The sequence below is a fragment of the Scomber scombrus genome, chromosome 16, assembly GCF_963691925.1.
Source record: "Scomber scombrus chromosome 16, fScoSco1.1, whole genome shotgun sequence".
Taxonomy (NCBI): Eukaryota; Metazoa; Chordata; class Actinopteri; order Scombriformes; family Scombridae; genus Scomber; species Scomber scombrus.
The window spans coordinates 11,126,368-11,262,020 of record NC_084985.1 but is presented as its reverse complement, the minus strand read 5'-3'; the positions used below and the strand labels follow the sequence as shown (position 1 = coordinate 11,262,020).

The following is a 135,653-nucleotide window of genomic DNA, read 5'->3' as shown; positions in this document are numbered from 1 at the left end:
GAGTAACTACTGGGGACAACAATTTTTGAAATTGGTTCAGTATTGAGTGAGATCACTTCAGCTGACATCTGTAAAATGAGCTGCAATGTAATCTGATGGCACAATGAACGTTCACTAAATGTGCTTTTTTTGCCATTGACAGGCTCAGATTGTTATTATAAGTGTCTGACAACATTATGGAAAGGACCATACAGTGAAATAAAATGTCTTTCTTTACCATTCGCTTGATCTGATCTGTTTGTTATTGTGCCATTAGCCAAGTCTCACTCATGGAGAAGTCACACTCTGAAATCTCAGGAGAGTTGAGTTGCTTTGGAAATCAGCTAAATATTCAACCATGACATGGAAAATGTTTTACATAAAAATAAGCTCTATAAATAAGCTCAAACTCCTCCCGGCGGTGCTCTTCTCTCCAACTCTGTCATGGTTGAACATTTAACTGATTTCGATTACATTGCAGCACGTTTTGTGTCTGCTGGCTGAAGCACTCTCACTCAGTACTGGACCAATTTTTACAAATTGCTGACCCCTTTAGTCACTTAGTCACTCACACAAAAAGATGAGAAAAAAAGGTCCAGCTTGAAAAATACCATTACACTTTAGCAGTTGTGTTCAGCCACACTTTACACCACTACTAAAGCCATCAACTGGCCACAGAGTGCAGGAACCGAATCAGACTGCAGTGAGGAAGTTCAGAGCCGCCATGCCACGGTTTGATCAGTTTCAATATCATCATTAAACACAATGTTAAATTTGGAATTTGCGTAACTAGTAGTATTGATGTTAAAAATGAGGCACACCAAACATCTTTGACAAATGGTTTTCTATTCACAGATCTGGTTAGATGGACTGGTAGACACAAAAGATTTATCATCTGGAAGCTTGAGGCTCTTGAGATCTCATCTGGTGAGTGAATGATTTGCTCACCCTTTTATAAACCTTTTGCTAGGCAACATGACAATACCATGGGGGTAAGTCCATTAAACACAACTGCTGGGATGTTATTCATAATCCAGTTGCTAAGCCAACTGGCACAAAATAAAGTAAAAATAAAACTTGATGACGAGGTGAGTCAGCAGGAGAGCTTCCTGGAACAACAAAGTTAACTTATGAAAAATACGAAGGTTCACATTGCTCTTACTCGTTTTGAATAGGTTTAGGTAAACATGGTGCCTGCTGTTCAAAATAACAAAATCCTTGTTTCAACTTCCGATGCCGTAAAAATGGGATACTGTAATCAAATAGATTAGAATAGCAAGATAATATAATAAGTATAGTCTACATGGATAAAATACACTGACTTGTAATAGCTGTTAAAATTGGTGTGTCTGAGGTAGAGACACGCTCTGTCTGCACTGCTTTGAGATTTATTAGTCCGCAACCTCTGACGACTGATTAACTAATCCAATGATGGAGTAATTGACACCTATAGTGGACAGTGGGTATGTGACCTTCTGATAGTGATTATCACAGGTCAAGTTGTTGGTTCACTGATCGATACTAAGATTTAGAAAAAGTAGACAGTTAAATTGCAAATACAGAGGTGCATTATACAGACATCAATCCCTAATTTTATATGCAGTGGATGTTGTTGCAGTGGATGGATATATCTTTTTACTCAACTTGGCTTGACTTAACTTAACCCTGAATTAACGGAGTTGGCCACTTGAGAGGCGCAGAAACAACACAGCATTGACATTATTTACACCTGGCTTAGGGTGGTAGCTGTTTGGTGCCAATAAGGTAACGTGCAGTACATTTATTGGAGATTTATTTACTTAAAACAGAGTTGACACGGATGAGAGTAGTGAGAGTGAGCTAAAACAGTTAAGTTGCTGACCTGAAAAATTAAAACTATGAGCTGAAAGAACTGGAAAAACGCTCCATAGGCCTGAAGGAACCTGAATCGAATGATAAATCTCTTTGGGTTTGTCACAATGAGTAGTCACGTAATCCATTCTTAATCTAAAATAAACTTAACCTAATTGCCTGAACTTTAATGATTAGACATAATAAAGCTCATTTATGAACATTTGCTGACATTCAAGTGATAAAGAATGTAAGTGGCCAAAGTACTTTTGATGAGAAGAAACAAAGACGTTATGTAACATTAATATGGAAGGAAACAGTCTGTAGAGTCAGAACAAAACATTGAATATTTAACACAGGAGATGGCTGTTCTTTTCCTATTTCCAGCTGTCACTCAGTGTTGTCTCATTTTGTCCATGACCACAATCATTCCCTAATATTAATCACATTGTTAATATTGTAACCATCACCATGATGGTCCCCAATCTTCAACAAAGTAGTGATAAAAAACCTAACCTAACCAAACCACGGTGGTATCACATCACTACGGGCAGAAAATAGAAACTTGCTAAAACCCGGTGCAATGCATCTCTCCTTGTTTTCATTTACTGTGCACTGTCCCTGTTTAAATAAAATACAAATTACAAATTACAAATAAAGCGGATAGATTTTTCAACAATGATTTGTAACTTTTTTTTGGAAGACACAGTCAAATGATGTCCCTCTGATAGGTGTCGTGCAATTACTGAACTACATTTTTTGTCATTTAATTTGGAGCATTTGTTGAAAGGACACAGCTTTAAAGCTCTGACTGCCACAAATTTAATTTCATTCATTGCTATTGTCTTGGGGTATCTCATAATCATAAGTAAAGCCACAGTTACCTTCAAGTTATCAGAAAAAAAGTATTTGTGATTTGATTGACCTAGCACAGTGTCAAATACTTCATGGTTTACTGAGGTAAGAAAGAGAGATGAAGGTGTTGATTGGAGAAAAACAGAGGCAAAGCAAGATGGCTTTTAATAAGAACACCAGGCAGAAGAACAGGCCTGCCCTCTGCCAGGTCATTAGTGTTCCTGTGTTGTCTGTGCCTGTGTGAGAGGTTGCAGACATGTGTTTGGTATTGCTGTCTGGTTTTCAGCATTTCTGACACCTACATCCCGCCAGGCACAAAGTCAACAGAAATCACACACACACATCTTTGATAAACTTCACAACACCGCCTTTTCTGGCCTTTCCCCACACTTATGTAACGCTCCCATATGTCACAAGAGGCTTTTTCCTCACAGTTAAATGTTAATGGATGTTACAAAATGAGGGCAGCAGCACAGAATTGAGAATCACACTGTCAGGAATGGTAATTGTACGGCCTGGTTACCAAATGTGACATGAATCAACAGATGGATTTGAATACTTAATACTGTAGGTCAAATTTGAGTATTCAGATTGACTGCTGCTTTATCAATGAACTACTAGGGTTAAGACATTGATTAAAAACTGGTTGCGTCATCCAGCTACTTAACTCATTTCTGTTACTTTTTTCAGTCATGATGATCAATGTAACGATATAACGAATGTAATAAAAATGTCCAGGAAAATGCAGCATTATAACAATTACAAGAAGAACTGATGCTGCAAAGTCTTTGTTTCATAATGCTGAAATAATAATTTGAAACTGCTTTGGTCATTCTGGCTAATTTTATATGAGAAATGCACTTATGAATGGAAGTTATTAATCTAATACATGAGCCTGTATATTTGACTCTGACGTGGGGGATATTGCCAACTGTGGAAGAAATACTCAGACCCTTTACTTACACCACCAAAGTACCCAAACATCCATCTATCCATTTTGTTCACAGTTTATCCTACAGAAAGTCACATGGGAGCTGCAGCTGATCTCAGGGTACACTCTGGGCAGGTTGCCAGTCAATCACAGGGCTGACATACAAAGACAGGCTGCCATTTAAACTCATGTTAACACTTACGAGCAAATTCGAAATCACCCATTAACCTTACCTGCATGTTTTTAGTCTGTGGGTGGAAGCTGGAGCACCCGCAGAAAACCCACGCGGCACGGGGAGAGACATGCAAACTACACAAACCCAAAACCCTCTAGCTGTGAGATGACTGACGTGTTAACCACTGCATGACTGTGCCGCCCACAAACAGTACCCAAACAGATATATAAAAATACCCCACTACAAGTAAATGTGCTGCATTGAAAAGCCTAATTAACCTTTGTGTCGTCCTCCTGGGTCAAATTGACCCCGTCTGTTTTGACTGTTCCCTCTTTCCTCCCTTCCTTCCTTCCTTCCTTCCTCTCTCCCTCCTTCCTTCCTTCCTTCCTTCTGTCCTTCCTTCCTCTCTCCCTCCTTCTTTCCTTCCTTCCTTCCTTCCCTCCTTCTCTCTTCCTTTCCTCCCCCCTACCTTCTTCCCTCCCTTCTTTCCTCTGTCCTTTCCTTCCTTCCTCCTTTCCTCTTTTCCTTTCTCCCTCCCTCCCTCCCTCCTTCCTTATTTCCTCCCTCCCTTCTACCTTACTTCCTTCTTTCCTCCGTCCTCCCTTCCTCCTTTCCTTTCCTCCCTTCCTCCCTCCTTTCTTCCTCCCTCCTTTCCTTCCTTCTTCCTCCCTTCCTTCATTCCTTCTTCCTCCTTTCCTTCCTTCTTCCTCCCTTCCTTCCTCTTTTCCTTCCTTCTTCCTCCCTTCCTTCCTTGACTCGAGGACAACAGGTTAACAGGGTTAAAAATAAACAAGTGAAATGTTAGTACATTGTCTTCCTTAACTAGGAAATTTGAGATGTGTTTTCATATTTTTGAAACATGTGTACTGGATTTGGGTTTAGCAGCACTCCACTGAGAATCCCACTGCTGAAGCACAACCTTGTTCCCCAATTCAGATCTGAAGTATCATTAGCCAAATTAAACTATACTGATGTAATAAACGAGAAACCTCAGAATACACTTTTCATTTAAACTTCTGAAATTAATAGTATTTGCATTATCATAGATTCTGGGTTATTTAAACTTTTACACATTTTTATGAGGTAAATGAACATTTTTTTTGGAATATCCAAATCTAAATATAAACCATCATTCAAAGCAGAGATTTTGTGGAGGGGATCTTTGAGTACAGTGAGTGAATGTAGGTCATTACTCGCTGTTAGTTTTAGATTTGTTTTTAGGGAGCACTTACGTACACTACATGATGGCTTCCTTTTAAGTGCATCACTAAATTTGTCTTACTTGCAATTATAAGCATAAAAGTGGGAACTACAAGTGGGTCATTTCTTACTACAAGAGGCAGCAGGGTTTAAAGCAGAGTGATGAATGACTAAAATGTTTTTCCACCAGGAATGACTAAATCAAGGGTTACAAATAATTATTCGATTAATTAACCTTGATCTTCCAAACAGGCTGCAGCGGGAGGAAATATTTTAGTTGCACTTAAAAAAATGTTTGTTGCTGGTACCAGCATCACATCCATAGCAACTAACTGGGATTGTCCATGTGTTGAAATGTTCTTTTCTGCAGGATGACGTGGGAGGAGAATTTTCGGGGATCACCTGTGGAGGTGCAGTGTGCATCAGATGGTTATATATGCTGTGCTCCAAATGGTGAACAGGAAATCCCTCCATCACCATGACAACGCCATGCACCTGCGTCGGAATGGCGTCAACTGAGTCCCTGAGCCTCACAGCAATATTTTTTACCCCTGTAAATCAAAGGAAAGCTCGCCCTTCAGCTTGAGTCATGTTATTATCTTAGTGCCAAGAGCAGGATATGACAGGAACAGTCTTTGGTGCTCTGATTAGACCATATTTCGACTCGTGGAATTACTGTGACTTGGAATTTTCCATCCTCATTTAACCAATCTTAATCAATAACATGTAATGCAGCTACATACACTCTGGCCAGCTGTGCAATTTTGATATCCAGAGATAATCCTTCATAATCCTTCACAGACTAATCCTGGGAAAGTCACTGATATCCCTATTACTTCGCCCTTTAATCTCCAATAGGTCTTCAATAAGCAAAATGATTGGAAGTAAAGTCAGTCTTATAGGAGACACTTCCATCTTTGATGTCATTTTCCACAAACCATTTTTTGAACTTCTGCTTCATTGTCATTCAAACCAGCTGTCACCCTGCTTCCTCACTTTATCTTGTGCAAAGAGTTTGTTAACAGCATGCATTACCTGGGTGCAAATGGAACTTGAACTTTACATCAAACAAGCTCCATCTCTCTTCTCTTTCTTCCACTGACATGTTAGCTCCATGGGTCCTTCGTATATTTAAATAATTGTGTAATCAGAGATGGTCTGATCTGAGACCAATACTCTCAATTAAATGTGGTCTCTGACAATGGTATCTTAGGGAGTCTGTAGGTGGACAAGAGCCTCTTTGATACCTGTGTATCAGTAACCTGCGTCCTCAAGTGGGTCCCTCTTAATTAGACTCACTGATGGCACAAAGAGAAAATGACTCTTATCTTTTTCATACCTTGAAATTCATGCTAATCCCAGCAAACTGCAGTACTCTAAGTTTTCTGCCACTGTCATCGAGTGTTTTCAGCTCAAATATTCTTTCTCAATCAGTTCATCAAGGTCACCGGTTTTGTTTGGTTTTGTCTTGTCTTCTGTAAATAAGGTGACTTCTTTTCATTGAGTGCAGTGCTCCTCTGTCATCACTTTCAATATAATGAGAACAACTCATCAATTTTTCTGAGTGTGTTGGAAAGTCTAAATAGACAACATGTCTTTTATGTCTTTTGCCCTTTTGGAGATGTTTCCGGCTTTATTGAACCGTTGAAGTGATGGCTCTTTCTAATTCAGACATAGTTGACTTTTGTGTGAATGTTCCTTACACGCACAGATAGACTGCACAAACACATTTAGGCAAATTCTCATGTGCTTGTGCAGTATTTGGCACCTGGTGCATTAGAGGAAGTGATAACAACATGTAACAACACAATAATTGACTTATTTACTGTGTTTCAAAGTTTATTTGACAGCTTTTGTTTTTCTTTGAGTGTAAGAGACTTGTTTATCAGAAGAACAAGACATACATTTAATTTCTCACTTTGAATTTTACCCAGTATTCAATTCAGACTTGCCAAATAGAAGTTGAAAGTGTTATGGAAATGTTATTAGGTCTGATATTACACTTACTCAGACATTAGACTGAGAGGAAGAATTTCGATTACATCAATTACAACAATCAATTATGTAAAGAGGTGCATGTCTGAAAGGGGATTTAGTCACCTTATAGTGGCAGGGTTGCAACACTTGATCAACACACATGATTAAGGTTATATGATGTTAAGAGAGGCATGACATCACCTTTAATTATGTGGGTTTAACTACATTTTTCAATATTTAGGACAGTCACTTTGGTTTTTGATGTTAACGTGACTGTTGATGCCATTTATTTTGCATTGCTTAAATGTTTATTTATTCAATAGAGTTTGGTGCACATGAACCTCCCCTAAAGAGATCCATTTCAAACATTTTCTTCCTTTGACAAGGCTCAGACCTTTGAATGTCATGAAAGACTCAGTTTCAAGAAAAATGTCAAGATCTGGGGGCATTTGGCACCATAACATCTGGACACTCCCACAAGACCTTCACACTCCACCTCATGACTCGAGCCTTGCTGCATATTCATTATACTCACACTTCACACTCACTTGTAGAACTAACACCCTTCCCACCCTCAGGCTAACACATAAAACTCACAGTCCCCCTCATTCTGATCTGTGGATGATCACACATTTTATCATCCAGTTTGTCAACTGTCATAGTTTTTTCACCTCTACACATTATGTCTGACTTGCTTGACCTAGACTGCATTTCAATTTCTGCCAAACATGATTGCAATTATGCAAACACTCGCAGTGATGAACACACTTCTTCCAGCTTACACACACACACACACACACACACACACACACACACACACACACACACACACACACACACACACACACACACACACACACACACACACACACACACACACACAGAACCTGTTTGCTTGTTAACCTTTACTAAATCACTAAATCCTGGTGAAAAGCCTGCTCAGACTGTCAGGGCTTGATGGAGATGCACAGAAAGCAGATGGCTCAAGTAGAAGATGAAAATCTCACTGCCTGCATGGTAAACATGGTGGCAAACAAGTGGAGTTGGACTACAGTATTGAAATGTAAGATAAACATTGTGAAAATTCTGTGTGTGCTAATTGGCAGAAAAAACAACAACTTATCAAGTAAGAGTAGTTTTGCAGAAATTTCTGGCATGAAAATCTCATCAGGTACAAGCAAAAAGAAAGGTGTAATTTTAGATCTGATTGCATTTATCACTTGTTAAAATATTGTAGTCATTGTTAGAATCATTACAGCACCCTTCGTGGCCTTACTCAGACTTTGCATAGGCACAGCGCGTGTTGTGGAGACTATGATTGATGCTGTTGAGAACTTTTTTCAAGAAAATTTTACCGATTGTAAGTGGTACATGCATTTCAGTGCCTTTATTGTTTAAAACAGTCGTGAAAGCCATAAAGCCGATCTGGGTTCTTTCAGAACATCAGATGTGATCATCAGATGGGCACAACTGATGTTCTGTCTTAGGTGTATTTACTGTGGAGCAGCCTTTTACATCAAGCTTTTACAGCCCCAATCCTCCAACCCCAGCACAATTGTTTTTAGGATAATTTATATATATAAATCACAACAATAACAGGACTTCTTCACTATCTTCATACATCTTCCTAAACTTGGCCTAAGAAGTCTGTCTTTTGTTTTGTTCTCCAATAACATTTCTCAGTTCAGGTTATTCACCTAAGGAATTAAGCCCCAAACATGAGACTGAGGAAGAAAGTTCAGTACTTGAATAAACAGGCAATTTGCCAGCAGGAAGGCAGTCACAACAGGTAAAAACCAGCAGACAGCAGGTGTTATGTGGAGCAGAGCAGGTGGACCCAAATGCAAGAGACTGCAGGCTGAGCAAGACTGGAGAATAAATTCTTTATTAAGGCTTGAGTACAGGCAGAGCTGAACTGAACAACACTGAGCAAAACAGAACAAACTGAGCAGAGGATGCAATACAACTGAACTGATAACCAGGACCTGAATACAAGCTGATTTAATGAAAGACACAGGGATCAGGCTATGGCTAATGACACAGGGAGGGAAAGTGTCGAGCACAGGAACACAGAAGTGAAAAAGAACAAACAGAAAAACGAAAACCCCAGATAACACAGTATAACCATGCAACTAAAATAAGTCTACAACAGGCACACAGCAAAATAAACTTCTGTGTATATTGCTGTTGACTAAAACACAAATAATCAGTTGTCAAGCAGAGTTGCTATAAGGGCACATTAAGGCTGCATGAATCAACAAAAATCGAACTAAAAGATAACTGCAACTCTGAATAATATAGCTAGTGTTATAGTTCACTTGAGCATTTCATTCCAACGAGATTAAATGTATTTTCCTTGAATATAACCTGCAACCTCTCTTGTCTGTCTTAGATAGGTAGAGGAGTGTGAGGGCAATCTGCCAGACGGACATAAAGCCAGACTGGGACAAAGCCATAACAGCAGGAGATCTGCACATGGAAATCCAAATAGATAGTTGGTATAGATAGGAAATAAGCACTGACACAACTCCCATAGACTCCCTCTACACATGCCTCAGTCAGTCTGCTCTAAAACGCGTTCAAAATGCAGTAGCCAGACTTCTAACGAGAACCAGCCGTAAGTCCCATATTATCCCTGTTCTTGCCTACCTCCTTTGGCTTCCTGTAAAACTCAGAATTAACAACAACATCCTGTTAATTACAAATACAGATATTGCCGCTAGCTACATTTCTGACCACTACAATCCTCAAATCTCTGCCTTTTATTTATCCACCGCACTAACCACAAAACAAAAGGAACATTTTCAGTTTTTGCCCTACTCTGTGGAATCATTTTGTTATCTTGTTATGTCTATTATCCTGTTACATTTTATATTATGCATTGCAATGCCCCATTTATGAATAATTTTTGCTCCAATATCTGGTTTTCTGCCTCATTTAAAAAATAAAAAATCTGCAAAATGCTTCAATCTCTCAACAACACATATGATAACCAAAACTCCACCTTAGAAAGTTGGATGACAGCCATTGGACAATGTTTTATTAATTACATTATTGTAATAAGCCATATTTTGCTGTACACCAACTGTCAAAGGTCAAACTTACTCTGAATTTAAGAAAATTAAAGAAAATTAAACACACAAGTTGCATGAAATGAGTGATTAAGTCTAAAACGGTATCAAATGTATGTCAAAGCAGCTTTTAGTTGATGTAAAACAGCACATTGAGACACACATTAGACATAATTAAAATGTCAAAAGGTTTATACATGTCCGTGATATTGGACATGTGCACTTAGATCAAACATTAAATAAAAAAGACCTGGCTCTTCAATGTCCGACTCCCACACTCCAACACTTGCACACATGTTCACTGGCCTGACAAAACAAAACAAAACACCATACCGCTACCTTTGTCTTCTTGTCATTATTGTGTTTGTCTGATCAGTAAACGCAGTGTGTGGGTTAGAAGGGCTCCCTTAATGTATTCCACCGCAATTTATATTCATTATGCCAATTTTCCTGCCTAATCATGATTGTGACAGACAGGCCACAGAGTGACGAACACTCACAATCCATCTCTTTTTTTCCTGTCCTCTTAGGCCTCTTTTTCTTTCAGTCCTTTTGAACCTGTCTGTCTCTCTGTCTCTTTTAGTTGGTCTCTCACTTGCTGTCCAGAGGGAACTGTCAGCCATGATACTTCGTTCAGGTCAACAAGCGACCAACCCTAATAGAGTGGGCAGCCATGTGGACTTTGCTGATCCACCTCTTGGCAGACACTTCATTTGCATACTCTCTACTCATACACACTCAAACGCCGGCCCATGTGATGAGTCACAAGCGGGGGAAACACAGTGCCCTCAATGTGGGTGAACTACACAGAGCGGAGGATGGGAGGGAATAACAAGGAGAGCCGCAAGATCAACCACTGTGAGGAGAAGGAGGGTCAGTGGCATAAAGATCAAAGCAAGAGGTTGAATGACTGATCAAAAAGGTCAGTTACCATTTCCTCACCATTAACATTAGCAAAAGTGTGGAGTACAGGTACACACTCCACAGTATGTCTCCTACTGTCCTTCTTCCGCCTTCACTATGGGTGTAGGTGCACAGCTATGCAGCAAGCTTAACACTTCCATTAAAAGTTGAAGACAGTGGGTTGCCTTGAGGTTTTTTTATGGAAGCAATGTGTAACTGTGAAAACAGTATGATACAACAAATTTAACAATGGAGATTACACATCAGAAAAAGATACCATAAATAACGGCCGGACTAAGGTTATTCTAAAAATTTATTATTAAAGTAAGGAAACTGCATTCACAAAATATAAGCTAGCATTAGCGGTCTAATTACTTACATTATTCATGCCAGGAAGAAACAAAGTATCATCTATAAAAATCAACATTACATGAGTGACAGAATATGAAGCGAATTTTCTAGGCAGTGCGATTGCATACAAGGTCAATGGAAAGATGCATTTAGATGCAAGTAATCACATTACTTTTGTGAGAGTAATCAGATTACAAGTTATCATTTTACAAGTAATCAGATTGCTATTTTAATCTTATTAATCTCATGTTTCCTTTCCTTCTAAAAAACAAATATCATACAAATATATACACTTTTTAAAAACCAAAGTAGGCTAATTTCTATTTTTTCAAATAGCTGAGCTTCTCCACAATCTTTCCATATACATAGGCTAATGGTAACTGCAGAGGTACCAACTGGTGTATGACCACTCCTGGTTGGAAATCACTGAGCTAGGCTAGCTGTTGTAACGAAGTACATCTACTTAGTTACTATACACCTCTGCTGTACAGTAATAACAGTTTGTCTTTGATTAAGTAAGATTGATTTGCTACCTTCCAAGCGGCCATGGGTTTCCATTTATTTCAGTACCTATGTCATGACAATCACCACACAGAAAACTGACATTTGGTCAGTTGATCAAACACTTTGATCAAACACTTTGTTGTCTTAAATTATACATTGATTTATGGCATAGCTGTTGAAAACTTCCAAGCCACATTTTGCCTGCACTTCACTGCAGAATGTCAGTCTTCATGAAGTCACACTTGCAGCTGTTCAGGACATTACATCAAGAGAGAGGCTGCACATGCCATTCTCTAGAAAACATCTGTCACCATTCTGCTGTTTGCTCCACTTTTGATGACATAATTTTAGTTGTTTCTTAACTGAAGGAACTACGAACTAATAAATAAATTGTACAAGATACAGTAGTTTGTGAATTAAAGGAGATTTTTATCCTGTTTTATAAGTTGTGACTCCTATATTATTATTCTTGTACATCTAAAATCTTATAACATAACAGGTTCATAATTACAATGTGTGCATGACCAGAAGTGATTTTTTAATCTCTGTTCTTGCTGGCTGTATTTTTTCATACACTGACTCATTCAAGAACAATAAATGAAAAGCATTAACAATTACCTTTAGCATGTACAGAAAACTACAATTAGCATTTGGATCATAATTGGACCTAACCACAAACTACACCTATAAGTTACAATTAAACAGGTACAGAATGCAAGGAAATACATAATTTGAAATACATTCGTTATGTAATGAAACAAGTGAATTATTTCCTCTGTTCACAGTCAGGCGTCCATACAGAACCCAACACCTGTCCTGACCCTCTCTTTGGCCTGGTACCTGCAAGTTCCACACCCAACCTATGCAAAGTTCTGGCCAGCTTGGCAAACTCTTCTACATGTGCCTGCAGTAGCTGGAGAATCTCAAAATGAGCACAGCTCTTTCACATGTTGTGGACGCTCCTATTTGGTCATTGCCTCGATCTTTGTGGGGTCTGCATCCTTTTTTCTGACCAAGACAATATAAGGACATAGGGACTACTACTCTCCTTAATCATCTGAGCCTCAAGAAGCTGATTGATGAAGGCCTTCACCTCCTTGTACTTACATGGTCTTGTTCTTCCGCAGTAAGCTCCCAGTCCTGTTCCGAGCATCTTTTAATAGCAAGCAAAGGGACCAATAGGGACTGTGCAATATTTGTTGAGGTGTGACTTTGTACCTTACGATTAGGGTTGACCTGCCTGTCATTTTAAGAAAAGCAGTGTTAATAAAGCTACTATTTATATTTTTCTGCAATCACGACTCCGTCAAGCCTGTGTAACCTTTCTTTTTTTTGGAGGGGGGTCCCAAAGTGGTTACACTTGAGAAATTCCTTGGAGGGAAAAAACTCCTCCTGGTGTTGCCACACATGTACATATACCACAGTTAAAAAATAGCAGCTACTTAATCTAAAATTGCTTGTTCATATAGTCAATATAGATAAAATTACTTTAAAAGTAGCAAAGTCTGGTTTGGAGCATCATGAGTACAGTAAAGCCATGACACATCCACCTCTGTTGGTTCTTTGATTTAGGCATCGATCTAAGTAACACATTTTACGTAACTTTGGATGAGGCAGTTAGACAAATGCTTAAAATGTACACATTTGTAAATTTAATATGAACTATTCTGTTGTTTCATCATTGGGCCCTACAAAGTGTAAATTGACAGAAAACTGTGGGGTGCACTTCCAGTTCAGACATTTGTAAAAATTAAAAAAAGGATAAATGCCTTAAATTTTGTCATTTTATCATCTGCAACCCTCATGTACCATCCTATTTACTATTTAGTGTCTCTATCAAATACCAGCCAAGAGGATATTGGCTTTTGCCAAGAACAGCACATAATAGCCCACATTTTTACATCATTTCCCTTGAATATTCACACATACGCACTTTGGGGTTGGTTACTGGAAATAGCTCATGTCAAATAAGAAAAACAGGCTACCACTTACAGCCTGGGAATCTTTAGCTTGCCAACCTCCCGCTGCTTTATGGAGCTTACATGCGTCATAACGAGTGCTGACATACATGTAGGCAATAGACATAGTCCAATGGGAATGAAAAATACATTACATAATAAACCATACTTTAACTGAATCATTATAGTCATATTTGTCAGTTGGTAACTACTCTAAGTAAAGTAAGGGGCCACTTCACAAATACTTATACTTACAAATAGTTTATAAGTTGTTCCACTAAAGTGAATGTTGTGTCTTTCTTTCTTTTTTTTACATTGCTACTTTAAAAAAAACAACTTTAACTGTGACAGAGATCTCGAACGTTAAAGTAGCTATATTATTCTAAAAGTACTACTGTCAAGGAGGCACCAGATCAGGAAAATGCTCATACTGGTTATTATGGAAAACCAAACAACTAACTTTGCACTGTAGCTGTTCAGATACATCTTGAAGATTTTGCACTCAGCTTAACTGCTTTATAACGGAGGAAAGTTTCATTACAGCAGCAAGTCCTGGAGAAAAGATTTCCAATGTTAGTAGATTATTTCCAAGATGTATTTACACAATTACTGGACACTCGTTTAGGAACTGAGACACAAAATTGGACTATCAAAGTACATACCTTTTATGTGGCTGGTCTACATTAAAACCAACAATATTTTGTGAATCATTTTGGAGTTAGATAACTATCAGAAATTCCCATTTTACCTTTGTTTTAGTGGGAGGGCCATTAAGTAATCTGTGATTCATATCAAGACAAGACAACAAGAGGTGCACAATCAGCAGCACCTTTTCCATTTTAACAGTCCCAACCCAACTCATTTCTCAGTTTAAGCAAAGGTGGACATATTTACTAGAGTCAGTGTCTGGAAATGTTTGTGAACAAGAATCCAAAAGACAAAAACAAAGATTTTGCTGCTAATAAAGTTGTATTCATGTGTGCAAATAATCTACAGTATTAAACAGATAATCTTACCAGACGTGCCCACGAGGTTTGTTGATAATGATTTGTTCACCCGAAACACTGTAGTAATGTGTATTAATAATTCTAATGACTTGAAGATAAAGTCATTAAATGGGGTTGATAAAATGCTCCCTGTGGAGAATGATACATGCTTGCAGTTCCAGTTCATCAGTCTGCTGTTGTATTTGATTGAGAACTGAACCATTATCTAACAATACCACACTGTTTCTTTTGTTATCTACTATCATTAACACTATGCACTCTGAGTCTGCCAAGTGTCATTTTCCAGCCTGATACCTTTGGCTGTATTCGCTTTCATCATGAATAAAGGTTGTGTATTTTGGAGAAAAGCAGCTTTATTGTTGTGATACATTGAACATAGTCCTCAGTGTAGTGATATGAGCATGTTTAATGGGATTACTCCCTCATAAATATGCATAAATATGCATGAATCACTTACCGAGTGGGATATGGTAGATTTTCCCATTGTCATGGCTTCTAAAATAACATATGAAGGAAGTGGATGTAGCTGATGCTGTGAAATGTTAGTGATTGAAACTCTTAAATGTCACCTTCCACAAAGCAGTCATGTCAACTAAACTTACATCTCATCTTGTTAAATGAGTAGGTGAGTTATGCAGAAGTAAATCGCAGCAGAGATAATGTTAGGTGCTTTCAGGACATTTCCCATGAATGAGAAAAAAAAATCAAAACAAAAACAACAGAAACAAATAGACGGTACAAAGAGAGGCTGCAGTCTGCCAATGTAGAGTTTTGGACTGTGGGGTCGGATTGACTGTTCTGGCGAGGCTGAGGCCAGTTGTGTCAATAGAGAATTGGCTTTGTATCCAGACATGCTCAGTCTGTGTTTTTGTTGTACTGTATTTGTCAGTGTACTTGGAGATTTGATGGGGAGATTACATCTCCTAAAGCCATCTGCGTCTGTAAGACCAACATGTTAGACTGCAGTTTTAAAGGTGACAGTAACTCATAATGAAGCCAGTGAGACCAGACTTCCCACCAAATGTTAAACTTGCTACAATAAAAAGTGTTTGAAAAAGTATTTAGGCCCCTTGACTCATTTTTTATCGAACACCTTACTAATGTATGTTTATTGGGCACATTAGCAGTCATGGTTTCAGCCACTCCTTTCTTTGCCTTCCTTGAGGATGAGTTTGTGAAAATTATATAAAAAGTTTGCATTTATATCAACAACTTCTTTATAACAGCTTCTATGTATATCTCGTGGTTGTAATGGCTTTATATCCCATTAATATTTTAAAGTAGCTGTGAGGTATGTGCACCCCTTTATGAATATGAGTGCTCCATTTTTCCATTAATCATAATTTCTCTCACACATACCATACATCACCATACTGCACTACTCTCCAAACACCCAACCAAACACTCTTACTTGAATAATTATGCTGTCTCACACACATTATAATTTGGTCCATAAATTATACTTACTCTTACACACACACACACATACAGACCACTGGACAAATTATTACTGGTCTAACAAAACTCAACAGATTTTAAGTGATCTTTAACCCTCATCCAAATTATATAACATACAAGGACTACCGAATGTGTTCCCTGTAAAAACTACTGACAGAGTGCTGCCCCCCCCCCCCCTTAATATTTTGTGATAGGCTGGTAAACATGAACTTAATAAATAGTTCCATCTTTTAAAACTGCATAGGCGGATTTGGGAGCTTTTGACTGGGATCCATCAGGACAATAATGCATTGGTATTTTTAAAAATCACTAATTAAAACAGAAACAGAGAACAATGACATGAAGTCAGTAGGAACAAATTGACATACAAAGTCATTAAAAAAGCAGATAAATAAAGCACCTGTGAGATATTACAAAAAGTATACCTCTGGGGTCTGTGGGCATCCACGTCGGTAGAATTAGCGTTGAATGCCACATTTGCTTGATTTATTTCTAAATTTTAGTTGGAAATGGTGCTGCAGGCCACTGAGAAGGTTTATGTTTCTTTTTTTTCTCAGGGGTAAAGGAACATATAACCCAGTGCAACAGAGTGGCTCATTGTGATGCGTTTTTGGACAACAGCGTAAGTCTACAGCATAGAGGAACAAGATATATCAGAATTTTATATATCATTTTATACTTGGAAGTATTGAGTCTAGTGAGTTCATTGTTCATTCGGCTCTGCAAGTGATTTGTTGACAGTAAGAAAAATGTAGGAAATTACAAGCCTTATCCATCAAACCCTCGATTTTAATCAGACCTCTTGACTTTTTTGCTGAACACTTTCTCTCTCACTGCTATTATTTGTTCACCCCTTCACCCCTCGCACATGTATTCTCTCATATCATTTTTTTTATCACAATATACTGTTCTGTCTCGTATACTCTATCCTTCTTTAAACACTATTTTCTCTCAAAGAATGCTATCTCATGTATACAGTATTACTGCAACAATTTTCACCTATAAACCCAATAACCTCAAATCGTCTTTCACACACTAGCTCGTGCACCACTTTTTTTTCTCAAATACATGCACATTTCTCATTAAACATTGTCAATATCACTAATATATTTACTAAAAAACAAACAAACCACCAAGAAAACAATAAAAACTCAAGGCCCACTTAGCTTTTTCCAAAGCTTTCAACCATATGTCACTGTCTTCCTCAGGAGATGGGGCTGATAGAGATAGCTAAGTTGTCATTATAATAATATATAACATTATACTGTAAATATGGAGCTTAGGAATAAAGTGAGATGAAGGTGAAAACTTAAGAAAAAGCTAGTAAATGCACTGTGAGTTAAATTGTGAGGTTTTTTTTTTGGTCTATGGTTTACAATGTCAAGAATAAGCGTTCATGTTTATAAATAGAGTTTTCTCAGAAAAAAAGTGTATGAAGGTGTGAGTGAGATGATGTGTTGACAAAAAAAGTACAGTTGCATGCATGGGAAGGTATAATTTGTGGCCTAAAACACTGATATACGTGAGAGTATGATTGTACAGTGCATGTTAGGGGATATAGTCGGGTGTGTGTGGGAGATAAGATGGGGTGTATAAGTGCCATTATGACTTAGGGCCAAAAAAGCCTCTTATGTGTGAACAAGCATGTGAGCAGATATGCACACAAACACACACTACCCTCTAACTCAATCTGCTCCCAGTGAGTAACTCTTTGCAGCTCCCAGGCTGTACCCTGTCCCCCCTCTTCACCCTCCCAATCTGTAAAAGTTCAGATGGATCATGTGTGAAATCTCTTGACTGCTTACTTTTTCAACTCTTGTTTATCTATTAGTTTTGCTGTTGTGCTCTTGCGTTCCATTTTGCATCCTGGGACAATTTTATTTGTTGTTCAGAGGTGTTGTGTTTTATGGGTTGTGGTTTCTTCTGTATTTCCCATGTATGCTCCTTCACTCCTCCTGTGTTCATCCTCACACCTGCCCTGCGTCATGTTCATTAGCCCAACCCTGCCCTAAGTGATTGTTCCCCAGCCTTCACACCTGTCCTGTATCAGTCTTTTTAGCCCTGTCCTGTCTCCAGTGTCCTCCCAGCCAATTAACTCCTGGCCTTGTTTTATGGAGTCACCAGTTCCCCATCAACTTATTAGTTCTGTCTGTATTTAAGCTTGGTTTGCACCTCAGTTTTGCTGGATCCTTTGTCAGTTCTTGTCAAGTTTTATTTTCATTATCGTAGGAATACAGACATTTTTCTGCAGCCCTGCTTTTGGTCTTTTGCATTTGGGTCCACCTGCTCTGTTTTCCATGACAAGTAGTTCTGTTTATCAATTAAATAGTACATGTTAGTGAGGGAAAAAAATACTCCATGAAGATGACAAGATCGTAAGATAAACCCCAAGTTCATATCTTCTAGAAACATGGAAAAGAACAATTCCAGCGAACACATACAAAAAAACCCAAAAGAATATACAATATTAGTGACTGATACACAAAACAAGAGCTTTCATTTTACAATATTTCAATATCAAAACTAAACTTAAAACATAATATATCAGATGAGTCATCCTTCGCAACAGCCTCATCTTGTCAAAGGTGGATTTAATCAGAATGGCCGCCAGCGTTACCTACATGTGGGTGGGTGACAGAAATGAAAAGATGTTTGACATTTGAACAAGCAAACCTTAAGTTTCAACTGCATCGAGCCCACTGCATATCATGATCAGCAGCACGTTGTTGTGACACTGTTTACACAGACTGTTTGGCCCTTACTCACAGATGGATGTGCTAGTCACTTTGTTCCAGTGACAACAAAAGAAAGGGGGCATCTTGCACTAGATTACACTCCATTCTGCAAAATGGTTGTAAGGAAAAATAACAATAATAAAAAAGACATAACTTGAAATTCTCAAACTGGAATACTTTAACAGTCCCCAAAATATGTGATTCAACAGTGAGTTAGTTGATACAAAAACTGCATTAACTTTATGTACAATAATTAGTCTTTTACTTTAATGTACACAAATACTTCAACGTAAGGCTACATGTCACACAGCGCTGCAAGAAATTAGTACCACTACTGAGTCTGAACAGTGATTCCACTTATTTCATAGCTAATCTCTGTGTGCAAGCCAACCCTGTGAATGCAGCATTTTGAGATAAGCATGACAATATTGTTACAAGCTGTTGCAATGTTCTCAATCTAATGAAACAAAAATACTGTTAAGTGTCTTTTTAAAAGAAAAATCTTGCTGTTGGAAATGCTTCCCTGGGAGAACATTTAAGGTTTATAGCTGCTCTGATCAGCTTTATGCATTTTATTTTGTGTGTTTACTTTGAGGAAATGTGTGAGAATGTTATACTCTAACAAAAATGTAATATGTAATCAAAGCTAAAAAAAAGTTTAATTATAAATGAAATGAAAAGCAAAGCTAATGAGAACATAAGATTGTCCTTTCAATCATGCTATGACAGAACCAAAAAATGTTGTGCACGCACAATTCACATGACAACTGAACCTTTTGTTGATAAAGCGAGTACGAATGATTGACAAGGAGATTTTGGTTGTTTTTTTTGCACAGTCTGACATACCCGTCAAATCAAGTCTGGTGTGAAAGAAGTTTGTTATTACAATAAGCAGTTGTCTTGTACAAGATATTGCTCACAAGCCCACATTCATTCATGAGCTACACTGCAGCACTTCCTGTTATCTGCAGGCCCAAAATACCTACAAATGAAACTGTGCTACGTTAGTGAAAGTGAAGAGGCGTTTTGCGAATCAGTTTTATTATTAGTTTGGCAACTTACTTTTAGTTAATGGCCCGTGTTCAGACCAAAGGAAATTGGACGGGTGAAATTGTTGTGGGTGGAAAATTATGTGCCAGGCGTTTGTAATTGTTCCCCAGTGCAGTTATACTTCTTTGAGTTTTGGCATTTCTTTCCCCTCTAAAGGTGAAAAAGAAACAACAGAAATGCATTTATTGACTTCCTGGTGTAAGTCTAATTTGGTTTGGCCAATAATGTGGATGTTGAGAGTCCTGCTTACTATGAATGTAACTGGGATCAAACCCCATCATATGAGCAAGTATAGTACATCTACATATCATCAGCTCAACAGGGGACCACTGAGTAATATCAATTAAAAATATCCATGTTTCAATGTATTAAAAATAGCCCCTTTCAATTGAAATGAATAGCCACACAATTTTACAACAGCCAGAATTCAATACTGACACTTTTTAATATTGTTGTGGAGTAGCAGAGCAGGTGCACCCGAATAGAGAGTCTGTAGGCAAAGCAGGGCTGAAGAAAAACGTATTAATTCAAGGCTCATGCAGTCAAAACAAAGCTAGTAGGTCAACAAACAAAATTGAACACTTAGCTGAGCAGAACACCTGAACAAATCAGAACAAACCAGAAAAACAGGATCTAACGAACACTGAACTGAAAAGCAGAGCTAAACCACAAACTGAACAAATAAGGGAATTAGGGAACAGGCAAGGAGCTGTTAGGGTGTGGTTAGACACTGGGAGCAGGGCAGGACTGATGAGGCTACATGCAGGGCAGGTGTGTAGATGGGCAAAGGAGGGAAAATGAGTACAGGGAGAAAAGCATGGAAAACAGAAAACCAAAACCCCAATAAACAATCTTCTTTTCAATTAACTGACACAAACCATCCATGAAACATAATTCAAATACAACACTTAAACCTCCCCCATCTGGAACAAACAGAACATTAAACCAAAATACAAAAAGCCCAGATATCCCAGAACAGAGTGCATGACAATTAATATTGAAAGCAGCAAAACACTATACTTAGTGTCAGGATGACATTTGATGACAATGATTTGAATAATCATTTATTTATGAGTTATTTACTATTTATTTTTAGTATTGTCTGTGAATTAGTTGATCACATGCATGTTAAAACACAGGATAGTTTTTAATGGTAATTGGCAAAATTGTGACCTAATGCTGCTGCATACACACACACACACACACACACACACACACACACACACACACACACACACACACACACACACATATACACACACACACACAAACAACAGTAGCAGCAGAGAAGCAAAGGGTGCATAAGGACATCCATTTTAACTTCATATACTTGCTATGCTTTACATGCAATTCAAAGTAAATAAGAGCTTGTGCAAGCACGGTAGGACCCTGTAAGCGTGTACAAATATATCTCCTAAAAACCTCAAGACAAGATAAACTAACGATTTGTGTAAGAATTATGTGTGCCTACATGTTGTATCAAATGTGATCTAATGTCACAGGCTTGTCAGATGAAGACCGGGTATTTTTTGCAAAGATTAAGTTGAAATGGATCCATTGGAGGAGGAAGAGATGTACACATTTTTGTATTCATCTATTGAACTGGTATTAGTACTCAAAACAGTGAATTTCTATAGTCATTGATCTGCACCCTTACTTTTAACAGCACAGCGGGAAGCTGTTTGGGGTTGTGTATCTGCAAGTTTCTGGTGCATCAACAATCTCAGGCTGCAGGCTCTTCATCAGCCCTGCTATACAGCTACTCTCAACCTCACTGTCACCCCCAAAACTTCGGCAGGAACAAATCTACACCGGAACTACACCAACCCTCCTCTGTGAGAGGATAACAGCAGGGGTCTCGGTGTCACACTGCTTCACTTGAGAATGTCAGGCATACAGCAGGTCGACGCATTTGTACTGCAATGATGCACAATTTCACACCGGTAGTGTACATTTTCTACCCACTGGCACTGGTAATTTGTCTAATGCTTTTGTCATGGAGTGATGAGTCGCCAAATTATCTTGCTCCACAAAAAAAATGAAAAAAAGGAACATTATTTAATCAATGTAGTAATTAGGTGTGCAGCTAGCCAGACAGGAATAGAAGTGAAAAACTTACTGACGTCGACTCTGCTCAGTTTCCCACTTGAAAGGAAAACGTGTACAGTACATAACAATCGGGGGGTGGCACTCAGACCTGACTCATCTTTAGATGCTTTCTCAAAATAAACATTTACCCCACTTTTTAATCAGATAATGTTAAGAATAAAACTATAAATATCAAAAAGGAATAAGGTATCATTCTGTTCACCCTCTAATACATTACATCCTGTTCATACTATAATAACTAAAACAAGCCAACAAGTAGCTCCCATTATACCTATTCCGCTCATGTGAACTCTTATCTTCCTTTTCCCCATTTGGCAGCCTGGGGGAAGTGGTTTGGGATGTGCGGCTGTGTACACACCTTGTTGAGATCCATTAGACCATAAAAATATACCACATCCAAAAATAGTGCAAAGCAAAGATACAGGACAGTGACAAAGCAGGTAGCTGTATTTGAATGAAAAGCAACTAAGTGAATAGAAGACATTAAATGAACATATTTTTAATGTCATATCATTTTGGCCAATCCCTACAGTGGCAGCCATAATGCTCTCCCAACATCACTTCTGTTTTGCTTCTTTTTTTCTTTTTTCCCCCTGCTAGCGTCCTTATTTTGGCCAGCATGGAACTGGAATATTTTAAGTCTGAAATTAAAATGACCATGTTTATTTTAAAACATATCTCTGCCATTCAAGTTTGCAAAAACAGCCACATGATGATGTTGATTCATGTAGACGTGGTTCACCCGGCAGAAACATGAGATGTTGCTTTGGGTGTGTTTGGATGCTGCTAAATTAAGAAACCACAAGAACGTACAATCTAATGCAAGAACAATACAACAGCTACAGCGATGCCTTTTGAGGCTCATAATGTTCCATTTATGTTTAGACAGTCACACAGTGTTGCTGTCTACTTTTGATAGGTGCGTCTAGGTAATAGGTGTTCCCGTAATTGTCCCACATCATATAATATTTGTGCCACTGCATACAATTAGCAGAGTGTTAAGTGGGGTTGATTAGTCAGAGGGTACACTTTCCAGGGTTATGCAATGCAATATCAAACCGTGACATCGTCTCAACAAAAAATTATCACAGTTCTGTTTGAGTACATTAGGTTTTGCAGGTCTACATATGCGGCTGTTGCTCAGGAGGTAGAGTGGGCCGTCCACTGAATGGAAGAGCAGTGGTTCCATTCCCAGGTCCACCAGTCCACATGTTGAAGTGTCTTTAGGTAATATACTGAACCCTATACTGCTCCCAATGAGTGTGCCAGCGCCCTGGATGGTAGCTTGATGCAATCAGTGTGTGAGTGGAGACTAGAAAGGCACTATATAAGTGCAGTCCATTCACCATTAAATTTTTACAATTCATAATAGTCTGACCAACCCTTTTTATATTAAGATACTCATGTAAAAATATGCATATCTTTAAAATCCCAGTTTGGTGTTACACAAAGGTTTTTTGTGTCAAAGCAGGAGTGACCTAGAGCAAGCAAGAGAAATCTTTGTAAACACAAACCACCCACACAAAAAGCAATGAAGAACAGACCCAGTTGTGTTTTGCTGTGAGCCAGATCACTTACCTGCTGTGCTGTTTACAGTATGATATGTGTATGCCCCTTTGACTACTGTATAGAGGCATTCTTTGTTCTCAATCTGGTTGTGCTGGACAAAGCAGCCATCACCACAGCTGAGTGGAGAATTCAGAAAAAAGTATACAGTGGAGTTTTCTCATGGTACAAAGTGAATCATTTTCGGTGGTGTCATCATTTATGGCTATTGGTGTAAAAGCCTGAGGACAGCTGTGCATAGGGCGTGGGTATTTAATGAACACATCTTACTTGACTTGAGGGACATAAGGTTTCTCAGGCAAAAATTGTCCAGATGTCAGTGTAAAGACTGACTGAGACCATGAAGAGGAAAAGCAAAGAGAGAGAGAGGCCAATATAAAAGAGAAATGGACAAGCAGAAACAGCTTTGAGCTGTGGGCAGAAACATAACAGGCTCACATTATGCTGACGTGAGCCTGGCCGTGAGACAAGAGCCAAAGCAAAAGAGAGAGATGCAGGGAGGGAGGGCTAGCGTGAGCGAGCGGAAGTGGTGGGCGAGGCAGACAATATATTGAGTTTTTGCAAGACTGATAGAAAAGCAATGATAAGAAAAATAAAGAGGTTCTGCAGAGGAGGAGGGAGAGACTTGCAGAGAAAAACTATGTAGTGAGAGTTGATGAAAATTTGGAGTCAGGGGATCAAAATAAAAGAGCTCATCAAGGATGAGAGAGCAGCACACTGGCAAAGTTCATTCTCTGTAGAAAATGCATTATGCATGGACATCAATTGAATAAAGAAGAGATGGGAGGGAATGTAATGTCTTGTAGGCACTAAAGCTGAAGTCTCTAAACCCACTCTGATAAGAGAAATATAAATGGTTCTGATGTCACCAACTCAAATAATATGCAATTTGAAGGAATAATTGTATAGTGATAATACAAGTCTATAAACTTGTAGAAGCAATGAAATGTATATCTGGTGTTTTTAATTTTCTGATACAGCACTGCATTGTATCTGTAAGGCACATTAAAACTGGTGCATTAAAAAAATGATCCGACGAGCCTAAAGTAAAATGATCAGCAACTGTAAATTTATGAGGTAGAAACACTTCAGCAATGTTTCATGACACTTTTTGGTCCATTGTTATGCCAAGACAACATCCATACTGTGCATCCTGTTACTGTTTTTGTGTGTAATGCACAAAGCATTTTGTCCAGCTTTACAAATATTACATGGTGCATATAATAAATTATTTTTTAATACATAAGTTAAACTTAATAATTTGACTGAAAGGACTAAAGAGGCTTGATTGCAGTCAACATTATGCATTATGTTCCTCCTGATGAACAAAAGACTACAAAGTCAAACCACTGTGACAGTTTGAATGAATGCTAAATGAATTAAAAGCATGTGGGGAGAGACCAACGACTGTGCTCTTACACCCAGAAAACATCTTTACCATTCTCTCCTCCTGTCTCTCTTTCATCCTCTCTGTCTGACACTCTGCCTGTTTCTGTAACTCTCTCTCTCTCTACTGATTAGGTTTCCATGGGGACAGCAAATCATTCTGTAGGCAGGTGGTGAATTCTCAAGGACTTGTATTAGCAGTGGATTTTCCACTTCCGACAGGTTAATCGGCTCTTGCAGGAAATAAAAGAGACAAAAGAGCTTGAGAGGAATTCAAGAAAAGTTCTTGCAGGAAACAGCTGTCTATCAACTACTTTTACATGAATATATGCAGCAGCTGCATGCTGTTTTAAAGCAAATGACACAACTAAAAGTGCAAATGCACAAGCAGCATGTGCACAGCTTCTGCTCCATCCATGGTGTCTGTGAGCTGCTCTATTATGCAAGCCAGTATTATGGGACGATTAAGGGGCCAGCCTGTCAGTAACTGAATAATACAGGAATGCATTTTTGTGAGTAGGCGTTTAAGAGGTAAACTTGATATGTCAATAACTCTCTCAAACAAAGAATTCAATTAGAGTATTACTGAAATAAGAAAAAAACTAATAATAAAAGATTAAGTAAATTAAAGTAGCTTGACAAAACCTCATCTCAATAAACATAGACATTTTTGGAAAAATAAATTTAAAAAAAAAAGTTAATTCAAAGTAAATCATGTTTGGAATTTGTGTCTGATTGGATGAGACCAGTGCATACCAGTTGGGTTCATCAATCATTTTTTCCCGCTCTGTTATTCTCTCTCTCTCTCTCTCTCTCTCTCTCTCTCTCTCTCTCTTTCTCTCTCTCTCTCTCTTTCTCTCTCTCTCTCTGGCACTTTGATATACAGTAAACAATGTGTAGTCTACAGTATGTATCCATGTGACAGGGTAATAACTGCATTTAGAGTGCTTCATTGGGGCTGTAAATGTCTGGATATAATGCCTGAATTTATGAACTTTACATCCAACTCTATCAGCCTCAAACTGAAGAGAGTGCTCTCCTGAAGTAAGAAACTATGTGGTGTAATTATCTATCTTATATGGGTCTGCTATGGCAAACACCATAAAACCCACCTGCATTATGACAATGGTGATGTAACATTTCTTCATAAATGTTTGACAGAAGAGGAGCTATAGGGAACTTTAATCTTAGAAGGCAGCGACTAGTTTGTAAGTGCCGCTCTGCTCATTTTGTCCAAGGTAAAATCTTTAAACCTTTTGGATGCCTGTTAATGAAAAATGCTGCCATGATGTGCAGAGATCCAGGAAACACTTATGCAAATTCAAGTAAAAAGATTCTCTGAAGAGCACATTACATGACAGCTCTGCAGAATCCCTCTGCCTCTTATGCCCTCTCTCCCGATCTCCTTCACAGAAGATGTATTCCTTGTGGTGTTATTATCATAAAATAATTTCAGCAACCCCTTAAGACTGAGGAAGCAACTCTCAGCTGGTTATTGGGTCTTTTCTTTTGAACAATTCCTACAGGCCCATACCATTTGTTCTGTATCAATGGCCCAGCAGCAAACTGTCTCTGTGACTCATGGTGGCAGCTGTTCTTTCTCTACTATATATCCACCAACAAATCGCTCTTTGGTCTTGACTTGATATCCAAGGCACCACAGAAAATTGTTCTACCAAATTTATGTAATGATAGCTGGATTTTACTCCAAATCCAAACACTTTGATCCGATGTCTGGAGAAAAAAAAGAAGATGGTTTTCAGGTTTTTTATCTTGCCCAGTAAACGTTCATATGTTTTTGCATCTCAGAATAAACCGTCCATCAGTAAAACTCTATTCTGGGACGGAATCGATAGATATTGCATGACGAGAACAAACATAGACTTTTAGTTCAGGTACTGCCATAGCTACAACAAAGCAAAAATAGAGTTAATTTAACCAGGTTTTATAGGCAAGGATTTTCAAATGTATGATGTCCAATTACCCCTCATCGAAAGGACCTCTTCTTTGAAGAAAATAGACTGTATGTATCACAACAATTTCACTTTGAAAAACAGATTGATTGAGCCACTTTTAGAAGCACTAGCCTGACTGACATCTGTATTTGTTTTCATTTAGCATCAAACAATCTCAGCCAAGATAAATGTAACATAATTGATTGTGCTCTGAAAATTGAAATACAAAGTGCTGCCCATAATTCAGGAGCTATTTTTGCTTGACTGACCATTTCAACACAAATCTAGAAAAATAAGAAAACAGGGAGTGTTTGCAACTGTTGATAAATGCGTTAAATAGATATTGAACTGCATGCTATGAACTATTTGTATTAATGTTTTGCGCTTTATTGTTATTTGTTACGCAAAATGCAATAAGAGTTAAACATACTGTACAGTAACTACTTCACCTCTGATGCTAAACTGAGCAACTCCAAAATGGATATTTACTGCAAATAAAGGTTTCTGACTTGAGGGATTTGTTCTTCTAACAGCTTTAATAGTTTTGTGTTTGCCGTTGATTTATCTGAGCTTTTTCATTGAGTACATTTGTCTGTTTTGTCTGGAAACAAGGTTGACCCTAACCTAAAACACTCAATAAAGTTGAGGGGGACTACTTCCTACTTACTTATTCTCAGTGTGCTCATATTCATATGCATATTACACGTAATCATTTGATCCATTGTTAATATACAATATTTAATAGTGCAGCTTTAAATACAAAATATATTCATAAGTAAGTTTAAAGTACAAAAACATGACCTATCTTTGGCTTTCAGCCTCAATTTGCACTGAAACACATTAGTTTATTCAAACTTAAATGAGACTTTAATGATTTTCTGGCTATCACGTGTTATGGAAACATATGGTCCAACATATGGAAGACATCCTGCCATACTACTGTGATTTGAAATACACCTATAACACCAAGTCTGAATGAACCAGAGAAAAAGCAGTACGTTTTTCTTTTGTTTTTTGTCTTTTTTTGTTGAGTTATGCACAAACAATTTTTATTAATAAAAAGCATCAAATATTGCTATGAGACCAAGTGAGCTGCCCTTCAGAACAGGAGAATAAATAGATGGGATGGGTTGTCAATCACCCATTTTGCTGTGCATCTGGCAGGGATGGTGTAACTCACAGCAAACAGATGTCTTGGAGGAGTTATAAGCCATCTGTCCCCATATTGAGCGTGCCTCCTGGTACACTCTGACTGCCTCTGATGTACTCCATGTCCTGACCCAATATATTTGAAGGCATACAGTGTACACAAACAGTGGAAGACTGCGAGGATCTAACTGTATTCCTCTTAATCCCCAAAAGTTTGTGTTCTCAGTGAAAACACAATAATCTACGGAAAACATCTCAAAATATGCACAGAAGGGAAATCTGATTTTCATGTCTCGTTATTTTGTGTAAGGGAACCAGCATAAGTCAAGGTTGTTTAAGTCAAGGTTATATACACGTGCTGCTTTACTATGTACGTGTTCTTGTTCCATGCATAAGTCAGTCAGTTTACAACATGTAGCTGGTACAGTGCCATCAGAACAAACTCATCCATTGTCAGTTGCACTCTGTTATGCTGATCTGGCAATAAAAATAACTTAGACCCTCAATTTTCTACCCAATTGTTTAGATACTTATTTTACTAAGTAAGACTAGCATAAAGAAATATGTAATTTAGGCAGGCCTCTATAGTTTATCGGCATGCTTGTGAATCTGTTTGAGACTGGGGTTGGCAATCAAACAATGTGACAGTCCATTAATCTGCTGTATCTCACTTGTGCATGTAATATGCATCCAGTAAAAAAGCAAAGTAATGTTTGTTTTTTTATTACTTGTTTAAGAATTAGTAGAGTTACATATATTTATCTGAATGCTTTTAATGTGCACACACAGTTGATTCATTCTTCTTACATACAGCACTTTTGCTAAACTCTCACCATGAGGTCCATTTAGTAGCTGTTCTGGTGCTTTCATGTGTACTTTATGCTTTAATGTTATGATCTAAAGGTCAAAACAGCTACTAAATTAACTTTGTGGTGAGAAAGTTTTGTCAACTACTTTTTTCCAAGATGAAAAATGAACTTTAGATATAAACCTTTAAGCCGGGATGGACAAGAAATACTTCTAGTGCTCAGAAAAAAATTGAATTTTTAACATCTACAATTCTGGGCTTCTGCTGACATTCAATCGAAAACTTCAAGACAGCTGCTAAATGACCCTGAGCTGAAGTTGTAAGTCAGGGTGGTTTTCTTTAAGTAAAATTGAGCTATCATGTCTGCCAGAAGGCTCATTTACTGATGATTAGCAGGAGTCACTGGTCCTGAGTTAAGTATTCTTAAGACTTCTGAGTACATGTATGCACTATTAGTCGTATTAGTACACACACAACTCAAATTATGATTCCATAAACAGTTCTCTTAGTTGTTGAGTTTGACATCTCAACCATTTGAACAGTTTTTAACACTTTATTTCTGCCTGTCACACAGTTTTCTCCTTCTCCTTGATCATCTTATCTTTATGAGGCTGTAATGCCACTGCCTCTGCAGCAGGATCATTCATTACCGTACTTCTACTAAAAAGCACTGATGAGTACATGGTGTGACAAAACACCAGACAGTTTAAATCCTACAGTGTTACTATTAATTCAAACATTACCACTGCCACCAGCCCACTATGATATTACTACTTCATAGTATGAGATTCAATGTGTGGGACAAGCGGAAGACAGTTGGCAAAATAAGACAAAGGACAACAAGAAGTCATGTCTCTGTTTCATTATTGATCCACCACTACAAGTTGTAGTATGAGTAACTGCTGACACACAGTCCGTTCCCACCTCAACCCCGGGTGTAGGCAGTGAAATGGGCAGGTCTGAAGCACAAGGCTTCCTACCGGGCTGCCCAACTCTGCATCCAACAAAAACACAAACTCCCACATAAAGATGGAGAACTCACCACCAACACACACTCACGCCCCCTCACTCTTTTCACTTTGTTTATATGCAGGAAAAGAGACCACCTACATTACCTGACAAATAGATAAATACACGTAGGTTAACAAATCTGAGGATGATCTATCCATGACACTTCATTAAGTTGTTTAAACAATTATCCTAGGCTATAGTAGGTTGTATGAAAGCTTAAGAGAGTAGTGTGGTGAGCTGAGAGGTAGCTTTAATCTAGCTTTCACTTGTATGTGTCCAGATTATTGAGGAGTCCTTGATGTGATGAATCACAGTCAGATCATGTGAAGAGAAAAGTATTGATGTCATCCTCAATATGGAGATAGATGTGCGTCATGGGATGAACATTTTAATGACAAACATCTGGTGTGAGTGTATGAAGATGTATCCTCATATATGTATAAATGCACACGGTGAAAAAAAACACTGTATACTCTGAAAAAGTTTTAGTCAAAGTAACTATGACATTATAAGCTTAATACCATTCAGAATTACAGTGTCAACTTTATTGAAAACTGTCGCAATTGTTAAATGGGCTTTTAAAGAAACCTGAAGAAAACTACTAGAATAGGTGTCTGAATAGCAGCTGGATGACTAAACAGCTGAGATGTCTTTTAGTAACCTCACTGCTTGTACTTTCCACAGGCAGTGTGCATGATGCTGCCTCAGAGAGGCATCCCCAGCTCTCTTCTGCCCCTCTCAGGTTCAACTAGGAGTAGCAGGACTTCCGGTTGTGCTCATCTTTTCTGCTCCTATTGTGCTGCAGTCCTCCTCACTCTTCGACTTTTTTCAGATTTTTTGCGAACACAGGGACACAGATACTTGGTTGTATTGTGCAAAGTGAAATTGGTGAAGAATGAGAGTGTGGTCCAAACATATTTGTGCATAGATTTACATTTAAAGTACTCTAAACTTAATTTACAATGAGTGAAACAATACCATAATCATAATCATAATTACTGAGGTTAGGTCATAATCTGCATGTGAGTGCAAGGGCAGGTCTTTGCAATTCTTGTGACCAAAGAACTGTCATGTCAGAGTGACAGGGGAGCAGAGAAATTATGTAAGGTAATATTGCTCTGCCTCTGCTGTATGATCTTGTAGAAATTGAATCGGTTAAAGAAGAAAAAAGAAGCTAACTAAGAAGAAAGGAAGTGACAGTTCCAACACTGACATCTTAAATGAAAAAAAGTGTTATAAATTGCAGCAGCAGCAATATAAAAGGACTTACAAAGCAAGATTAGGGCTATCTACATTATTAAAACTGGAATTATTGACAGTATGTGCTATATATAATGATGAAAGGGGCATAGAAAAGATAAAATGGAAAAAGTTACATGTGCAGTTCATGCATGCATATGTGAAAAGGGAAGATGCTACATCCATTAGGCATAGAAGCTCTAAATTAAATGTTCACAATCTTATTATTTAATATACATAATGTACAACATGAACAGATTGACTCACATATATGTATGTGTATGTGTATATACATATATAACTCATCCATAGTTTAAATATGCACTGCAAATGCTCTGCAGCTTTTCTCTCAGTTGAGACTGGAGCTTTTTGCACAGGAAATGTTTCACAATCTGACAGCAAAAAAGAATACTAATACACTGCATGGTCCACTTTGAGGGAAATAAAGCTGAGACTGAAGGCGATCCATAGCTGCATCAGGTTACCTTAGTGGATGTTTTTTTTTTTCTAAGATGGAGTCTACTTTAACCCCCATCCTCCCCTCTGTTCTGTGGATGTTTCAAGGCTGAGCACAGTCACAGAAAACCCTCCCTGCCTGCCTCACTCTCATGCAGGATGCTAAACAGACCTCTGCAAACAGACTTTACATTAATCACATCATTATGTTATTCAGTTACATAAACAAGACCTGTGTGGAAAAAGCTCAAGAAAAAAGTTCATTCTGCTCCCACTTGTGCAATACCCTCTAGTTCCCTGCTTACGTAAATGCATACCCAGGTACAACACTTATACTTGAATCATCTCCACCTTTTCAACCCTGGAATGTGACAGGTGACAGTGATGTATGGCTATGTTGGGAAACCACGACTGAATCATTGGTCTTTCTGGTGCTGAGCTGCACGTGATTCTCTGCAGCACATGAAGCTGTCCACGGGATCTCAGCATCCCCTCCCTCTATCTCCCACTGATGTATGCTTCAATAGATGGCCTCAACCAAATATCTGATTTGTGGACAGTGCACAAGGGGTGACTGTAGTGGGTGGATGGTTTTGCAGTTTGCTACAGAAAAGGGAAAAGAAAGTGAGACAGCCAGCCAGGCATAGAAATGACACAGTAAGAGGAAGAAACATAGATACATATAAGGCCTGTTAGCAATATTATGGACCTAATGAAATACCACTTAAACTTATTTTAGTTAAGTTGAATATGTCTCTTTGTGTCTGCACCCTACCTATAAAGTGTTGTTGATATCTTCAGGTTGTAGGACTGTTTAATTTGTATGATTAATATGACTGTGTGAGGTTTGAAAACTATTACACATTAAATATTGCGATATGCTATGATGAGATCATTTCAGTCTAGTTAGAGAATGTGTATTTTAGATGTCTGAACTTTCTTGCCACATAGATTTGTTTCAGCAGATCTATGTGCAACTCAAAAGAAAAGCCTCTTTTCACTTTTTTCTGTGCACAAACAATAAGATTGAAGTTGAACAGCAAAAAAAAAGCTTTGCCTGTAATCTGTGATAAATAATGTTCCTCAGCTGAACTGTCCATGTGCCGTCAATGCTTAGGTACAATGACTATCAATTTATGAATGACGAGGAAGTCCATTTATATCTAATATGTTTAGACTGAGTCAGGGAAGCTGATTAAGTTGCTCACACTGTCTACTTAAATGGCAAATAAAAGCCATGTGAATACACAAACACCTCCTTTATTGAACATTTTGAACTCACAGTTGCACAGAAGAGAGAAAAAATAATGAAGTCATTGGTATGCAGCAGTCATCTGAACAGATGATATTGACATTTTGCATCTAAGAGGCAGCAACATTTTCCCTAATTGCCTCTTTTAATGAATAACAAATTATCATATTTGCACATTACACCGACTACACAACACTTCATAATGTTTAGTGTAGGTTGTTTTGTGTGTGCAGAGATGTCAAAAGGAACAGTCAGTGTAGGCTGTTTACACAGAATTCAGTTTTGTATTGTTTCGTTTAATTTCTTTTACCTGAGATTGTTTTCATCCATTTTTTCAGCCTGCTTTATTTTACTGTTGTTGTTAGTCATCTCTCTTCCTACCTAACATGACAGGATGAATAATAGCATGCAATATGTTTCATGTGCAAAAATGTTCATCCAACCAGTTACAGTTTTTATCTCCGGTCCAAATGCTCAAAGAATAGACTCAGTTTATGTGGGTGGGTTAAGGATCTAAGCTTGCTTGACTCAAAGCAAGGTCACTTTCATCTGAAAGACCTATTGCCTTGATTTCAGACATCAGTGCAGGCAGGTCAGGTCACTTGTAAAAACACTTTGCAGGACAAATTCTTGGAGGATAAGGAACACTCTTCACAATTGAAAAGCATCAATTTTCTCAGTCTTCAACCCTAACCCTAACCCCAACATAAGTGGTGTTAGGTTGTTCCTGTAATCATTACACTGCCGGGATAAAGACTTGTTCAGTTATTGAAAATAAATAATTCCCACCTTCACACAGTAATGTGAAGCATCACAGTACAGTAAGTCTGTAAATCCACAAAATAAATCAAACAAACTCATATTCCCTTGGCTTCATGTTGGATCACACATTGAGGTTTTATTGTAAGTTCATTCTAGACTTTGACAAAACATACAAGGTCAGAGCATTTTGATAATACAGTGCAATGGAGCTGGAAACAAGACGAGTTACTGAATTGACTGATTTTATAAGACTAAAGCTGTGCTGCAGTAGTGAAAGAAGTAGAGTTCAGTGTAAATTCAGTCTTTCAGTCCTAGAAACCTTTCATTCTGACACCTCAAACTGACAACAGCAGGAGGAGGAGGAGGAGAGTCAATCAACACTTCATGGTCGCCAGGTATATCTATGTACATGTGGACGCAACATAAATATCTATAATATCACACATAGACGATCCAGGCATCTCACCCCAGAGCAGTGAAGATGTTATAAAATGTCTGCCCTGGGTTAAAAGAGCTCTTACATGGCACTGGAGAGGATATTCTGCTGTTCCTGTGCTGGCAAAGCTGTAATTAGAGTCAAGAGGTAGATTAGGGTTTATGTCTGTTTCATAAAGAGTTTTGGTCTGTTAAGTTTTCAGTGAAGTCTCTCTACCTTGATTTCTTTTAAAGGCACTGGCATTTAATAATACTAAGATCACCTTTTTTCTGAGCCAAGTGTTACAATATTCATACTACTAGTGCTTACACGACTTCAATAACTACTATTGCAACTTCTACTTGAATTTCTACCTGATGAGAGTGTAAAAAGGCATTTTTGTGTTGCACTTTTGCTCAGTGTGAATTCCACTGTTGGTAACAACTGAGAGTCGCTCTTGTGACTTCTTGGTGTAATTCCATGCAAACCCCAATCGCAGCAGCTTGTTAGATTTTAATATTCTTGCTAATATTAACTGTAATTAGCACTGATTTTCTTTGTCCATTTATCTTACAGTAGTTGCTTCATTTAAGATACTTGCAGTACTAGAGTTGTGTGAAGCTTTGCACCTGAAATCTGCCAATAATGGTTTGCAATTCTGATTTTCTTATGGCATCAAAATATTGATATGGCCCACATTAATGACTCACACTGCTCGAACTGTGTCTTTATTTCAGTTGGTCAAAGGTTACTTTGGATTCCTCAGGAAGTGGGAGATGATGACATTGTTTTTGTTTTGAGCAACAAGGTTATTGCTTTTAATCCTTCTTTGATAATGCAAATTTCATTTGTAACAAGCAGTGCTTCAAGTAGTGAGCACAGTACTGTCAGTGACGTCCTCTGCTATTCTGAGCATTAGGGGAGCGTCATCCTCTGTCCCGTTGGGTACCATGAGCCCAGCTAATTGCCATAAAAGTCAATGAAGCTCAGGGGATCATTTGACATTTCACGATCAAGACTGCTTCGTCAGGTATACACTAGAGAAAACAATTGTATGAAAGTTTTGTTGATCTGCAGTTATATTATTGCAGCTCAAAAGTAACAAATCAAGAAATAATGAAATAATGAAAAAAAATGGTCTTGGTAATTTGCACAATGTAAGAAAAATAGGTTTCATATCCTCCTATGATGTGAAGTCATATTTCACTTGTACATCAAAATGGATGGATTGTAGGTCAGTAGTCGCTGGTGTATTACAATGATCCTGGGCACCATGGCAATAGCACACTGCTCAGCTCAGCCAGATGGTGGATAAACTATTAAACCCTATACTTCAGTATTTTAAATCAACATTTTGTTTGGATATTACAGTAATGATACTATCATGAGAAAAAGCAGATGCTCAGTAAATAGCTACTTAATGTTTCAATATTGCAAACTAATAATCCTGACAACCTTTACGTTAAACACTGTCAATGAGTATATATACACTTTATTTTACACTCTTATATCACATGAAACTCAGAAAGTCACCTTCAAGTAACATAGTGTAGTTGCTATATTTAAATTTGGCAAACAATTTGGTAATCAACAATGAGTCTATATTTATTCTCAAATTACGTTTCCCTCCACTGAAAAATTAGTTATTTCTTCTTCATCCTGCAGCTGGATGTTTGAACATCACTCAATGTATGTGCAGCACTAGAAGGCTGTTTTCACATTCATCTGCTGAGGGAGGAAAGTTTTTTACCTTTTACAACTCAATTTAAGAGCCAATCATACACCGTGCACCTTACACAATGTGGAAACTTGAAGCCTCCAGTGCACATATACTGAGAATTTACTTTTCAGTGACGTGTCCAGCAGTTTAACTTTTGAAATGAAAAATATGTGAATATAAAAAAAAATTCTTGCTCTTTCAATACAGCTGAAGGAATAGATATAATTTGTTTATTTCTTGTTGTAGAAAAACGTGCCAGACACTGCAGGATTTTCTTTGAGCATTCACAGAGTAAACACTGGCCTGACGCATGGTGGAGTAAACAAAGAAACACTTCAGAGGAGGTATATGGTCTCAAAGAAAACATTTTGGAAGGATTATTTGTTTGGAAATATTGTCTGACGTGGCAAGAAATGAATTTCACTGCAGATTCTTGTTTTTAATGGATTGTGATCTCTTGTTTTTCAACTCTTCTATGACGTAGCCAAACAATTCAGAGACACCAAGTATGAAGGACCATTGTGAACAATGACTGATAATGACTTTCTTGATAAAGTTAAAGGAAACATGATTAAGTTCAATGAACCTCTAGAGGATTTTAAAGGTTTGCATACCTCCTACATTGAAATGTTGGATGAGGATGCAAAAAGGAAGACAATGTAAAGTAGTGTCAGTCTAGATGTCCACAATTCGGAGCTTTCCTTGCCAATGTAACAAAATGAAACTCAGCTATGGAAAACCCCAGCTACTTAAGGCTTAACTGAAGTTCCCTCTTCTGTTACTCAAGCCAGACAATTACCACTTGAGGAGGATGAGATCATCTATGCAAATGGTGTACAGAGTAATGTAGATCCGCAATCAGTCAGGTCCTCCTCATCATCCTCACCCTTCTTCATCCTTACGCATTAGTCCAGAGGCAGAGAGAGCAACTTTAAAGGCCAAAGCTGCAAGAAAAGCATTGAAGAGCAGAAACTAATGCTAAGAAAAGGAGAGAAACATTCAAATTAGATACAGAAGAGATCTAAAAGAGCTACAGTACTTATCCTTGTGCAGTCTGGGTTAGGGTTAGGGTTAGTTTAGATTCACAGCTGGTGCTTCAGCAGCTACAGATGCACAACTGAGTGAAAAGCTGGAGAGTTTGCTTTATCCTTATTACAGCACTCCAGTAGTTAGACTGGTGCTCAGTTTCAATTTCCCTTTCTGGATTTAGGCGCTGATAATCATCAGAGTCCGTCTGTTTCTAGGGCAAGCAATAACACCCAGCTATTACCAAGATTACAACAAGCAAGGAAGGAAATTTCAAAATGTGTTGTATACCAACATATGAAAGGGAAAACAGGAGAGTAGAAGATGGCAGGAAAGGACCCTACCTGACCTCTCTCCTTTTACCAACATTAGATTGGACAGTTTTGGCCTGATTGAAGTGAGCCGAGGAAAAAGCAAGATCAAAAGGTGAGACTCCTGTTTACCTGCATGTCTAGTAAGAAAAAGTGGGTTACAGCAGATGCCGTCTTTGACCTTAGACTCAGCCCTGTGAATGTGTATGCTGGGGAATAGTAACTGCAACACTACAGTCAAAAATTAAGGACACTGAAACAATTTAATCTTATTTTCATATTATGTTAATTTTGCAATAAATTCCAAGCAACAATGAACAATAAACTCTATCTGGATTTCTTTTTGGAAACAAGGCAGTATGTCCTTACAAGTGCAAGGACATACTGCACCCACACTCTCTATGTGGTAAAACAGTAGGAAATTGGAATAGGGGTTAAAGGAAAAGCCCAACATTAAGATTTTTACCACTTCACAAACTAGTATTCAAAGAAAAGTATTTTTTATATGTTTTAAAACATGTCTGGAGAGGATCTTCAATGTAGATTTACATTTAAAGTTCAAAGCAGTAGGTTTTAAAACTTTTTTTTTTGTCCTTTATGATCGACTTTGAAGAAAATGAAGATATTTAATTAATTAGTGTTCCATCACCTCCTACGTTCCCCAGATTTGTCATCTTCATGTTTTCTGCTGTCACCATGTCAGTCACAGACACAGTGACACAATCCAAAACGTCTTTATTGAATGAAACATGATTCACCAAGAAGCTATTTAAAGATTGTGGAGGATGAGATGCTCGCTTGCTTTTCTGTGGGCAGAAGAAAGATCTTTTCACTTGATATATAATTTTAACATGTTATGATGAATAAGGGCCACATAGTGGTTCATAGCAAAGAATTAGGGACTTTGTTTTGAGTTCTAAGACTTTAAAATATCCTGTTTGGAGTTTGCATGTTCTCCCTGTGTTATCTGTACTTATTAAATACAGTACATGAAAGACAGAAGGAAAAAGGCTAAATTGCTCCTGACATTTCATTTGTTGTGTTCACCCTGTTATGACTTGCTCAGCACATGCTGGAGTGCTATGGATTTCCCTTGCTCTGGAATACAGTGATGAAAACACAAAAAAAGAGAAAAATGAGGTATAAATTACTAATTAGGAGAAGTACTCAGTGCTCATTGATATATTCTCTGTTATTGATGCATCTGTTGTTTAATACACTGATAGAAAACATTCAAGAAGTCTTAGAGGAGAATTAAAAAGATTCTTTACTACTGCAACTGTATTTTGGTGTCTTGTGCTGTAAGTCTATGTGGGCTGGACACCTGATGCCTTTTTTAGTAGAAAATGAGATAATCCAGATTATCATTAGCAACAAATAGAAATTGGTGTATGTGTTGTTTTCAGCCCGTTTATTTCAGGGTCCACTTAGCAGACCGACAGGGTGCAGCCTGCATCTCTGCCCTGCCCTGTCTTTCTGTGTTCAAATCCTATACATAGAGACTTTAAGGTCCAGCACTGTATAATGTTAGTATGGTACAACTCCATCAATCAGATGAAGTGATGCCAAATAATCCACACAACTCACTCAATGACATGGCATATTAACTGACTCATGCATCTTTTGTCTGCTGATTCATTTAGGTACAAGTAGCTGCATGTGTAAGATTTTGAACCTGAAATACAAATAAATAATTACTGTCCTCTGCCAATAAGAATAAATAATGTCAGTGTCACCAAGAGTTTTCATGTGCTTAAATATTTGAGAAACTACACACAATTATTGATCATAAAGTCAAGAATCAAGAAGTTAATAATAATAAATTAAAGGTTAATTATTGTGTTTTCTCCATATTAATCTAGATGTATTGATGCATGTATGATGCATTTTATTTCTGCATTTGATTTATATTAGAATATATCAGAACAACATGATGGCGATTCATTTGAGGACATGAAAATAGCTGTGTTAGAGTAATCACAGAAATCGAGGTGTATCAGTAGACAGACTGACAGACTGACAGATATACAACCTGGAAGCTAATGTAAACATTGCCTGTCTCTATAGGTCACATTATGCAATTGAATCAAAAATGCTCAGGCAAGTGTTGTTCCCACTGAGACCCATTCCTTCTTTCATGTAGATAACTGCTTATTACTGAGGAGAAATGACTGTAGCCAGATCAGTTACTGTTCCCCATCTGTGTATTTTGTGTTTTAAAATATTATCCTGCTCTTATAATTGCTGTCTGGGAATAAACAGACAATCTGGGGTCTTTCTTATGTTAACTTAATGTTGCACAAGACACAAGGTGCACACCTGTTTGTGCTGTTAGATCAGCCTTTTAGAGATGATGCTGCAGTCACAATACCACACTTATCATAATTTGTTTCAGAGAAATTACTGCTCTATTGTGCACCTAAGACCCATCCTTTGTGTTAAGCTTGAGAGATACTCTTATTCATATGGACTAAATTTAAGGACAGAATTGGTAGAAATGGAACTCATTGGTAAATTGCCTGAGGCTATCATGTGGTGGATACATTTCCTGTGCTTTCAGACGACATTAAGAGCAATGCTTGTCACCATGTATTACTAATGAATGTGGTGTATAATTGTTTTCTCTTACACACACAGCTTAATTGTCACTTAAATAGTGTACAGCATTTGAAAAATTACTAATTGTACAATTATTTTTTCTTAATTTCATACAGGCATTTCTTTTTCTTGTGGGTGCTGTAAAATTGTTAATCAAAAAATGTTAAGACTCCTAAAATTCAGAACAATGTTGTGTGAATCATGCGTTATTATTGCAGCTTTACTGCAAATGATTGTTAGCAACAGAAACTGCGTCAAACTCCTCGCTCTGTTAAATTTCATCTGGTAATGATGTGTCTTGACAACCAAATGCCTGGTGAGATTAAACTCTTTATCATCACTCTTATTCATTCTGAATTCATCTAGGAGAGGAAGTGACACATCAAATGACCTTAACACTCCCCCACAGATTCCTTCATAACCTCAGTTCCTTTGTGGATGAACCAGCATTCATTTTGTCTATTTGCCTCATCCGAACCTGCTCTTGCATTTATGTCTGTGCGATTCTAATAGTGTGGAAGGGATGTTTCACATTGGCACCAAATTACATTACTATTTACCCCATAAGGGTTCACACCATTCAGTTTTATTACTCTTAAAATAAATGGTTTGTCTAGTATGCAGTGCTCTTATCTGGTTGTCCCTATTTTTACTCAGCTCTCCTCTTACTTTGTAACAGACTGAAGTTTGATCTGTCTGAAAGGGAAGTTGTAAAACAGAAGTAAGTTGTTAAAAGCAACTAAAATCAAAGTATATACCCAGCACTCCTGCTCCACGTAAATCCGTCTACAGTATGTGGTTGTTCTTTTGCATGCAAACATCTCTGCTCATTTACCCTCTAAATTATGTTTCTAAGCATTCTGACACACATTGCATAATTTAGGGATATAAACAATACCTGCAATCGGTTCAACAATGTTTTAGATCCTCACAGCTGTCTTACCTATAGCAAATGGTACATTTTAAAAATGTTATATAGTTTCCAAGGAAGTTACCTACATCTATTCCAGAGCTGAGCAAGTTTTTTCATTAAAAAACCCCTTCACTCACAGAATTGTGAGCTTCATGGTGTAGCATCTGCGGAAAGTGGAACGTTTTTCTATCCTCACTGAAAATCTCTTAAAAAGATTTTAAGGGATGGGTCTGCAAACATGTTTTTGACATTACATCTAGTTCAAAAGCCAATCCTGTACAGTATGGAACTTACACAACTGTGATGTGGCAACTTGAAGCCTCCAGTGGACATTTGCTGAGAATAGACTTTACAATGAAGTAGGAGATATCTTGTGTCCAGCAATTAAACTTCTGAAATTAAAATTATTTGCATATTCATAGATTCTGCAGTTTTAATGGTGAAAAGGATGACATGTCATGGTAAGGATTTAACATGGTAATTGTATATCAGACACACATTATTATTCCAAGCGAGTATTTTTATATGTGTGGAGAGGATCTTTAATGAATGGGCCCATAACACAATCCATAACCTCTTTAATGACTTGCTGTGTAAGTGACCCAGATACACCATGAAATTCATCACAGCGTCAATCTGAACATGAACATCAGCAATCACGGATCAGAATGCAGAATTCAAGGGGTTTGTTATTTTACTTAAATCCTTTGTTTTAACCAGCTGCACATTTGCATTTTTTGCTCTTGGCGTTTCCCTTTATGCAATACCATAAACGTAAACCTTTTTTCAGGGAGCTGTTATACATTTTCATCCTTTCCCACTCACACTCTCAGATCAGTTCAACGGCTCAAGTGCATCCGCTGTATGACCCTTGTTGCTGGTTATGGAAATTCAACCTTGTCAGCAGAGATTATCACACCAGATACAAATTTCAAGTTTGACTAAAAACAGTAATAACCTAACTAGCAAACTAGGGATGACTAAATATGTCTATCTGAAAGTTAGATGAGACGATCAATACCATTCTAATATCTGCACATAAAGAATGGAGCTTGAACTTGGAGGCAATTAGCTGAGTTAATAGCATCAACGGCGGGTGGCAGGGGGAAACATCTAGCCTCAATCTGTCCACAAAACACACCTCGCAACACCAATGGTTGAACACGTTGTTACAATGATAGCACTTAAAGTAATTCTTACATTTCTTTTTTGGTATGGATTATACTAACAAATTATAATGTAAATTACTGCGCCTTCAATTTGTTCAGTAGGTGTATTTTTGGTCTATACTTGATCGACAAACATAAATGGTATCAATGTTTTTTGAACTAACTACCGGCAAGAAAAATAAATTAGTATATTTCAAAATTGTTGAACTATTCCTTGTGTGTGCCCAATCCCTATCATGAGACAAAACATACTAATCTACAGCTTTATCAGTTTATGAGTTGACCCAGAATCAGGATAGTTAGAAATCTCATCAGTTCAAAATTCAAAGGAGCAAAAATTTACACAGGCTGCCAACAGTGTGTTTATATTTAGCCCGAATCACATAAACCACATTTGTTGCTTCATAATATGGAAGACAACCTGTTTAGAGAGAGACGATCCTTTTTTGAGCCAGGGAAAAAAATTGATGAAAATCTTGTTAACCACATAAAAAGCATAAGCCACGGGGAATGTATTCCAAGTAATTCTGGAATAATGAGCATAAACAGTGCAGTATTTAGATTACGTGGGAGGAGTATTTCTGTGCAAGAACACTTTGCTTGGCAGTGTTTGCTCTTACGTCGACAATGATGCAAATGCATGTATATAGTACAGTTAAGTTAAACGTAACTGATTCATGTGCCACATGGAGCACACGCCCACATACGCAAACAGAAGACAGTTTGCAAAAACAAGCTTGGAGGCACAGAAAGAATAACCCATCCACTTTACCCCCCACTGCCTCACCTCTCCATGATCAAATGCCATTTTGTCAACTGTGCATTAACACCTGCTTGCAATGACAGACGTGCATGCAGAGAGGCATCGACGCACATCAACACATTTTCCAACTACACCAGTGTTAACTAACAAAATATGGAGGGTGCAGGTTCTCTTTAGCGTCAGTTTCCATTAGGTTTGACGTAGTGTGTGACGTACTCCCTTACTGTCTCAATGGAGGCCAGCAGCAGTGGAGCTCTCCCCTGATGAAGTGGAGGGTCCAGGGGTGACTGTGAATCACTGCCTTCCTCTGTGGTTGTCATTATTGGCTTGGGCTTCCAAAGGCAGAGGGGAAGTGGATGATTGCTTTTATATCTCTCAGCAAGCACAAGAGGTGTGGGAGAAAACAGTCACATAGTTACAATTGCCTACTCACAGCCATTCCATGAGTATGAGAAATACGCTGTACAGTAATAATGATGGTTCTTTCATTCAATTTGCCTGGATTACATTTCCCATGCCACGTGATCTATAGGCTTTAACCACACAACCTTACGCCAAATCAGCAAAACATTATACATCTCTTGCAAAACTCTTCAAACTCTTTAAAAAAACATTGTTGTGTCCATACAGTACACACAAACCATCATTTGAATAATCACATAAAGCACCAACTATGCACTGATAGCATGAATGGAGAACACTAATGGCTTTTGCTTTCCTGTGTGCAGAGCAGGGCAGTTTGCAATAATGTTTTGTCATACATTCAGTAAACACACATATGCACAGGTATCCAAATGTGTAAAGTATGGATGTGTAGTCCGAACACAACAAACTATCAGTACAAATAACACCAAAAGCACAGCAGAATAAACTGTAAAAAAAAATACACAAATAAAATGTTGTGTAGAAAAATGAACAGAAAATAATTGGGCTGGGGGCTTGTCATATGACTTCATCCACATAACATGCGATGTTGTCTTGAGCTAGGCAGCATGGAAAGTATCACTTGGAGTGCTGTATCCAGGCCTTGTCATGACCCCTGATCGATGTCTCCACAAGCCTCCTCCATTGCTTGTAGAAGTGGTATGTGTTGATGGGGCTAGCGCTCATATGCCTTTCAACGTCAGGCAGAAAATTCTCCAATACGATTCAAGAACGAGGATTATGAGGGGAGATTGAGTGCAATAAAAAGTGGGTGACCTGTGGAGCAATTGTTGACCAAAGCAGCCTGGTAGAAACTAACATTTTCCCAGATGATAACATAACTGAGCTGCTCTTCCCCCTTTCATTAGGAATTAGTCTGTTGTGGAGGGTGTTTAGAAATGTGATAATGTGTGCAGTGTTGTATGGGCCGTTAGGACTAAAACGGCACACATTGTCATGCTGTCACCAAATTGCCCCAGGATGTTGATGATGGTATGGTGGCTAATGATATTTCTGCTGCAGCCACTTGTTTTTGCAAGGTTGAAACCTGACTCATCCACATATATTACAATAGCTCATGCTCTATCTGCTTCTAGCTGTATGACTCTCTAAAAGACAAAACAATAAAGCACAGTATGAAAAGACAGGGATCAGTCAATATGATATGATGTAGCACCATACACTTCCAGATCCAGTAGCAATGATAGGATATCACATATTCATGTGCAGTAAGACTACAGCACTTACAGTTACTTACCGGTTACCATTTTGAAATATCTGGATGATACCTGCAACAATATAGCAGATTTGGTTGAACATCATCCTGTCAACCACAGTTGCTTTGATTTCATCATTTATTCTGTTGCTGACTCCCGATCCAATCGTGAAAATAGTGTACCAACTTAGAGACCAATGTTTACAGTGCTAGAAGTGTGTTATAAAATTAGAAAAGTGGGTTTATAGCAGAGAATGTGCAATCAATTTGGCGCTCTTGGTAAATGCATTGACTACAAGTGTTTCAGAGTTTCAGAGATAGATCTTCAAAAATCACATGTTTACACATTCAGAAATAAACTAAACAAATGTGGATGAAGAATAAAACATGATTAACTCAGTAAGTCTATTCATGTAGACGTAGAGTTTTCTCCAATCATACTCTCCAAGAGTGTATTAATCAGTATCATTTACGGCTTGCTTGTTATCAAAGAAGAAAGGTCATAGCTAGTGTGGCAAATATAGAAATGCTGTAGTTGTACCTACTCTACCTTTGATTGCAGCAGTTTTCAAATCACGTTATTTTTAGATACTGTACAGCATCTTCAAAGTTAAAAAAGAACAAACACTTCTCTTTACAAGCCAGAGACTTGTGGAGTAATTGAACTTATTTCTGTCAAACTTTAAGCCAATTTTCATGTTGACAAAACCAAACCTGACAAATGCTCAGAAAAGTATGTCGGTCACATGTATATAATCAATGTTTAGTTCATCGAAATTCCACGTTGTAATGCAAACAACGGTATTACCAAAACACTTTTGGAGTCAGATTAACTATTAGAGATAAATTGTGAATTATAATAATATTTTATTTTGTAGGTTATGAAACATTACGGACTTAAATTCTGTAGATTTGAAATTCAGTAAATGTATGAATTTAAGTCCGTAATGTCAACACTCCATGAGAATATAAAAGCAAATAAGGAGCCAAGCAAAGCAATATTTATATTATAAATAAATAAATATATAAAATATTTTCTTACTTTCTCAAACACAACCATGCGAACAAACTCACAATCATAATCATTGCTACTAGTTATGATCTTGTTGAGATCCTCGCCATGACCACAAGTTTAATAATGCTATATCTGTTATGTTTAATTGTTGTCAAAAGTTGTCATCTATTCAGAATATTGAATATTTTTTCCACCTTTTCAATAAATAACTGCTTTGGGAAAATAACGTATTACTCTATTAGCATAAGAGATACAAAATCTTATTTGTTAGATATGTAATTATCATACTTTGTTAATAGTTGATTGGTGAAGACTCCACATAGGCACTAAGAATCAAAGTAGTTTTCTTGATTTTGTTGGTATGCAATGAAAATAGCATCTCCCCGGGTATCATAACACATTATTTACTGAGATGATGATGAAGGGCAGAGTTAGCATTGTTCATTGACAGCTGCAACTTTTGATTAACATTTCTGACTAACTCAGCGTGGAGGTAATTATCATGGTTGGAGAGTGTCTCCAGCCACGATAAATGCCCCACTTTCAGAGTCTCATCACAGGCGCAATTTAAAGACCCTCACATACAAACAAAATCTTAACCAGGACTTAACAATCACTACATTTAAAATACAGGATTACAACCTGCAGGGCCTGAAACTGTGCCACTAACCGTAGTCTATCTTACTTTCTCAGATAAAAGCCAGTGTTAATATAATGACTTATAACCCTAACCCTAAATCAGCTGACTGATTGACATGACTGATTGATACTAAGTAAGTGAGTGACTGTCTGTATTCTGTTAGAGAAAACAAGGTAATAAGTTATCACATGACTATGTTGTAGCCTACTGAGGGGAAATGATGCTGTGGTAATGTATATTACACTGAATTTCCACTAATAACAAGTAAACACGGACGTTTTGAAAAACAGCAACAAGAATAAATTAACATGGAAAAAGGGGGCCCTGTATTGGAAAAAGGAGGCTTTTTTTTCTAAATTTGATCAAATATAGGCTGACTTATGAAACAGAGGAAATAAGACAGAAAATGATTGTTGCAACATGCATCTGTCTTCAGTTTAGGTAAGTTAACAATTTGAGAATTAATATTAAGTGTATATTAGAATGGATTCAGTCAAACCAGTGTCTTCAGGGGTGTAGCGGCTGTATGCTAAATGAAATGACTACCAAAACAAACAAAGGTACAGCAAAGAGGGTTTTGAAGGTCACTTTGAAGGTCTGAATCAATTCTCATACCAAATGGACTAGAAATGGATTAGAAATGGACATTTGCATGCAACTTGTAATTGAACGTGTTAATTTGGGTTAATCGTGGTTGGCTGTCTTCCCCTCAGGCAGATGAAGGTAGTCTGTGTGAATGTTGAAGATATTCACCCTCTAAACGCTAGTCTGAATTTAATGTGGAATGCAGGCGTTGTGAAAAAATTGCATTAATGTATTACCTCGTAACACAACCTGGAGAAGAGAGTGCTATGTGGAGTAATGTTAGCTAATTTAACCCAGCAGGAATGACTTGCTTGCTAATGCTTTAAATAATTGAATTCTATGTTTTTTTTACCTGAAAAGTAGAAGTTCAGAAAGGGAAATGTAGGTAGTCAGGTAATTTGGGACATCAAGTAAAATGGGACAAATAAGGTTTCACATCTTGGGCTATTTCAACATATAACTGCTTTTACCTCTTGGACATATTTCTTGGCAAAGCTAAAGTGTCCAAATGAGCCAACAGTAAGAGCATTTTAGATAAATTAAAGATGTGGGAACACTTTAGCATCTTAATCTGACAATTATTCATCCTGTTGATATGTTTGTATATCATGTTAATTAATTTCACAGTACAGCTGAGGGAGACAAGAATTTGGCGCCATATTAATTAGCCTGTCTGAAATATTCAATAGGGGATAACTAAATATTTAGGATTCATTCTATGTTGACAATGAATGACTGTGCTAACTTTCATTGCAAAATCCAAAAGTTTTGGAGATATTTTCCTCTATCACTGAATGGGTCCACGGACTGAACAACATTGCCATTTCTGCATGGCTAAAAATATCTACTCACAATCAAAGTAAATTGTCTACTCTTTCATGGCAATCCATATTCCTTTAAAGAGTCAATTACAGAGAAATCTTGAGGAGTTGACGCCATTGTCCATCATGGAGAGAAGTGGTTATTTTCTTGTATCATTACAGTATCATATCTATTATGTTGCCTTTTCCGAACCCTTACAGCTTTCACAAACGATCCTGCATACTGTAGGTTTTCTGATTCAGTGCTGCAAAGGACAAAGCAAACTGAATGTGAATGTGTGATGTTCACTCCTTCACTGTGTATACAAAAGGGCCATAACTTTTTTTCCACTCTACATAATTTATTGATTTCTTTTAAAACTTTGTACTTGATATGTATTTTATCCATTATGTCTGCCTTACGTTACACAGAATTCGACTAATTATTCAACAAATTAGCCTGTTTGATTAAAATGCACCTTTGAGGGACCATTCAATTTAATGGGCAATTAATAAAGGGCATCTCTCGTCAACCCTAGACCCAACGCGTTAAAAGCATTTCTCTGATTACTAAAGTCATTAATTCCCAGATTAATTCCTCTGTCTCTGTCTTGCTTTTACTAATGTGGACATTTCATCTGTGTTCATAAAGCCTGTTTTTATTTGACATGGTGTTTATTGCACTTCAAACACATTCAATAAGGCTGAGTGGTTGACCTTGTGCTCTCCGCCATACCGTATGTACAATGGGAGTTGTACTAACCTGTGTTACTTGACTAATATGTAGAACTGCATGGCAGACAGGCACTGTATATCAGTTGTAGTTAACCTTTATAAGTGACAACACTTTCATTAAAGAAGCTTCACTGACACAGCAGCAACAACTTTATAACTTTAAATCATAGATACAACCAAGGACCCAGAGGTACTGCAGATAGGATAATATGCAGACCAATGCATTCTTTGGCAATAACCAGAAACACTATATAAAAAGGTAGTGTATGAATCAGGTACCAATAAAATAGGAAATGAAGAAAACAAGACTATGAAGAACAATTGGGCATTACATTATTCAAGTCCCAGTCCCACATTATTTCAAGATTTGTTTTTTTTTTTGCTTTCTACCCCAAAATTACATTTCTGTACCCAAGCATTGGTGAATACTCCTGTCATCATTCTGGGAACATATGCTCTATCTGATATATTCTTCAATAAGCCCTCCATCTAAGTTTTTAAAGGTTTTATCCAAAGCTCATTTTGTTAATTGTAACCCTGCAGTTTTGGTAGCATATTGTAATTGCAAAATACTATACATCATAATTACTTCATAGGTTCTGCAGAATTTGTCCAAAACTTTTGTAAGGTTTTGTGTCTGAGTATTCGACCCTGTAGGTGCTCGGTATATAAAGAAATCCCCCAAGTATAATTTATTTCTCCATTTCACCAAAATGCCCAATTAATACTCTCTAACCCTCAAATCTAATCCTCCCTGTGACCATGCAAGCTAATAAGTCAAATTATAAAATTTAGCTTGTGTATTTAAATGAGAAAGACTTTTTGTAAATGTATAAGTTACATAATTGTGCTTTAATCAAGTGTTTTATAATAATTAATCTATCTTCAAATGGTCAAATTTTAGCAAGTTGTTGTGGATTTGTTACATATCTGTTTTGTAATACCAAATACTGGAGGCAAAAATTTCAGCCTGAGCTCCACCTGGACCTCATAAAAACCCCAAGTATATAAATATTGCCGAGATGATTCATGAGTACCAGGTCTTCTGTGCCACAGGGCCTATTTTAGTATGAAACTTGAACAAATTAAGCAGAAAATTACATGCAATATGAAATGGTGTGTCATGTTCCAAAAGACTGTGGTAATAAATATTATCGTGTGGCATTATGCAATTTTTTTTTCTCATTGTTACGTGTGAGTGATATAATTTCCTATTTCATTAGAACATTCATTTTACTCTTACACTTAAAAATGAGTCAGTAATGCTTGATGTGTCTGTATGTGTGTGTGTATGCATACTGTATGTGCGTGAATGTGTGTGTAGGCAGCTATTGTAGAGCCATTAGGTGGGCGCTTGTGTCAGTGATCCACACTGTAAACAGGTAGTGATGCCACCTCGCACGTCCTCAATCTAACCCAAACAGGGTGAGAATGTTAATGACGCACGGGCCTTTCCCAACACCATCTCCTCCATATTTATTACAAGATCTGGCGATGTATAATTAAGGTTTTAATTGCCGCATGCAAGGAGATGCAGCGATTCTTATTAACCTGCTAATGTAAGGCAATCGGGTAGAGTATTAAAACGTGTTTCCGGTTCCTCTGTGAAATTATAATCCAAGAATTGTTAAGTGACAATTTAGTATTGTGGGTTCAATGATCAGGAACTTTTAGACTACTATAAAATACAAATAAATACAATCCTGCAGCCAGACTTCATCCAGTGGGCTGTTTTTTTGCATAGGTTTCTTTCCTTGAACCCACTGAAAAGACTCAAAACTGTTCATAATTCAAGTTAAGTACAGCCATGTTAATTCTGTGCACTGCACAATTTTTGATTGACTGTTGATTTCTTCCTTCTTTTTTTGCCTCTGTGTTATGGTGTCTATTAACAGAAAGTGAGGGCAGCAGCAGAAGAGAGTCCTCTAAACCCCAAATAGATATTACTGATATCAATGTCCAGGTTCGGAAGCATAACATCCTCATAATGAACAACAGCATACTGAAATGTAGCTGGCAAAAACGACCCATAGATACTTTTATGCCATGTAGCAGCAGCAGTAATGCACTCAAGAATAATAACACGTGACAAAATGTTAAAATATAATTATGTTTTATGGTGTGACAATGCTGTGGTTAAGGTGTGGTTAGGTTTAGGCCCCACTTCTACTTGGTTATGGTAAGGGAAAGATGATGCTTGGGTGAGAATGATTACTTGAAATGCGATTTATAGTAAATTCAAGTTTTGCAACCTTTATCTTCATGTCAATAGTGAACTCCAAGACGTTATGTTTCTGGCATCTAACTATCTAGTCATACACCCCAGCTGCCTCCTCCCAAATCATCTTATCAAATCCTCTTACATTAATGTCATCTGAATTGTGTCACTTCCCCGGGTCATAATTACTACGTCTGCTAGATTGTGTTAACATAACTTAACGTAACGTCGTTTTGCCAGCCCAAATTTTAGACCTGTTTACTGTAATTTTTCTTACGTCGAAGGGCCATTCAGAGGGCACATATTGATTGAATCAGCAAGATTGTTGGATAATTAACCAACATTAGTATCTCAGTTGTACTGTGTACTGTTTGTTGTGATTATGATTGGCTCCGGGCTGCAACTCTGACACTGAGTTATTGGGATGGGAATTTAAATGAGGCGAGCTCAGTGCAGAATACAACTCTAAATTAGCCTCACATCAAGCTGTCAATTTCAATTCTTGGAATAACAGGCTTTTTTTTTTAAGTGTTTATTAATTCATGTCAAAATTTGAGAATATAGCAATTATAATAAATAAAAATCGAAGTCAACAAAATAATTGCATTATGATTCATTTGGCTTTTCTCAATGCCATAATATAATGAAATCATATGGTGCTATTTATGTGTCTTGGGATTTTCTCTATTAGCTTTTGTTGATTTTCTTTCAGTGGAGACAGGACCCTACAGTGCATATCCAACATAATCATTTACTGTAAGTTTTAACCATCTGCACTGTTGATTTATGGTTAAAAATTGTGTTTTTTAAAGGAAATGTCTCAGCAATTATTTTAATCCATTGATCCCTAAACTTTTCATCTATCACCACCATAAGTGTTAAAATTCAGTTTGTCCAAAACTTTTCTTTTAAACCAAATAGGGTAAACTTATTGAAAAACAAATTCTCACCAGCCTCAGCTGTACTTCAGATGTGCTTTTTAGCAAATGTTACCATGATAAGTAGCTAAACTAAGAGGCTGAACATGCCTTCTAACCATCAACATCTTGGTATTGTTATTGTGAGCATGGTAACATGCTGACATTAGCATTTTCTCAAATTACCACTGTGGGTAAGGACAGCCTCACAGAGCTGCATGTCTGTAGACTTTTAAGACAATAAAAAACTTGCACTGTTTATTCTTGTTGAATCAGACTCAAAGTGTGTAATTGTCATCATTGCATTTTATTTTCCATTATGCACAATCAATGGTAATTCTAAAATGCAACCCAATATCTTAATGAGGTCATATCTTTTTTAAATGAGCATAGCAAACGTGTAAATAACCTCTGAGATGATGCAGTTTACTCATAGCAAAAAAAGATTAAAACAACAATTTCTCTGTAAGGCATATGAAGGCTTCAGAAAGCCAGGAAATCCCGACCGAGAGGATATGAATGAAAACATTAAATTGTAGATGGGTTAAATATTAAATCTACACTGTGGGTGAAATTGCTCAGGGCCACGCTCTCTGCTTAGATCGGCGGGTTAATGCCTGCGGCTTGCAGTTGGAGGGATTCAGTGGCCCATTATGGTTGCTTACAATTCTCTGAACAGACTACCTTGATCCCCTTTCACCTGCCTGTTTGTGTAACAGACAGGAAGCGGTGGAAGCTGTGTTGTTTAACACGTTGTATGACTGAAAGCTCTTTTGAGCCTCTAATGGTCACTTCCGCTGTGGAGAGCCGAACATGGTGATCTGCACATCTCATTCATTTCACCCCAGAGAATTCCTCTGCCATCTGTGTCTGGGCTCTATTAACCTTACATTTCACCCTCAAGGTGATTACACACTGAGGTAATAAAAGACCTCACTCTGGCTTTTGTGTATGCCTGAGTGACTGATGTTCAGTGACATACAGAAGAAATCAATGAGATTCTAGCTTTCATTTCCCATTCAGACCAAGGCTTCTGTGTCTCAGTAGCTGCACAACTAGCTTCAATAGTTTCAAACCGGAACTGATGAATCATGAATCATTTTTTAGATTTGAAATGGAGAGAAAATGTCTGTTCATGAACAAAATTGTATGTTTTATTCAGTAAACAACTATGTACGTGCAGGAAGTACATTTACCTCCTGCACAGAATATTTTGGGTGCAATGATGTGCTTTTCAGGAATAGTTCCATGTGTCGTCAGAAGGACTGCTTTCCCCTCAAGGACCAGTTTTACAATGAGATTTCTGCCTTGCCTTGTTTCACCTCCACACCTCCATTTTCTCTCCTTTTGATCCTGTGATTGCCTTTCTTTTTTATGAGCAGAAGCATAAGCAGCAATATTTGCAAAATGAACAGCAAAGCAGCAGCATCAGCAGAGCAAAAGCGGAGCAATGAATTGGAATAGACCACTTGATTACAAAGAGTGCAGAGAGTGTCATCCATATTTGGTTTTAAATGCATGTATACACATGTATAAACATGCTTATTTCAGATAGTTGCAGTTGAAAATCAGCAGCTTGTAAACATAGAAGTTGGTTAAATGCTCTATCCATCTGAGTGACTGGATGTCTGCAGAGTTCCACCTTGCTGACAAGAAATCCCTTAAAAGAGGGAAAGTCAGCAAAGGTGTTGATGTCCGGAAATGCCTTCCGACAATTACAGTGAATCAAAGAATGTATTTCTTTCAGAGGTCTAAGCACTCAATGCTCCATTCTAATTGCCTAGGTGAGCTGGTACTTCTAAGTAAGTGATTGCTGTAAGTGTTCATTTTCTGTAGTTGCTGCCTCTCTTAAAATGTCATTGACGTCACTTGGGTATATATATATATAAAAAAAGGCTAGCCTCAACAATTTTTCACAGACCCTTTTCATTCCTAGTTTGACACAAATGAACCATGCACACATGCTCAATCCCACATACACAACACACACAGAGTCCACATGGAGAAAGTAGAGTGCGTAGGCTGATTGCAGTTACTAAACACAATGACAATATGAATGACAGCGCTTCAGCAGCCTGAGCTGAAACAGACGTCATTGAACACCAATGGTGAAAAAAGACACATACTGAGAGACCAAGTAACTGAAGCAAAATTAGAGTGAAAGATTCAATGAATTCTCAAATGAAGGGAGCATTCAAACACTGCTGTATGAAACAGACACTGAGAGGTTATCAATGAAACTCACCACTAACAATTAAACTGCAGGAAGTATGAATCAAGAGTAGATGTGTAAGAGTCCCCCTCTTTGATTATATTTATACCACTTGTCTGCACACCACTTCACTTCACTTTATGGGAAAATAGGAAATTAGATTTAACCAAATTGAATAAGTCAAATTCGTAGAAATTTTTGCAATGAAATGTCATTGTGCACAGAAGAATGGGGGGTCATTCTCACAATATGCCCTTATTTTACTATCTTGGTAAATGCCTCTCTGTGCAATAAACTGCTGAAAGTTTACTCGAGGAGTGGAGTTCATTATAATTGAATTTGTGCTTTGTTGTAGAGCCACTCCCTCACTGAAAAAGACTAAATGGTGCTGTTTCATCTGAAAATACCACCTAAAAAAGTACTTCTCTGAGCATTGCAGTTAACTTATTATTAAGTTGCAATGACTCTTAAGGATCTTAGAAAACATGCAAACAAAAAGGTGTTTACACAGTGAGTGTGTCTGTGCAAATGATGGGCTAGGATGCATATATGTGTGATTGGCGATCTGCCAGTTTGTGTAATGATTGTATGCTTGAGGCAACAGATGGATTTTCAATTTTCTATTAATGGTACCTAATAAACTTTTGCACAGGGCAACAACACTGAAATGAAATTAAAGAACTTTATCCTTTCTGTCAAATCATTGTCATCACTGCTATAGAATTGTTATCAGAGCAGATTTTCAAGATACACAGTACAAGAAAAGCAGGAATGTAGAGATGTTGATGCCTAGGAATACTTCAGGTATGTCGTGACACTGTGGATGGTGAAAGATAATGGAATGGAAATGGGCCTTATTTAATATCCTGTGGATAAAATGTACTGTATGTAAATATATTTGGGGGGTTTTCACCTTACATTGCATTTAGGACAAAATCTCTGGATGTATTTTTTATATTGGGTCTTGCTCTTCTTGCATTATAGGATATAAGATTTACATTTTTCACATCAGTGAAGTTTGAAAATTGCTTTTCAGGCTCACTGCTTTTTAGTCATTTCAGTTTTTCAAATGTGGTGGAAACACAAACTGGAATGTGAAAAAAGGACTTTCAGTCCCCCAATTTCAACTTTAAGTTCCTGATTTCAGCTCCTCTTATGTCATAGCTCCTGGAACATTGGAATCAAAAAGGACTTTTTGTCACATTACAACTGAATCAAATCAGCAAAAAACCAAACAATAAGCTGAAAAATGATAAAACACTTTTTAGCTGCAGAGTCAAACAATTATTCTCTATGGACTGATGTAGGGCTGACACCTTCTACATTTCACATGGGCCTTTGATCCAGTTGTAATATAAAAATATTGATTAGTAGCTTTAGAATAATAATTTCATATAGGGGTATAGATTGCATGTGGGTTTGGAGATCTTCAGGAATCTAGCCAATTTAATAAGATGTTACTGTGTGGACCAATAAAATAAAAATATTTTCTCTCTTGTTCGTCTCCCCAGCAAGCTCTCGATCATCTTAAGAACAGCACTCTTGGAGAGTCTTGTCATACAACTTGTGGTGCAACCTGGACACATCAGTGATGACCCTGTGTGTCAACACAGATGCCTAACGATAAGAAGCCTGAGTACTCCATTGGCTGCATGAACATTGTAGTCTAAACAATTTTGTGGGCAAATGCTACCTGCAGTGCAAACCTCAAGATGTTTTGTACCGAAAGTACAGTTCTGTTGGGTTAAGATTTATCAGTTTGAAGCTGAGTTATCATTTGTGATGATGTTTGAGCAGTGGGTTGTAGGTGGTTGCTTTGATTGGCTGGCCCTATAAGTGATTGCAATACCTAAACATGCTACACAAATGCACCTCACATTATAAAAGACCCTGTGTTTCATATAAAATGATTTTTGTCATTTCCTGCAGCTGTTGATGAGATAAGTAATCCCACTCTCTTTCTTTAGAGTTTGCTAATAACTGTATAAGATTGAATATAAATGTGTTCTTCACCTATAAATGTTTCATGTCACTCTGTGTCTTTCATTTACATTAAGATGCAGAGTAATAACTAAGAACCTGCTGACCACCTGACAGAAGCAGAGATGTTACTGCAGAGAGATTGGTCTCACACAGACCTAATGACGCACATCAACCTGAAAAAAACATATGCTCAGTGAGGCAGAACGACAGGTGAACAGCAGGAACGTGAAATCTATGGATAAGTGAAGCTTTTTTCAATTTTCTTCAGAGACAGACAGAGTCTTGGTCTGCCTGCAAAATTATGAAAGTGTGGTCATTTTTAAGTTTCTGCTGCAACAGATTTACTTATGCTTAGTGCACATGGTTAATGTGTGGAACAGGAAGTAAATACACCCCCCTCCCCCCACCAAAAAACAAAGCGTGGACTAACTGATAATACCACACTCTCAGGATGACACAAATCCACAGCCTGCCTTTGGCCAGGTCAAGGATGAATGCAGGCTACAAAAGATCTTCTGCGTCAGATATTTTGAATGACAGCCCACTCCTCTGCGTGCAACACCCTCTGACAAACCGATTCACGTGTGTGCAAACGAACATACAATCTGCATAAGCACATGCATGCTCTGTTAGATGCTACAAATCAGAACCGGAAGTAAACACCAAATTGAGAGTAATGTTTTCCACCAAAAAGGTAATTGCTCTTTTTCTTTCAGACTCTGTGATTATGATGAGTATTCTTCATCACGATGTGGAGAGCCTCTCTGTGTTGGCACTTCATCATGAAACATGTTGTCACGGTAACTGAGCTTGGCATATGGAGGAACCCTATGTCTGTGATAGCCGTGTTGCTGTGGCGATGTATTTCCCCGCAATAAATGAAATTGATTTGTCATGACGAGCGTGACCAGCACAACATTAAAATGAACATTTAATAATTTAAGATGTATAATTTCTAACATGCACAAACACAGAATATCAGAGCAAGCAAGTTTATGATAATATAACATGATAATATTTAATATTTAGGACAACTGTGCAGAACTAATAATTGATTGTGTAGATAATTATACTGAATATCTGATTCCATTTTGCAAATAATAAAACTATGCCCTGCTGTACACATTATGCTCCTTCAAAAATCTTAACTCCCATCCAGTCTAACTAACTATTTCCTTGGTTAAAATCACTGTGCACACATCAGTTTTGTAGAATCAGTTACCATGACTTGCAAGATCACGGGGAGGTCTCGCATCAAAAGGCACTGCTCCTGTGTAGATGTGGTGTAAGGAGAGAAATTGAAAATGGGACCATGCATCCCTTTAACTGAAAGGTCGAGAAAAAATGAATACAGTCCAAACGGAAGCTAGCATGTGTTTGCAAGAAACTCAGACAAGGTGTACACTAGGTCTCTGTGGTGTTGTAATTACAGTGGCTTGCATTGGCCATCGGTGTCTGCTGGAGCCTCAGCTTCCGGCAGCAGCTTGATACAGAATACTAATGCTGCAATTAGTGTAACCCAGCAACAGGAAGTTGGCTGCCCTTGAGGGGAGACGGGAGAGCTGAGCTGAATACATCGCTGTGATACTGACAAGCTCTAGTGGCTGCTGTCAGGTGGCTCATACTCTCTGAAAGAAAAGACTAGAACAGCAGGGCAATGCAGAGGGATGGTCTGACCGAGGTGGCTCGACGGGGGCAGGTGAAAAGGGTATGTCAAGGTAAAGTGCTGCAGGATCATTAGAGGTTAACCCTATGACAATAGAGTTGAAATGCTGCCCTGAGAGGTTCTGACCCTGCCTTTGCATTCAGAATATGTAATCTAACAACCAGAAAAGTTTGGGAACCACACTGATTAGTCTCCTGCTGCAGACTGAAGTAGGTAGTAGTACAACCAGTAGGAGCATACAACTGAAGTTGCAAGTCTCCATTTTTACCTAGCAACTTTAACAGATACTCAGCTATTGTTTTATGTGACTCATCAGCCCACTATCTCTAGGAGTTACATCCATACTATAAGATTCTGTACCTCATGATTTAAAGGACCAGAATACTCCGTCTAAAGTGTTTGTAGGACTGTCGAATAGCTTTTGAAACCCGCTCCTCTCAACACCTTTCCAATGTCATATTAGGGGGAGTTGTGTAAGGCCATTTTTGTAACATTACAAAACCGATGATCCTACATCCACCTCAGCAGAGGTTACATCTAGTACCTTATATGACAGCTGACTTTTCAAAAAGTGGCAATTTAGAACAACTACAAACACTTTGATTTCCATCAATGTCGGATATGTTGTACGAACTAGGTCTGGTTGGCCTTAAACCAGCCCTTACATCCAAAGCCAATGTTCAGTGCTAAGGGAAAAGGTAGGATTCCTTTTAAGTAGCGATGCCTTTTATCATGGTTTATTCACCCTAACGGATCACATGCACACATTCATCACATTCTTTTATTTTCCTGTTAATCCGATTAAATTGCTATTTTGTTATCTATTTGATTTGCAGAAGAAATCAGATGTGGGCAGGAAAGTCTTGAGACAGGTAAACCCAATGTCAGTTTTACATACAGCATGTAGTTAACTTTCATACAGACGGGAGTAATACTGTGGACTTCTGTAGTATAAAGGACCATTAGGAATAACTATCCAGAAAACAGCTTGAAGATATCCGATGGGTACTTACTAATTGAACTTAATGGTACCATTTGTGACTCTGCAGAGTGCATCAATTCAACCTGCTTGTGCCCTCTCTCACATCTCAAGTGGAGTTAGACTATGTGTGTCCTGCATGCTGATGAACCCGTATCTATGGAAACTGGTCCTTGAGTGATAACTTGTTCAGTACAACACACTTTGAGCATTGCACAGCACTTTCACTTAAGTGCAGTTTTCCGCTTGAATTGATTATTGCAGAGGCCTTATCCTACTGCTGATTGACAATAAAATGATAGACACACGGTCCATTTTCAACAGTTTGTATACATGCCAGGGTTCTTTTTTCTGAATGAGTAGTCAAGCTCATTGACAGCACTGACATGTCTGAGTCTGTACCTTCATTCATGTTTTGTTTCTTGGCTTGTGGGAACGAGGAGGACTAAGAAAAGGGGAGGTTTACTAGTTGTCATGGCTCACACTACCAACGCACTTATTGCTGTATTTTTGTCTTTGGTGGGATGACAGTAAACACACTTGGTGCTGTAGTATTATTCATTAAAACAAGCTGTAGGAGGATAGCATAAACGGGATGTGATCTGACAGATGACATGGTTATACAAGTGCAGCAATTTATAACAAGCCTTGGACATTCGTGACATTTCTTAATATTTTTGATATACCTTTAGGCTACATATTATAACCCTAACCCTAACCGTAACCACATCACCAGTTTTCTACTGTTTCACTTATATATAATTATTATAAATATGATTGCCATGCCTGACTATGGTGTCTAAATCCTTTGCTTCCTATATGGTATTTTCTAGGATGATACATTTCGTTATAGCTTGCTGTCCAAGCTGCCAGGTCCACCACAGGCGCCTGAGGACATGTTGTGATGTTGATGTTGGTGTTGATATCCGTTTCCTGCTGAGGAATAACGCAGGCTAGAAAAGAAAAGCTATTTCATTTTGGTCATGCTAGGAGCCATGATTATAAGGACCCTGATTTGCAGAGATTGCACTGCAAGAGCAACCAGTTCAGACAAATTGCCCTTCAACTGACGAGCAATGTAATGTTCGGAAAAATATGTATGTAAATCAAGTGATCAGGAAGTCACCCCAAAAATAACATGTTGTGCTCAGTTCCCAGAGAAGTGTGTGCAAAAAAGAAATTCCAACCTTCTGAATCTTTGGGGAAAAGCACACTAACTCCAAGCCACAAACTTTAAACAGGACAAGGTTTCAATCCTACTCGCATCTTCCAAATCAAAATGATTCACTGAGGATGCTTTCTAATAGCCTTGCACCTACTTGATGTGCATATAATTACTCCACTTCAAAATGAATCATAATTTTTATTATTGTATTTCTAAGGAAACATGCCTATTATGTGATGGTTGCAGGCTCTCAAATGTTAGGACTTGAAGCTTTTCTGTGTAATACATGACAGTAAACTAAATTTCTTTGGGTTTGGTCAGATGAAACAAGCAATTTTAAGACCTCATTGTAGCCTATTAAAATGTCATAGTCTAAATGATTAATCAACTAATTGAGAAAATGCAGACATATTCAAATTGATTGAAAAGTTTTATAGATTCACATTTTTTCAAATCTATTATAAATCCAATACAACAGTTGTCTGCCCATGTGTACACTGTCTGACAAAGAGGTTTATCTAGCAAAGATTTGCATTTTTTTTTATGACATTTCCTCTTTGTGGTTCCCTGGACAGTTTTCTTGCTGAGCTGAATGCAATAAAAGAATTTTGTACTAAAAAGACAGACCTGAAAAATTATTGTTTCTTTTGTTTAGTAACTTTATAATCATGATCTCAAATTAGTCTTGGATCATTTAGACACTATATCACCACATTTTTCCAAAGTTGTGTTCTGCTGTTGGCTGTGTTGTGTGTTATGGATGGTATAACAAAAGCTGTCAGAATGGAACATCGACTGTATTTCAGTGAGCTGTCATGTTTTTCCAGACATAATATTTAAAAATATCCCAAACCATCACTTTTATTCTCGTATCCTCCAAATATCTAAGTAAATAAACCCTTTAGTAAGCTTGTCAATTGAGCACTTTCCTTTGGGTTATAGAAAAAGACAACATTGGTTTCTTTTTTTTTCTTGCTAGGTCTACATAAATGAGAGACCTACACTATGCTATTTTCATACAAAACATATTGTGCCGCAAGTAACACTTTTTTAAAAATTGCTGATTTCCAAAAGTGCTATTTCAAGAAATTGTCGACTCCATTTTAGATCACAGTGTCCTATAAATACATGTCTTGAAAATGAGCCACTGGTTGCACACCAGCAATAATTATCCTTAATGCTTGGGAGTAGATTCCAGGGACTATTTTTAGGTGGTGCAACTAATAATTTAACCGCGTAGGGAACCATTTTCAATCACAATGCCTCTGCCAAGATGTTCTTGCCTCAATAGTGTACGCCCAGTATGTGTTGAGTACACTATTCATGGTTTTTATGGGACTGTTCGGAGCTCGCCAGAAATAAAACTAACACAAGGATGTTACTCCCACAGATGACACATGCATCAGTGATGGGTACATTTTGGAGACATGGCAAGGGGTCATCCTGTCTTTGATGTAAACAACCCATCAAAGGTTGATGACAGAGACAAATACTCTTACTCTGAATGAAACTTCCTCATCTTCTTCAGTCATCACATCCATTTTCAGCACTAGCAGTAGGGATGTCTTTAGCCAGATAGCATGCTAGTGACCTTGCCGAATTTGTACATCTTGCCGTCCTGTGGGTGAAGAGCACTTACATATAGGAGGAGATGAGTCATGCTTATTGTCTGATGGCTGCCTTGATTCATCCTCACTCTTGATTCACACTGGTGCACAAGGAAAACTTGAAGCTAATGATGTGAGCACTAACACAAAATACAAGATGCATCCAGTCTGTTTGTGCAGATACTATATTCACTGCATATAGAGAGGTACACATGGATATTACAGAACCCCCCATCTGTCTGTTTCTCCCTCCATCTCTTTTTCTCTTCCTCCTCTCTATCAGGTAACCTGTTTATAGAGCTCCAGTTGAACCTGTTTCCATGGGGACTGCTGTCTTTTAGACTGGCTAGACATGTGTGCGTAAGAAAGTCATGCAGCTCTGAGAGAAAAGTTTTCACTGTGATACTCAGCTGCTGACGTAAAAAGAACTGCTGGGGGCAATCTTCAAATTTCACTCCCGTTAATAAATGCCCCAGTGTAACAGCACCTATTGAGAGTTAAAACAGTAAGACTGCAGAGTGGATCAAAGTGCACACAGTTAGGCCACCTGTTCCATCAGAGACACAGTAAATGCAATCATTATTATAGGAGCAACCATTCAAAGACCTTTAATTTGAAAATAACAGTGGCTGCATCATCATTTTTTTTAGATCCACTGATGGTACGTTGAAGTGGGTGTGCATGCATGCGTGTATGGAAGAATTACTGCACCTTGCAAAGATGATTATGTTCCACCTTACAATACACACAAAAGTGCAAAAGTTAGAGCAGTTTTTTTACTAACCTTAGAGCTACATTTCATCTTCCTCTATAGACCAGAGTGTCATGAAATGAAAACAAACCTCTTGAACTTGAAAATGTATTTGTACCACATTTACTATGATTTATATTGTGCACAGGAGGTTTAGGTGCAGGAAGTAGAGGAATCCTGCTCCACACAAGTCAATTAGCCTTATGGTTTTAGTATAAAAATGAATTCATACTGCCACCCAGTGTAAGCAACAGGTTTGTGGAGAGGTGTGAGTGTATGACTCATGAGTAACTGTGCTTGTCAAATTAATGCTTGATGTTGATGCTTTATGATCACTGCAGCAGAAATACTATATTTTATTTTACATCATTTAAATAATGTATGAAATAAGTTGTTTGATTTCATTTAGATAGCTGAATTCATTTAGATAGTGTGCCGTTGATCACATTCATGTACCAGTGGGTTTACACTAATCTAAATATGCAGCACGCGGACAGCTGCATGGACACAGTGAGTCATCAACACTGCAGGGTATGCTGTTAATGACCTTAAACACTGAAGAAGCTATTATTATTATAGCATAATTAAGGGTGAACAAACTTGACTTGATCTTCAATACAGTCGAAACAAGAGTTCAGGCAGTTAAATCCTCCTCCTTCCCCTCCTTGACTTTTTTTTCGCAGCAGTGAGTCACAGATTGTGGGAAGCCGTCATGAATTACACAGAGGGGGCATGAGGGCTTCTGAATCCATTCAGCACAATAAATAAAAAAAATTAAAAACTGACATCAATGACCAATAGATAACTTCTGTCTTTTATTTGTTGTGACTAACAGTATTTCAAAGCGCAACTGTCATTCAAACAATAGAGACAACATTCACAAAAACATTTCACATCCTTTCAAAAGGATTTGACAGTTTAATTAGCTAATGTCATTGTGATTTCAAATCCTGAGCAATAGATTAGAGGAAACATGATTAGATGAATAGATAACCTGGATGAAGTTCAATTCAATTGACTTTACAGCATGCTCCAAAGTAGTAAAACATACATGGATCAAAACATACAATCATTACAAGAAACCACCGAAAAAGATAGAAAAAACATCCATACATCAAAACATAAATACAACATACAAGTGCACAACTGGCATTGAATGAAACATGTCTGTCATCCATGTCATCCATTCACAAAAGCACTTTTACTGTAAACACACTATAGCATCTTAATGCCTTCATTGTGTCAGTGCGTACTGCTCTTTTACGTCAGAGGTGAGCAATGTACAGGTAGCCCTGAAAAGACTGACCTTGGTATTAGCTGAAGTGAAATTGACGTACAAGCATGTTACCAAGAGTGTATACTTATGACACTCTCAATACAGAGCCGGATCAATGCAGTGTATCACTATACAATACCTGAAATATAGAAAATAGAAAAGCAGTGAAACAAGTTGCAAGAAGATGTTATTTATTTAGTTTTAGTTTTTTTCAGTTTCTTTATGGTGCCATGTATAATATTAAACATTAATGCTGTCATTTCATGTGTTTTGGTGTAATCAGTTCTTATATGCAATAAACACATCTTGTTTTCTTGCATATTGATTTTAGAAATACTGATGTCATGAGTCCGAATGAAGCTATGGAAAAGATATAGAGCATTAAGTCATAGAGCACAAATGCAATTTAACACATGAAGTCAAATCAAATTGTACCCTGATCCTAAAATCCAAATGTGTTACACCCCTAGTTGTTACTGTTTAATTAATACTTCCTCCAGCGAGTGACCTTTCCACATTAGTGAATCACTAATGTAGGCACTCATTATAAACAGAGGGGGGAGAAGGGCTTCGGAAGCTGTTCAGCCAGTAGAAAAGGAAAACTCACGGCATGATTGAATAATTAACAGCTTTTTATTTGCTTTCACTGATAATATGTGAAAGGTCGACATTTACAAAAGCAATGAAAGTGCAAAACTAAAATAAACCATCTCATGATTAAGGATAGTGCACATCATCTGCATGTTCTGTTTCTTTTGTTGGTTTGTTTGTTTTAATTAAATCTTTGAGTTCTTTTCATACAACATTAATAATAATTAATGACATATTTTTTGTATAGCCCAAAGAAGGAGATAAATGACCCCAGCTCAGGATATCTACAGACGTTACATTGCCTACTAATGGCCACCAGGGGGAAGTTAGACTAACTATGGGTGTATGTAAAGGACAGAAATGAATCATTAATTGTATGCATCACCTGCTGTAAAATGTAATTCAAGTATGTATGAGGAAATGAATGTCTGCCTACTTCCATGACTTTTCCTGTAATGTGCGTATTATAGCATAATGCAGTCAGATTAGCACAGTTTTAACCCCTTGCTAACACGCTTTCCACTCAATGACCCCTGACAAAAATGATTTTATATTCTTGGAAACTTCATACTATTCTTAATGTTGCATTTCCCTCTGACGAGGAGGACTTCCCCTAAAACCAGTATAGGCCACAGGAAGCTCTCTGAAGGTTTTGAGAGCTGGCTGACATTTTACAGGATGACGTAAACAGCAGAAAAAGATTGAGGAAGGAACATTTTCTGCAGTTCTTAAGTCGGGAAAATCCACGTCTCCCTTGCTTAGTATGTTAAAAGTGGTGATGCTCGTCATCCAAAATCAGAAGAATTTAGCATTTATAGGCAGTATATGAACACCTGACAAATTGTTTACAGACAATAACTTAGATCAGGTATAGCAGGTATAATGACATTTTTAACATTCCCCTCCACTCAGAAAAGTGTTTTCCTTGTTGTCCCTACAATTGAATGCTTGAACTTCACTGTTCAGAATGATGTACAGTCCCCTCCAAAAGTATTGGAACAGTGAGGCCAATTCCTTTATTTTTGCTGTAGACTGAAAACATTTGGGTTTAACATCAAAAGATCAATAACTTTTAATGTTCTAGGGGGCGCTGTAGAGTCATTTTGGCACTTAAAAGGTTGCGGTTATACCAAAAAATAATATTCATGAGTCTTGACGAGTGTGTCCAATTTGGTGAGTTTTAGAGTTTGTCAGTACATCCTAAGTGGGAAAAGGCATTAGGGGGCGCTACTGAGCTGTTGGGGCAAAATGTTGGGCAAATGTGGTATCAGATGAAAGAGCTCATGATTTGAAACCTACGTGGCAGGTTTCATGATTCTGTGAACATCATAAAGTCCTCAAAGCGGTGTTCGAAAAATGAAAATTGGTGCACGCCACGCCGCGTTGGCGACTTCCTGTTTGGTAAAAAAAATTCCACAAAATTAATTTCCGAATGATCCAAATAGAGCTGTGACATATTTAAATTTCATGCAGATCCGAGAGGATTTGTGGTCACATGACCTGACGTGTGGGGGCGCTAGCGAGTCCCCCTACCACACTTGCGTCCAATCACGTTAAATTAAATAAATGTTCACCAGCTGCAACGTGTGTGCAGAATTTCATGAGTTTTCATGTATGTTCAGGCCACCAAAAATGGGCTTCAAGTGGCGGCATAAGAACGTGACAAATAATAATAATAAGAATCTTGGCAAAAGCAATAGGTCCCTCACTGACTTGTCAGTGCTCGGGCCCTAATAATAATAATTTTGGCAAAAGCAATAGGTCCCTCATTGACTTGTCAGTGCTCGGGCCCTAATGACAACAGCATCCATAAAAACACTCCAACATAAAGCTCCTAGCAGCTTATCAGCTAAATAGATATCTGAAAACATGATTTTCTGTGAGCACAGACAATTACATCAGAATTCTGGTTAATGCTGACCTCATTTTAGCCTCTTTCACTTTTGAATTCTCACAAATAGTGGCATTGGGTCCCATATTACAGTTTGTTCCATATTACTATAATATCTCCCACTGCTAAATTGAGATAAGGTGTGAAAAACAGCTCTTTATGAAGCATGATAATAGATGGGTACAAAAACAGGGAGAGGGAAATGAAAGAAATTGAACATCTCTACTTCAGTGTCACTAAATGAGACATGCGGACAGATGCTACACTATAGGCCTATGTCGCCTTGTCAACATGTTGCATCCTCTCAGAGGGAGAGAGAGAGAGAGAGAGAGAGAGAGAGAGAGAGAGAGAGAGAGAGAGAGAGAGAGAGAGAGGAGAGAGAGAGAGAGAGAGAGAGAGAGAGAGAGAGAGAGAGAGAGAGAGAGAGAGCGAGAGAGAGAGAGCTGGCTGTCAAAGGTGTTAACTTAGTGAGACAAACACTATGGACGTCAGAAGAAGGGTGCTTCTGAGATGAGAGGTGTTTTTTTTATTTTTATTGCAGGATGTATTTAAATGGTTGCACAACCCTTGACGGATAGGCAAGCAAACATTCAGCAGGATATGATTCACAAAGTGATCATTCTTAAAGTCGGATGTGAAGTAGCAGGCTTTAAGAGTGTGCGTGAAAAATGCCAAAACACATTCGAAAAAAGTAAAGCAGCGTCAAAAAATCAACTCAAAGTCCAGAGTTCTGGTTCTTTCATTATACCTTCATTATAGGCCACTGTTCAGGGTCATGTGGGGCCAGATTGCAGTGCAGCATACATTGGGTGAAAAGATCCACCTTACCCATATAGACAGACGAGCAAGTTCACATTCACAGATATTATGTTTGAAATGTGCCAGGAAAGTGGAGCACCTGGCGGAAATCTGGGTCAATAACTTGATGTATTACTCATAGATGTTAAATTCTATGAAACTGAGCTGCCATACAGTCAGGGAAATACACATTAGGGATGTTTTGGTGATTGATTTTGAAATTATTGCAATCTCTTGTTCCCTAAAAACCACAGCAGCATGACAAAGAGAAAAAAAAGTGTGAATAATGTCAAGCTCTTATTCACCCAGAAAAATGTTACACAGTGGCTTGCAAGGTCTCCTGAGTTCAATGAATCAAGCGAAGTAGGTTATATCATTTTAAGAGCAAATAGATTTTATTATCCGCTTTTCAATAAAGATAATAAAAGGCCAACTCAGTACTTCATGTTATCTGTGGATTTGATCATTTTTCTTAGATTTAAATGTATAGGTACAACATATATACATAAAAACATGAAAAATGTTTTGAGATAACTTAGTGTATTGTCTCTATAAGTTCATGTTTGTCATTATTGGACAGAAGCTCTCAGGATGTGGGCATACTTTTGAAATTAATGTAGGCATTTCAGACCTGCCTCCACTTCCCAATGGACTGAGGAATTATTTATTTTCTGTATTAACCAGCAATTAAAACTAAATCTATAATATTTTTAGTGCGTGCATACTACCATTTTAATGAAAAACTGTGATGAAAATATCCACATAATACATTCTCCATGCTTTGCTGATGAGAAATGTAAATGGGGTTTGTCAGAGCACAAAAAACTTTGTGCGTTTGTCATGGCACAACAATTGGAGAGATTTGCCTCCCCCTTTCCCCTCCTCCCCGGACTCAAAGCTCATGCAGGTTGTTAGGTCAGGTGGCATCTATCTCACTAGATCCAGTTCGTTTGTTTGCTTCAAGCTGCAACACGCTGTGTTTGTGAGCCAATATTTCATATCTGGCAACCCTGAGGTGTGGAAATGGGCGTCCACCTGATCTCACTGAAATACATGAAATGACCACATCTGCATTACGTGGCAGTGGTACATGTGTTAAAATGATGTGCCAGCTCCATGATCAGGTTGAATGGATGAACGTACTGTTCGTAGTATTATAGTCGCAGAAGCCAGTATTTCAATTTAGCATTGTGTCCTTAATCTCTGATAACATATTATGGTCTTTTTATGAATTAGTACAGTATATTACATATTGGTCCTTAAAATCAAATCAAAGGAAACTTGCATCCACATGATCATCTTTTATTTCCTGTCTTTTCTAATAGAGGAGTCTCTGTTGCTGTCATACACTGTTAGTGATCAGTATTTATTACCCACATCAGAAACATGATCTCACATCCTTTTTCAGAGCTGAGGGTGGATTTGTCACAGTTCAGTAGAGGGAAAAGGTGTGGCTGTGTGTGTGTGTACAAGCTACTAGTTTATTTAGAGCCGTCACAGGTAGAATCAACAAATTCTAATCAGCTGAGTGCAAGGTCATAGTAAGTGAGGTAAAGCAAGGATTACATTGAAATATTTTTATTAATACAAAATCAAAATATAAAATCCAAAGTCACAACTTAAAGCATCAACATTCAACTGAAGGAAACCATATCAGGAGGTAACATGAACTTTTTTCTTTACTCAAATACAAACTGAGTTGTTTATACATCAAAACCTGCAAATAACTTGAAGAAATAAGCATCTTTTGTAAAAATGTTAAGGGTTTGAAAGACTTGAAAGATTTCTCTTTTGATGGAGTGCATTTCTCTTGAGTTTTTAGACAAGCTTGATACCTGAATATTAAGACATTCCTCCAAAAACAATGTCCAAAAATGTCACTGGTGATCTAGCCTTCCTTCATCATTCTGAATCCTCCTCATCAGGTATAAAAGGTGGGTCGTCTGTCGTCTGTTGGTCTGTACCACTTCTATTCTCCCTCCACAGCTCTCTGATGGTGAGGGTTCGTATGAGCATGGCCTCCATGGTGTCGTCATCCAGAGGTGTGGTGGAGAACCACACAAGGCTGTTGGGGAGGCAGAAGTGATCGGGCTGAAGGTAGAACAGATCAGAGCGCCGCCTCACCGACTTTGGGCTGGATGAAAGGAGAGAAAACATACATTTTAGATGGTCTTCAGATAGTCTTCAGGTGGTGTTCAGGAGCTGTTCTACTTTCTTGTGGAATAAATGATAAATCATGAGACATGTCATCACCTCGATAACTATCTGTGTTGATACAGGATCCAGTGTTTTTTTTAATGCCTGTTTCTCAGTCTGTATGTGCACTATATCATGTATTTTAGACTATGTGTCAAGACTTGGAAACTGATAAAACTTAAATCTTTGGTGGAATAATAACATCAGAGCTATCAGTGTTAATAAAAGTGAAACTAGTTTAGAAATATCTGGAGCTACTGTGTTTGTTTTGATCTAATACAGATTTTCTTTTCTAATTTTAAAAGCTATAAAGATCTATTTTCTTTCAGCTTTAGTTGATTAGTTGTTTTTAAACATTTTCTGACCACTGGGGGGCAGCAGAAACATGTCAAAACTTTTAACTAGACGTGAACTTCATGGCAAACATTTGTTTATTTCCACATTCAGCAGTTACGGAGCAACATTATAATTCATTCGGAGTCCTGGTTCTGTCCACCTGCTGAAGTCCAATATTAAAGCTCTGTTTTTGTACTCCTGAGTTAAATATATACCTCTTGAGCTGCTAAATGCTCCACTATGTTCACCAGCTAGTCATGAACTGTGTCTGTTTTCCATTTGGTGCTGAGCAGGTAGTGTACAGTGTCTTTTTAGAGCTTTTTCCCTGAAAACAGCTGCCTGCTGCAGCTAAAAAATGACACAATGAGAGTGCTTAGAGGGAGCCAAAACAATCACGTTGGACAGCTGAATAATGAGCTGAAACTCACTATAAAGTTGAGGCAAGCTGCAGAGGCACTGATAATTCTGTGTAGGTTCATCTCCATGAGCTCAAACAGTGTTATTTTAAAAGTATATGACAGATTAAAGAAGCTTTTAGCAATGGTTAAAGCTTACTTTCTGCAAAAAATGTATAAAGTGTTCAATAGACCAGATGAAACAAGTGAGAAAAGTACAAATGACAAACAAGTAAACAAAAGCCAGAAACTCAACATTATAAAGAAAACCTAATTACATTAAAAAAAAAACAATTTAAAGACACTGAATTTTAGTACACACTGTATTCTGTATTTATTGTCTTCAAAATCCCATATCAAAAGAAAAATACACTACATAAAAAAGTCAACATAAATGCATAAAAGCATGAAACACTCACCACTTGGAGACGTAAAACTCATAGAGTCTGACCGGACAGCGAAGAGGGTTCTCTGTGTTCTCCTTCATCTCAAGGATTTCCTCTTCACTCTCATTTTTTCTTTGTTTCTTGGCCGGGACGCCGTCTGCATTTGAAGAAGACACAGAGTTGCACACTGTCAGATAAAAAACATCCTTAATGTGAAAAACTATAACACAAACTTTTTTTTAATGCATTTCTCTCTATGATATTTATTATGCAGTAGAGAAAGTGCGTGTGTTTCAATCAGGTGCACGATCATGTGATAGTCATTTTGTGCATGTCAACTTCTTTTAGACAAAAATCTATCTGACTTTTATAAAAATATTCATATTAAATATGAGCACAAAATGTGAATCTAGTAATCAAACTGCAACGACTCCAATTTAAGATATAAGCAGTGTTGTTACAGTATTGTCAGGTATTTCACTCTGACCCTTAGCCATAACGGTACCTGAATCTGCCTCATTTGTAGAGGGCAGGTAGAAGCGCAGGAAGGTGGTCTCGGTGTTGTCCTGGTTGGTTTTGGTGTAGTGCACGACATGGGCAAAGGACAGCTGGCGATGTTGCTCCACCGTGGTGAAGTCGAAGTACTTGCAGCAGAAGAAGAGCAGAGTGTTGAGGAGGACGATGGGGGAGTACGCCCCCAACTGTTTACAGTCCCACAGAAACTCCTCCTCAACACAGAAAAGGATATTACCTGCAGAGGAAAAGAGAGACTTGTTATAAATATGATCAGTTAGAGTCAGGAAAAAAAGACAAAAACGTGGATGAAGACTCACCGCTGGCTGCGACTGAAGGTTTGAAATTTTGCAGGATCTTAGTGAAAACTGTCAAGAACTTGCTGTAGATCAGATCACTGAATATGTTCTCCATTCGACCGTTCTTATACAGATACTGAAAGAGACAATTAAGACACTCAGTCATGAAAAAGAGCTGTGTGAGCATTTACACAGTTTAGTGGATGCATTAAAGCCAACTGTGGAAAAAGAAAATTAGACCATTCTCAAGTCCTCAATTCAAAAATGAGTTTTTAATATTTCACTCGGATGTTTGAGCTTTACTGTGCAGAAGTAATGTAATTTATGTAATAATATTTAATTTCCCAAAGTTACAACCCAACACATACATGACTTATTCAAGAATTTGCCCGTTTGCTAAGTGCAGCTACAGAGATCAAGAGGGCCAAAACAATCAGACAGATCAAATCTTGATCTGATTAGTCAGAGATATAATACTGTATGTACTGTGTGTGTGTGTGTGTGTGTGTGTGTGTGTGTGTGTGTGTGTGTGTGTGTGTGTGTGTGTGTGTGTGTGTGTGTGTGTGTGTGTGTTGGTCATCTTGCCTGTTGTATGCTGAGGCAGAGGTAGAACAGGCTGTCGGGGGAGTACTGCTCCCCGTCGGGTCGTTTCAACTCAGTGATGAAATGACAGAGGCCTTGGCTCAGCTCAGCCACAGAGCAGCGAAGAATGTCTTCTTTTAAGGCTGCGTCACCTGCTACAAGAAGAAAAGGTTGCTCAAGGAACAGCAAACATCCTGAAAATGACTGAAAATGACCCAAAAAACCTACGAGAAACCAGGTCCGGGTTTGTTTGTGATTCCCTCCACTGTATCCATCTCCTCCAGGCATCGATCCCATACTGACTGTTCAGTTTGCGGTACCTGCTGGTCACAGCCTCTGAAAAGTTTCTATGAGATGTTCGCTCTTTATCCTCCTGAGGCGACTGTTGCAGCTTACGACCCTAAAATAGAAAAGGAGAGACTGAATTATATCACAAGCAGTACCTTAATCTTACATTTAATTTTTTTTAAACAAAAAAACCCAAAACCAACAGTTTTTTGGCCGCAGGTGGTTTGTTACCTTATTCTTGTTGTGGATTTTAACGACAGTTTCTTGTAGTAGTTGACGGGTCGGCACAGGGCTCAGTGAGCTCAGGGGATTCTCTTTCATCTCCACAGTGAGATCAGGAGGAAGAGGAGGAGGAGCTGGATGAGGCTCTCTGGGCAGGTCCATATCTAAGTTCAGAAGGGGTTCCTTGTGGGTATGTGGTCGACTGAGCAACCCGAGTCTGGTGTCAGAGAAGGAGGAGTCCTGGTTGTTTAACCTATCCAGGTCATCACTGCAGTGACTGGTGAGGTCTGAAAATAATGAATGATATAAGTTAAAGGGAACATATCATGATTTTGTGATCTTCCGTTATTTTTATACTGTTATAGTGTCGCATTTTTAAACATGGTCAAAGGTGAATGTGTGTAAAATGCCTGCAAGTCAAAAGTCAGGGCTTCAGCCTGCTGTAAATGTTCACAATGTAATCTCTGCTTCACCATTGGACTGATTGTAGTTTTTTGTTGCTAAGGTTGTTCCATCGGTTGTTAGCGTTGGTCACTCACATACAGGACCAAAAGTTTTATACACACCTTCTCATTCAAGAGAACAATAACGTGTATACAAACTTCTGACTGGTGCTGTTTTTCGGATCAAATTCAGTCTTGAAAATGTACGGAAGTATTGAAATCCAACTACTATAGTTTGTTTATGTAGCCTCTGCTGAAGGACGGCTTACAGAAGCTGGCCAATCAGAACAGAGTGGGCTCATTAGGAGGGGGGCCTTAAAGATACAGCAGCTAAAACAACCTGAACTGAGGGGGCTGCATAAAGAGCCAGTGTAAGATAAATAAGGAATTTTTGAGCTGTAAATCATGCAAAGATATTACACTAGAGTCCCAGAATATAAATATGGACCTGGAATGTGCAGATTACTTCCACTTTAAGGATAAAGCAGCACAAACCACATAGAGTTTGCATTTTCTTTTGTTCACTACAAAGATCACAAAACTGGAGGATAAACCTGAAAATCTACAGTTTGTTGGACGTAAAGCTCTGCAGTGTTTTGGGCCTACAGAAGAGAAGGACACTCCTGAAAGATAAAATGGATGTGGAGTAAGTATGGGGTCAAAATGACACTGATGAGTGAAGACAGGACAATTAATATCAGCTTCAGAGCCTCCAATGACAGACTGTGCTGCATCTTCACAAGACTGTGTATAGTGTGTGTCTGGATGTGTTATTTCCATGTTTTCTGTACACTTGAGTTGAGTAAACAAGATGTTGCTCTGAGGAGGTTTGTTGGCAGACATCAGTGCACACATTTGTGTACCATGCTTAAGCATGTTGGCAAAGCCCCGTCTGTTAATTAGCTTTAATGAACATAAAGACAACATGAAGAGCTGAATGAGTTCCCACAATATGCCCTCTTGATCCAGCATTTTTTGTTACCTTTGGGGACATGAGTGTCTTGACTTTCTACTTTGGAGCTGAACTCGCCCTCAAAGCTGTCAGGGGGAATGTTGTCCTTCATGGATTTTATTGTTGAGTCTGAGTTGTCCAGCATCACAGGGACGAGCACGGGCACAGGCAGCTGTGGCAAGCAACGAGACTTGTTTTTAGACTTGTTTCTTCTGGGAGATTCACAGTAATATAAATGTAAATGTTTTAGAGAATCTTTGGATTTAAGTTATTCTCCAGATGAACACAATGCTCTACTGATTTTTCTGATGGCATAACCTAGACCTCACAAAAAAGCATTCAAGAAAATGTGCATATTTAAAGAATGGCAGCATTTTTCTTGTCTGTGACCAAATTAAAACAAGGTTCATGAGGTGTTTTACATACAGGTAAGGGCAGGCCGACGGGTTTGGGTGTGTACTGGCTGTACATGTTCATCGGCACAGGAACGTAGACCGGAACCGGCACAGGCAGGGTTATGACTTTAGGTACAAAGACATCTTTACACAACAGACAAAGAAAACAGAAACAATATCAGAGCTCTTACTTCAGGGAACAGAACAATAGTGCATTTTATCTATGTAGATAGTAAGTATCAAAGTATCAATCTGTGTGATTGCAAGATCAATGAAAATATTAGCAAATACAATTTTTTCCGAAATCGTTCAGCTCTAGTTTTTTCTATTTAAGTTGCTGTTTCACAACTCCATCCACTGATCAACATACTGTACAGATTTTATGTGACGGAGCATTTAAAACACCTGGATGAAGATTTTACCTGTTTGGGCCTCTGCATCGACTGTCTGTGTTGCACAGGAGACTCCTTTGTTGTGGACTAACGGTGTGCAGAGCATGGACTTGTTCTTCAGTTCCTTTGGGACAGTTTGGACACCGGCCTGAAGAACAGACCAATAATAATTACCATGATTAACACCAGAAACAACAATAACCGCTGTACTGATGTCTAAATGAACAGGGCTGTAAGTCATGACTACTGTTATTGTCGATTTTAAATTAAATTGAAGCCTTTTTTATACCTTTTTTTGACTTTTTTTAAGGGAAATTAATTTGGTGCTTTTTAAGACTTTGACTAAATTGCTAAAATATTCAGTTTACAGTGATATAAAACCGAGAAAAGCAGCAAATCCTCACATTTAAGAAGATCAAAATAAACAATACATAAATACCTGATTAAATCTATCATCAAAATTGTAAATTAGTGCTTAGTGCTTTACTGACTAATGATTTTGGCACTATAAAGGAATAATGTCTGTCCTCAGCCTCAGTCATGCAACATCAGCTGTAAACATCTGGTTGGTATTATTACAGTACGAACTTGGCTAATTCAATTATGTTAAATTATTCTATTAGTCTAAATTAGTCTATTTTTTAACATTGACGATAACTGTGTGGGGGCCTTCATATGTGGATATGAGTGTAATCAGATCATGAACTTACATGCCCAACAACCTTTGTTTGAATGTCAGAGACCAAATCTGTGGAGATATGACAGAGTTTGAGTCAGAAGAAAACAAACAACAACAAAAAAAGGAAACAAAACTGACATCCATATAGTTGAAATCTGCACAGTCAACTGAACCAAAATATATGCAGCATAATTTCTCACAATTACACGTAATATCTATTCAGCAGAGTATTTGTGAATCATGACAGTTTGTGAATGATTAGTGTGTGTTACCATGCTGTGAAGTGTCGGTTGAGGCGCTGTGATGCAGTTTCAAAACACCAGCAAGTGAAATAACGTTAGCGATGACAGGAGAAGACTCAGCTGCAGCTGCAGATCCAGGAGGTGAGGAGAAACAGAGCAGTCAGAAGGAGTTATAAGAGATCGATTTTACTCCAGTGAATAAAAAACTAAAGTCAGATATCTTGAGTTAATTCTGATCTCTTGAAAAACATAGAAATGTAACCACCTCTGGTTGTAGTACATAGAAATTAAAGTAACTGTATGATTTCTAGATATAACTGTGCACATTTCTGTACAGGATAAATTAAAAATCAGCAAGTGCAGCGCAGGATAAAAGTAAAAGGACATGAGTGCTCTACATTGGATTAAAACTAAATGGAGATCTAATCCAGTTTCATCTCTCTGACCGGTCTCTGGTCCAGTAACTGTAGAGTCAACTTTGGTTTGAGTCTGTCTGGATTTTAATTATATTCATGTGTGCAGTTTGTATTTGGTCTGGACACATGAAGACCACTTGGTGAGACAGAAACAGGGATATACAGACAAAATATAAAATGGCAACAATACAAACCTGTGTTGACCATTTGTCCTTTTTTATTGCAGAACAGAAGCAGACATTTCATATCACAGAAGTGTTTGACTTCCCCCAGCAGGGAAAGACTCTGCTTTAGTTTCCTTTTGCGACTGCAGGTGTCACAGCTGGCAACCTGATAGAAAGCAGATTATTTGTTCATCATCATTTGATTGTTTCTACAAATGGACCAATCGACCCACCACATCTGGAAGTGATGCCTCTAAAAATAATAACTAGGAGCTTTTTTTTCTCCAACAACTATCAGCGCCTGTGCACTGATGATCTCATGTTCAGCCTTTTGATTTTATAAAGAAAAATAAGTATATTATTGCAATAAAATGAACATATATCATTTTAAAACATGGTTTGTCTGATCTAATGTGAACTCTACATTACTTACACTAAACTCATAAAAATATCATAAACACTGGAAGCTTGAATACATCATTATTAATGCTGGGCATTTTCACCTCTACTTACACGGCAGTGGAGCATTTTGTAATTTAAGTTGCAGTCTTCAGAGCAAAACTTCATGGTCTTGTTTTCGTAGTACGCTGTCACCACCGTCTCGGAGATGGAGAGGCAGTAAGCACACGAGCGACAGTATTTCCCCCACTTCTTTTCAAGATTATGTTCAAAAAGCACCCTGCAGCCTGAGAGGAGAGAAAGAAGATGCTCAGGGTCATTTTTCTCACTCTGAATTACACCTTTAAAGACACTTTCTTTATTGCACTTTTACTCTTCATTAATAAAAGACAAAACAAGTGAACTGAATCATAACAGCTGCATCTATATCTGAATATGTAACATTAACTGACAACTGTGCTATACAATTCTGCATGAAATATTTTGATCTGTCCTCTTACTGTCACTACAGAAGTAGCAGTCTTTGTTGTTGACTCTCTTGGCGTCTCCGATGATGTTTTCCATCTTACAGTATTCACACTCGCCAATAATGTTGTTCACTCTCTTAAACTCTTGAGCACAGGCCGAGCTGCAGACGAAATTCATTTTGCCCTGTGCATGCACACAGAGAGAGTTGAAAGTTGACAATATAATCAATGTTATCATAAAACTGTGAACTTTAAATGCACCAAGTGTGACATTTCTACCCTGGTTTGAGGGGCATTTTGTGGCTAAAGAGTAAAAAGCTTCACCCAGATCTTCTCAGCTTGTTAACACTAGAAGTGCCTTAAACGTCATTTTCATCATCTTGACTGCAAACTCTATAATTTCTCATGATAAATACTAAATGGAAAGATTAGTGTATTTATTGGTTTATGTTATATCTGTTGTAATATCTTTTTTAAAAAAAGGAACAACACCAAAATTTATATTTTATCAAGTTTAATTACACATTTATCAAAATTCATAACATCACATATATTCACACCATTATTTGCAGAGAATTCATTCAATGTAACCCAGAACAACATAATAACAAATAAAAGCATCATATTTGATTTTGAGACATTTTATTTTAACATTATAACACAGAAAGCAAAAAAAGGCGAGAATGAAGTTTAGGCTATAAAACAATAAAATGATAAAAATAATGATTTTCAACTAATTACATCAATGGTATGTCACAGTAAACACACGTGACGTCTTTCCTCCCCACACAGTTTCCACACACAGGTTTGTGACACTGGAGGCAGCAGTCATGCGTTTTATTCTGGTGGCAGTTTTTCCGAACTTGGCACTGTCTCCGTTTTGGTGTCTGCGGCTGACTGGCGCTTTGTGTGGACTGCCACACTGCCCTTTTCCCATCCATGAAGTCGGCTCGCAGCTCCTCAGCCAGTTGCTGCAGGAACTTCCTCCGGTTTATTCTGCTGCCGGTGCATTCCTTGAAAAGGATGTGGGCGTTGATCCCAGCCAGGTCCAGGATGTTATACAATACGGCCACAGGCCATCTACCTGTGCCACCTTTCACAGAGTACATCTTTGCATTCTGATTCAGAACGTCCACGCCGTACTTGGTGTTACTTAAGTACGTCACAGACTCTGGCTTTGCCTTCGGCCCATTGGTGATGCTCACACTTGTGTGTACGGTGCCGAGAATACACACGTTCTTCTTGGGCTTTCCCTGGTAGACGGTGAGCGTCGCATCACCACAATTCAGCACCTTTGTACTGAACAGCACCGCTCGCTCTTTCACAGAGGGGGGCAACTCGCGCTTTGTTTTCTTCAGGGTACCAATCAGGCTGGTCCTCTTGGCCTGTAAGGTGTTGGCCAGTTTGAGAGAAGTGAAGAAATTACCAGTTGTAATATTTCTTCCCTTCCCAAGGAACGGCTCCACCAGTTTCAGCACTACACTCTCTCCCATGAGCTGACCTCTGCTCTGCGGCTCCTCCCTTCCCAGAAACGGAGCCCCGCTCAGCATGTATTTTGTTTGGCTATCCACAGCTAGCCAAAATTTGATGCCAAATTTTTCAGGCTTCTTCTCCATGTACTGAATAAATTTGCAGCGTGCCTTAGTGGGGAAAAGCTGCTCATCTACTGTGATGTCGACACCGGGCTCGTAGCAGGCTGTGCAATTCTGAACAAATTTGTTCCAAGTGGCCGACACCAGGGCAAACCTGTCATTCTGCAGACGCACATGTCGAGTCTCCTTCCTATCAAACCGCAGGAACTTCATTATGTCCCTAAAGCGATTTCTGGCCATGGTTTCCTTGTAAAACAGAAAGCCCAATTTCTCCGACCACAGGCTGTCCATGTGTTTTGCACCCTGTGCTCCTCGGATGTATAGCAAGGCAATGAACGCTTTCAGCTCAGCAACTGTCAGGTCCCATGAGCTGTCACCATAGTGTCGATGTGCCTCTGCCACAGTGCAGTCCCTAATATGCTTCAGCATGCTGTCATCAAATACACACAAGAATGCCGTGAGTGCATCTTCAATAGCGCCCTTTGCGTGTGCTGTGGGGCCGGAAGCTTCAGTCAAGACATTTTCACTCTGCCTTCTCCCTGAATGTTCAGATGGCTGAACGACGGTCCACACCGTCCCATCCTGCCCCTTTTCCACAGCTGCCTCCAGCCGAGATGACTCCAAGGGCAGGCTGAGAACACCGGTTGGATCAGGAGCAGATACTTTTTCTGGAAGATCTAAAACAACAGTAAAACAACAATAATAAAAACAATAATTTTAATAATAGGACATACCAGAGCATAATGCAGCACAACAGAAAAGGACAGCAGAGCTCACCTTGTGCTTTAGCCGTTAACTGAACATCTGGATCCTTAGTCTCCAATGAAAGCCTCCTCTTTTTTCTCGGTATGAACTCTGAATCACTCTCTGATGATGATGAAGTGTTTTCATTCACCCAGGAAAAGTCGCTGTCACTTTCCACCTCTGACAGATCCCCTCCATCAGAGTCATTGCTGTCCAAGTTCTGAAGCATCTCCAAGGCAACAGACTGTTCCATGGCAACACTCACATTTCTCTTCATTCGTTCATTCATTTCAGACATTTTCTAAACTCTAATACAACAGTACCAATACAATAATTTGTATTTGTAAGCATATTAGCACTTGCAAATAGCACTCAAGACTGCTAGTGATGTTTCTAGGACATTTTAGTTGCTATGGTTACTCAGCAATCAAAATACAACATCAACTGCAGAAAAGATTAACTGTGGAGTAGCGCAAAATCACTTCTGTCAATATGATCGTGTATGACTGAAATAAGTAGAAATGATTATATCATCTTTGCCTTTTGTGTAATTTATGTTAAAAAATTATAATTTTTAAATACAGGAACTTTTAGGAAGAGTAAGGCACCAGCAGGACTGTTTTTTTTGTTTTCAAAATGGCCATTCTAGTGTTAACAAACTCATCATAATTTTGTTTATATTATTCCCTACAACAACATGCACCAACAGCGACCTCAGATCACATTTACTGAATAATTCTTTTTTTTTTTTTTTTTTTTAAATAGACGCAACCAACCTTTTTCTGGACGACTTGGGGAGCAGTTTTTATGATGCAGCGACACTGGGCACATGGCAGTTTCTCTGGTGTTTTTAGGGAATCACACTGTGTTTGGTCGTGGGCCCCTGCGGGGCTAGTGGCACCATTCATGTGAGTCTCCTGTGTCACAAACAAAAAGCGAAGAATATGTAAATGTTTTACATTTGTACAAAAAAAGTATCTAGTATATGCAGAACATGATAGTGGAGTAAACTGTCCATCAGCCTGCTAATGACACTACAGGTAAAGTTAGGAGACTGAAGTGGATAAGATTCAATAAATATGTGTACAAAATTTGGTGATAACCCATTTATTTTATATTTGCAGAGACATTTCATTCTGGACCAAAATTATGGAACAACCAAACAACTGAAAGAATGACAATGTTGACAGCATGGCTGAACCTAATGTATGATAATACTGACTTAATAGTAGTATTTACAGCACCACAAAACAGGTTTGTGGGATTGACTCAAAATAATAATAAAGTCCTGACCATTTTATAAATTTGGTACTGGAATTGTTCAATAGTACGTCCTTTGGTCAGGAAATAGTGCAGAACATTTCCCTGATTAACACAAATGTTCTGAACTCTTTAGACTGCTCCCAGAAAATTCACATATAATACTGTTAGATGTTGTAATGACTGCCAAGAAACTATCAGCTACTTGCCAGGGGTGGTTGTTTGGTGATCTGAGATAATTTGTAATATTTTTTTATTAATTGAGTTGCTTGATTTCCTGACATTGAATCACAAAAAAGTAATAGTGGCTGTGTGAAAGACAAACCACCCAGTGCACTAATGTGGCTCACTTATATTATTTTTTGAACAATAATGGAATAAGATATATCAGCTATAACTGCACTTGCAATACCTGTTCATAGGCTCAAATAAATACTGGTCAATTTGTTGTAAAATATAGAATATAGACAGACTTACCCATATTGTATGTAATCTTAAAAAGTGTATGAAATATTCTTAAAATGTTCAAACTGTTTTATAGTCAGAAGGCTGTATTACCTTAAAAACCATGGCACAGGTTAGTGCGCAGAAATTTTTGATAGAGGCATCTGACATGGCGAGGTGGCAGGCGGGCACTGTAGTCTTACTGCAGTTATCACAATTCAATTCAGTGCCTATGGAGATAGAGAAGTTTAATGATTGACACTTACAGTATGTCTAAAACACAAATAAATCTATAAGTAGAAAACAAGTCTGAGGTTTCATGGGAGCAGACAAATCCACAGCTTTTAGCTTTTGGATCCCATTCAATTTGCAGTTGTTTAAGGTGATTGAAGACCTGTACGATCTCTAGTCCAATGAAATGTGACCAAAAAAACACAAAATTACTTGATTCACTGAGAGCCTTATTATAGAGAACAGCAGAGAGACCAAGAAAAACATGATCAGATGCTTTCTTGCTGAGATAATTGTACAGTACCTGACGCACTGACCGCCTGAATCTTAGACGCCATCAGACAACTGCTGGAGCAGAAGAGTTCCACCACATCCTCACTGCTTTTGTTTTCCACCATGTCCGACATCAGACAGGATGTGTTGCACATGGAGCAGGGCTGCGGCGTTGTGATTTCCTGCCAAGTAATAAAAACACAAAGCTTTTTACATCCAAGTATTTAGGTGACCACCTCATCATGAGAAACTTGTAGAGTGGCTAGACATTTGAAATTTGCCATTTAAAAAAAAAAAATCTTGTTTTGTTTTTTTGCTCATTTATTTTAGCCAGCACGGACCTTATATAACATTTGTCTTTATTTAATCCTATTTTATCACCTTTCCTTAAATAATTCTGTTTCATCATTATAAACCTAGAAGCCGCTAGTCATCAAAAGTAATAACATAGCTTAAGAAAAAATGTCCAAAATGTCCAAATCTTTTTCATAAATTCAGTTTGATATTATTGCAGATTTCTTTACATGTTTGAAATGTTCCAGACACTCTGCACCACAAAATGTTTTGCTGTCGTCATCCATCTTGAGCTTCAGCGGTGTGTTGCAGCGGGCGTTACAGTTCTTGCAGATGGACAGGTTGCAGAAACGGAGGAAGCAGGGTTCACTGCAGATTTTGTAGACGGTGTCCTCCTGTACGACCTCATGTTTGCTCTGCAGGAGGATCAAAAAGGGCATTGTGAATGCTACATTATACTTATTTCAATTCATATACACGAATATAACAAAGGGTATAGAGTTAAAATGTTAATATATGACAAAAAGTTAAGATTTGCACTGTAGGTTTAAAAAAAAGCCTACAATTAAGAAGGAGGATATTCCTATAACAATCAGTGTTTATTCAATATTACAATAAAATAAAACAATTTGATATTTGGGAATCTGTCCACTTGTTCCTTACAATGCAGTATCTGCTGCAAATGCTGCATTGTGACTGTGACGCGACTGGCACGATGGGTATTTTGGTGGATACGATTCTCTTGTAGTTGAAGGAGGAGAAGCAGGTCTGGCTGCAGAAGTCCTTTATCTGGCCCTCATTATCCACTGGGGCCTCGAGGATGTCCTGAGGCTGTGTGATCACCCTGAGAGGACGAGGAAGGATGAGATCATTTCAGAATCTATAATCTTTGACACAGAAATTATGTTTAGATGCAGCTGAGATGAAGGATGATGGAAACGGTTTGAATATCTGCAGGATAAATGATGTTGGGCCTTGGTTGAAGGTTTGGCTTTCAGCAATAATTCATGATATGGCCAACAAAAGAGTCTCACAGACAACGTCCAGCACATGTGCAAAGTTGGGTTAAAAACCTCTTAACTGTGTATCTGAATTTAAGGCTAATTGGTGTGGTGAGAAGGTTAAGAAGAGTTTAGTTGCATGCAAGGTCCAGTTACTGGATGTAACGTATGGAGCATACTAACATCAACTGTGTGGTTATACAATAGCTATGAACAGGCATAACAATAGCTCTCAAAGACCAATCTTAAATCAAATCAGCACATGTAAACTGATTAAATTAAGCAGTCCTGTCCTTTAGCCATGTGCTGGTCTTTGCTATGCCCTGTGCGTTACCAAGTCCAAGGAGGGAGAGAGACACTTTGTGGAGGGCTGTTTCTTAGCTGGTGAATCTGTGGTTGAGTCAGGCTGAGAAGAGGCTCCGAGGCTGACTGATGCCGGCTCTCTTGAGTAGTCGGTGTTCAGTTGTGCAGATCAGATGGTCCAGGTTTCTGAGGAGGCTGCTGATTGCGTCTTTGTTGTCACTGTTACCAGCTCATTGCTAACTTACCTTTCTAGATGAATTCTAAGCAGACTCTTGTGTCACTGCTTTATCTGAAGGGTTGTTTTTGTGTCTGCTGTGAGCAGGCCACACGTGAGGAGAGCTGAGAAGCTGAGCAGCTCCTGCAGCAGCAGGTGGAGAAAGCTATTTTTATCCGCAGCAAAAGAGCAATAGCTGCTGCTCTTGGCCGCAGCGATGGAGAAAGAGAGAGAGCAGAGGGGGAACTCTGGTTTTGTTGTCTTGTGTTCATGGGTGGAGTTCACACCTAGGTGCGAACAATCAAGGACTGGGGGAGTTGAGTTTCTTAACGACTCCCTTTGTTAGAGCCTTGAAACGTGGACTTCTGGGGAGACTCAACAGTGATTTTAACCCAAAGAGGACAATGTAGGTGGACGTGCACATAAAACAACAAAGCATTACCCTTCTTTCAATGTAAGATGAAGACTTTAACTATTTTTTTTATTAATGATTAATCAGTTGATTATTTTTGATTATCTGACTAATCACTGAGTCTATAAAATGTCAGAACATAGTAATAAATGCCCATCATAATGTAGGTTTTGTTTTGTCCGACCAACATTCAAGAACCAATTAAATTTACACAAAGAAACAGAAAAGTATAAGGAAGAAAGACAGAAAGAAAGACAGAAAGAAAGACAGAAAGAAAGAAAGAAAGAGGAACCAACTTTATATTTTTGCTAAATGAATAATTTATACCACTAAATGATTATCAGCATTTTTTGTGATTAATACACAGCCCACTAACTCATCAACTAACAACTGCTAAATTGAAATCTAAATGAAAATGTTTCTTCTTAAATCTTCCTGCTCAAGTAAATAAATTAATTAAATGCATTTCTTGCAAATACATGAGACACGGATCAGTAAAAGACATGACTGTGAGACTCACTGAAGGCAGAAGTGGCAAGTCTTCTTCACTGGTTTCATTTGATAAAACTGTAAAAGGCAGGAGGTGGAGCAGAAGATGTCTGCATGGCTTTTCCTCTGGTACACAGTCTCTCCGTCCATCAGGACCTTTTTGCAGGAGGAACAAGATGCAGGCAGATCCATGCGGGTGAGAGTGGGAGCAGCAGACATGCAGTCGTCCGTCAAGGAGAAGACTGAGCAGATCTTTAAGTCCTCCTATCAACAACAGAACAGTAAGATGATGCACTGTAACCCAGCCAGCTTGATATACAACCCAAAATGTCTACACATCTACAGCGGAGCTGAGTGACAACAGCAAAATGTGAACAAAGATACATAAAAGCATCTAACATACAAATTATATCAATATTAAACCCAGCATCTCTTAAAGCAGGACTTATGCTCAGGATATTATCTTTATTATCCTCACATGATATTACTAGTATATTCATTTACACATCCAGCAGACACAGAGCAACATCATCATTAATTTGGCACTGAGTTTCAGTCCAACAAGTGAATGTCCAGTGAGTCAAATATTCACTCTCCTTTTAGCTCTATCTTTAGTCTGTAATATTTGGCTCTTTAGCTGCTAAATGCTCCACTATGTTCAACAGCTAGTCGCTAACTTTGTATTTGTATTCTATAATACACAAAATTCAATAACAATTAAGTTTAAAAAAAACCTGAACTGCAGAGTCAGGTGATTATTCTTTGTGGCGTCATCACTACAAGCGACCTCTTTCACAAGGAGTCATATCATCCATTACTAATATAAAAATATGGATTACAGCCACTTAAAAAAATTAATGATGGGAAAGACAGACTTTATTTCACATTTTTTCCAGCAGTCATGATATATTCAGCTTGTAAAACATGTTTTTTTCTGTAAGAGAAGTGTGTGTCCTACCTTTTTCATATTTGGCTCATCCTTGATGTCTGCTGTAGATACAGAGGATGGGAGATTCTGGTTGTACTCCTCATCAATGGGCTCTTCTTTTATCTAGAGGAGAGAAGCGAGAGATGGATTAGCTGTGTAATATCAACGACAATGACAGACAGAAATACTTTGCTGTAGTCCAACTTTCTGGTGTTAATATATAATCAGCAACAAAATCAGCAGCTAAACTGTATATCAGCACCATCTCTACATAAACAGTAAACACTATACTCATGATGTGGGTGTTCAAATCAGAAACTTTGTTATAATAAAGTGAAACCTTAAATCAGTGTTTTACAATATTGAGAGAAGACTAAATTAAACATGATACTCACAAACTCCAAATTTGGTACTAATGGCTTCACTTCTTTGATGTCATTCTCTTCAGATGATGGGCTTTTCGTCTCTATAGAAATGTTCAAAATGTTTGATTGTGAAAAATCAAAAAAGGACAAAAAAAACCAACAGAAAATTGCTTTCTTTCAGGTTGGAGATTTATAACAAATTGTGGTTCAGAAAGATAATTTCTTTTGCTCGAGACACTTGAAACTGATTCTCAAGTTAAGCATAAGTGAAGTCTGTGGCATATGCTTAAAATTAAATTCAGGTTTTATTCTTGTTCACTGAGTACAATCTTACGGAACATAAGACAAACTATTCTTTATCTTATGTTTGTTAACTGCTATTAAGTTATTCGGTAATTAATTAAACAGTTAATAAATGCAATACATGAAGGCAATGGAAAGACTCAAAGTTGTGAGAAAGGGAAAAGATTATTTTTAAAATGTGTCAGTACACTACCTGACTCAGTGAACGACTGGGCCTTGTATACCATCATGCATCGGTTGCTGCAGAAGAAGTTCAACTTGCCCTCGTCGTTTTTGTTTTCGACCATATCTGACAACCGATGAGACGTCTGGCACATGGTGCACAACTGAGATGACTTGACTTCCTGCAGAGTTATTAAAAAAGAGAGAAGAATAACAATGTCAGACAGTGTGCAGGTTAAATAACCCATAACCAGTCATGTGAGACTTTATGTGATTGTACCTGTAACCTTTAAGTTTTACTAAATAGCGTCAATTTTGAGTGTATCAAAAATAAATGATTTAATTCTGCTGTTTGAATATGAGCTGCAAAAGTTGTTTTCTTTTATTAAGTATTCAAATCTCTTTATACCTTAAGTGTTACTGAAAGCATACACCTTTCTCTGTTCTAATGTTTGCTAACATCCAACATTTACCTTACCTAAGAACGCTGAAGTAATTTAGATTCTTGAATCAATGCATTTTAAATCAGTGTGCTACTGAACAAATAAACTGAATACTGTAAACTAAAACGGGCTAAAATTAAGTGAACATGACTTTTTTCGTTTGTTTCCCGCACCTCTTTGAACTTGACCAGACATTCTTCACTGCAGATCGTTTTATCGCCGTCTTCTGTCATCAACAAGAGCTGTTTGTCAACGTTGATATCGAGGGCGTTGCAGATGTCGCAGGTAAACAAAGGCAAGTTGTTGTCTTTGTGATACTTGATGAAGCATGCGTCGCCGCACACTCGGGAGAGCGTGCCATCGACGGTCAGCTTGTATTTGCACTGAGGATGACAAAGGAGCAGGTGTAGGTTACTGCATGTAATTATTAAGTAATAGAGAAAAAACATGTTTACATATATTAAATATAGGTAATATATATTTAATTTAAAGGATAAGGCTGCTGATAATCTTTATTTATCTTATTGCCATCTCCTATAAAAAGGATTTAATGAATTGATCCTACTACAGTATGTCCTGTGTGGCCAAGGCCTGATATCTTATTACTCTGTGTCATAGGATTAATTGTTGTCCAAAAACTATGAAAATGAGAATTGCTCATTAGTTTTTCATGCAGGTACATTGCATCCAACTGGTTATTTTTTAAGTCCTAGCAGATCAAATGTTGAACTTTAGTACTGACTGAACCTCCTACAGCTATGTGGACAATGCAGAGACTTTGAAGTAAATGTCCAGGGCTTTATGAATAAAAGACGACAACAATGGCTCAGCTGGTTGAGAGGGTCACAAACTCTCTGTTGAACAAACTTGATCAATGTGTTCACTAGACTGCTGTGTTTAATTACAGAGATGATGGTGGGGTTTTTTTTAAACTTTGTGTATGTGTGTATATAAGCCAAACCACTGAACTGGGTGACATATTTCCTCACTATGAACACAGATAATAATAACTGTGTAATAGTTGAAACAGCAACAAATAGTCTCCAGCATTTGCACTATTTACTGCTGTTTCAGTCACATTTCCCAAGAACTCCAGTACCATACTATTTTAGGAAATTGCCTAGAATTTTTTTCTCATTAAAACAATGCATTTGCACAGACAGTTTAGGGAAGTCGGAAAGTGTTGAGACACAGAAAAAGGCAATGTTAGTTTTGGTCTTCTCATGGGGTTTGTTAACAATAAGAAACATATAGAACAGTCTTTCTTAACCCATGTTACCCTTTAAATATGTCAGATCAACATTTGAGTGCACTATCCATTCTGTAAAATATTAAAATCATTCCATTTCTTTTTTCCTTACATAGCAGAATCTGGCACACATCCGGCACTCTGACCGAGGTCCTTCCTTCGGTGGAGGTTTTGGGGCAGCCATTTTCCTTTTGGATTGGACAAAAGCGAGGCATGTCGAACTGCACAACTCCTTCATAGTTCCTGAATCATCCACCGGAGCCAGGATGATATTGTGAGGTCGCATAATCACCCTGAGGGAAAGAGGAGGAATGAGATCAAGATGACATTCACAAATAGTTTCAGAACAAAGTTAAAAATGTAATACTAAATACTAAATGAGCACATTAATACTAGAGAATTTGAGATATTATAATGGCAAGGCAATAACCCAGAAATGTTTTGAAACACTGGGATAGAGTACAGTGAGGACCTGGTCTCCAGCCAGAATCCACCTATAATACAGTATTGCTTACAGTATGGAAATACTAAAACATGCACAGGTAATTCAATCAACCTAACCTAATTCAGAACATATGATATTTCACTCTCAAAGCTAAATTATTTTTTATTAAATTAGAATATGATGGAGTTTTTTCCCAAATATTCTCACTTTTTTCTTGAATAATACAAAAAAATGTCATAATTTTATGACTTAATTAAAACACTTTTTTCCTCAACTGTGGCCCTAAACTTTGTTGTGCATTATGACAAAAGTGATTTTGATTTACAGTATGTATTTATAAGAAACACTAATGGTCCCAAGATGTCATTCATCTTTAGAAACCATCCTAAGAAGAGGAGGACAGATGACGAACAGAAATGGAAAAGCATGAAATAAAGCATCCTTTACTTACTGACAGCAGTTGTAGCAGCTTTTGGTGGCTAAGTTGATGTGGGGATGCCTTACAGAGAGGCAGGAGGCAGAGCAAAAAACCTCTAGTGAGTTTCTCGGTTGGTAAAGTGTCTGTCCTCTCGGCAGACTCTTTCCGCAGTGGCAACAAAGAACACATGAGTCTGCGATGATTAATGTTGGCGTGCTCGCCGAGTTTGCAGCTGGAGACGCATCGTTTTGGTTTGCGGTGGAGTCTGAGCCCACCTGTTCATCCTCCTGTCAGATAAACAGTAAATATTATATTGAAAACACAATGTGGTGACGTGTTTTTTGTAAGTAGTGTTTGCTAGTGTTTATTTATTCATTAAGTGACTGACATGTATGATTTAAAGCAGCGATTCATTAAATCCAGGATAATGTTCTTCTTCAGTAAACAATAAAGGCAACTTTGATTAGGAGCCGTGCATCTAACCCTGTTAGCAAGGATCAAATCTGACAACCTTTGTTATTGAACTTAAATTTTTGATTAAATACTTTTTTAATGAAATCTTGTAATTTTGTAATATTCAGTCTTGTTTCAGCCTCTTTCTCTTCCATTTCATTGTCTCTCTCATTGCATTCCTCTTGTGTCTCAGTCAAGTCAAGACACAGAAAAACTTCATTAAAAAACATGAAAACAAGGACAGCAACATGCAAACATGTCTGCTTTATATAGTGTTCATCTGTTACAGATTTATCTCATGACTTTACATTTTACATTTTTAATTGTCAATGTGTGAAATATATTTGCTGTATGAAATATACTCACAGTATTTGTTTTTTCATTTGATTGTGTGCCTTTACGCCACCTCTTCATCCGAGCCTGCTTGTTTATCTTTCCTGAAGGGAGAATCAGAAACATGATGTGTGAGCTGTAGACCTTTCTGTCTTTTTTGACCCTCATATGGTCTTCAGTGCGTCCAAGTCATAATAGAGAGAGCAAAGTAATGTTGCCTACAGACTGCGTAATAGCAACAGCCTTACAAAGATCATGTCTTATGATGTGTCTAATAAAGTGGTTACAATCAATCCTTCCTGGATCTTGATCTCACTGGTACTAGTGGACACTGGTAGAGTCACTGGTACACATAATAACACCCATCTACACCAACACAGGCTTTTTTCAGTTTTAACCCTGAAAAAAGGGCAGAGAGTTCAAGAGAAAAAAAGTTATCTTGACAAAGTTATTGTCTGGTACCTTGAAGCTTGTAAACAATTACAGGCCGTAGCTTGTAGGACGTCACACAGGTTCGAGAGCAGAAGAGCTCCACAGTGTCTTCACCGCTTTTGTGGGCAATCATGTCTGACACCGGTTGAGACGTCTGGCACATGGTACACTTGTGAGGTGTGTTGATATTCTGCTGTGTAATAAAACAGAAGACAGAGAGTCAGCGATATCTAAGGATGACTGATTGTCTCAAAAAAACTTCAGTGTGCAGGCGTTTCATAATCTTGTTAGCTTGAATACTGATGGTAGATAATATGGGTGCTCATCCGAGATCAAACAAACCATTCTGTAAGTTTAATTTTGGCTTTTGTGGTAAATTGGCCCACTTCTGGTTTTGGTTCCTCCTTTGACAACTTAATTCGCTTTTGGTTTTTAGTAAGTGCGGACTTAAGAATTGATCTACTATAACCACCAGCTTGGGGAGTATTAATACATGAGTTTTGTTTTTCTTTTGGAGAGGGAGAACAAATAAGTTTATCCCTTTTGATTCCCGTTTGGTTGTAAATTGGTAAGGGCTATTCTATTACAAGTGAAGTTGTTATGAACATAGGTGCTGTAATGTCACCATCAGAGTTAATGCTGGCCTCAAAATACACTATATAGTATGACTGGAGCAGTTTTAAATGCTTTAGGCTAAGTCCTTTACTTCAAATAAAGTGAAATGCTATCTTAAAAAACTAAGAAATTATTTTCCCAGTTTGGTGTGGAAAAACTTCTGGCCTGCACAGACCTGAAATCTCATTCAACACCAATTTTGTTATGAATCAAGATGCTTACTGTGAGCCAGACCTTATCACTTAACATCAGCATTGGACTTAACTAATTGTAGCTAAATGGGGAGAAATCCCTGCTGCCACACTCCAAAATCTTGTGGAAAACCCTCCTAGAAGAGAAGAGGCTGTTTTAGCAGCATATGTTGAACATGTTCCAATGTTTGTGGAATAAGATGTTCAACTATCATATATGAGTGAAAAGCTTGTAATTCTCTTGTACTGCCCATGTAGTTTTGTCTTTAAAGGAAAATGCTGGCTGTGGTGTTCTGGTTGTTTTTTAACACATCCTACACATTATGCAGTGTGTATATCTCTGTTATTCTGTTCTCGATCACAGAAAAGGAAGTTTTGATGATACTGATGCTAATAATCATTTCAGTAATTTCTCAATTACCAACATTTTCTGGCAACAGCTTCTCAAACATGACAATTTGCTAATGTTCACAGTAACTTTCACTGCAAATCAAAACCTCTTTGGGTTTGGACCTGTTGGTTATACAGAAAAAGCAATTACTAGGGGTCAGCTTGTGCTCTGGAAACTTAAACATTTTATAGACTAGTAATTATAACTTGACAGACTAACTTCTTTTTGGGGGGTTTTTCCCCTGTTGTCTTCCCATTGACCATGCAACTTTTATCCTCCCAGGTTAAAACCGACCCAGTTTGGTTTGACTTTTTATAAAGCATAAGGTGTAAATGACTACCCAATTCTGTGTTAGACCTTTTTGGCCAATTTCATTCCAACGTATTACCACAGGTTTTACACATATTTTTGAAAATTATAGTCAATAGACCTAATTTAAATGAATGTATGCCTCATTTTTGAGTTAATGCCTGTTGTCCTCCACAGTCAAAATTGACCCAAGGGTTACTGTCAATAAAATCCCACTAAAAGACCAAAACAATGAATTTATCCTTACAAGCATTTAACAAGCATAACCCGTGCAGCGAAAGCTTAATATATCTTATTCCTCTGTGCCCACAGATTTCTTTTTGCCAAAACACTGACAAACACACAACACCCTGCTGCTGTACTGGAGAACATGTTCCTCCATAACCATGAATATACCCACAGCAGTTTATTTTGAGACAGATCCACAGACTAATAATAGTGGCCTATTTTCCTACCATCAGCCATCAGACTGCACAACACCACAGCTCCCAGTACCTCCCACTCAACTGAATAGGACTAGGATTAAGCCGTACACCACTCAAAGTTAAAAAAGACTGATGCTGCACATGTTTTCAAGTACCTTACTCCATAAATCGCAGGAACATTCACATGTATACAATCTTAGGAACTTCTAAATATTAGACATTTATAAATTGCAGATGTATTTACACAAAGACCCAGTTTACTGAATACAGCATTTTATTTATTTTATCCTATTTTGTCTTATTTATTGTTGATTATTTTTAGCAGTAGCAGATTTTAATACGGGTAACATGGGCAGCTGTCCATGGCAGCATCTTACCGAGGGTGGCACGGGATGCACACACCAAAAGAAAAACAAAACAATCGCTTATTTGCACGTCACGTCTTCTTTTTATAATAACAATAACCTTGTTGCAGCAGGCGCCATCGTTCTAGTTTGTGAACTATCAGCCTCTACCTGCTGAGAAGATCTCACAGTCAGCAGTAGGAGATGAGCAAAGGAGAGGAGCAGGAGTAAGTTGACCTCAGGTCTCTACACTGAAAGCCTGAGGTACTCACCGAATGTTGTATGGTAGCCTAATAATGCAATGTTTCTGTGGCACTGCGCTAAAATGTCAACATCACCTTGTTGTGAGCTGCATCTACAGCTGGATTTGTGACAGTATGTAATCAATAAAGACCAGAGAACATCAAACACATATAATCAGTGTTGGGAAGGTTACTTTGGAAATGTAATAGGTTACAGATTACTAGTTACCTTATTAATAATGCAACTTATTACATTTTGATTACTTTTCTAATTTTCTAACAAATGTTTTCAACTGTTAGGGTAAGCGTACCCATTAAGCCACCAAAATCTAATAAGGTGTTTTTCATGGATACTGACTTGATTTATAAGGGAGATCATTTCTTATAAAGTGCGATTTTCTCTCATTTGAAAATGTATTCATTAGTTCATGTAGATTTTGGAATATAAAATAAAGATATTTTAATTTTAATTTTAGTCTTACATGGGATTAATTGGTACTGTTACACCATTTAAGCCCTCATGATTTATTTACAAAATATTTAAAAAAATATATTGATTTCAAAGAATTAAATAAAGCAATATATGTATTCAAGTAACATGTTAATTATTAAAACATTTTGAAAAATCCTCCTCCTGAGCAAAATCTTAAACATCTGACTTCAGATGTAACCTCCTTCGTAATATCAACATTTTCATAGGTAACTGTAACTTAATTACACTTTTTTCCCCTCAGTAACTGTAACTTATTACATTACTATTTATTTTGCAATTAAATTACAAAACGTTGTTACATGTAGGCTAACTATAGTTACTCCCCAACACTGCAGATAATGCTATGTGTAAAACCACAGAAGCATTATAATATGCGTGATCCAGGAAGTTGTCAATGTTAGAAACTGCCAGTACCCGATAAATATATAAATATATATTTATAAGTGAGTTGTCCAGCTTCAGTGCTCATCAGTGCAGACTCACAGTTACCTCTTGTTGGGACAGACTTGTTGTCGGTGAGGTGACAGTGTGAGATTCAGGCTCTGTCCAGGGGAAAAGTGATGGGACAGCTCCTTTCTTCAGCGCTGCGTAATAAGTCCTCTGTCCTCCGATGTAATCCTTGTGTGTGAAGTGGTCGCTGCACACACGCAGTCCGTGGGTCCGGGTCATGGACGCGGTTGTCACTGTCGGGTCGAAACGAGGGTTTCTGATGGCTTCAAGCCACTTGCAGCACAGCGCCGGGTTGGGGGGGGAAATATGAAATTTGTGCTGTGTGGATATTTTTGACTTGCGGACATTTACACAGCCCGGTACGAAACACTTCATTTTTTAACAGTGGTCTCGAAGAAGATGCGAAGATAGAAACAAGTGGATATTCTTCGCTTTATGCGGACTGTGTAAACACAACCTGACCAGAAACGGAGCCGACAAGTAAAACAAGGTAATGAGAACTGAGAAGTTACCCGCCCCCTAGAAGCGCCTGCTCATCTTTCTTCCTTTTTTATTGTACAAACATGTACAGTATACGGTGGCCGAAAAAAGGTCAGCGAACTGCAAACACCACAACGCAAATTAAAAAAAACCTTCGATGCAAATTAATTTATTTTTTTTTAAAGCCACAATGCAACTGCTCATCTACTCCTGCAATTGCGGTACAAGTGCTGCAAAAAGTATCAACTCAACAACAACTTGCATCTCAAAAACAGCAGAGCAGAGCCTTGCTCACTCCTACCCTTGATGAGTTTACCTTTTGCCACAATACCTCCCCCCCCTCCCCCCCCCACCACCCCCCCCCCCCTCCTCCTCCTCCTGTTTTGGCCATTCTCATTTAACACTGACATCTGACTGTCTGAAAACCACCTTCACCCTTACTAAGATGCCCCCCCTTCCTGCCCTTGTGTTTCTTTTCATTTGTTTCCCGTGGACAGTGCTGATCACTGCCTTAGTCCACCGATATCCCAGGAAATCAATAAACACGACCATCACAGCAAACTTTGGACTTGAGTGATTTTCTTCAATAATGCATTTAATATCTGCACTTTTTGATCACACCAGATGTTCAAATGTCCATATTTTTTAACAGCAGCTAATTTTTCCCAGTGACCATTATATTTGTAAAACTTGAGCCGAAGAAAAACACTGGCTCTAACGAGGGCTTTTCAGGTTTTTTCTGAGTTTCACCACCACCGTAGATTCTTGGTTGCAATCTGCAAACTCACATTCACCAAGAAACTGTTGTACAATGCTTACACAGATGTTCTTCAACTGCATGCATGCAAAATAAGTATTAAGCACTTCATTAGGAACAATCTAATGCAGAACAACAACAGCTCTGCCATAAATTCTACTTTGACAGAGGTTATAAATTCTCAGTTTTTGTTGACATTGTCAGACAGGTGATAATTCTGCTTCAGGTTTATTATTGAGGTCATAATAGGTGGGGGTATATTGAAGTGCATTATATTGAAAAGAGGGGACAAAATATGAACAGCACTGTTAAACATAATCCACTCCAGTACACCAACACCACCACTACCCTGTACTATTTCAGTTTCCTTTTTCAACAGGAAGTCCTTGTGGGGAACGTGTGCTTTTTGTCCTCTTTGTGCTCATTACTACAACTGCACAAATAGACGGTGTGACAGACTCTGACAACAAAGTCTTTTCTTTTTTTTTTTAAACAAATATTCACAAGCACACCCAAATGTGCATAACACATGCACCATTTAATCCTGCCTCAGTAAATACTCCTGTTTGAGTGGGCAAAAAATGATATTAGCTCACTGCTGGTTGGCTGAGTGTCACAGACAGGGTTAGAGAATATTGAAAGACATTATTGGTTTTGTTTTTTTATGTGATTTGTTGACAGTAAGAAATACATATAATAACCACAGCTTAATCCTTTAAAAGTGTATTTCACCTGATCATTAAAATTTTGTTACTTTGCTTTTTAGTAAAACTATAGTCATAACTGCAGTATTTTTTGGCAACATGTTTTGTGTTTGAATGGATTAACGTATTATGTTTTTATTTTGTAGGAGGATAGGAGGTTAGCAGCAAAAGCTAGTAGTTTTGTATTCCATCTGTCTATGTTTTGAACCTCTGATTAAATCAACTTTCTCCCCACATGTTTCCTTTGGATAATGAAGTTGAATTGGATTATCTGATTATATTTATTTTATTAAAAATGTAGAATAATCTCAGCCAGATAATTACAATTTGGTTATTTTACTTTCTGTGTATTTCAGTAGTTTCCCATCAACTCTGCTTCTGTTTCATTGCTGTAGATGTAAACAATAAGGAAAACTTAACTAAATCTGACAAAAAAATTTGCAAAATATGTTTGTTTTTATTTGACAGGCTCTGGTAACTACTCCACTGATCCTACCACCATCTCTAAAGCTATAAACATGCTTAATTGTATTTGCACATGTACAGTCTCCTGTACTAAACATCTATGGAATGATTGGCTCTAAATGTGCCTACTGTTGTCCTATTATGTGCATGCAGTGTTTCAGTGCAAATGGTGGATAAATCATTAAACCAAAAGACATTCCTGTGTGTTTTCTGTCAAATCATTTCAAACATGATTGAACTTCTTCGAATGCTGTCTCTGTTTGTATGTCTGTTGTAAACCTTGTTGTCTGTTACTTTGAATTTGTATAGTGTAAACATTGTTTTTATTTTCTGTATGTTCTGTATTCAGGGTGGCCTTGGAAAAGACAGCATGCTCCTAATGGCCCCTCCCTGCAGAAATGAATATTAATAAATGAAGTGACCGTAACATCGTTTTTTCTGCACCTCTTTGAACTCGTCCAGGCAGTTGTCGCTGCAGATGGTTTTGGTGCCCTCCTCCATCTTCAGGACAAGCGGTTTCCTGTGGCAGTAGGAGTTGCAGTTCTCACAGACGGTCATGTTGTCCCTGCGGAAATCATCCAAGCAGGCGACGTTGCAAAACTTGTAGACAGACCCGTCCAGGGTCAGCTCACATGTGCTCTATAGAAGGGATGATGAAAGGAAAAGTAAGTATGACAAAGAGTTTATAACTAAAATAAACATTTGTGTTGGCAATGATTTAAAAAAAATTTTAAAAATTGTATTTGAAAAATTTATTTTCTCTTACAGTGCAGGTTTTGTCACACTGGCTGCAGATTGACTGCAGTGTCTGGGTGAACTCAGGGTTGGACTTGAAAAAGAGAAGGCACGCCGGGCTGCAGAAGTCCTTCATAGTCCCCTTTCTGTCCACTGCGGCCATGATGAGGTCCGAAAGCTGTGTTATCGCCCTGACAGAATAAAGAGGGGAGACCATAAGAAGTATATTATAATATTACCCTTTAACATGGTAATCAAGCTGATACCATAATTTGTGTATAAAAAGATTTGATCAGATAATCAGGGAAATTAAGACGTTGAGAGGCCTGCTTGATTAGCTCTATCTATTCACAGCACCTATAATCAACATTTTTATAATAATGAATCAAATGATTACGTGTAATGTGAAAGCGGCTGCTCAAAGTGATTCCATTCAGTTCTACAGAGAAACTTTCAGCTCATTGTTTTGGTTTTAAGACTTGAAACTTTACTGTTTTGATTCACTTTCACCAATCTCACAGCCTTGTTTTCAGCCTTAACAGCCAGCTGTCAGCAAAACAGCTAAAAATGTACAAAATGTACAAAATGACTGTACACTATCTGCCCATCACCAAAATGCAAAAAGGCAAAGATATCTTGTGAACATAGTGGAACATTTTAACAGCTGAAGAACCAGATATTTTCCTTAGGAGTAAGTGAAGACTAGACCAGAGCTACAAAGGTACAGTGGACACAAACATTAATCCAAATAAATGTTCATGCTGCTCTGTACAACAAGTTATCCAATCAAAATAAAAAGCAATCAGTGTTGTATTACCAGCTTGTTTCTGCTGCTCTCAAGTGGGGAAAAACATATTGCAGGTTTAACATCTACATTATCCAAAGCACTGTCCTTTTTTAGATTTGTTTTTGCATTTTTGCTGCCCTCTAGGCAGCCTTTTGTTTCCTTTTTTGAGAACATTATGACATTGTAGAAACTTGAAATACACAGACAATAAGTCATAAGTGTATTCACTGTTGTCAAAGGTAGGAATCACTGGAGGTTCAAACAAGCAACTTTAAAACAACAGCACACATTTTTCACCATGATAGAAGTTTTAAGGCTCCACTAGTTGCTTATCTACCACACTGAAATAACTGGAAAACTGTGACTGCCTGCAAGTTCATTCAAATGTTTAAACCACTAAAACGTGCTTTGTACTACTACAGTACATACAAGAACACCAGTCTAGTCCATTGAGATTAGGTGATGTATTTCATAGACTCACTTGAGGCAGTAATGACATGTCCTGACAACTGTTTTGTTGATGGGAAACATTTGAAACAGGCAGCGTTTTGTGCAGAAGACATCCATGAATCCCTTCTTCTGGAAAGCTGTTTGGCCCTTCAGCATACTCGTCTTGCAGTGGGAGCAGCTCATCTGTATGTCCTGATATGCAAAAGAACATTTTTTTTTTTTTTAAATTGCTCATTTGATAATTTTATTTTGTTGGGTAGGATTTATACACATGAATGCAAATGAACTAAAGACAAAAATATGACATTCAGAATAGATCTGCATTAAGTCATGACAAAATAAATACGAGAACTTTTTTTTTAAAGATCTGACCAATGCTTTTTTTTTTCAATCTTTGCACTCAATAGATTAAAAATGGATAAAAATGACAACACTTACACTTGGTGTTGGTATTTGAAATGTCAGAGGAGCAATGAGTACTCTGAAGTGGGTTTTCCTACCTTTTCAGGGCTAGGCTCGTTGTCATAGTCATGGATTGGTGGATGTCTGACTGGCCTCTCAACAGAGTTACACAAAGATGGTAATTGGGACATGTTGACTGGAAACTGAAACTTCTCCTAGGACAAAAAAACAAAAAAAATCTATTAGGATACTGTGATCCTTGTACAGAAAAGGATATGAAATTTGACGACTACACCATATATTATAATAGGAAATTATGTTTATACTTTTTCTATTCTTATTTCTTTTCATTTCTGACCGTGTGTGTGACTGACAGTGTGAGTAACTAAGAAACACTAAGTGAGAATGCGTAAATTTGTCATTATACAGTAGAAAAGTCATGTGGTTGTCATAAGTTTGAATATAAAAAAAGTAACTATGAACCAGTTTTTAGTAATGAGAGAAAACAGCAAGAAACTGGTTACTCACTATGTCCAGTTTTGGGATAAATATCTTCAGTTGTTTCGTGCCAGCCAGTGTAGCCAATAATTTGCTCTTCTTTCCTATAAAAAAATGTATTGGAAAGTAAGAAATGAGAAACACAAATATTTTTAAAAAACAACATTTTTTGAAAAATAGAAAGGCCCTTTAGGATTAGCATCTTTATACAGATACACACGTGCCTGTAAAAAGTATTCAACAACCCCCCCCCCCCCCCCCCCCCCCCCCCCCCGGTTAAGGTTTAAGGAAGATAATGTACAGAGGGGCAAACACAAATTTTAAATAAATGTCTCAAATATATTGATTAATTCAATGAGAACACAATACACTACTGAGAAGCACGGCGTGCTGATTATTTTACCTGTATTTAAGGTGGCAGATGAATACCTGCAATCCACATCCATCCAGTTACTTTCTCCCTCTCCTTTCTTTCGATTTTCTTTCTCTGCATCACTGTCCATGGTCCCTTCGAGGTCCGTATCTGGGGTAGACTTGGAAGAACTGCCTTTCTTCTTATCACTGCTGTGATTGTCCGTCTTTTTCGTGACTTTAACATCTTTTATCACAGGTGTTGCTGCTGGGCTGTTTGTGTCACCATCGCTATCATTTTCCAGAATTCTGTCAATGTCATCATCGGTGTCTAAGTCCATGTCAAAGTCCAGGTTCAGGCCGTCGTCATCATCACTAACACAAATGTTTGATGCGTTGCCTTTGCTACAAGATGGTCTTTCCTCTCGTGTGTTGACAGCACAGCTCAGAGATATTTCATCTGGCTTGTCATCCTTCTCTGTGTTCATTGCATCACGTTTCTCCTTATTCAGCTCAGAAGACGCCTTTTTAGACTCAGTTTTTTTGGGTCGGCCACGTTTCCTTGGAGAAGGCACTTGGCGAACGCTGCTAGTTTTTTTTAAAGCTGAGAAGGAGCGTTTTGAAGAGGAATGACCTAAAGGAGAGAAAGGAAGTTCCTCATCGGTGTCTAAGTCCATGTTGAAGTCCACATTCATGTCTTCGTCATCATCACTAAAACAAATGTTTGCTGCCTTGTCCTTGCTACAAGATGGTCTTTCCTCTCGTGTGTTGACAGCACAGCTCAGAGAAATTTCATCTGCCTTGTCATCCTTCTCTGTGTTCATTGCATCACATTTCTCATTATTCAGCTCAGAAGACGCCTTTTTAGACTCAGTTTTTTTGGGTCGGCCACGTTTCCTTGGAGAAGGCACTTGGCAAACGCTGCTAGTTTTTTTTAAAGCTGAAAAGGAGCGTTTTGAAGAGGAATGACCTGAAGGAGAGAGAGGAAGTTCCTCATCGGTGTCTAAGTCCATGTCGAAGTCCACATTCATGTCTTCGTCATCATCACTAAAATAAATGTATGATGCCTTGTCCTTGCTACGAGATGGTCTTTCCTCTCGTGTGTTGACAGCACAGCTTAGAGACATTTCATCTGGCTTGTCATCCTTCTCTGTGTTCATTGCATCACGTTTCTCATTATTCAGCTCAGAAGACTCACTTTTCTTTGGTCGGCCACGTTTCCTTGAAGAAGGAACTTGGCAAACTCTGCTGGTTTTCTTAAAAGCCGAAAAGGAGCGATTTGAAGAGGAACGACCTGGAGGAGAAAGAGGAAGGTTATTTTTCTTGTTTGCTACTTACTTTTTATTTCCAGGTTTTATTTCTTCTTTGCTGGTGAAGACAAAAAGATCCTCTCAAATTGTTCCTACTGGGTTTCTTACAATTCATAGATTGTATAGATAATACATATTTTGAAACAATGCTACCAAATCTCTAAAACTAAGTCACCTAAATACCGTAGTATTTGTCAAGACACCCAACTCCTTGTTAGTTAATAAAACTCACATCACACTTTGACCAATTTGAGTGAAGAATTTCAGTTTTAAAAAATCAGCATAATCTTGTTTACTTGTATAGTTTATTTAAGCAATCACAGATCTGATATGAATGAAAAAACAAATGTATTTATTTTGTGTCTTACTGTCTGACACTAAAAATACTGCATAACCTGTGTAACCTTTGAAGGTAGTGGCTTTGTCCTGAGCAATTTCTGTTTCATTTTGTACATAAAGCAATGCATTCACTGAAAAGCTTAAATGACGAACATTTAGTGAATAAAAAATGATTTTGTATTTTGTAGATCAATTCAGTGGCCACCATTATAGCCACATTTTTCATTCATCTTTGACTATATTAATGTAAACTCTGCCTATCCTTGATTTTATATACTGTTTGTTTCACTGACACAGATACAAGTTAACCTTTTTTTTTTTTTTTTTAAGAAAACAAAACTCCACATCAAAACAATTTCAAACTAATCCGCCACCTTCTTGGCAACTGTCTAATGTGCAATATGTAGCACTGAAATTTCTAATGTCAATTTTGTAAAAACAAACCAAAATTAGGTAGAGATTAAAAAATCTGTTGAATTTTTTCCTCATTCGTGCACAAAATAACTAATTGCTTCAGTCCCCCTGGAAATCTCTGTTGGGAAAACTACTCTGAAACACTGTATAATAGAGATCAGTGTTTCGGTATTTTTGACATACCGCTTAGCTGAAGAGAAATTTCTGATTCTTCATTGTCCTCCTCAGCATCACTGATTTTAGGGTTGTCCTGCTCCGCCTCTGGCTCCCATTTATCTTCAAAGGAAAGCATGATATATATATATATATATACACACATATATACATATATACATTATATATATATATATATACACACACATATATACATATACATATATATATATATATACATATATACACATATACACATACAGACACACACACACACACACGTCACACTAACCACAACTTTAATAACTATTTCTGATTGATAATTTTTTACTGATGTTAAGCCAGTTGCCGACAAAAGAAACACACTCTTATCCTGGCAGGTTAGAAATTTAAGTATTTAATTTGACACATACCTGCAAACTCAATTTCCTCAAGAGATTTTCCTTTGAATGTTTCAAGAGATCCATTCTCCATTGCCGACAGTAGCTCTGAAATTTTTGCGATGTCGACAGCTGCCTCTGGTGACTGATAGTAATCTCTGTCCGTCCGAATATCACAGCCCAGCAGTTTGCTTAGCTGATCAAGTTCGTTGTTTGTGAGGCTGAGAATCTGGAACACTCTCAGAATGTGCTTATGGAAGAAAAGAGACCTGAGGTGCTCGGGATTCTTTGCCTTACACCGATCTACAAAAGTCTGGACACACTGGCGTCCCTTTAAGTAACTAATACATTTGGCAGCTGGCCTCCCAAATAAGAAGGGATTACTTTCATGTACATCACATGATTCTCTCTTGCTCACAAGCAGTTTTATCGCACTGAGCACTTCAGGTGTAAGCGTAACTGCTAGTTTTTTGTCTCCATTGCTCATAACATTGATCTTCATGGAGCGCTTGGACAGAATTTGCTCAAACTGTGACTGGCAGACAGCAGTGTTGTCAAGAAGCTCAGTCTCCTCCCATTCCTTGAATGACTTGAGTGATACTGTTGAAACGTCTAGCGCAGATTTGTTGTAGACTGACACTTGTGCAACTGTGACTCTGAGAAGTGCAATATAGACTGGTGGGCTCTCGTACATTGTCAGGCTTTCAACTGCAGAGGATGCAGTCTTATCCATGCACTGGTAGAAGAGCTGGATATCCTGTATGAATGGTATCGTTGACAGGCCATCTACATTTGGTTGTGATGAGTGGACGTAGATCCATTCTTCGGCACACAATTTTACAAATGTCTCTGCTTCTTCTATTGTCTGTTTATCAGCATTTTCTTTTAAGGCCCTGGCAAGATTAATGTTGGCAAGGTTCTTCAGTGAAATTCCCAATTTCCGGTAGACACTTGGTCTGTTACATGACTTCATCTCTTCACTGAAACCTGCGACCTCTTTCACAGCTTCAGCAAGTTTGCTGAAGTTTTGTGGTTTGATAGCTTCTTCAAAGCTAAATATTGACTTTGTTCTCAGTTGTAACAGGAGTCTTCCCATTTCCCTCAGTTTCTGTTGGATGTATGAAACTTTTTTTGTTTTACCTTCATTATAGAGGTTAATATACTGTGCCAGCTGCAGTATGTGGGAATCATTCCGAACTATAGATGCAACCTCATCATTCTTCAGCTTCTTAAGGATGTGTATCAAATCTGACGAAAGTCCCTGGGAGTCTGTTGACTCTGCAACAGCAACCATAGTCGAGATTTTAGTCTTGACCACTATTGGAGATTGCGTATATTTCTTTGCAGGACACTTTTGCAAATGTCGCCACATGTGCTTGCGAACATGCATGCCTTTACAATAGAGACAGACTGCAAGCTCTTTTTTATCAGTGTTGGAAATGCTTGATTTTCTTATCAATTTCAGTTGTCCTTGGTTACTCTTCAAAACCGTCTGATTATGTTTGTAATTTCCTCTGTTTCGTAACTCATTCAGTAGTCTTTTCCGTTCCTTGGATTTTCGACGTAATGCAAACACTTTAGCAATATCAGCTTCTTCGTTTCTGTGGGTGAAAAGGTGACGAGAAATTTTGGACTTCGATTCCCCACAAACATAACAGTAATTTCTGCTGGTGCAGTGAGGGTCTTCAGACTGTGATGAAGCATCAATGTGTGAGGAGTCACTATCAGAGTCGGACCCATCAGGGCTGTCATTCCCTTTGTCCTCCTGCTGCATGCATGAAGCATCTGAGCTCTGCTGTTTTGAACAACCAGACTCTGTGAAACCTGAATTGTTCATCTGGTTGTCACTGGTTGGTCCACTGTCAGGTAAGTACTCTTCATCACAGCAGGATTCTGCAGAACTGCAGACTGCTGAGTCTCTAACCTGGAACAAGTAATTTTGAATAATTTACATACACCACCCACAACACTATGCTCACTTTTTTACACTTCACTCTTTAGCTTACTCATTATTGCCAATATTACAGGTGTATTGATACTGCTATTTCTGTGCCTCCTGTAGTGATAATGGTACATGTAATAAATGTAGTATGTTTACTTGGTTAGGGGACAGGCTCAGTGAGTGAAACGCAGCTCTGCTTCATTGAAACCCAGTAGTTAGCCAGCTCTCAGCACCTCCCAAACCCATTAAAAAAAGACTGATGCTGTCCATACTATGTAAATCCCAGGAACATTGGAAACAGATTGTTGTTGAGAAGGAAATAAACAAAAACTTCCTTTCTGTGTTCTGTGATATATTTAAAACTAAATTCACAAGCAAGGCATTTAGTCTGACATAAACTTACCCTTGAGCGCCACGGATAAGAGGAATCCCCATACTTGTAAGTTATCTCTTCGCCTGGGGATATTTTTTTCACCGCAAACAAGCATAAGTGTGGTTTTCCCTCACAGACAATTTTCTTCATTTCGCAGTTAGGACTTATATGATCGTCGTTCACAAGTCTTCCGAGGGTCCTGTCCTCTATTGAAGCATCAATGCTGCAAGAAAAATACTCATAGTGAAATTTCACCTCCTAAAATTACTGCCTTTTATCAAATACAGCTTTTTCCATTATACATTTGTAGCACTACTCGGCTCGACACGTTGTTTTTGCTTTTCCATTAGGGATTAGGGATTTTTTAGTACCTGCTCTGGCGAGGTTCCAAGCAAGCTGAGCCAATACTAAAATGTGACGTCAACAGACTGCCAGCCACTGATTGCTCAGAGAGTGTCGTCACTGGAAGAGTCATGAGCGCGACGTCCCACATAGTCTATGACGTCCCACACAAGAATCAAAACCCACCATTTTTAAATACCGGCAACAATAGTTACAGCGAGTTTCACGGGAGTTAACATGGCTTCTATGAGCAAAACTACACCGTGGTCCTTCGACAAGGTGCAGACATTCCTTTGTGTGGTGGCAGACGTGCTATGATGACCCCGCCCATGTTGAGGAGGTACTATGAAGTAATGGAAAACGACATATCTGGTACCAAACCGAGTAGAGTCGAGTCGAGCCGAGTGGTGCTAGAACTGTATAATGGAAGCGCCAATAGTGACTGATGGTGGCAAAACATTTTGTCATTCTATGAAACTACTCAATCTTATTAGTGAATAAAATATTTTTAAATGTTTTTTTACATTACGTGCAAATTGTCCAAATTCACACTCATAAATGAAAGTTAAACAATTTTTTATAATTATATAAACATTTCATATACCAATTGAACACATGAGAAAATAATGCAAAATGCATGAGGTTAAAACGAATGAGATTTGTACATGTATGCATGCTTATTTATACTTTTTTGCATCAACTGGGATTCTGTGGATTTCATGTGAGCCAACACTGATCATTTTAACCAAAAACAAAAATAAGTAACTGGTTTCTGCAGGTTTGAACAAGTTAAATTTAAGACCTTTTTAAGACCATTATGAGTTAAATTTAAGACCTAAACGAAGTAAGAAAAAGTAAAGAAAATCACAGTCCTAGAATTATTTTCAAAATAACTAAATGTATTGCCATTCACAGAGCAACGCATGAAAGACCAAGAAAAAATCTAGTATATGGAATGGAGTGATTGAGTGTGTGTGCGTGTGTGCATACATCTACATATATCTAAGCTCTTCTCCTTTGGCTCTGAAACAAAGAAAGCAGAAGTGATTATCTAAATTCAACTAGTTCATTACTTGTGAAAATATGAAATACTGTTTCAGTACAGTTGTTTTTTCTACATTGTATTTGTACAAATAACTAAACTAACTGTCTTTGCTTATCAATAAAAGACTTCTAGATGACTTAGAAGTGGATCAGGATCAGAATTGATTTATTTTAGAGATGGAAATAAATAAGATCTCTCATTAAGACTTTTTAAACTGAACCAAGTAAAGCAGTACAAAACTGCTGCTGTGTTTTAAACAGCACGCAGGTGTTTCACATTCAGAGGTTTGAGGCTGAGCTGCAGGGTTGAGTGGAGGTGTGTGGGGAAGTTTATTTGTGCTGTTGAACGTAACCGCTGTGAAACAATCAGAAAATAACGTTTTATTGATCTGATTCGCCGGCTTTCTTACCCTTACCGCTCCCTCTCTTCATAAACTCGCTCGACCACAGCTGCTAATAACAGCGTCCTGTAGCCGCTTATTGACGGAGTAACTCTGTCCACATATTCCGTGTCGCTGTTTATACAGAACAGTGAAGAGGAATAAAGTAGTAATATTCCCGCAGTGAACAGACTCTAAGAGCAGAGGACGGCAACGCAGTGACAGCAAACAGCAGCAGAGGCTAACGTATATTAGCTTCTCCTGTCCTCTGTCCCAGCGGAGCTGAACCTCCGTACAGCAGAGACAGAGACGGTGGAAAATCATTCACTAATTTAACAAAACAAAACAGAAAAAGGGCAACGAAGGAAGCGGTAAATGGACGTACATATTTAATACCTAACTAAATGTAATTTAAGACCTAGTATGCAACATATGGACGTATTTAAGACTTTTTTAGGCCTAAAATGGAGATTATAAAATGTTAGTCTCTTTAAGACCCCGCGCAAACCAAAACAAGCAGTAAACTCACCGCCAGTTTGTTCCATTCCACGAGAAGTCAAAGAAGTAACAATTCAGAGTGTCACATTTCTTTTTCTCGGTTTCTTGGTGAGGGAAAATGTTCCCCCGATACTCAACAACGAATGTGGATGGTTCAATGTATTTAAGGGCGAACACACCTCTTCCTTTGAAAGCAAACAAGAAAAACAGTTAAGGTAGTATAATGACAATTATTATACAATTGATCCCTTGATAGCTTGCTTTAATCAAACTTAAAACACCCTAAAACAAAACCACTATGGGTGAAAAAGAGTCCTTGTTATAAGTAGAAATTAAACAATAATCATAAAACATGACTCCCCTACAGAGAGATTTGTCTTTTATTTTATTAATATTGAGGATGTGGTAGAGTTTCACAATTAGGAAGTTTTATGTAAGTGATGTTTCTCAACTTTAAATCAACTTTTGTTGTGAAGCTCTAGTATTCCAATTAAAGTTGTGAATTTACTCCTATGTTGTTTTAATTCCAAGACAAGAGTGTACTATTCAAGACTACTCATTCAAAATCAACAAATCAATTCTTCATCTGCGTTTAAAGAAAAAACTAAAGACCATTTAATCTGGTTTACATCATCTAAGCCTAAATTTGTTAGGTGGTGTACAAAGAAAGATTTTCAAGGTGTCAAGGTCTCTGCATTATTGCAAAGCATTTTCATCACAACTTGACAGTGTTTTTAGGAAAACGTTTTGGGATGCCGGCATTTTTAAAGACTTTATTATAAAAACAGTAGAGAGTACACGTGATGGGGAGGAAAAGCTGGGGAGTTGACATGCAAAAAGGTCCACTACCAGAATTGAACCACAATGTCACTGTTAAAACATCAGTTTTGCCTTCTCAAAACAGAAAACAATTATTGAGAGGGACTAACTCCTCCAGCCAGTTCTAAATGACTCCCTGAAACACAAATAAATTGACTGCTATGGGAGATGGAGACACTTACCTTTAGACGGGTCAATAAACCTTTCTTCCAGGGACGGTTTGTCTCTGCAAGCCTTTATGTGCTCCAGGGCGTCTTGCTCAGGACTCAGTTGACTCCCCTGTTGTTCCACTGCATCTGAACATTTTTCCAAAATATTAAATAGCATTAGCAAACTTCACTCAGACAATCTGTTTGACAATAACACCCCTCTTCTGTAGTGTCGTTATTTAACAACTCACTATCTGTAACCTTTGGTAAGTTTAAAAAACAAAACAAACAACAGTTTTCTATAAAAATCTGGACATGGTCTGAGACTGCATTTTTAATTCTATACCTACAACAGTATTTCACCCACAGACCTTTTCACAACTGTTAAACATCTGAATTGTGATTACAAACACTAAGTTCAATTACAAAGAAGTCACAATGCTAAAAAAAAAATACATACAAACTAGTAGTAAAAAGTTTGATTGGTATTTTAAATATTACAGAAACAACAGAACTACTGATTGTTTGATTGCACTCCTGAAAGAATGAGTGTTACAGATCAGGAGGCACTGGGATCTTTTATCTTCATCACATACCACTCTGCTGAGGCATGCAATCTGATACTTCATTGTCCTCCTCAGCATCTGCGTTATTAGGGTTGCCCTGCTCCACATCTGACTCCAATTCATCTTGAATGAAAAACAAGATACAAAAAATAATGCTTAACAAGTTCCTTGTCTCCTCCAAACAAGCACTGGTAGAGTATATTACATAGAAAACGTACCCTCAATCTCAATGTCCTCAAGAGAGTTTCCTTTGAATATTTCCAGAGACCCTTTTTCCATTGCCAGAAGTAGCTTTGCGATTTTTGCAAGTTCAACAGCTGCCTCTGGCAACCGATAATAGTCCCTGTCAGCCCGGATGTCATGTCCCAGCAATTTAGCAAGGTGATTCAGCTCGTCATTCTCGAGGTTGAGAATCTGGAACACTCTTGCAATGTGCTTGTAAAGATGCATCGACCTGAAATGCTCTGGGTTCTTCAAACCACACAGGCATGAAAAGGCCCTGATGCAGTTCCTTCCATGGTAGAGGCTTGTAGCAGAGGAGTTCGGCCTTGCAAATAAGAAAGGATTGTGTTTGTGCACTCCACATGCATCTCTCTTGTTGACAAGCAACGTTATTGCACCAACAAGTTCAGAGGTCAACAAGACAGCAACGTTTTGGCCACTCCTGCCTAGAGTATTTATTCTGATGAAGTTCTTGGACAACACTTTGGTGGTTTCTTCCCTTTCCTGGAATGCCTTGAGTGTCATTTTTGAAACCTCAGGTGCACATTTGTTTAGGACAGACGCCTGTGCAAGTGTCACTCTGCAAAGTGCACTGTAGATCTGTGTTTTTTCATACATCTTCAGGCCTTCAATGGCAGAAGCTGATGCTGTTTCTAGGTACTTGTGGAACATCTGCACATCATGTGTGAATGGTATGGTAGATGGGTTGTTTATCCTTTGTCCGTTTTGCCAAGCCTGGACTGTTTTGTAGAAAAGCGATGTCCAATGTTTTGCATACAATTTCATGAATTTCTTTGTGTCTTTCATCATCTGTTCATTGCCATCAGCTTCAGCCAGGGCAATGTTGCCTATTGCTTTGAGTGAATGTCCTATTTTTGAAGCAAGATTTGGTGTTTTGTAGCACTTCATCTTTTCATCAAAACCAGCAATGTCTTTGACAGCCTCAGCAACTCGGTAGAAGTTTTCAGGTTTGATAGCCTCCTCAAAGGAAAATATAGATTTTTCTCTCAGCGCTAACAAGAGTCTTCCCATTTCTCTCAGTTTCTGTCTGATGATATCATGTTTATTTGGTTTATTGCCACTCTTCTCGGACAGATATTGCGCCAGCTGCATTAAAAGATAATCATTCTGAACTGCCAACGCAATCTCATCTGGTTTCATGGTCAAAAGCATCTCCCACACATCAGATGTAAGTTTTTCGGAGAATGGTGACTCTGCAAGTGCAATCTCACTTAAGACTCTAGTCTTGCCACCTTTTACTGAGTTTTGTGTCTTAGAGGGGCATTTGGCTACATGCCTCCACAGCTTCTTACGCTGAAACATGCCTTTACAATATAGACAGTGTGTGCATGTTTTAGCGGTGACTCCTGTAGCTGTTGGTCGTCTTCGCAGTTTCAGCTCTCCACTGTTATCTCTCAACACGCCTTGATTATGTTTGTAATTTCCTCTGTTCCGCAAATCATCAAGCAACTGCTTTCGTTCCTTGGAGTTTTTGGGTAATGAAAATGCTTCAGCGATTTCAGGCTCCTCATTAGCATGCGTTAAAAGGTGTCGAGCACTCTTAATCACACCTTTCCCACAAACATAACAATAGTTCTTACTGTTGTAAGCAGAGACTTCAGGCTTTTGTGTAGCATCACTAGTTCCATCATCTTCATCCCAGCTGAGTTCATCAGAACTGAAAGCAGCCTCCCCCTCCTCCTCCTGCTGGGTACATGAAGCGGTCATCTCTTTAAAGGAATCTGACTCTGTAAAAGGTGAGTTGTCCCTGGAATCCAGCTGACAATTGATGTTGGTAACACTGTCATCATCAAGACTTGGCCCAATATCACATTCTTCATCATCATCAAAGCAGGATTCTTCAGAACTGGAAGCTTCAGAGCTCTGAAACTGGAAATATGGAGATACTTTTTTATAGATCTCATAATAATAATAATAATAACAAACAGAAAAACGGCTATCTACTAATTTACAAATATGCTTTAAAAAGGTGGGGGGAAAATTGTATAAATTATATATTAATTATTGATATTCTAGGCTGGTAGCAACGTGTATACATTTATACACAGTATTGCCATACCAGTATATTTGCTGTGGTGGCATGAAAAAAAACTGGAGGTAAATGCATTAAATGTAGTCTTTTAAATACCATTTCATTCTTTGGTTTTAATGAAGAAGGATAGGATTCCATGTTGAAAGAACTCAATTCATCATAGGATTCCTGTAAATATCAACAGATGTAAAAGACGTGAAAAAGTATCAAACTATCAAACTTAACTGGATTACAAATATCAGTATTATATTACAATACCACAGGCTAAGAGGATTTTATTCATCCAAGTCAAAAACTTATTTTCATCAAAAACATGCCCTATAAGTCTAATACAAAATCAAATGCAAGGTTCCTTTTTATAATATTAACTTACCCCTGAGCGCCATGGATAAGAGCAGTCCCCATAATTGTAAGTTATCTCCTCACCCACAGATATTTTTTTCACTGCAAACAGGCACAAGTGTGGCTTTCCTTCATAAACAATTTTCTTAATTTCACAGTTAGGACTTATGTGATCATCATTCACAAGTCTTCCAAGGGTCCCGTCCTCTGCTGAAGCATCAATGCTGCAAGAAAAATACTCTTTGTCAACCATCCTTAAAATGACTACATGAACATATTAATAAACTAACAATAAGGCCCCTTTATGACAAAGTGAAAAATATGCTAACGTGCTAAATAACTTACCACCAGTGTGTTCCAATCCATGAAAACTCAAACAAGTAATTGTTCAGCGAATCGCCACATTTCTTAGGCCTCTGTCTTTGAGCAAAGATGTTCCCCCGATATTCAACAACAAAGGTGGATGGTTCAATAGCTTCCGAGCTGACCACACCTCTCCCTATAAAATAGTGAGATGAAAATTGAAATTAAAAATGTGCTCAGCAGGTTAATCCTGGTCAACCATTCCACTATCAGATATTACACAACTCTTGTTCGCTGGTGTTTAATCTCAGACAGTTAGTGGAGTCACAATGTTACCGTGATTGTTGGATTACTATGCATTTAGTATTCTGCCTTTATACTTCATACCACTTGTATACTAAATGCACTACAATACAAAACTGTGAACTGTAACACTGTAAATTTTTCCTTTATGTCTTAACTGCCAAAGGACATGAATATACCTGGCTGTGACAAAGAGTACTCCACTGATTTAGCATTGCACTCCCATAACATTAATCATAATGGAAAGTGTTTTTGTTTTTTTGTTTTAAAAGAATAAAAAATCTACACAGCAGAATCACAAATAGTATTTTTTATACTTCTACTACTACTACTACTTCTTTTGGTACTTACATTTTTCACCAATGCAACTGAACTTGATCCACTTGACTGTACAGACTTTGGTGTGTTACTATATTAGTATCTAATGTAGCCTCTAGGTACTAGCAGATTTGAGGAGCAGGCTTCAGAGTGCTGGTAACCTCACATCTTTCTTTCTAACCCCACATGAAATTTAGTCTGTAAGTCCCAAAAGGCTTTATACATCTTTTTTCACATGCTGTGGTACAAACTTTGATGTGTAAAATCATTAACATTTACAAGAGTACATTATAAGTGCACAATAATCTAGTAAATCTATGATATTGTTTAGCTTCACATATAATATCTGGAAGACACTTAGTTCACTCCAACTTCTCCTCTGACCCACCCAAACATTAATGCCATTTGGATCATGAGTCATTACCATAACACATTACTGCAATACACAATAACAGATTTAGAGGGTCAGAGACCCTCCAGCATGAGATCCCTCCAATGACAAGACAGATATCTGACTGCTATGGGAGATGCAATACCTACCTTTAATCCAGGAAGGGTTTATCTTTGTAAGCAACTATGTGCTCCAGGGCATCCTGCTCAGGAGTTAGTTGCCTTCTCCCGTTTTCCATGACTGCCTGAAAATTTTCCGAAGATACTAAATTAGGTTTGGGGAATGAGGAGTTGAAGCTGACTTTTATTGATGTACCATATTAACTTGCTGATCTTCCCTAACTGACAAGAACATATTTCATAACATTACATGTAGAGCTGCAATAATGAGTCGATAATTGATTAGAATTGCACTATGAAATTAATCACTCGCTAGTTTGATAACCAATTAATCATACTCATTTTTCAGAAAAAAAGCTGAAATTCTGATTCCAGCTTCTCAAACATTAATATTTTGTAATCTCTTTCATCCTCTATGACAGTGAACTGAATATCTTTGGATTGTGGACTGTCGGTCAGGACAAAACAAGACATTTAAGGACATCATCCCTGGCTTTGGGAAACAGTGATCAATATTTATCCCTATTTTTTAGACAACTAATTGATTAATCGAAAATATTATCAATGGATTAACTGATAATGAAAATAACCATTAGATGCTACTCTAATTAAATCTGTCATTCATATCAGGTTCAATTAAATCCAGTTTGATTCATTCAACTACAAAATAAGTTTAAAATATATCCCTCAGACAGCCTGTGTAAGTCTTACATTACAGTCATTACATTAATTAATAATGAAAATAATTGTTAGTTGCAACCCAGTTGTCTTCATTGGCCACTAATTCCCTGAACAAAGGCTGTGTGTTTACATAGGCATCATAATGTGCATTTCTACCTGTGCACCATAGGCAATTTGTGTTTAAACTATGACAACAAAGACAACAGTACAGATAGCTAGCTAAGAGTTAGCATGGAATATTGGCTCTTGCACTGCCTAAAATGTATTATCTGATTGTTTTTATATTAAACCAGTTTGGTAAGATAGTTCCCTAACTGTTGTTAACTCTGCACATACTTTGCAAGACTGCTAGCATTAAACGGCTGGTAGTGTAACCAACACATTTTTAGTTGATTCTTACACAATATCATTTCAAAAATTATCTTTTTAATACAAAGTAACGTTTACCTTTGATTGAATGTCCAAAAGTAGTAGCAAAAGTAGCTAATATATTGGCAGCCATCTTTCCTTTTCTTTCGTCTTGTAGAGACCACGTGACGACGACGTTCCGGAATCTCGGGTGAGTGGCGGCGGTTCCAACCAATCAGTGAGCTCTACGTCACTGACTGACTCCGCGGAGGACAGTCAGTCAGACACACAGAATAACTGGTTTATATGGTTTATGAGGACGTAGTTGGGCTTTCATATAACCGTCCCCATATTGACGTGCACACATACAGTCATTATTACAACCGCACACAGACATTCAGCAACGTGCAGCTCAGCCAATATGTATATATTTTTATTCAAAAAAGAACATACAATATAGAAAATACTCAAGAGAACCGTATAGGTGGATACCCTAAAGACTGGGGTTAACATAACCAAGGTATACGTGAAGGGATAGTATTTTGTTTTATACACTAAAACACCAGGTGTGATATGCAAAAGGTCAGAGTCTGATGCTTTGGATGACACACGTCCAAAATGTCCAAAACACTCAGTATTAGACTTTATTTCAGTATGTTCAGTCAAGAAAAAGGGATAAAATTCTGTTTTCAGCGATCTTGGCTACATTCAAACAAACATTCTTCATCCCATTAATTGGACACCGATGATCAAAATATGTCCATTGAGGAGGAAATCTAGAAAGCACAGCCTGAGTCTTTCATTAAAAACAAAAGACAGTTTAATCTCACAATCAAGTGAGTAGACCTCTAAAAGCTTATCCAATAAATATGAAACACAAATGCGAATAAGCAGTTTATTGTGTGGATTGATCTGCTACTCATTTTGCCACAGCAAGTTGGATAGGCCCCTGAAACGTCAATTAAAACATGTAATTAAAAAGGAGCGCTCCACCCTCATATCACACTTTGGTATAAACAAATTTGTGAGTTTCAACGAGCTGCTGAAATGTTCGTTTTTGTGTTGAAATTCAGTTTGTAATTTCCTAAATTTCCAAGAACAACTTTCCAATAACCCTCAGGGTATATCTGTGCAAAAATATTTTTTCTGTTAGTAAGCATATTTCTCATTGACGGCATTTTCTGATGAATTGTGTAAAAAACAAGTTATACTGCAGGTTTGCCACTCAACACGATGGTTGGTCATTTACATCCACATAGCAGAAAGTCATGTTCAGTTTGGCTTCTGAGGTCAAAGTTTTCTCTGCTGACACCAACAGAAATCAAGACTGTTTTTCATTCTAGCTCTTTCAAACAAGGACCACCATTCTCCTACTAAGAAAGGTACATGCCTTACAAAAGCAGAACGAAATAAGAGTAGCATTGTCCATGAGAAGAAACCATTTAGGAAACAAAACACAGGACACATGCCCAGTTGAGCAGTAGTAAACAGTCTGAAGGCTGAACTGAATCTTGTACCTCATTACTCAAGTTTCAGCTACACACTGTGCGTTTGAAGATCTATAAATCCTGATCAACATGTGGTTTAGGAAGTCTGACTTTCTTTACCGTTCAGCACATTTTAGTTATGCATGTGAGAGGTTTATTCTGTCCATTTCAGTTTATTAGGTTGTGTTTAAATGAACATAAGTTCTACAAATATTTACACCACAAGCTGCTACCCCAATTAAAAGGTCACTTCTGTTCTCATCTCTCTTCATCACTCTGAAACCTCATCTTCCACCTTTTCAGGTAGAAATGAAGGGTCTTTGGGCGTATGCTGCTCCATCCCTCCCTCTTTCTTTGTCTTGAGATGCAGCTCTCGAACTGTGAGGATCCGGATAAGCATTGCCTCCATGGTGCTGTCATCCAGAGGGGAGGACGAGAACCACAGTGGGCTGTTGGGAATGCAGCAGCGCTCTGGGTGAAGGTAGAACAGGTTGGTGCGCTGCTTGACTGACTCCGAGCTGGAGGGAAGACAGATGTTGGATTGAGGAGACCAACTAGTGACACAAGGTTCATTTCAGACCAAAGTGTTCACTAAGTAAATAAATAATAACAGTAAAGAAAAAGTGCTGGGGGGTTACCATACTTACCACTTGGAGAGGTAAAACTCATAGAGTCTGACCGGACAGCGGAGTGGGTTGTCTGTGTTCTCCTTCATCTCCAGGATGTCCTCTTTACTCTCCTCCTCCTTACGCCTCTTTACTGGAACAGCATCTGGATCTAAAAATGATACAGTGCACAAACATACACACAAACACATTATCCTTAATACAAATCAATTTCCCAGGTAAGTGCTTGGTGCACAATTTAACACGAAACCACTGGTTAAAAAACAACTATGTAGCACGACATTTTGAATAACACCATAGTGCTTTCCAAGTTTGTGAATGTACAGTACATTTAAATAGAGGCTCATACTTCTATCTTACTGCTGCAGTGTATCGGTGTTTAATTAACTTGTTTTTGGATTATAGATGTTAAAACATTATATTATGGACACAGATGAAGGTTTTACAGAAAACAATATTGTCTCTTTGTTTGCTAGATGTTTACAACAACTTCAATTTAATCAGGTTCAAGTTCATTACTCTATGTTTGGGCCAGAACTAATCAAACATAATAAATAAAACTAGGAAAGTTAAGCATTGTAGTAGCTGCATTATTATTTTGTAGTTATCTGTTGTGGTTCAAATAACATAGATTTTACATGAATTTAAATAGATATCTCTGATGAAAAGTTTGTTGATAATTTGTGCAGCATTTCACCAAAGAATCAGGTCTTTGGCAAAACATTTCTGCATACCAAATGCTTGACTTCCTTAAAAACATTCCTATAAAACTCTGAATATCAAACTTTGAATGAAGTTGAAATTAAATAATGATGATTCCAGTGTAAGAGGACTGTTGATATGCTTTCTATCTTAAAAGTGTTAGTATGAAACTAATAATTTCATTCTGACCCCCAGCCATGATGGTACCTGACTCCGCCTCATTTATGGATATGGGCGGGTAGAAGCGCAGGAAGGTGGTCTTGGTGTTGTTCTGGTTGGTTTTGGTGCAGCGCATGACGTGGGCAAAGGACAGCTGGCGATGTTGCTCCACAGAGGTGAAGCCGAAATACTTGCAGCAGAAAAAGAGCAGGGTGTTGAGGAGAACTATGGGTGAGTACGCCCCCAGCTGTTTACAGTCCCAAAGAAACTCCTCCTCAACACGGGAATGGACATAACCTGCAGAAGAGAAGAGAGACACCTGATATAAATGTGGTCAAAGTGACAGAGAAACTAACTAAATTATTAATATTAAAATAAAATTACTAGAACTTGGATGCTGACTCACCACTGGCTGTGATTGAGGGTTTGAAATTTCTCAGCATATTGGTGAACTCGGTGGAGAATTTGTTGTAGAAGCGATCCATGAATATGTTCTCCATACGACCGTTATCAAACAGGTACTACAGAGAGAGAAACAGTAGCACCATCATTATCAATTTTACTTTAGTACGTTTTCTGGTGTACTACTTTTTAGTCGTACCAGAGGAGTGTTTCAAAGTCTGAGTGCTGGCCATCCAATTGTCAAGTTTAGACATCATCTAATGTTGTGAACAATAGCTACATTTTAGACTTGCAGGGTGGTGGTGTTGACTTTACAGATTTTTAATGCTGTTATTGATAGCGATGGTTCATACATGCATGACTATATCCTCATCACCTTTATCAGTGTGTGCTAGTTGTGTGCTCAACTGTACATGGTGAAACAGCACTGTGATTCCTTCCTGTTATGTAAGTTAAGTGTATTTGTGTAAGTATGATTAAAGTCTTGCCTGTTGGATGCCGAGACAGAGGTAGAAAAGGCCGTCGGGGAAGTAGGGCTCTCCGTTGGGTCGTTTCACTTCAGTGATGAAGCAACAGAGGCCATAGCTCAGCTCAGCTGTTGTGCAGCGAAGAATATCCTCCTTCAACTCCATGGGACGTGCTGACAGTCGGATAAAAGGAAAGAAGAGTAGGTCAAAAGTGATGACTGACAAACAATCTTCATAAGCTTGTTTTTCATGAGTAAGATCATACAAAAATGTACAGAGATACATAATGTATTAAACAGAACACAATTAAACAACTAGAAAATCTGGTCTCATGAAGCTCAAGGCCACCTGGACAAAAGTCATGGTCTGTCATTGATCTGAAACCAAGAATGTATCTCAAAAAGGTGCCATCTCTGCAAGTTAATGTAAAACTTTACAGTTAAATATACATTTTTACTTTCACACTTTTTTTAACTAAAAATGATTTGATTTATACACGAAGACATTACACAGCTGTACATAAATTCATAGTAAACATTCACTTGTGCAGGAGTGGTAGGAAGCTATATCTGAAGATCTCCTAAAAACTCAAGACAAGTTTCCCAAAGATTAACGCAAACCACTTTCTTCAAACCACTTAAAGCTTGTTTGTGGTTTCATTTTCTCTGTGGTTAAATAGGTTTAATATTCACTGAAGATAGAATCATAAAAACATGTTAAATTCACTGTTCAGAGGTGTTTTAAATGAAAATGTCCTCCACATGGTTAGCTTTAGTGATTTAGTATTTAATGACTTACAACCGAAGCGCGGCTTCTCCAGGTTTGGTTGAGTTTGTCTCCACTGGATCCATCGCTTCCAAGAATCAACTCCATATTGACTTTTCAGTTTAGGGACCTCTGGAGCCTCTGTTTTGTTTGAGGAGCCTTTCTGAGATGTCGTTTCAGCTGCCTTTGTCAACCGTTGTGACTTACGACCCTTAAATGAAGTGGGGAAGGAGAGAGGATGCTGCATCATGGATATGACCAGGGTGAGACGAACAGTGATATTCCAAATCCAAGCTAGTCTTTTCTGTAGCTTTAGCATCTTAACTGTTAATTACTTGTGCAAGTAAAATCAGATCTAATCTTAAATGCACAAACATCACCATCACTCTTTTCCTAAGCAGTTACCTTCTTTTCTCGGGCTTTCCTGTGAACTTGCCGTCGTCTTCGTTGTTGTTGTGGTGAAGTGGCAGGTGGAGAACTCGATGATCGCTGGAACTCCTCTCTCAGCCTGGCCATTTTCTCCAGAGTTTCTAACAATGACACAACCTGATACATTACTACTTAAACCAAGTTTCCCTGATTGTTCATGTCACTAATGATAAGACCTTGATTTTATTTTTCTGGCTACACTGCAGCATCTAATTAACTCTTACAAAGTCTTAAACACAAGTAAAGTTTGATATTAAAGTGAGCCTTAAGTGTGGACCCAGAATAACAACTGTTGTAACAACTTGTTTATCTCATCCCCTCACCAACAGTAAAGTCACTTTCGATGTCCATGGGAGGCGGGGCTGGAGGTGGGGGCTCTGAGAAAGGCTCACTTGGCATGCCCACAGGAATGTCTATGATTGGGTTGAGCTTTTCATGGGCGTACAGTCGATTGGGTGACCTGAAACCAGCATCTGGGGAGGGTTGCTCCCAGTTTTTAAGGAAACTGTCCAAGTCGTCTGTGTCCAAGTCGTCACTGTAGTTACTGGCATGGTCTGTAAAATAAACATAAGAAACATGAAAACGTGTTAAATATTTGTGAAAAGGATGACAAAATATTAAAATAAGCAAAAAGCAAAGCAAATATGAATATAATCCCTTTTCCATTCCCTCCTTTCACTCATTAATCCCTTTCTCTTACCATCTGGAGCCAGTGCTTCATGTCTGCCCGTCTCTTTCGCCACCACTTTCTCTTTTGGTTCCTCCCGTTTGTCATTCTTCTCCTCTTGTTCCGCCACCATCTCAGCCATGAGGATGAGCTCGGCCTCGAAAGGGTCAGATGGGATCTTTTCTTTAATCTCCTGGATGGTTTCCACAATGCGCTCAGCGCTGTCCATTGTCACAGGAAGGAACATCGGAACAGGCAGCTGTGGTAGACAGATTGAAAATATAACATCCTATGTGCTGGGTCTTCAAAAGGATGAAAAGGCTGAATATTAATTAGTGTCTTAAATACGTCTTTCAGTTTGAAATCCTGATCATAAGAGGATCGGTTTCAGATCTGATTTAATTTAAGTGCGAAGGAATCAGAGCTGCAAACTAAGTTTATGTAGAGCTCTATAAGGACATGGTAATTTTTAATGAACAACTCATTGTAGTTAAAAAACTAAAAAATCAGGAAAATTAAGTCATAGTTCATATTAACTAGAAGTATCTTAACAGTAACTTTGTGAATCCAGGCTCTGTATTGGTTGTGGTGTTTCACATACCGGAAACGGCAGGCCGACAGGTTTGGGGGTACACTGACTGTACATGCTCATAGGCACAGGAATGTAAACCGGCACCGGAACAGGCACAATCAAGAGTTTAGGCAAGACGTCATCTATAAGAAAAAGAAAAATTGTTCATCACAAAATATTTCAACTTGATCCGTGATAATGTTGCAAATGATATCATAACATGGCAAGTATTTAGTCCAAATATATGAACGCTGAATAAACATAAACAAGAGATCATACAGCAGTTGTGAACATACAAGATATTGTATATCGATTACAAGTTAACAGACAACTACAGAGCAGAGATCTCATTACCACAGAAGCACTGTAAGATTTTCTTTTACCTGTCTGTGCCTCGACGTCGACGGTCTGTGTTTTACAGGAGACCCCCTTGTTCTGCACCAACGGTCTACAGAGCAGGGCCTTGTTCTTCAGAATTTTGGGGCCAGGAGGAGGATGAGGCTTCACTGTATCTGTCTGAATACTGGCCTGAGTAACGGATAAATGATGAGAAAAAACCCAAACATTTTCATACATGTCACATGTAGTATTATGGAGCTCATTTATATATGTTTTTCCTTTAATTTGTCCCCTATCTGTATACATATTATTTATTTTTTTCTTCATGTTAAAAAGGACCAGTTTGTAAGATTTAGTGACATCTAGTGGTGAGGTTTCAGATTGAAAACAATTGAATAACCCTCCCCTTTCAAGCATGTAGGAGAATCTACTGTGTCTGCAAAACTTGCGAAAAACACAAAAAGCCCTCTCTAGAGCCAGTGTTTGGTTTGTCCATTTTGGAGTACTGTAGAAACATGGCAGTGCAACATGGCAACATCGTCAATATGAAGGTAACAAAAACATGATTATTATTTTCAAGTGATTATAGACTAATAAAACATACTTACATATATTATACTCCTTTTCTGCCAAGTCTGTCCCACTAGATGCCACTAATTTCTCCACACTGGACCTTTAAATACAAATTATATAACTTACATGTCCAGAGTTCTTTGATTGAAATTCGGTGACAGTACCTGTGGAGACAATGACATCAACACTGGCGATTAACTGAAAATGTTCACAGCATGTTTTGTCTCTTATTTGACATTTAGCACATAAATCCTTTGTTTATGTGTGTATGTTTTTCTTTTGTACTTTGCTGGGCAGTTCTGTTGGGAGTACTGGGTTTTACTGTCGGGGATTTTGCAAGCGAGACGACATTTGCAATCACGGGCGTGGCCTCTTCTAAACCTGCAGGAAACACAGCAGAGACAGTGGGAGGAATTACAGATTAGTTCATAACATTTTTATTAAAAATGAAATTAAGAAATGAAAAGGCAACAACAATACAAACCTTTGAAGACTTCTCCCTGTGTCGTCACCTTATCACAGCAGAACTGAAGCAGACATGTCATGTCACAGAAGTGTTTCACCTCTCCCAGCATGGGAAGACTCTGTTTTAGTTTCCCTTTGCGGCCACAGGTGTCACACTTTGCAACCTGGAAAACAGAGTAAATGTGTAGAACAGCAGAGCTACATTATCATAATCACCATCATTTTAGTAAAACTGTGACTTTAATAACTGCATTGCTTACATGGCAGAACAGCATGGTGTACTTGGACCTGCACTCCTCAGAGCAGAACTCCTCAGTGGAGCCTCCATACTGCGCCGTCACCAGCTTCTTGGAGACACTGTGGCAGTAGGAGCATGAGTGACAGTGTTTCCCCCAGCTTTTTGACAGGTCATGCCTATATAGCAGCTTACAACCTGAGAGGAGGCAGAGGAGATGCTTAAAAGATCCAAATGTGTTGTATGTTAACAGTTAAATGCATTTTGATGGTGCTTGTGTGTTTTGTATGTTCTGCTCAAAGTAATAAGTAAGTAATATATTTAAAAATCTAGCCTACAAAAAAAATATTCCTGAAATTAGACACTGGTTTACTTACCATCGCTGCAGAAATAGCAGTCTTTGTTGTTAATTTTCTTGGTGTCTTTGGTGATCTTTTCGATCTTACAGTATTCACACAGGCTTGTCACATAGTTGGCCTTCTTGAACTCCTGAGAACAGTCTGCGCTACACACGAAAACCATCTTGTCCTGCACACATACGAAGTTGGCATTGGTGAGATTAAGCACTCACACAGAGAAACATACAATGCAACTCTCCATATTTCCACTCTCCTATGATTACACTTTTTTCACTATAACATAAGTATGTTGTTATTACAAAAAATGAGAAAAAGATCCGGTCTAGAGACACTGTTGCTTTCAATAATCATTAGTAAATCAGATGTGGCACAATGTTTTTATTTACTAAAAGTTGCTTTCATATAGTTTTATGTGCTTATACATTATTCCGTGTGACAGATTGGTAACCTGTGCAGCTGCCTTTTGCCTAATGTGAGTTGGAGTTCAAAAGTTATGAAAGTTACAGATTAAAATTTCAGACCCAGACCTTTTTATTGACTTGAAATGAAAAAGCATGTTTTAAAGTGTTTTAGCACATATTAAAGTATGAACCGGCACAATGTAGGTTAGTTTTAGCATAGGTTTTAATTTTGTATATTATATTTTGTACTTTGTGCATGTTTTTGATCTAATTTCACTTTGAGGATATGAGAATTGAAGTGTCACAAAGTGGGTGCCAAGCAGACACTCACTGGGAATCTCTTTGGGTTTTTATGAACTCTTGTTATCATAGGACTCTTTCTTGAGGCATTATTAAACTTCTTTGCCCTTTTGACCTCCTCTACTTTTCTGTTGCATCAATAGAAATCATATAATATTGATTAATGCATTCAAAACGTATCCCTGTGCAGTGCTGTAAAAAAAAAAAAATCAGCTTGACTTGGGAACAGAAGAATCCTCAATAAACCCTCTCATTTTAAAACACATGCTCTCCCAAAAAGTTACCTTGATCTGGATGAGTTCCGGTTTAAAAGTTATATTAAGAGCACACTGGGAGCAATTCAGTACGGCTAGTTCTTTGGAGGCTTCTTGCAGGGACTGGTTAGGGGAGATGGACTGGATTTGGGTGGTTCCGATTGGCAACTTGGTGAAAACGTTCACCTGTTTCTGGGAATTCTTGAACTTTTCCTACAGAAGAAAAAAAAAGATTCGAGAGTAAAAACCACTGCGGAAAAAAGGACGTTTTGAGTTAACAATGACTGTAAAATCAACAAAGCCAACACTAAATTTGTTCCCCACAAACGCGACTCGATAGCAAATAGGCACTTTGATGTCAGCTGAGAAAATACAATTACAAAATGTGAATTATAACATTTAAAGACAGAATAATTAATATCATAGTTCCATATATGTGGCCCTGTGTTAAATGTTCAGTTATTAAAAATAAACAGTGCCTCTCTTTTATCATCAGGCTGCAGATTGCAAATGTATGACAATCATTTCACCAATGCTTTACCATGCAGATGTAGTTTAGATTTATAACGAATGTAAAATAACTCAGATACATTATCTCTTGAGTCTTTATTTTACATCTACATGCGTCATTACCTGAAATGCCATAACACAGGGGAGAGTGCAGAAGTTTCTGATGGAAGTATCTGACATGGCGAGGTGATAGGCTGGTACAGTGTTTTTTCCACAATTATCACAATTCAACCGAGCACCTGTGAGAAGAAAAAAAAAAAGTTTAACAAGACAAAAGCAGGAATATAAAATTGAAAGCAATCACCAAAAAAAATCTGTAATAATGGGTGTTTTCAAGCCTGAGCTGTGAGTCCAGATGAATCAGACTTGGATTAGTTTCATTTGAGCAAGTCTGAACATGGAAATGGTACTCATGTATGGACCAAAAATGCACAAAGACCATGTCAAGGAAGTCCACTCACAAACTAATTCTGGAGCAATTTTTCTGTGGTGGGAACAGTCGTAGCTGGCAGGAGAATGAATTGAGGCCAAAGTACTCTGCTTTGATTGATATTTGGGCAGATGAGACCTCAGTATGACCGTCTTCAGCTGGACATGCTAATATTTTTTATTTAAATCTAAAATATACCTCTTTAACCTGAATTTTGATTAGAATGCTTTATGGACATTATTTATTTCAGTCACTTAGTACCTGATGAACTGACAGTCTGGACCTTGAACGCCATCACACAGCTGCTGCTACAGAAGAGATTCACCGAGTCGTCATTGTTTCTGTTGTCAACCATCTCTGGCAGCGGCCGGGAAGTGCGACACATTGTACATGAGTGAGATATCTTGGTTTTCTGTTAAAAGGCATAGAAAAAGTACTGTAATGAGTAATGAGACACAGAGCACCAACCCAACGACACAGTCACGTTTCACATGTGCACACTATTTAATAGGGTGCTGTAGGACTGTTAACATGTCAATTTATTAAGTTTTAATATTATAATATATTTTCCACCATGTAGTCCACACCAAAGGTTTTTAAAGTTAGAGGTGGGCCTCCTCAGATGGGCTCCAAATGGTTTCAGGGTAGGCTCAGTGATTGGAAGTGAAAAAATATAATTTATTACATTGGTTAATTAAAAGGGGATCGCGTTGAACAGCCTAAATGTGTGTAATTTGGTTAAAGAGATAGTTCAGAGATACAGTAGTTTTATAAAAGCCTTCGGACAGGCCTCTTTTATGTATTTGGTGTAGTCTGTTCAAAGAGCCATATCTGACTATCTTGGCTCAATTGTTGAGTGTCTGTGTGGTCAAATAACATAACAAAGATCCCACAGACATCCAGAAAGTGAGAGGAGGCCCACAGTCTCACACTTTGAAAACCCCTGGTCTACAACCAAAATCTGGTATAATGTATTTCAAGTATTTTTAAAGTTTTTTCTTATGTGTACAGCACCTTGACTTACAACTACTGTTTGAAAAGTGCTATACAAATAAATAAACCTAAACTTGCACAAACAAACATCTTACAAATGCTGCAATGCCCATGTCTGATGGTAACGAGGTGGCAAATTCAAAGCCCTCTAGCATTTCATACACGGTTCAGACATATACAAGGTTTAGGTTTAGTCTTGTTCTTTAAACACTGGATTCATGTACCTCCTTGTATTTGGCCAGACACTCTGTATTGCACACAGTTTTGTTGCTTTCTTCCATCTTCAGCAACAGTGGTTTGCTGTGGCAGAAGGAGCCACAGTTTGCACATCCAGCCATGGACAAGTTGTTTACAGTACGGAAACGGTTAAAGCAGGCATCGCTGCAGATTTTATGAACAGCACCGCTCAGGATCACCTCATGTTTACTCTGGAGCAGGGATGACAAAAGAGTAGTGCATGTTATTTCAGAAATGAAAATATTGTTTTTAGGTACAGTGAATCAAAAGGTTTTATGTGTACTACTCATTTTTTGCACACTTTTATATAGTATGAAAAGTTAAGTGGAATCCTTCAACTCCAGAACTCGACAATTTAAGATTATGACTTTCTTACTAAGTTATGAGAATAAGAGAGAGATATAAATTGTAAGTTTTCAGATTCAGTTTGACTTACAACGCAGTATCTGGTGCACATGCTGCAGAGTGACTGTGGTTGAAGTGATTTTTGGGTGGGGGCCATTTTTTTTAAGGTGGCATTTTTCTTGTAGTTGAAGGAGGTCAGGCAGTTCTGGCTGCAGAATTCCTTCATAGTTCCTTTAGTATCTGGAGCCAGGATGACGTCCTGAGGTCTAAGTATTACCCTGTGAGAAGAGAGAGGGATAAGATCAACACGAGGTCCAGAATCAGAAGTACTTAATTTTGGTCATAAAGTCACAATGAAGCGGTATGAAGTTGATAACTCTTTCTCACCGATAAGTCTGTCTTAGCTATCTAAATGTTGGATAGCTGCATTGACTGCTTGATTAAATCAATTAGTTATATCAAGAATTATTATAATAATTGAATACCAGTAATACAACAGTATTTTTTTAAGCAAATATGTCCAAAAAAACATGCTGTTTTTGGACTGTTGATCAGGAAAAACAGGATATTTAAAAGATGTCAACTTTGAGACTTGGAAATTATATCATATTTTTCATGACATTATATAGACAAAAAAATTTAATTGATGAATCAACAAAGTAATCAGCAGATAAATCAATATTAAAAATTAGTAGTTAAAAATAGTTGGATGCAGCCTTAAAATGCTGAGTTGATTCAAACAGGTAAAAAAACAAACAAACATACTTTCTAATGAACTCACTTTTGACAGTTGTAGCAGATCTTACTGACACCTTTGACGGTGGGGAGCGATGTGGTGAGGCAGGTGGTGGAGCAGAAGAGAGCTGGGGAGCCCTTCCTCTGGAAAGCTGTCTGTCCTTTCATCAGGCTCTTCTTACAGTTTGAACAGCACATGTGCAAAGACGTGGGGTGGACGACAGGAAGCGTCTGCGTTTCAGCCGCAGGAGTCACAGAGAAGACCGATCCGATCCTCAAGTCCTCCTGTCAACAACATAACGGTCAGTTAAAAGCCAGCAATGGTCCAGTGATTCAGTTCAAATACTGAATATTGAAGATCTGGATATTTTTCCTAGATATAAATAGTGGAAAAGAATGATTTGTTTTATATTCAAGGACAAAAAAATTCACATTCAAATAACTTTAAAAACACTTGTGAGACCCACCTTCGCAGTATTGGGCTCATCCTTCACATTCATTGTAGGTGTAGAGGATATGAGAGCTCGGTCATAGTCCTCATCAATGGGCTCATCCTTCACTTTGACCAAAGGTGGTGAAGGAGACGACCTGGCTGCTGCCTGCGATCTTTCCTACCACAAAGAAAAATGACAAAACAATTGTCTGTTTGGTCTTCTATGACTGAAGCAGGTGTAGATTTTGATGATTAGACTTCATGTCAACTTCCATGGTACCATCATAAGAAATTACTTTTTATGCACATTGAACACATTGAAGCAAATTTCACATTTTTACTTACATTGTCCGATCTTGATCTTGATTGCCTGGCTACTTTCATCCCGTTCACCGTGGTCGCTGGTGATGAGCCTTCTCTTCCTGCAGGAACATGAACTTTTAATTAACTGTTAATGTGGATGAACATTTTTCAACACAAACAACATAAAAGCACCAAATAATCATTGATTCACTAGTAACCTACAAATAACCTGATAGACAGTCTGTGATTGAAAAGCTAAAAAAATGTAATCTGCCAATTATTTTCTCGTTCCCTGACTCTCTTTCCCCCCCTGGTCTCCTGTAATATCTTGACTATCTTGGTCCAATAAAGACATAAAAAAATACCCTACATAAATATTATATATATGGTATTAGGTTATTTCTTTAAGTTATTTAAGTTAACTGCTTTAAACTAGATAATAAAATTATTATTGTGTGTGCTTGTTTGTTCAGTGCTTTACTAACACTCCACCCTTGCCTTGCAGAGCTAATTATTAAATGCAAAATGCACCTTAACATTTGCTTTTTTCTTCTTTTTTTTCTTCTTTTAAGATGAACTACAAGATGACGTGTAGGTAAAATTGTGCATATGGGATGTGCATTTCTTAAAAGGATCCAACACACTCTTCTGAGGTCTCTCACCTATACATGCTGTGGCTCTGGACGATGGTGATGAGCTTGACTGCATCATATCAAAAGACACAATGGGTTTCACATCAGTTTCCTCCTCAATAGAGTTACTCTCCTCTGCTACTGACACTGAAATGGAAATTCAAAATGAAAAGAAATTACTGGGAAGATGAAGATCAGATCACTGACTGCAAAACAAGTGTTGTATCTAGATATTTTAAGTCAACCTCCTCCAGCAGTTCAAAAGGAGGGCCAGAGAGTCCATGCAAAGCCACTGCCAAATCTCACAGGGGCACCATTGGCATGGGAACAGGGAAGACCCTGCGTGTCCCTTTTATAAAATGGAGGACCAGCTTGCTCCTTTAACCATAAAATCCCACATGACATGCAGCAATAGCAGCCATTTACTCCCTAATGGTAAAGAAGGCTTTGCATTTATCAATCACGTCCCAAGTGACAAAATCCCACCATCTGGACACTTAAAGGTGACGTGTCCTTCCTTGAGGCACCACTCCCTTCCACACATTTACAGTGATGAAGGGACCTGGTGGAGGATGCTCATTACACTCTGAGGATATCCCACTGTGGTACTTGGACTAATGTGTAATGTGAATGTATCATAACAGAATTAATATATGATATATTGTAGAATAAATTATCTTTCAGCGTGTTATGTGACCAATAAGCTAGAAATAGTCAGAAGTAAAACTGAATATGTGCTTGGATTTTTGCTTTTTAGTTTTGTGAATATATTAAACAGTAATTCCACCATAATAAAATATGTATCATTCATTACAACGAGCTTTTAACAATGTGATGAAGTAAAGAATAAAAACCCCTTACTTTTATACAAATTTCCTGGACATTTGCATCTATCTATAAATGACAGGAACGTCCGTCTGTCTGTCATTAGCATATGTCTCAAACCGTTCATCCGATTGATTTCAAACGTGACAGGTGTCTTGCTACGGGCATGAGTAAGTGCAGTGCCAAGTTTGACGTTGTTTGGATAAGCGGCAACACAGAGCTATCAGGACGCTTTGCTCTCACACATGCTGCATTAATAGTCGCATACACACACACATACACGCGCAGTCACTCTCTAGCGCGCACTTTTGCTTGCACGCTCCAGATTCCGGGAGATTGGATCTCATTTGCGGGCGTCAGGGAGCCGCTATCAATATGTGGCAGAGTTGGGAGAGTCTGACTTTGTAGTAAAAACACACGCCAAAACAGATTTTGCATGGGCACTACACTAGTACTGGCAAATTACACAGACATTTTACAGAAGATGCTCCTGAATTGCTGGTCCTGATTTAAAATGTACAAGATGATGAGGGTGGGAATCTTACTCAAACACTCCTCCTGTGAGGTCGCTCACCTGTACTGGCTGTGGCCTCGGACGATGGAGATGAGCTGGAGCGCATCATGTCAAACGACACTTTCACGCCCTCCAGCTGGTCGTCTTCAGAGGGTGGTGGTAGCACTGTGGGTTTCACATCAGTCTCCTCCTCAAAAGAGTTACTCTCCTCTGCCACCGAGACTGAAATGGGAAGTCAAAATTAAAATAAACTACTGGGATGTTGAAGTTCTGTGCTTTTGGAGCAGTAGAAAAACTTCCAAATGCAAAACAAATGTTTTAGCTAAAAAAGCAAGACTAAGTTTGTCTTTGAACAAAACACTGAAGCTTTTAAATATCTACAAGTTTCAAAAGTTCTACCTCTATGCATGAATAAATGTTTGAAAACTGCCATGAAGGTGCATTTTTCTCAGATTTGCTGTACAATGCCTGTCAGGACTTCCTGAAGCCTAAGGAGTCATCTTCAAGTTGCTTGTTTAGTTTTTGTTTTGACCACGAGTGTAAAAACCAAATAAATTCAGTTCACACTGACATAAAAGAGATAAAACAGTTGAGAGTTTGGAACTGATTAATGTTTGGTATTTTTGCTTGATAAAATTATCCATGAATACTTTTAATTAATGATCATTGTAGATTCATTTTCTTTCTACTGACTAATTAAATAATTATCAGTTGTTTCAATTCTACGGTACAACACTCAGAATTGGAGCTGAAGATTAATCAGACAAAAAGTTATTCGGGCAGTTCAATTTGAGAAATACCAAAAAAATCTCTAGTCCCCGCTCTTTAAATGTAAAAAGTTGCTGATTTTCTTCAACACATATAACAGTAAATTTTATATTTAAAGATTATGCTGTCGGATGGACCAAACGATTAATCAAAAAAAGAATCAGCAGAAATAATCAGTAGATTAGAAGTAGGATTTCATGGACAGTTCTGTGTAATTTGCCCATATGCAACAGTTCATTTTAAGGACATTTTACAGAAAGGTTGGTGCAATTTGGTACAAATTATGAAAAACAGAAAGACACATGTTAAGTTGGTTTATATGGTTGGTAAGTGCCCAATTCATATTTAGGTTGTTAATTTGCAAAAATCAATCAGACAATTCAAAAAACTGAAAATACTGAGATATATTGAGATTACGTGTGACTGATATTACAAGTTCATTCATTACAGATTTTTTAAGAAACAACCTTTTATGCTGATATATTGTTTGACACACTAAACTACACACTGAAAAAGTAAGATTTTTCAGTCTGTTAAAGATATTGTTGTAAATGTAAATTAGATTTTTTTGCAAATTAAGAAATTACTAAAGCCATTTTTTCCACACGTTTTGCAAAATGTCTGAATGAAAATTGACCATTACGTACCTGCAAATTGCATAAACATTTACAAGACAATCTGTATAATATTAAAGGACCAGTAAAATAAAGTGTAAAATAAACTTCTTCCTCCAGCATTAATGTGACTTTTATTTTGCAATCTGAATCTGCTGGTTGAAAATGTTTCTCAGCATCAACACAAAAACTTTGTGATAAACTTGTATTTTACCTGTATTTGAAATCTCAGGTGAACTTCTGTCCCCATCTGACAAATAACTCTGTTCCTCCTCTTTCATCTGAGCTTCTTGTTCCACCTCATCCACTGTGCCAATGTCCATCATCTCATCGAGGTCGTCGGCTGTAGAAACCCCCAGATTACAGCTGAGGGACTCTGCTTCCTCCTGTGTGACAATGTTCTCCTTAGTGTCCGTGTCTGAGTCCATCTTTTCATCAGCGTGTGCTTTCTCCTTCCTGCTGCTGTGACTCGTGTCCATATTTGTATCCTCGGTCACATCTGGTCCTGCAGACGTTTCCTCTACTCCGTTGTCTTTTACTATCACATTAGAGGAGGATGAATGTGAAGGTGACTGATTTAGAGGAGATACAGAAACAGGACGAGGAACAACCTCAGCCTCAGTTTGTTTATGTTCTAACTTTTTACTTTCCATTTTTTCAGCAGCAACAAAGTTTTTGTCTTCTTCACGTTCACTCGGTCTAGAAGATCCAGGAACAAGCTCTGTGTCTTCAACATCTGCTGATGCACCAGCATCCAAAACAGTTTCCTTGGACTCTCCGTCTGCCCCCTCGGTTACCTGCATAGGACAGTAAGTTTAGAAATTGGTTTTTTTTTAACTATACTGATGTTACCACTTAGAAATAACTTAAGTTTTGAGGCACAGTTGATATATTAATTAGACAACAATCATTACTAACAAATTGGTCGGTGCAGACATTACAGTTTGTCTCTGATACTGGTGTTTTAGTACATGATCACAACAAATAACTTCTGCCTCACTATATCGTTTATTACATCTTACTGAGATATCCTTTTAAGGATGTAGTCACAATTTTTCAGGTTCCCATATTAACACTACAAGAGGTTTTCCTTGCTGTAATCATGCTTCCTGTTCTTACTGGCTATTAAAAGATCCCAGTCAAACTTGTTTTCAATGTAAGCAATGAAGGGCAAAATTCACAGTGTGTCCACACAGTCATTTTGTGCAAAAATGCATTTAAAAGTTTATCTGAAGCTTACATAAGGCTTCAGCAGTCTGAGTTAGTCATATTGTGGATATCTGTCACATTTACAGGTTTATTAGCATCAAATTCCCTATTTGTGTTTCCCTGTTGAGCTGTGGTGGAAGTATACTAACAAAGAGAGGAAGTTTGGCACCAAAAATACCGTAATGTTTAAAGCTATCCATTTGATTTGACTTATTTGGATGGCTGAAGCTTCATATTAGCTTCAAATAAACGTTTAAATACATTTTTAGCACAGGAGGGGGAGTGTGGATTTTGTCCCCCCCTTAGTAAAATTGTGAGTGCATTATGGAGGGATCTTCTAATGGTCAGTATGAACTGGAGGAATGATTACAGCAAAATAAAGATAAAAAACATGTTTCAATGTTCATTTGAGCACCTGAATATTGTTTTAAGACAGAACTGGGAACAAGTGGGAACTCGTCCTTTAACTATTAACTACTTCTGCTGAAGAAAATAGTTATAGATGTGAATGGTAAGCTGACAAAACACCCGGTGCAGCTAATAATAGGCATTGATGGGCAGAATAAAGTTATGTTTGAGGGATTTAAGTTTCTGAATGGGCAGGTTTCGGGGTCAGTTTGCACACCCGTATGGACTATTGCAATATCCGACATGCATGCATGCAAAAAAATAACTATGTAAAACACGGGTTGTTCATACATATAAACTAGAGTTAGCATGCATGTGCACAATCAGTCAGTTTAGGGCAGTTTTTGGCGACATTTAACTATGCACGACCTGCATTAGCTTGTTGCAACACTGCCCTCGCAATGTAAACACAACTACAGCCTTACAGCCGCAACGCTAACAGCTTCAACCTGGCGCTGGGTTATAACATGCCGGGTTTAGTTACCTCTGTCTGGACCGCTCCACTGGATTCAGACATGTTATGCTGATATTAAAGGACTAATTTCATGACCTGTAAACAATAGAGCTAAGCTAACACATCTGCACAGAGCTCAGCTTGCATGTTAGCTCGCCACACTTAGCTGCTGCTTTGCCTCCACGGTACCACAGCACTCATTAAATAACTTGTCTAGTTGGTGTAATGCTACAGACGACAACGTTTTCATATAGCAGCGTTATGAGGAGTGCATACAGCCGTAACAACTTGAAGAAACCTTACCACGCCAGTTTCTCTGACGGACGACCCTTGATTGGCCAGTCGATGGTGTCCGTCGCCTGTTTCCGTGGCCGCCATGTTTGCGCCAAAAATCCCGATTTTTGTAAATATTTTTTCCTCTTCTTCTTTTTGGTTTTGTTGGCGGTTGGCAAACAGCTTTAGGATGCATTACCGCCACCCACTGATCTGGAGTGTGGACTAAATATATACTTTAATATTTCTACCATGGACTTTAAGGGAAAAAAGTATGTAGTGTAGCTTTTGGTGTGTTCCTGTTGTACTCAGAGGTGGGGATTTCTGACTTCCCAGGTGGACATTTCAAATGTGTTTTCTGACTTCTAACTGGAACATTCAAACTCGATCCAACTTCCAACTTCTGAGGTAAATGGAAAGCAGTAATACTTTCTCTGTAATATTTCTACCATGGACTTAAACAAAATAATGGATGTAGTCCAGAGTCCTGCACCAGTTCAGGTACCAACAGCTACCCGACAGGAAACCTGCAAATTGTGATGAAACGGGTAAAAAATAACCTACTGTGTAATTTGTGGGTACGGGTCGGGTCGGACACATGTGGACCACGGGTCTTAAGTGCAACGCTTACGCTATTTTTAATTTTTGTAAGTGTAAAAAAGTATATTTTTTTAGCAACACATCCACAACAAAATGCCTGCAATTCAAGTTGATAACAGCTTAAATCATAGTTTATTTTGGCATGCGTCCTCCCAGAACTCAGCTGCAGTCGTTGAACAAGTGACCATGTTTCATGGATGTATGTATAATAATTATCTTATATAGAACATGGAATACATAAATGATTAACCAGCAGCACCGATTAGCCTAGAGGCAAAATAGGCATTGGACAGGGTAAACTGGGAATTGGAGAAATTTGGATTTAATAAAGAAAACATCAATTCACTACACTTCAATGACGGGACTAGAAATCAACAACCAAAAACATAACATGTCTCTTTGCAGATGATATTATGATCTACATGAGCGACACAGTGAACAATTTTGGAACAAAAGTTTATATTCCATTTACAAATTAAACATACTTAAAATGTTTAACTGTTCACCAAATCAAAAACATAAAGAACTGAAAATAAATTGGGAAGCAAAATAACCTAAATACTTGTGTATACAAAAAACAAAAAACCTACCGAAGCAACATTGAACGTTTTGTTGTCAACATGAGGAAAGATATTGACAGATGGTCCACTTTCCCAGTGAGGTTAAATAACAGGATAATTGCAGTAAAAATGAACATTTGTTATATTTATTCTAATATTTGTCTTTGAATATCCCACAAGTCCAGTTTCTTTAATGCAATAAGCTCATATCAAGACTTATATGGGAAGGTAAAAGACCTAGAGTACATGGTATTCCATTGTTAACAACTTTGAAATTGGGAGAGAAACTGGGACTGTTAAAAATGATTACTTTTGATGGTGAATTTAAACCAAGAAGGTCTGACTTCAGATTTCAATAGTGGGTGGAATGGGTATAACACAGTTACTCAAAACCGTGAAATGATAAGCTTTCAAGAATTAAAAAACACATGACCTAATAAAGGACGTTTTTAGATATTTCCTAATGAGGTATCATATTAAAAAATCAGGAAACATTATATATACATCTCATAATAAATAATAATTAAATGCATATAATGCTATTCTCAGACTTGTATTAACTCTGCACCCTTTTTAATACAATCTAAAATGAATATTATATGTTAAGGCTAAATGGAAAAGAGAACTGAATGAGAGTCCCAGAAAAGATGTGGACCATTACACAGTCACAAAGATGGAGATAATTTATTTGGAAGAATCAAATTCTTTACTTCATCACACCCAAAATTAAAATTAAACAAATGAATATTCGACAGCCATGCTGGAGACTATGTAGGCCTAACCACATGAAACCAAACCACACACATTTTTAAGATGCATGAAAATACCATACCTGTGGGATGGTTTACATTCCGTTTTGTGTGTATTGGGGGGTTATGAAATCCTTCAATCCCATCTTGTTTTATACCTGGGACAAATGGAGGGACCTGTGCATACAGGAGACCAATAGTAGGTCAAGATTCTCCTCACTGCCTGACAGCTGGTCTCATATTGTAAGCAATGGCCGACCATCAAAGATGATGTCTCAGTGATCAAGAATCTCACGAATCACAATAATATTTTACAAAAGGCTGGGGAAAATGGTTAATATACACATTTTTTTGAATGCATAAATAGTGATGTTGTCAAAACAGAATGTAGACCTGTTCCTCCCCACAGGCTCTGTTAACATTTTTATTTTATTTTATTTCCTTTTCATTTATTTTCTCTTTTTTTTACCATCTGTAAGTATACTCTAAAAAGAAAAAAATAAGAGATTAAGTTTAAGTAAAAGGTGTTGGATGGTACTGTGGTCACCGCTCTGTGCAGGCCAGTCAAGTTGATAAAACCATTATGGACCCGGCTTCGTGCACAGCAACACTGTCAGATTGAGACAGGAAAGAGACTTCCTCAAACTGTTACCACAAACTTGAAAGAGCACCGTTGTCTGAAATGTCATTATGTAGTAGCAATAAGTTTCCTTTTACTATTGGCATTACTTTATTTATAAAGTCAGTTTTGGGCTATTACCAGCATATTTACAGTGTGTACATTAAAAGGAAACTCGCTTACAGACCATCTTTTTGTTGACTGTGCCTAAGGTTCAAATGGTTTTGTAAACAAGCTCCTATCTATACTGCTCTCAATCCTTGATGTTATGATCTTCTACAAAATTTGTTAAAATTACAGTCACTGGTTTCTCTGGGCAGGTTTAAAGCTTCGCTGTAGGCAAAGATGATGAGCATCATCATTTATCTGCCAATGTCAGAGTGCTTGCTAGGAGGCGTTTAATGCCTCAAATTTATGCTGTTTCTCAGTCTAATTCTAGTTGTACGGTTGTGTTTTTATTTCCTATATTAATGTCATTTTATTCACAATTTAATTATTTTATATTGACTGATGAGAGATCTGTCTGTATTACTTGTTTTTATGTTGTTTGTCTGAAGTTTATGTTGCTGCCTGTCTTGGCCAGGACACTTGGAAAAGTGATTTTTATTCTAAAATAAATAAATAAATCTAGCCCAAACTATTAAAACAGCTACACAAGAATAGTGTCCACATATTTTTGGCCATATAATGTAACGAAGGAGATTCATCTGTTATTGTCTCTCAGTCACGTAACTGTCTTTGCCGCTCTTTGCTGGAGCTTCAGGGAAGTTATCTTACTGTCCAACTCATCCATGAAGCCTTCATCAACAGACTCACTGTCCACCTCCTCACCCTCCACCTCAGTGGGCAGAAACACATGAAGCTGGGTCCGTCCTGGACCGGTGGACATGGCAGGGCGTTGACCGCAGCTCAGAAGACACGGCTTCCCGACGACAGACAGAGGCTCAACCTGAGAGGATGAGTTGCGGCACTGCATCGCCAAAGGTTGGAGGTCACCTTGTACCATCTCTGGGCTCAGGGCCGAGTTATGTGAATGACGCCTCACCGGTCTTGGCTTGGAACTGGGCTGAATGGCCTGGGAGAAATGAATATAGGCCGGCCTGCTGCAGCTTTGTACCTGATGCTGATTGTTCTGCTGCTGATTAGGCTGGCTACTCTTCCAAAATGGAGGAGGCGGGGGTCGTTTTTGTAACACACTGGGACGACGGTTGATGGAGAATCCCTCAAATATGGTGCTCTCCTTCGGGGTGAGGAGAGACGGCTCACTAAGGCTGTGGAGACAGAAATGGAAGGAAACAACTTCAGCAACACACAGTATGCAGTTAGGTTAGCAGCTCTGTGAGGCTGTACCAAGGCACAGAGGTGCTTTGAAGGGGACGTAACATGTTTTTGTGGTTTTCTATCATTTATATACGGTTATAACGTTAGATGTTAGAGACTAAACAACCTGTTGGAGACAGAGGCTGAACTGAGGGGCTGCATAAACAGCTAGTATAAGATAAGGAGTTTTTGAACTGTAAGTCACAAGATAACAGTAGAGCACCAGTATAAAAAATATAGACCTGGAAATGTGCAAGATATGACGTTTTGCAGGTATGATCACCATTGTCAGCATTTTGATTTACTGTGTTCGAATACTTATTAGCACCTTACACTTGCTGCTGAGGCTGAAGGGAATGTCATTAGTTCTGCAGTATTGGAGACATTTTAAATTATGACCAGTAATTGGCGCTATATCGAAAGTTGAACACAATTCATTCTTTGGGAAACATTAATGTGTGAAACAAATTTCATCACAATCTATCTGATAGTTGTCAGAATCCCTCCTTACTTCCTCCTCATTCATGTGATAGTCATTCAAACCCTGCTCTGCATGTGGTGGCCATCAGACAGACTCTTTCAGACAGTAACAGAGGTGTGTTTGTGTGTGTGTTTAAGACCCTGAAGTGTGTGTATGTATGCGCCTCACTCAGGTTTCTCCCTCCTCTGAGTGAAACCAGCTTGGCGCCACTGGATGCTGCATCAGGCGATGGATCAATTTCCACACCTGAGATTTATGGCACACTGGTTCCAGGCCTTCTGTACTCAAAGCAAACCAGCGGGGGAGCGTAGAAGCAGCCTACATAATGCTATCAAATGGGGACAGACCCAAGAGGAAACAAATACAGTGTAATTCAAGTCAGGCACTCAAACTAAGCTGTGACAGACACTTTTCCTGAAATGAATAGCAGAGACAGTGGAGATGAGTTGGTGGAGATGACACACGGGGGATTAATCACATTCAAACCTGCAGTGACGCAGTTTACTGGAGGTCATCAGGACATCCTGGTGTCAATTATCTGAGCACATCGCTGACTCTGTCCTTTGTTTTGTGTTTTTTGAAATGACAATTTATTTATATAACCAAAAATTCGACCCTGGAGAAGGACAAACAGTCCTTTCTAGCAAACTAATGCCTGAAAAAAAAACAGCTTGAGAAGTCATATTTGTTTATCTTACTGTGACCTTGGCCTCATTTACTTCGAGATACTTAATATTTTGTTTTATTTAATCCACGGGGAACAACACTGCTGATTACAGTCACTTTTGCAAACATGTTTCTGTAAATAAATCTTTATGTATCTTTTAAAACAATTCAGTTTGCTATAATACATGTAAAAATAAAGCATCCTCACATTTCCTCAACTTTGAGAGGCTGGAACCAGAGAACTAGAGTTTGTCAGTTTGGCTTAATTATCAAAACTTTCTC

The 135,653-nt window shown here is 38.1% G+C and overlaps 2 protein-coding genes across 7 annotated transcripts; both read right to left on the bottom strand.

Moving 5' to 3' along the window:
• Positions 1-67,672: 67,672 nt before the first annotated feature.
• LOC133996101 (uncharacterized) lies at positions 67,673-111,640 on the bottom strand. 4 transcript variants are annotated; one of them, XM_062435657.1, is made up of 47 exons: positions 111,592-111,640; positions 110,494-110,588; positions 109,375-109,528; positions 109,061-109,253; positions 108,784-108,855; positions 106,631-108,524; positions 106,443-106,535; positions 105,880-105,993; positions 104,910-105,063; positions 102,645-102,837; positions 100,333-102,223; positions 99,950-100,042; positions 97,756-98,997; positions 97,383-97,456; positions 96,953-97,069; positions 96,484-96,644; positions 95,247-95,406; positions 94,925-95,119; positions 88,645-88,807; positions 88,216-88,286; positions 87,430-87,683; positions 86,646-86,826; positions 85,458-85,667; positions 84,873-85,023; positions 84,407-84,477; positions 84,042-84,134; positions 83,115-83,347; positions 81,328-81,508; positions 80,895-81,080; positions 80,402-80,552; positions 79,981-80,096; positions 78,939-79,079; positions 75,860-76,010; positions 75,474-75,646; positions 74,991-75,126; positions 74,411-74,506; positions 74,170-74,207; positions 73,490-73,607; positions 73,099-73,211; positions 72,703-72,844; positions 71,287-71,564; positions 70,996-71,167; positions 70,771-70,922; positions 70,207-70,321; positions 69,879-70,124; positions 69,407-69,530; positions 67,673-68,194 (listed from the first exon to the last, which is right to left on the bottom strand). In XM_062435657.1, the coding sequence occupies exons 5-47, from the start codon at positions 108,823-108,825 to the stop codon at positions 67,963-67,965; spliced, it is 10,911 nt and encodes a 3,636-aa protein (XP_062291641.1). In that variant the 5' UTR covers positions 108,826-108,855; positions 109,061-109,253; positions 109,375-109,528; positions 110,494-110,588; positions 111,592-111,640; the 3' UTR covers positions 67,673-67,962. The 4 variants fall into 4 exon arrangements, with proteins under 4 accessions (XP_062291641.1, XP_062291642.1, XP_062291643.1 ...); XM_062435658.1 differs by having other exon boundaries at positions 70,771-70,919; XM_062435659.1 differs by having other exon boundaries at positions 88,645-88,804.
• A 288-nt stretch (positions 111,641-111,928) lies between these two features.
• Positions 111,929-130,480, bottom strand: zmym4.1 (zinc finger MYM-type containing 4, tandem duplicate 1). 3 transcript variants are annotated; one of them, XM_062435895.1, is made up of 28 exons: positions 130,407-130,480; positions 128,247-128,829; positions 126,711-126,872; positions 125,342-125,458; positions 124,722-124,798; positions 124,411-124,554; positions 123,990-124,228; positions 123,300-123,486; positions 122,851-123,054; positions 121,895-122,045; positions 121,327-121,442; positions 120,724-120,906; positions 119,757-119,907; positions 119,405-119,577; positions 119,164-119,308; positions 118,965-119,060; positions 118,806-118,843; positions 118,151-118,295; positions 117,798-117,910; positions 117,230-117,455; positions 116,853-117,083; positions 116,506-116,630; positions 116,134-116,311; positions 115,357-115,508; positions 114,873-114,987; positions 114,515-114,763; positions 113,627-113,756; positions 111,929-113,497 (listed from the first exon to the last, which is right to left on the bottom strand). In XM_062435895.1, exons 2-28 carry the CDS (start codon positions 128,683-128,685, stop codon positions 113,251-113,253), a joined length of 4,533 nt encoding a protein of 1,510 aa, XP_062291879.1. In that variant the 5' UTR covers positions 128,686-128,829; positions 130,407-130,480; the 3' UTR covers positions 111,929-113,250. The 3 variants fall into 3 exon arrangements, with proteins under 3 accessions (XP_062291879.1, XP_062291877.1, XP_062291878.1); XM_062435893.1 differs by lacking the exon at positions 130,407-130,480 and adding an exon at positions 130,134-130,252; XM_062435894.1 differs by lacking the exon at positions 130,407-130,480 and adding an exon at positions 130,134-130,252 and having other exon boundaries at positions 124,411-124,542.
• Between the last annotated feature and the right edge of the window lie 5,173 nt (positions 130,481-135,653).

Excerpts from the sequence above, each read along its gene's own strand:
- zmym4.1 (XM_062435893.1), bottom strand. The coding sequence starts at position 130,166 with ATGTCTGAATCCAGTGGAGCGGTCCAGACAGAG. Across the intron at positions 124,229-124,410 it reads ATGAGCCCAATACTGCGAAG|GAGGACTTGAGGATCGGATC; the intron begins GTGGGTCTCACA and ends TGTTGTTGACAG. Across the intron at positions 123,487-123,989 it reads ATCTGCTACAACTGTCAAAA|GGTAATACTTAGACCTCAGG; the intron begins GTGAGTTCATTA and ends CTCTTCTCACAG.
- LOC133996101 (XM_062435657.1), bottom strand. The coding sequence starts at position 108,825 with ATGGAATCCTATCCTTCTTCATTAAAACCAAAGAATGAAATG. Across the intron at positions 97,070-97,382 it reads TTATCCCAAAACTGGACATA|GAGAAGTTTCAGTTTCCAGT; the intron begins GTGAGTAACCAG and ends TTTTTGTCCTAG. Across the intron at positions 88,808-94,924 it reads GCCTGGACGAGTTCAAAGAG|CAGAATATCAACACACCTCA; the intron begins GTGCAGAAAAAA and ends TTTATTACACAG.